Here is a 144,179-nt window from a genome sequence, read left to right as displayed (position 1 = left end):
TTACACCAAGACTACTGTTGTTTTAATGAGGTAAAAAAAAAAAAAAGAAAAAAATGAAAGTGATAAGAATCATGGGGCAAAGCCTGCTCCACCAGCAGTGATAATAATGAGGGTATGCTGAGCTGGAGGGGCGGTGCCCAGATGACCTTCTTCGGGGCTGGCACGTGTTCCCCGCCCTGGCTGGGTGCAGCTGCATGCCAACAAGTCTCACTGTTGGCACATTCTGTAAGGACCAGGGGAAGGTCAAGGGCATGCGTGCGTTTGGAAGCCAAGCAGAGATTCTTGGAGCCTTCAAAAAATAATTTTAAAATATAATTTTCTTATCACAGAAGCCATACTCATTCATCAAAACTTAGCACATTAGTTATATCTTTCCATATATATATATGTTGTTGTTTGTTTGTTTGTTTTTTGTTTTTTTGCGGTACACAGGCCTCTCACTGTTGTGGCCTCTCCCGTTGCGGAGCACAGGCTCCAGACGTGCAGGCTCAGCGGCCATGGCTCACGGGCCCAGCTGCTCCGCAGCATGTGGGATCCTCCCGGACCGGGGCATGAATCTGTGTCCCCTGCATCGGCAGGTGGACTCTCAACCACTGCACCACCAGGGAAGCCCTATATATGTTTTTTTATAACAAAAATGGGATTATTCTATTCTATAATTTACATCTTTCACTTAACAATACAGTATGGGCATTTTTTTGTGTGTGTTAACAAATACACATCTACATCATTTTTAGTGACTTATAGTCCAGCAATATACCCCAAATACTTGATTTGAATTAATAATGTTATTAAAGTTTTTTCCCCCACAAATTAGACTGATGATGAGAGTCAGGAGATGAGATGACCAAATGAGGGAAGAGAGGGTGAAAAGAGGCAGAGAGGACATGTGCATGTATTCCTGGGGTATTTCCTCTTTCTTTTCTAAATGTGGGCCTGTAGGCAAAGGTATACAATCTCCCCAACCCTCATCTGTAAAATAGGACTAGTAAAAAGAATGGGTTGTTTTGAAGACAAAATGAGTTAATTGATATATATATGTGTGTATGTGCAGAGTGTGTTCATTAAGTGATGGGTGTTGTATTTCTTTTTTTTCCCCAAACCAGGAAAGTAGTGCTTTCTCACTTCAGAATAGGGGGCCCAAGTGGGTGGGAACCCCTCCACCCATCAACTTATCTTAGGGAGTCTGGGCTGCAGGGGGCGGGCTTCTGCCATCCTTGCATAGTTGAAGAGGAAGGAAAAGGGTGGGGCAGGGGTCCCTGGGACAGCTGAAGGACAGGGAGGGTGGGATTCATCCACTTTGCTGTTTTGCTGGTGAGTCGCTGTGTTTGACTGACCACCTCTGGCCAGGTTTGGAACGAAGGCAGAAAATAGGATGAACAGAATTCACATCACAGAGAGGCAGAAGAGAAGAAAGTTAATGGCCCAGATTTGATGGCCAGTTCAGCGGAGTTTGAATCCCTGTCCCTCCATGCCCTGGCTGTGTGCACTTGGCCTCACTGTGCCTCAGCTTTTCATCTACTAAAAACAGATGATAATGGTGGTGATGATGATGACAATGAAAATGATGATAACCGAATGTACATTTCAGGGTTGTTTTCAAGATGAAATGAGTTAATATGTATGAAGCATTTAGAATTGCGTCTGGTACCTGGCAAGGGTTCACTCTCACTATTAGTCGCACTCTATGAAACAAACAGAACAGTTTGGGTCAGGAAAGGTGTCCGAGATTGTGTGTTTCCCCTGCATCATGGTTTGTGCCCGTGGACAGGTGGCAAAGAGCTTCAAACAGAGGCTTGTCCAAGTTCACTTAGTCAGACAGCATAGGGAGGCCAGGAAACTTCACTCGTTGACCCTGGGTCCTTTGTGTTCCTTGTATAAACACACACTTGTGGCTTCGAGCAAAAGTCTGTCCTGGATCTCAGACATGAGCTCCTCAATTGCTGTCACCTTTGTGGGACCCAGGAATCTGTAGGCTCCCTACCTTGGTTGAACAAGAGGTGGAATAAGGCAGGTAGTATCAGCCAAATTACCTGGGGTAGTTTTGGGACTGCAAATAAGCTCATGTGAAAGGCTGGTTACAAGTTTGATTCTAAAAGCTACCAGCCACTAAAGAAACAATCCTGCCCTGGGGGTGGAGTGGCAGGCCCCTCAGCCAGGCAGGCACCGCATTCCAGGGACACAGGTGACCCCAACGGCGTCCTGGAGGGAATCGTATGGCAAAAAATGGGGCCTCACAGTTCCTGCTGGCCATGTCGCTGTCTGGTAAAGGCTTAGAGCAAACACCAGAGAGAAAAATCTGGTTTTTCTATAGGGAAAACCAAAATAATATGTTAAAGTATAATACCATAATTAAAAAGTAAAACATGCTCATCATAAACAATTTAGAAAACAGAGAAAACATAATGAAGAAATAAAATTATCATTTTTGTGTGGTGCTTTTTTTTGTTCTTTTATTTTTTGAAAGAAAATTATATTTGTGATGAAATTACTCAGTATTTGCAGTACAGTTTTGAAGTTGTCATCATCATCATCATAACCATCCTGAAAGTTATTTTTTAAGTAACTGAAAGCTATGCTAAATGCTGTAAAAAGAGTTTAAATATAACACCCTAACTCACACTATATAAATGCATTATCAACATAGATACACCTAAGATATATCATCAGCAAAATAAAAATATTAAGCCTATACATGAAAAGACAGTGAAGAATGTACACATTACTGGAAAAAGCAGTTAATGGCATTTTGTGTGGTTCTTTTTGGCGTTTGATTATGTATCCATAGTAGTATGTAATTTGATATAATTGAGATTATAAAGTATATTGAATTTTATATCCTGATTTTCACATATTATATTATGAGCACTTTTGCATGTCATTAGGTATGTTCTTCAAAATATCATTTTTAATAGCTGCAAAGCATCCTAGTAGATGGCTGGACCATAATTCTTTTTTTTTTTTTTTTTTTTTGCTGTACGTGGGCCTCTCACTGCTGTGGCCTCTCCCACTGCGGGGCACGGGCTCCAAATGCGCAGGCTCAGCGGCCATGGCTCACAGGCCCAGCCGCTCCGCGGCATGTGGGATCCTCCCGGACCGGGGCACGAACCCGTGTCCCCTGCATCGGCAGGCGGACTCCCAACCACTGCGCCACCAGGGAAGCCCTGGACCATAATTCTTTTAACCATTATTAGACATTTACGCTATTTCCAATTTTTCCTTTTTTTTTTTTTTTTTACAGCTATGAGCAATGCAGCCTTAAGCCTTTTACAGTTAAATATGTGTGTATATCCCTGATAATGTCCTGAGGTTAAAATCCTAGACAGGGACTCACTAAGGTTCCGCATTCTCCTACTATTAGGGAGAATGCAAAGCTTCCCTTGCAGGGCCCCTTAGGAAGGTAGAGCAGGAGAGGGACAGCTGACATATATCCAGGCAAAATCCTTATCAGGACTTGGTGCTAAAAGGCAAAGCTCTCAGTGATGACAGATGGGACACTTTGGTGTCCATGTGGGGACTGCTCCATTTAGGCTCTACTTTTGGGGCCTCTGTTCTGTAGGCTCCTGGTCTGCTATATTAGAAATGCATCTGAAATTACTTTAAGCAAAAAGGTAGTCAATTGGAAGAATACTGGAGCATCTCAGGTAATCAAAAGAAGGGCGTTGTAACCAAATTGTGGGAAGGGCAGGGACACAGCTGAACCTCACAGGAAACAGGAACCAGGGAGTCAAGTATGTCAGCACTTTCCTTATCAGGTACCTACTCCTGACCGACCAACCAAGCCAGGAGGGTAGGCTCTATAAGGACATGAAAACTCCCAAATACGGGCTTCTCAGAAGAAGGGGTTGCTATGCCATGGAGAGAGGGAAGGGTAATGGCCTTCGGGGTCTCTTTTTTCAAGTTGCGATGACATGATGGACTTGGCACTGCCTCCCACTGGGACCTGGGCCGGGCCCTGGAAGAGTCTAGAAGTGGGTTATCTTTAGCCAGTTTTGCTCAAGGCTTTAGGGAGGAAGATTCTCTTTCTTTTGGGTTTTCTTTCCCCCTTTTTTTTTTTTTTTCCTGCTCTAAGGTGGTGAGTCCTCTAGGACCAAGATTAGGAGGTGGGCCTTGGGGACAAAGGTGAAGGCAGTCAGTTACAGGATAAGTGTTAGCTCAAAGGTAAAATTAGCACTCTGGCTCCCATAAGCTCCAGCCCAGCTTAGCAGGACTGGAGGGTCCATGCAGGGGTCTGGGACCAAACACTAGCAGCAAATGCCAAGCCCTGGTGTGGAGTGTCCCCAGAGTACATCTCCCTCCTGTACCTATGGCAGCAGAAGCCTGAGGATGTGTAGGCAAGGAGTCCTGGCCAAACAGCTGTCCACTTCTTCATGACAAACAAAAAGGGAAGCACATTTTTAGGGCTTTCGAGACATATTGCCAAATTACCATCCTGAAAATTGCACCAGTTCACACCCTGTCTGGAAGCCAGCAGAGTCCAACCCAGGGGGAGCGCTTGTCAATCCTGTACACAGCACCATCTCAATCAACTACAATTAGCACTCAATGTCTGCACAGGGTAGAGTTTTCCTTAGAACCAATCCATCACATATAATAATCACTGTCATACAATGCCACCTGATAAAATATTGTGTTGGTTCCTTCTGTGCAAATTTCCTATACCATTTTCCTATGTTTTTTTTGTTTTTTTTTTTTTTTTAAGATAAATTGCTAGGGGACTATTTTCAAATGGTATAGAATTCAGAAAGGTTTCTTTGGGAAACTTTTGTTTGGCTGTGCTTTTTTCTCACACTGAAGTTCCTGTCTTGAGCACAGGCATTAGTGTTTGGGTGTAGACCTTCTGCTTTTTTCAGGGTTTGGGATCCATTTTTTGAAGACTGGACAAATGTGGATGGATGCCTCATTGGGAGTGCTGCCTGCCACGACTTCCCTAAGCAAACATGGTGTGATGGCAGTGGGCCACAGGGCATGTGAAGGGCACACGCCAGTACACACAGACTGGTACTAGCTGGCACACCATGCCCTGTTCATAGTTGCACAATTGGATCAAAGCGTGATAGAGCTGCAAGGACCCTTGGAGACCATCTATTCCAACCCTCTCCACCAAATCTACCCACCTTACAGAGGAGGGAAGGGCTAGAAGTGGCTTGTCTGTGGTTACACAGGCAGAATAATCAGTCAAAAATGAGGTCTGGGTCTCCTCATCCCCAAACCAGAGCTCTGGTAAAAGGTAAATATGCATTTAAGGAAGAATTTAAGTTTTGTATTGCTTGTGTCCAAATATTTTAATACACATGGAGAATGATCAAGTAAGTCAAGCCCAATAGAGCCAGGAAAACCTGTGTGCAAATACTTTGCAATTTCAGTACTTCCAGCTCTTAGTGGGAAGTCAAGCTTGAAGGAGATTTCACTACAGACCAATGGTAAATACACAAGTGTAAACACAGCTCTGATTATGGTATTTGTTAATGATTGTCCTTTGTTAGTGGCTTTTGGCCCAAATGCATCCTGTATCAGGTAAGGCTGCTAAATTCGAGGTCACAAGACTGAGTTCAGTGTAATGCTCTACTTCTTTGCTAACTATGTGACCTTTGATAATGACCTCTCTGAATGTCAGTTTTCTTATCTTTAAAGTAGGGATAATGATACTTGCCTCATAGGTCAGAATATAATGTATTTAAATGTATACAGTCTTGTGACCCCCAAAGATACCCTGGTCCTAATCTCTGGAATCTCTGAATGTTACCTTATATGGAAAAAAAGTGTGTTTGTAGATGCGATTAAATTAAGGGACTTGAGACGGGTAGATTATCCTGGATTACCTAGGAAGGCCCTAAATGCTATCATAAATATCCTTATAAGAAGGGGGCAAAGGGAGATTTGACTCCAGATAGAAGACAGAAGGCTGTGTGACCACAGACGTAGACATGAGAGTGATGAAGCCACAAGCCAAGGAAAACCAGCAGCCACCCAAGGCTGGAAGTAGCAAGAAAAAGATTCTCCCCTAGAGCCTCCAAGAGGGAGGGTGGACCTGCCAACACCTTGACCTTGACCCAAAATGGATTCTGGACTTTCAGCCTCCAGACCTGTGAGAGAATAAGTTTCTGTTGTTTTAAGCCACTGAGTCTGTGGTAATTTGTTAGAGCAGCCACAGGAATGTAATATCAATCCCACTGAAATACAAGAGATGGTTAGAGTTACAGGTCCTATTGTTTCTTAGACTTCCCCCAAAGTCCAACAGTTCCATGAAAATGAGAAAAATGTAAATTCTCATGCTCCTGTGCTAGAGAGAAGCAGAGGCAAGATTTAGGAGAAGCCAGAGGCCCTGGTTAACTTCAGGGCTGAGGTGGCTTTATGGGGGCTTGACGGTTCTTCACAGGAGACAAATAAGATGTTTGCAGATACCTTTCAGGCAAAGCATTGCTTCTCTAGTGGCCCTACTACAGCTGGAGAGTGAGGCTCCAGAGGGCTTTAAGGGGTGGGTGGAACTGCCCTGCTTGGAAGAGGGGCAGAATTCTGTTGGTTTTGCCGGGAGTGAGGGGGCAGAATGAGCAAGTTGCCAGAGGCTGAATGTCTATGATGCCTTTCCTTCAACCCCTTCCCTCTTCATTCAAGTTACAAAAATCAAAAAACGCTGGGTATAGTGGATTTTTCCTCAAAGATGTTATTGTGAAAATTTTCATATATAGAGAGAAGTTGAAAAAAATTAAACAGCAACCAGTCGTATATGCACTACCTGGATTTTCCAACTAACATCTTACTACATTTATTCCATATCTACTCATCTATGCATCCTCTAACCACATCAATCCATCTTATTTTTTGACGGGTTTCAAAGTACGTTGCAGACATCAGTACACTTCTAAACATCTCAGCATGCATCTCATTAGCTAGGGTGGCTTGAGTGGATTTTTTTGGTGCAAAGCACAGAAGATGCTTAAGTTTGTTCCTGGACTGACACAGGGAAGAAGCAGGGCACCAGACGTGGACACAAGTGTACGGGGCAGAAGCATGAAGAAGTAAAGCCTGGGAGGGCACTGAAATTTGGGGAGAGGCTGGTTTCCCACAGGCCAGGAGTTGGATTTGGAGATAAGATTAACCACGTCCCATCTGATGTCCAAACCGCATTCATACAGGCAAAGGCCCAGTGGTGAGGCTATCCATGCGTGGGCAGAGGAAGCTGAAATGGTGCTTATAAGCCCAACAATCTTTTCTGTGCTGGACACATAGTAAGCTCATCAGTGCAAAAGTTTAAAGGAAAAAGATCTCTGATTTTTATTTTTAAAAATATCACCAGAAGGAGAAGAAAGAGAGAAAGAAATAGGAGAAATACTTGAAGAAATAACGACAGGGAATTTCCTCAAATTAATGTCAGACACCAAACCACAGATACAGGCAGCTCAGAGAACACCAAGCAGGATAAATGCCAACAAAAGCTACACCTGGCATATCATATTCAAACTACAGAAAATAAGAGTTAAAGGAAAAATCTCTAAAGAAGCCAGAGGGGCAAAACATCTTACCTATAGAGCAGTCAAGATAAAAATTATATCCAACTTCTCCTCGGAAACCATGCACACAAAAGAGAGTGGAGTGAAATATTTCAAGTGTTGAGAGGAAGAAAACCACCAACTTAGAAGTCTGTATCCTGTGAAATTAATTTTCAAAGGTGAAGGAGAAATACAGATTTTCTCAGGCAAACAAAAATTGAATTTGCTGCCAAGAGAACTACCTTGTAAGAAATGTTAAAAGAAGTTCTTCAGAGAGAAGGAAATGGTACAGGGAAGAAATTCAGCTCTAGGAAAGAAGAATGTTAGAAAAGGAATAAATGAAGGTAAAATTTCACATTCCTGAAGTAAAACACACACACACACACACGTGTGTGCACGTGATCCCCAGGTCTTCTGCTTTTAACTGAGTATCTTGCCTTGAAGGATGGATGACTCTGAGGAAGTCTCCCAGGAAGCAGGAGACCTGGGGCACAGTGACTTGGCCCAGACCTGGATGAGGGGTGCTTGCTTCTGCCTGAGCTGGGAGCCTGTACTCTCCTGGGTTGGGGGAGGGGAAAGAGAAGACCCAAACCTGCCCACAAGATGACATCCTGTCCAGCTAGCAGCTGGACGCTTAGCTTTCCAGGTGGCAGTCTTGCTGAAGACCAGAGGAAAGAAAAAAGCCAGGAGGCCACCTGAGGGAGGCCTCTGACCACAGCAAGCAGCAACGTCACTGAGGCAATGAGCCAGGGGCCACCAGAGATGCCGTGAGAATTGGGGATGATGAAGGTTTCAGACACCCCCAAGATGGCTCCGCATCAGAGCTATGGACCAGGAGCTGCAGACCCAGCCACCTGCCTGAGCTTGCCACCACGTTGGCCTTGCCTGCACCTCTAGCTTGAAGCAGCCTGGGGTAGGAGAGGGAGGAAGAGTATACGAGTCATGGCTTTCCTCCCTGTTTTTGTGCCTTGTTAGCCAAAACAGAGAGATCCCCAGGCTAGAGATTTGAATTTCAAAGTTCTATGCTCAGGAGAACTGAAATGGAGCAAGAGGACACAGGTCACCATATGAGGCAGAGGCACGGGAAACTGGGAAACTGGGAAACGGGACCGGGAAAGGCCTGCCGGGTTGACCTTCTGGAGACCCACACACCTGCCCTCCCTCAGTGCTGAACATGTTTGCAGAGACAAAGGCAGGCTGGGTACTTCCTGCCAGGGACTCTGGTGCCAAAACCCAGTCTCCCTCTGTTTGGTCAGGGCTGCTTAGTTCAGAACCAATATGATGGTTTAGGCATTTGCCTCAAGAAGAGACAGGACCAGCTAACCCAATGGCAGGGACGGAGTTTGCAACAGCAGGGGAAAGGACTTTTGAGTTGGGTCTGGCTCCGCCACAGACCTTTGTGTGACCTGGGTGGGTCATCTCTTCCCTCTGTGTCTCTGCCTCTGCTCTCAGAAGAGACCATTCATCACCTTCAGATCATTCACACCAGCCCACTCTTTCTGTGGAGGGTGCAGAGGGCAGTGAAAGAGAGGAGCAGGCTTATGTCTGGTGGAAGGGTGGGGTTGCCGCTGTCCTTAGAGCTACTATCCCCAGATTGTGGGTAGAGAATGTTCCCAGAAAGGCACGATCGCAGCAGACCAGATGTGGCCCAACATGTGAGGGTGTCAAGAGGCCAGGGTGGAATGGGCTGGCCCAAGGCCAGGGAGGGGTGGCCAAAAGGACATCCCTGGCCTCGAAGAATAGCAGGCCCAGGCCTGGGGCTGCTCAGATGGCCTTCCTGGGAAGCTGTGTGTGGGCTCACCAGCTGGGCTTTTCTCCACCAGCCAGTACTTCTGCCCAGGCCAGAGAACTGAATGGAGCCAGTGGTTCTCAAACTCTGGCTTGTGTTAGAAACACCTGGAGGAGCTGTTAGAACACAGATTCCTGGGCCCCACTCAAGAGTTTCTGATCCAGGATGTCTGGAGTGGGGCCTGAGAATATGTTTTTCTAACTCATCCCCAGGGCCTGTTGCTGCTATACAGTGTGAGAACAACTGAACCATGGGGAAATGATTATATTTTATGTGACATCATGGTAGATGCTATATGTATATCATCTCATGTAACCCTCACCACGACCCTGCTGGGTAGATGCTGGGCAGTCTGTGAAACTCTCTGTTATGGGTTGAATTGTGTCCCCCAAAAGATACACTGACGTCCTAACTCCTAGTATGTGACCTCACTTGGAAATAGGGTTGTTGTAGATATAGTTAGTTAAGATGGGGTCCTATCGGTGTAGGGTGAGCCTTTAATCTGACTGGTGTCCCTGTAAGAAGACACGGACACAGGGCTTCCCTGGTGGCACACTGGTTGAGAGTCCGCCTGCCAATGCAGGGGACACGGGTTCGTGCCCCGGTCCGGGAAGATCCCACATGCCGCGGAGCGGCTGGGCCTGTGAGCCATGGCCGCTGAGCCTGTGCGTCTGGAGCCTGTGCTCCGCAGCGGGAGAGGCCACAACAGTGAGAGGCCTGTGTACCGCAAAAAAAAAAAAAAAAAAAAAAAAGACACGGACACAAAGAGAGGGCACAGCACCATATGAAGAGAGAGACACAGAGAAGACAGGTGACAGTGAGGCAGAGATGGGAGTGATGCATCTACAAGTTGGGGAGTGCCAAGGATGGCCAGCAAAACCAGAAGTTGGAAGAAGCAAGGAAGTGTCCTCCCCTTCAGGGTTCAGAGGGAGAATGGCCCTCTGATCCTTTGACTTCAGACTTGTAGCCTCCAGAACTGTGGAACCATACATTTCTGTTGTTTAAGCCTCCCAGCTTGTGTTATTCTCTTAGAGCAGCGTTAGGAAACTGACAGACGCTGGAGCCAAACTGCGTCCTTGCTGTTCCTCAAGGGCCATGACTCTAACTGGCAAGACCAGGGAACCCTTCCTGAGCCAAAGAGAGCTCTGGACACGAGGTGGCCTGCTGTGAAGACATCGCCCAATGGGGATGCTCCATTCTGGACAATGACCAACCAGCCCCATCAGATCCGTCAGGTAAGGACTGCAAGAGTGATGAGGAGGTAATAAGAAGTATCAGAAGGAGTGGTGGGTACTTTTGCTGACAAGTCACTATAGCCACAGTCACCTCCTTAATGAAAATGGGGCTCTCCCCAGCCTCCATGAAGCAGTGCCAGCTCAGCCTTGGAAAAGTCCTGTCCTTCCTAACACTATACTTCTCCACCTCACCTGAGGCCGCCTAGGGGTCTCTCTTTGTAATCTGGAAGAAGCTAAACAAATAAGAATGATCCTAAAAAGAATGATTGTGCCCACCTTACCATTGAGCAAACTGAGACTAAGAAAGGTCAGGTAACTTATCCAAGGTCCCATGGCTAATAGATAGCAAAGATGAGACTTGAACCCCTGGCTTCTATTTTAGCACTGTATTCATTTGTCCCTCATGGGAAAGGCCCAAGCAGAAGCTCTTGGGGTGAGGTAGATTCTAGTGTTAGCATTCCACATTTTAGTCAGTGCCCCCTGAAGAGCACAAAATGGCCACACCATGGGCCCCGGGGAAGGTTATCCAGCAGGTAGTGACCTTGACAAGCTGCTTATAGGTGATCACTCCCTCTCTGGCTTTGGGGCCCAGAATGGGACTCAACCCTGCATGTCTGCATGCATTTCTCTAATAAGCATTTATTAAATACCTTCTGTGTTTCCCAGCCTTTGAATGTTAATTGTCTATGAAATTCTTACATTTGAGGCATTATCCTTCCAACTCTTAACCACTAGCACAGTACCCCTCTCCCCAAGCAAACAATATGATTTATACTATCAAGGAATTCGTACAGGAAAGGGGTGTATACCTCATGTTGTCCATGCATAGTATGAGAAGGGCATACTCCTCACGTGTCATATAGCTCTCACATGACATAAGAGGTTCAGAAAGGGGAAAAGCAACTCAAATATTTTTGGTGACTACTGAGTTCAGTCCTTGGCATATTGTAGGTGCTCAAGAAATATTTACTGACTAGGTGAAAGAATTTGGGCAGTGTTTCTGTTAGGAAACACTTATCATCAGAATCAGTTGTAAAGCCATCTCTTCATTCATTATTTTATTCATTTATTCAAGAAATAGCTGTATACATCAACTACATGTCAATTAAAAAAAAAAAGAAATAGTTGTGAGCCCTTGCTTTGTGCCAGCAGCTGATAATGCAAAGGTGAATGAGACACAGTCTCTGCCCTTGAGAAGGTCAAGGAATAATCCACATGGAGAGTTCCTGGACACATGTTCTAAGTAAATAACTGACTCTGGGGAAGGGGAGCCGGTCTTATAGTTGTCCTATGCCGGACTGTGTTTAATTCGTGGGCAGTTTTCCTCTGGGGGAATCTCCATGTTTAAGCATGGGGGTTTGGCTATCTCCACTCTGCCAATTACTAACTAGTGACCTTAAGTAAGTTACCCAAACTTCCTGGGCCTCAGTCTCCTCCGTTAAGTGGTGGTAATAATAACACCCACCTGACAGTGCTGTGTGGGGATTCAGGAGAAAATGAGATAATCCACGTTACTCACTTCATTCACTTTCTGGCACACAATAAGAATACATTTAATATATATTTATGGGCTGAATTCTTTGCGGAAAGGGACTCATTATAGGCTCTTTGTTAAATACTTGAAGGAAAAGGCCAATCACATGAGAAGCTGGACCTATAATGACCCTTCATGGTGATACAGCCCAAAGGGTGTTCTTGGAGCACCAGGGCCAGCGAGATCTGACTCCACACAAGATGGTTCAAGAAACTCTGCTAGCAATTGCCTTCCCTTGAAGATTCATAATGTGCATTAGCATATTAAGGATGTCAGAAGAGTTGTAGTTAAACAAAAGACATCTGTTTAAGTTTGTTTAGATCAGTGCTTTCCCACCGTATTAGGCCAGTAACATACTCTGGGAAAACCAAAACTCCTGAATTTAGACCTAGAAGGAAACTCTGGGCAGAGAGAGCTGGTTGGGCCCTGAGTGCCTGCCTCTGGGTGTTTTTTCTTTCCCTTTGGGGTCCTCTCACTTTACTACTTTTGCCGCTCATGACTTCCAGGGCTCCGTTAAAACTCTTTGGTTACTCCTGGTAGAGCTGATACTGGCTGAAGTATTACAAAAATTTTACTGCATACCTCTAGAAAAATACAAAGAAACATCAAGAAACACACCAACAGCCTGATCCCACCACAGCCCGATGTGGTCTCCTTCAGACCCTGGCTGAGCTGCCTTCTTTTGATCCCCAAAGGGCTGCACAAACCTGTATGCACAGTAATTGGCAAAAGGAAATCTGCCATTCTGTTGATCAAATTCAACCATAAGCTTGAAAGCCAGCAGCACCTGATGCTGGTCCCACATTGGTCTTGGGGACTACCACCGCCTCTTTAAAATGAGGTGTCAAGCTTGGGCCCATGAAGCTCCCCTAAACTAACTGACAAATGGAACTGGGTTGGACCAATTGAATAAGCTCAGGGATAACTCACAGGAAGGAAGCGCAGAGATAAGGCAAACAAATGATTTGACTCACAAGGTCAGTCTAAGTTTCAGCTTGTTTACCAGCAGAATGTCAGAGATGATGGATTTATCCAGTCCATGACTATTATCCTAAAAAAAGTCCACATCTGGGATCTCCCCTTCAGATAACTCAAGTCAACCATCTTATTTTTAACATAAGAAACAAAATCAAAATGCTATGTAGAAACTTCTTTTACAAAGTAAATTGGAGTTGAGTTCTTTAACTCTTAAAAAGTCTGACATAGACAACATATCCCTCCATCGTCTCCACAGACTTGGTAAGAAAGAAATTATACAGCGTGGCTCTGACCTTGGGCAATTTCAAGTTCCACCTCTTCCCTTTTTCCCCCAACATTATTCTTAAAATCCCAAGATCTCACTCCAGACGGATGAAACTGCCTAACTCCCCACTGAATTTGTTCTTTTTGCTTCACATACAGAAAACACTCCCTTTGCATGGAGACAGTTGGTGTTTTTATCTGTTTAAGATCTGTGGGTTATTTCTAGGCATTTTGGGGGAACAGCAGGAAGACAGAGCTGAGTAGGGCTTATGGGAGAGCCAAATGACCCTCTCTTACTGAAACAGCCCAAAGCCTGTTATAAATGGTCACTGCCCCCAAAATACAAAATCTATGGGAACATCAAAATGTCAGCCCTTAGAAGCCAGAATTTCTCATGGGATTGTAGATATGGTGGCCATAGAAGAAAGTCTGGAAAAAGGCTCTGTGCCAGGCAATGGAGATACAGAGGTAATGTGAACCTTACCCCCTGGAAGCTCAGGAACCCATGGATACATCAGAGATGAACAGATATGTCAACATCACGTAGTAAGGGGTAGGATGGAAGTGCAAACAGGGAGCACCTGGCAGCCTTCCACAGTCTCCTGCAGGACTTTCTCTCACAGTGCTTGTTAGGAAACAGCAAAGACTTAGGGAGACTTCTCAGGGATAAATCCTCACTTGAGGAGCCCTGTATAACTCGACAGCCACCATTTGCCAAATGCTGTAGAGGTCTATCTTTGTCTCTCTTGCATCCCTTCCTTCTTATTTTCGTAACAAAAAACCAGACTCCCTCTGAACATTTCTCCTTCCCTGTTTCATTCAGCCTTGATGCGGTGTGAAACACTCCCGCCTCCAAGATCACTCCACGCCTAGACAAGGATTTGGTATGAGACCCAAGCAAGATTCTCCAATGAATCTAAATCTCCTAGGCAAACAAGGATGAACATAGTTAGAGCTGATTTCTTCCTGATGGCAACAACCTGAAGGGCCATTCATTAATTAATTCCTTCTACCTGTGTCCACAGAACTGCTCAATTCTGTTCCTTCTTAAGGCCTGGTTTGCTCAGTTTTTCCTTTTTAATTCTGTGGGACACTTTTATAACCTCCCATTAATTTCCTTATATCCTTAAGTAGCCAGAGTTGAGTTTCTGTTGCCAGCAATACAGGAACCCTGACTGATGTAAGTGTTCACTGCACACCAGGCACATGAGCCCTCACCTAACAGCCCCCCTGAGAGACAGATACTGTGTTCCCATTCTGAAGATGACCAGACTGGTGCTGAGAGCCTTGCATAGCGGAAGACCACAGCCAGTCCATGCTGAAGCCAGCATTTGACTCAGAACCAGAATCCAAAGCCCAGGCTTTCTCCTATTCATCCCTCCATGTCACCAATACATTGTCCTGACATTTAAGGACAGACTGCTGCTTCTAGATTTCATGTCGATATGATTTAGTTTACAAACTGTTTTCACACACAATGGCATACATAATCCTCACAGCCACCTGGGTGGTAGATGTTTTCATGACACTGGAAAACAGATTGACCCCAAGTCTGGTCAGCCTCAGTTTCTCCCCTGCTTAAAAACTTTCTGTGACGCAACACAGCCTGCAAACTAAGCCCAAAAGCCCCAGCATGGTGTTCACGTGCTCTGAGATTCAGAACCTCAGGTCTGAACTCCTTTTCTGTACTTTGAACTCCAGCCATACAGGACAAGCAGTTCCCCAAACCTGCCAGGCCGTTCCATGTCTCTGAGCCCTCCCTCCATGTGGATGTCACCTTCCCACCCTCCCCCCAAGTTGTGACTAGTAAATATTTACTTGTCCTCTGCATGGAATGTCCGCTCCCCATCTCATGCCTGGTGACCTCCTGCGTACCTTTCCAGACTCAGAGGAAGCTCATCTTCCTCTAAGAAACCTCTCATGTACCTCCTGTCCCCAAGAAGAACCCATACCCCTGCTACTCCCTGGGCAGGAATCTGGGGTGGCACCCATATGATCTGACATCGTGGTGGGCATTGAGGTTGACCTCAATAGCTTTCCACTCCAAAGGTCATTCTAATCCAGCCCTGCAATTCTATCCTTCTTGGTAGTGACTGGTCAGAAGTGGCCGTGGGGTTATTAAATCCCATTTCTGATTTATTAGTGGTCTTTTCTGCCTACCTTTGCACCCTTAGAAACTGGGCCATTGTTCTCATACTTGAGCCAGCTTCTGTGCACGCATCAGCGCTGACGCTAGCTTACCTGTTGGAGGGGGGAACCAAAGGAGTCCTCCTGACGCCTTCCTGAGAGTCCAGCCTGAGGCTGGCAGAATCCGACTCTTGCTCTCGGGTGCCTGAGGGAGGAGGGGGCTCCTGCTATCCTCCAGCAGCCCCCCAGGCAGCTGGGGCTTCCCTGTTAGGCCCCCCGCGTAGACACACTTTCATTCTGCTCCCGTCTCGACCTCGGCACTGCCCCTCCACCTTCAGAACTTCTCCATCTGACCGTCTCTTTACTTCACAGGCAATAACTTGTTAGCTCATTAGCACTAAGCAGTCAACAGGCCACAGCTGATCACTATTAGTTCATAGCTTACCTTGCTATCCCGCAGTGTCACAGCTGTTTGCACCTTCACAGGAGATCAAGCTTTAGTAACTTCCAAGGCACTGCACTGGATAATTTTACATATTTAATCTCATTTAAATCTCACAGCAATTTTGTAATAATTATTTATTCCTATATTGTAGATGAGGTTGCTGAAGCTCAGAGAGGTAAAGAAACTTGCCCAAGGTCACACAGGTAGTAATGGGAGCTGGGATTCAAGGCCATTCAAACTGGGTCCAGGACCCCACTGGGTGTAGGGCTGTCTGCAGCCTGCCTCAATAACTGCAGAGATGTCTACCTGCCTTCTCCACTTTCTGAAAAGCAAGTTCTCTTTGTTCAGCTTCTCCTACAAAAGGGCAGCAGCATCAACCCCCCTTTACAGCACTGCCTTTTATAACATTCTAGCATGTTCTGTTGAGGTGTGTGTAAGAGGGCAAAAGCTCACAGTCTTGTAGGGCACTGAAGAAGGTTCTAATCCCCAAGGAAGATGAGTAAAGAGGATTCTGGCTCCTGAGCAGTGTGAGCAGGAGGGTTTTGAAAAGATCAAAGAGGCATCTCTGCAATCAGTCCCAGTGGCTTATCAGGTGGGCCTGTAGTGCAAGGGGGGCCAAGGCCCACCAGGTGGCAGCAGAGAACCGGGCAGTGGCCAGTAAGGTGTCACCTGGTCCAAGCTCTAACCCTGGGACTGGGGCACAGGAAGGGGCAGCGCCACATCCAAACTCAAAGCAGGTTTGAACTGGGCCAGAGGGGTAGTGGGTGGGGCAGCCTTGTAATAACATTGTTGCTAAACTTACTCTGTTGAGCAAGAGCAAGTTTAGACACTGTGCCAAGCAGGTGGTAATTATCTCCTTTTACTCTCACAACTAATCTAGGAAGTAGATACTATTATTAGCTCTACTTTTTTAGATGCATGCAGTGAGGTTCTAAGAGGTTTATGATTTACCCAAGGTCACACAGATTGAATAGAGGAGGTGCAGGCAGTTCGGACTCTAGAGCCCCGACTGTGAGCCTGGTGGCTGGGTGGCTGGGTGTTACACTGCCGGGGAAGATAGGAAGTCACTAGGAAGGAAATGTGCAGGGTGAGGGCAGGTGGGGCCTGGCTTGGGCTGGCTCTGAGGCAGAGCCTGAGGCCTAGGCCAGTCCAAGGACAGTGACTAGGAGCCTTAGTCAATGGGAACTTCTGGGGGCACTTCCAGGAAACAGGATGTGTAGGGTTTTCAGGCTGAGGTTCCCTGGGAACTGTTATTTGAAAAAAGCCACCCCAGCTCATCTTGGGTGATTCACCCTAACAGGACTGGGCACCTCAGAGGCTGCAAACCACTCAAAGACCTAAAGAGTTGCCTTTGTAAGATCTGATCAGGGCTCCCTCGCTGAGCTCCAAAAAGCAGATTAGCTGGAAAGGAAGTGACCAGACCGGTCACAGTGTCCCCAGTGTGCTGGGCCTGGTCCTGTAGGCCCCTCTGGGGAAGGCGATGCCAGCTGCCTTGTGGTTTCCACCCTGGAACAGTGTCCAGGCACACTCAGGGCCCTGGAACTAGCTCACATCACCAGGGGACTTGAGCGAGACCTGGGAGCTTCCCCTTGCCCTGAGATCCAGGTCAGTACCTCCCTCTTCTCTGGTCCTGCTGCCAATCATCCAGGGGGCCATGTTAGTTAGTAGAGTCCAGCTTAGCACAAACCTTTGGCCTCTTGGATCAGAACTGCATCCTTCTTTCTAGACTAGCACCCACTGCTAGGCCTTCCTGGGAGTTATCAGGTGTAATCCTGAGGTTCAGGTTGAAGTTACTCTCCCCAAATCCCTCAACACCAAAGATTTGTATCCTTCCTGATTTTCTTACAAGATCTCCTGAATCAGCCTCAGTTCTGGGAATCCAGACCAAGTCATGCCCCATTACTCTGCCCCAGGGCCTTTGCACTGGTTCTTCTCTCTATTTGAAATGCTGTCCCCCCATCTTTTTATGAAGGACTCCTTCTTGTCATTCAGATCTGTTTGCATTTTCTCTCTCCTTTTCAGAAAGAAGAGGATAAGGATCTCACCTAATAAACATCAACCTCCCCCATCCTGTTTTATTTCCCCCTTGCCATTTCCACTGATGATTATCCAATAGGTTGATAATGCCCTCACACAGAACAGTCCAGTGGAAACTGGAAAGCCAGAGGATCAGGAAGGAGGGGGCTCTTGAATATTATGGGGAAGGGGACTTTAGTGGTCATTTAATCTAAGTCCTCAGCTGGTGAGAACTCTCACATTCCTTTATTCTGGTGGGTGTTTTGTTTGGTTTTTGCTTTTCCACAATGGTTACAGAGAGCTGGTGAGCAAAGATAATTCTGTCCCACTGAAATGCTTCTGGGCTGTAACCATTTGACTCTTGGAGTAGGCTATAATGTCAGGTTGAATCTGCCCTGGTTTTAATAAAATTCTAGGTAGGTCATATACTACCTTCAAAGAGGAAATTTTGTCTGCTCCTTGCAAATGCAAGAAACCCACACTTCCCAGGGGACAGTCATCTCTGAGGGCACCACAAAAAATCTGGGAGCTCAGCTCAGGAAGATTTAGGGATCCTCTATTTCCTCTTCTTGATCAGGAGGTCATGGTCCTAGATGACCTCCAGGTCTGAGCCCAAAGTCTCACCAATCCTTTGAGGTAGAGATGAGGGAAGGTATAGGGTGCCCAGTTTTATATATATATATATATATATTTATATTTATATTTATATTTATATTTATATATATTTATATATTTTTTTATTTTTTATTTTTTATTTTTTTGCGGTATGTGGGCCTCTCACTGTTGTGGCCTCTCCCCTTGCGGAGCACAGGCTCCAGACGCGCAGGCCCAGGGGCCATGGCTCACAGGCCCAGCCGCTCCACGGCATGTGGGATCTTCCTGGACCGGGGCATGAACCCGTGTCCCCTGCATCGGCAGGCGGACTCTCAACCACTGCGCCACCAGGGAAGCCCCCCAGTTATACTTGAATTTCAGATAAATAACAAATTTTTTTTTTTAGTAAAAATACATCCCATGCAATAAGTGGGACATATTTACATTAAAAAATATTGCCCGGACACAGTTATACTAAAAAATTATTCATTGTTTATCTGAAATTCAAATGTAACTAGGAATCCTATATTTTATCTGGCAACCCTACAGAGAAGGGATTGGCATTTAAAATTAATGGCTTCCCTAAGATGAAACCCTGGGATTGGGGAAAACAGAGGCCACAGTGAGCTGTGACTTTTTGAGGAGAGGAATGAAATCGGTTTCTTTCACGCCAATTAAGCAATCACAAATGACTCCATCAGAAATCCAAACTCGTGACTAACATGGGACTCAAGACCAGGAAAAAAAATTAAAAAGATTAAGAGCCAGAGAAGCAATCTTCACACACAGGGCCAGCCAGCAGACGGAGTGGATCCCATCCAGGCAGGTAAGAGCATTGCCATCTCACCCATTCTTTCAGAACAGAACAGGGTTGGGAGATTCTGGTGTGATCCTCCAGCCTCCATGACTCCCGGCTGTCGGCAGAATTCCTCCTCAACATTTATAATTCTCCGACTTCTGAAGGTTCACAGAGTCTCCTCCTAGGTCCTCCCTCTAGGCTGCCAGGAAGCAAAGCAGAGAAGCAGGAGAAGCAGTTGTTCAGGCTGCAGCTGGCTCATGAACAGCTGTGTCTGCTCCCTTGAAGAACCAATTTTCTTGGCTCAGGTGGGATGAGGTGCATTTGATGAGCCCACACTGTTTGCCAAGGCTCAAAGCTGGAGGTATAGATTTACAAAAACAACTTAATGCAAAATTAATTAAGTTTTGTGTCTATCATTTTGAGCACAGAGTTCACCCCTACATTATTCACCTGAGATGATCAGTGAGTTCAAGTGTGATTTCTTCTTTACAACTGGGAAGGGAAAATTACACATGAAATGCCCCAAGGAATGGGTTCGTGGGGTAAACTCTCTGCTCCTCGCTCCCACTTCTCTTCAGCTGTTTTAAACAGGCTCATTAATACAACTCTATGGGGACCAGACCTTTGGGATTCATGAGAACAATAAGAGGGAAGAAAAAAGCACACTAGCAAGGAGAGAAGAGAAACCATTGTTGATTTTTAGCAAGCACGCTCTAATCATGACCACTGAAGTTCATGAGCTTTTTTTCTATTTGTTTGTATCATAGTTTAAAATTTTGTATTTTGGGGCAGTTTCATTTTTTGGAAAATGGGCTTGGAGGATGCTGTGCTAGGCCACACACACATTATGTCATCATAGCCTTCTATTTGTCCAATGATCAATATAAAATAATACCTTTGGAGAGAAATAACTCCTCTTATTAACCACAGTCTTGGACCAGGGAAAGTAAGGAATAAAAATGCTTCTTGTTTGTTTCCCTACAAGTTTATGGTATAGAGTCAAATTAAAGTTTACTTTTTTCCCCCCCAAATTATAACTCAGTTTGAAAGTATTTTCCTTTTGTTTGTGGTTCTTTCTTTGAACCTGAGCGATTTCCACTTGATATTAGTGAAAGAAGGAGGTGCAAATCCTCTCACAGGGAGAAACCAGAGGGTTCGGCTGGCATTCCTGGTCACCTAGCAAGAATGTCTTTGTGGGTGTTTATGAGATGTAAGAACATGCTGGATGCGTGAAATGACACTTGTGTGCCCCTGCTGTTAGGTGACCCGAGGCCTGACCCCACAAGATGCCAAGAAAAGAGGCTCACTACATCTATGGTTCCCCCAAGAAGGGGCACGGCCATTCCTACATCACAGCTGAAGAGTAAGTTCAAAACCAGACGCAGCGGGGTTTCCAGTTTGTCTTTTGCTTACACAGCCTGCTGGCTTCCCCCAGCACATGCCTGTCTGTAAAACTCTCTAGTGTCTATTCCTCCAGAAAGTAAAGACCCTGGCAATGAGGTGAGGAGACCCTGTGATCCTACAAGGGACCTCAAGCTTCTCTGAGGCCAAGGAGGCAAGGAGGTAGGAAAGGTAAAAAGCTGGATCTTGCCATTTTTGTCTGCATTCTTGGCTATGAGGCATTCATTGTAGGTTCTCAGGCTGAAAAACATCTGTCTGGGAGCAAGATGCCTCTTTCCTCAAGCCTTGCCTGTCTACTCCACTCAGGCTTCCGGATGTGGTTTGCAGACAGAACAAAGGCAAGTTGCCAAAGGGCAAGTGAGGATGAAGGGTAGATGTGTGTGACTCCACCTGCTGACTGACTCCAAGGTGATTCAGGGTCATAACCTTTGCATCAATACTTTATCCTAAAGAAAGGTGTTTCGTATTATGAATTAACTTAAAATAAGTATTTACATGATTAGACATTTCTAAGTGCTAAGCATTGTATACCAGCCCAAGATGCTATTCTTGCCTTTGAAAAAATCTTACAACCTAGTGGGAGAGTTAGGCATGGGAGTAATTTTGGCAAGTGTATGTGCTGTGATGGGAACACAGGCTGTAGGACACAGTCTGCATGGATGAGAGTGGGCAAGGTCGGGGGATAGTGGCAGGGCCCCCCCCAACCCCGAGTGGAGACTCCAACAGGACAAACGAGGAACCTGGTTTTTATGTGGACCATCTCTTAAGTGGTCTGCTCAGAACTTTCTGCAAACCTGCTCTCTCGGGAAAGAACTGTTGAATAGCTTTACCAGAATGACCTAGCAGGGGCAAGAGACATGAAGAACCCATCAAAGGCACCGAGGAGGAGTTCAGCCTGGAGCATTTCCTCAGAAGACCCTAGTCGTATTCTCTAACATCCCTGCATGGTCAACTGGGAGTGGAGGTGGGGAGATCTTCTGAAAAAATGTCCCAAGAGCAAAAATATACTCTTGCACATGGTATTAGGTAGGATATCTTTCAGCTCTTGTATGATGACTCAACAGACTCTGTGAAACCACCGTCAAGAGAGGTTCTCAGTTGAGGGGGCATAAGCCGCCTATAGAGCTTGTGAAAATGCAGCTTCCTAGGCACTGCTACCCAAGAGGCTGACTCAGTAGGTCTGGGGGTGGGGGGCCCAGGATCTGCACTTTATTTTATTTTATTTTTTGCGGTACGCGGGCCTCTCACCACTGTGGCCCCTCCCGCCGCGGAGCACAGGCTCCGGACGCGCAGGCCCAGCGGCCGCCGCCCGCGGGCCCAGCCGCTCCGCAGCACGCGGGATCTTCCCGGACCGGGGCACAAACCCACGCCCCTTGCATCGGCAGGCGGACTCCCAACCACTGCGCCACCAGGGAAGCCCCAGGATCTGCACTTTAACATGCATCTCAGGCAACTCCACTGCAGAAGGTATCTGGGTGACATCTCAGGAGCCCTGCCTGGCTGGGCAGTGGGTTCTTGTGTTGTGTCTGGCACATCCCAGTGTTCTCGGCTCTCACTAGGCATGTGTGAGTGCAATGTAACTGTGCACGAAGAGCTGGAACAGAAGGCTTCCCTGGTGGCTCAGTGGTTAAGAGTCCGCCTGCCAGTGCAGGAGACATGGGTTCGAGCCCTGGTCTGGGAAGATCCCACATGACGCGGAGCAACTAAGCCCATGCGCCACAACTACTGAGCCTGTGCTCTAGAGTCCACGAGCCACAACTACTGAAGCTTGCGTGCCTAGAGCCCGTGCTCCGCAACAAGAGAGGCCACCACAGTGAGAAGCCCGCGCACCAAAATGAAGACCTGACGCAGCCAAAAATAAATAAATTGAAAAAAAAAATAAAAGAGCTGGAACAGAGCTCTATGTGTGTCAAGATATCCAAGGGGGTGACCACAGACCTAGGGGGTGGAATTAGAGCACAGGCATGCTGGGAGTTGAATCAGCTGCCTCCAGTCACGAGAGCCCACTGAATGTCCCCGTGACAGCTTCATTTCAGGAAAGGGCGATGCAGCAGGAAGGGCACTGGCTGGGTACCTCGGGCCAGTTGCTGGGAATGCTGGTTCTGCCGCTCTCTGGTGGTACAACCTTGGGCATTTTACCAGCCTAAAATCTTGAGGATGTCAGATGTGAAATGAACATCCTACCCACCCCAGTGGATTGTTGTGGGCCTATAGTGGGGTGCTTGCCCCAGTGCTTGGCAGGGTAGTTGTGAGAATTCGATAATCTAATGCATGTAGAATGGTTATCATGGTGCCCAGCTTACAGCAGACATTAAGTCAATGTTCCTTTCCACTTCTTTTTTGTGGACTGAGAGTTGGGGAGAATGTTTTAAACTAGCCCTAATGAAAAAAAAAGATAAATATGTTGTCTCATTAAATATGTTGTCCACATAAGGGTCAGTTGCTACTGTACCTGTTGCACCTGGAACTTGGGTGCTGGGGCCCAGGCCAGTTAGCACTGCTGCTGTGGGCACACACCTGAGAGGTTTCCAGAGATGGTCCCGTCCCTGGGTACGAGTGCTGGAGGCCTGGTGGGTGCTTGGTGTGGTGTGGAGTGGGACACTCCTTGGGGACTGCTCTGACTGCAAAGCCCCTGTGAAGAGAACACATTGATGTACATTTCATGATAATCTGGAACAAGGTTTCTGTACCGAGATGTATTTGTCTATCTCTCGGGCCAGGGCTGCAGGGATCGGCATCCTGACAGTGATCCTGGGAATTTTACTGCTCATCACCTGCTGGTACTGTAGAAGACGAAGTGGATACAGAAGCTTGAAGGTGGTAAAGTTCCCACTGCTGTGTCCCTCCAGATCAAGGACCTCCTTTCTCCTTCTTTCTCTGAATTTCTGGGGAGTGGGGGGACATTCTCATGATCACCTCTAGCTCTGATTCCTGGTTCCAATGAGTCTTTCTCTACATTGTACTTCTTGTAACTCTTCCTTTGCCTCTGCCCACGTGTGAACACCAATCAGGAACTTGGTCCATATTTTTGGTTCCACTCACAGGAAACTCGAGTGCCTATCTGTGTGTATAGCTGAACACTAACGGTTTGTGGGGCACAGGAGAAGGGTTCGTGGTTCTCTTGCACAGTGAACAGCAGCATTTGAGACACTCCAGATCTTACCAATCCTTCTGGGGATTCCCACTGGCTCTGTTACTCCACTTAGAGGCCCGCTCCTCTCACCTTGCCTCTTCACCCCTTTCCTCCCAGGTTGCCTGGGAATTCCAAGTTCTTCTAACTCTGTTAGCAAGCAACCCATCATACCCAGGACCCGTCCAGCCATCAGTGCAGTGAGGAAACCATCCACCCCTCAGCAGCACAAAAGACCACGAGGTTTTTAACAGATTCCTTCCTCCACTGATGGCCAATGTGGTTTTATAGGATTTTTGCTCCCTTACCCATACGAGCAGGAAGTTAACAAATGACACGGTCCAGCCTTGGGGTAGCAGGATCTTCCACACATGAGAAACATCAACAGAGTCTCTAAACTGTAAAGACGACAGGTTTCAGAAACCTTGCTTCAAAGCCAGGTAGCACTTTGGAACTTAAGCATTCTCCACTGTGAGAAATGGGATGGAAGGAGAGTTGCAACTTGCTCTCTCTCTTTCTTTCTCTCTCTCTCCCTCTCTGCCTTGTTATTGCATATCTGAAAGCTTCTGAGGTTGATAAGTAATGGAAAAAAATTTATATTTACAAAAGATGTTGGAAAGTTCCAGTCCTCATTCAGCAAGCACTTCATGCAGAGAAAGAGATTCTGTGATGGAGGGGAGGACCGGCCTGGGTGGAGGGTTGGAGCCTGCGGCAGTCTGAGGAGGAGAAAGGAAAGGAGAGAGCTGTAGCTTCAAGTTCTTCTCCTCCTTGCCGGGAAGCCTGGGCAGTCCCATGTGTCCCTTTCCCTAATGCCCATCTTGCCATAGCGTCCCAGATACCAACCAAGGAAGACAGGGTGACCTTGGGGGGATACAGCCACCAAGCAGCAGCCCTCCAGTGTGGTGACAGTTATGGGAAGGAGAAGTTTCTGAGCCTGAATAAGACTCCAGACCAAGTTCTGTAGCAAAGCCTTGGGTTAGGAGGTTAGGGATAAAACTCTTTGCTCTCTGCCACACATTCCATGTGTACCTCTAGCACTGGGTTATGACATTGCCTTGTAATTTGTTATTTACTTTTTGCTTCTTCACCCCTTCTCTTTCTCTCATTTATGAGCTGGGACAGAGAATATTTCTTATTCATCTTTGTACCTCCAGTGCCTAGCACGGTGCCTGGCACACAGCACTCACCCAATCATATGGCATAAGGATTGGTCTCATTGTCTGCCATTGACTTGCTTGGTGGTGTTAGATTTTCATTTCTCTGAGCCTCATTTACTCTATTATACACCTAGACACAGATGATATAACATGATGTGTATCAGTTTTTATTTAATATGTTTTCTTCTATAATATAAAAAATTCATTCTATGTTTGCATATTTAAAAAGTTTTTTAAAATAAATTTATTATTTATTTTATTTATTTACTTTTGGCTGCGTTGGGTCTTCGTTGCTTGCGCGTGGGCTTTCTCCAGTTGCGGCGAGCGGGGGCTACTCTTCGTTGCGGTGAGCGGGGGCTACTCTTGTTGCAGTGAGCGGGCTTCTCATTGCGGTGGCCTCTCTTGTTGCGGAGCACAGGCTCTAGGAGCGCGGGCTTCAGTAGTTGTGTCTCGCGGGCTCAGTAGTTGTGGCTCACAGGCTCTAGAGAGCAGGCTCAGTAGCTGTGGTGCACAGGCTTAGCCGCTCCGTGGCATGTGGGATCTTCCCGGACCAGGGCTCGAACCTGTGTCCCCTGTATTGGCAGGCAGACTCTTAACCACTGTGGCACCAGGGAAGCCCTATGTCTGCATAGTAAAAGAAAAATGATTTAGTCTTTCAAGGAGTAAAACCTCTACAAACTCAGTATGTTGGTACCCATTTCCTAACTGTCCACGATTGCTAGCTTGATGCTACCCGGACAAAAAGGCAATGTGTTTTGTTTTTCTTTTTCCTTTCTGCTTCAACACCCTCATCTTAAATGTGTTCACTTGAAGAGTAACAGTCTTAGTGTCGTGGGCTCAGACACTGAGCATTTTGCCTGGTGTAGTTCAAGTTCAACCTGCCACCCTCCATTCCTCCAGGTCTAGACTAGTGATTTGCAGAGTTTTTGGAATTTTTATGAGATAGAACTGTGTTTAAATTCCCTTGTTCCCTAATGTTTAAAAATGCTGTCATTTATTTTTTAAATTAATATTAAAATATTGTTTTGAGACTTTCATATCTCCTGAAAAGCCATGTCGGGGACCAGCAGTCTAAGAAGTTTAGGCAAAATTATGTAAAATAGTGCATTAAGTACGCATTTAATTACATACTCATCTCCCTGTCTCTCTTTGGTGATTCTATTTTCATTATAAAGCAGAAGAACATAAGTGATGAAAAACGCAAGTTTTGGGTACCTGAATCACTCCACATGTAGCAACCTTCATTTAGGCTTTGAAATATGTTTATTCTCCCACTTACACTGACCACAGAATGGTAGAAAAGTTGGTTGGAATTAAGGTCTCCTAAAATTTCCCCTTTGGCTAACAATTCCCCTTAGATCTGAAAAACATCTTCTGAAAGGAAAGACTGCTTTTTGCAGCAATGTGTCTCAGAGGAAAATGATTTGTAAGGGAGTGGAAGTTGGCTTTCATATTTATCAGTTTTACTCTTTCACTTGGGAAGTTTAGGACATAATACTTTTAATTCTTGGGGAAGAATTTAAAGGCTCTGCTGATAGCTTAGTTTACACTCATGTCTTGCGGTGCCATGTCTCTCAATGTATGGTCAGGGGCCTTTGCACTTGAATCACCTAGGGTTCTTGCTAAAACGCAGATTCTGGGACCATCTCTGGTGGTGGGACCCGGGAACCTATGTTTTAACACACACACTGAAGTTTGATCAAATACAGAGAATTGGCAGTGAACTGGGGAAGTGCCCCACGCTCCTATCCTATGGCAGGTGAGGATTAAAAAAAAAAAAGAAGAAGAATAAAAGCAATAATTGAGGTAAAGGGAGAGAATGCATTAAACACCTTACCTGAGATATATTGCTGGGAGTGGTGGAGGGGAGCAGAACCTCCCTGGGCCCTCATGTCAAAATTGGGGTTCTTGTGCTTGTATCTTTCCAAGGGGAAGTGTCAATAATGATTTCAGACTAGAGTTTAGGAAAATTACTTCTTTACAGTCTGCACACTGTGTAGGTATCACCTCCAACCATGTGTGGCCTCATCCAATTGATGTTCCAAACACTTCTCCTCCCTGGGAGACCTGCCTTGATGCCCTTCTCTTCCAACCCAGTAACCCCAATAATCAGCCATGGTCTGAAGACAAGCCTGCAGAGGCACTGAACACCTGCACAGCCTCCCTGTTCCAGCCCCCCTCAGCCAGGACCACAGGACCACCCCCTCATGCCCTACTGGTGGATTGGGTTCAGATATGTTTGGGTCTGTATCTTCAAAAGATGAATTAGGTGCGAGCATTTAAAAGTAACAGTTTACATAAAAATCTTAATTTCTAGTTTCTTTTTTTTAAAAATCAAAAGATCTGGCAAAAACTGGCAGCTATGCAGTGGTTTGTCCCTTTAGATGGGATATACACTCCCTCCTTTCCTATAGCCCCCACTTGACCTCCTCCTCCCTCTAAGTGTCTGAGCGTAGCTGAGTCACCCCAGGCACAGGCGATAAGAAATTGCATTGTCTGGAGAGCAGTGGTTCTCTGTGTGGCCCTGGACCAGCAGGATCCACATCACCCAGGGAACTTGTTAGAAATACAAATTCGTGGGCCTTCACCCTAGACATACTATGTAAGAAATTCTGGGTGTGAGCCCAGGAATCTGTATTTAACAAACCCTCCAGGTGACGCTGATGCATTCTAAAGTTTGAGAACCACTGCTGTGGAGAATTTAACAGTAAAAGCAACTAAAAGTTAGTCTGCTTTTTATAATCACAATGTGCTAGCAATTTTAAACAATGTCAGTAATGAAATACTCCCCCTCACTAGGATGGACCGCTCCTGCAATCCCCATTTTGGTATGTGTCTCTGCCTTGCATAAATGGTTCTCATTCTATTCTAGGGAGGGAAGGCATTACCCCCTGAACCTATGCAAACCACCGAACTAAGCTTTTACCCACCCCTCCCCCAATAACTCAAGGTGCACGACAGCCTTTGACTGACTTGCCATCATTGTTGTGATGTGACTTGGAAGCTCAGTGCTACAGCCACAGCATTTCTATCACAACACAGGCATTCGTACTGTTTCAGATATTTTGCTGTCATTATGGGGAAGGCAGAAATAGACAGTGTCCCTGCTATCAAGTTGCTCATATGCTTGTCCTTACTGTGATACCAGCTCCTGCTTCACTAGCTCTGATCTCTTCCACTTGTAACCATTCTCTGAGAGCCATTTTTTAGATTCACTCTTTTTTTCCTTCCTTTCAAAAATATTCATTGACTAACTAGTGGGTGTCAGGCACTGTACTAGGTGCTTCACCTTTAGTTAATTCCCACAACAATTTTGAGATGTAGGCGATATTATCTTCATATTACAGATGAAAACACTGGAATTCAGAGAGATAAAGTGACTAGCCTGAGGATACACAGCGAGTAAGTGGCAGAACCAAGATTAAAACCCATTCTTAAAACTTTGGCTTCTTCCTCTTTTCTTTAATGGACTCAATTATTTTTTCCTCACCCACTTACCTTCATGAATTCACATTTCAGGACAAAAGCATTCATGCTGGTACTCAAAGTACCTTAACAGGAAGATGTTCATGTGAGGGGCTTGGTCACCAGGACGCCAAACTGCCTTTTCAAGAGAACAATTGTGAACCTGTGGTAGGTTGAGATCCTGCATCTTGATGTTTTTGTGTATGGCTGGTTTCAACTTAAATGAATAAAATTATTCCCATTTAGAAAGCAAGGGCAATGTGAATGTGCTTAATGCTACGGACTTTAAAAAGTGGTTAAAATGGTAAATTTTTGTTATGTATATTTTACCATAATAAAAAATAAATAGTAAGATTAAAAACAAGGGAATCATAGAGATTTTCTTAAATTGTGTCCTCTCATACCCAGATTTTCCAGGGTCAATAATGAGACCCCACATGTAAGATCTACAGGAAGAATTTGGTTCTGGTTACAATATCCTTTTGTCTTATGTTTTTAGTATAATTGCCTTTGTCCTGAACATAGATATTATCTAACGGAGAAAAAAAAGTACCTACTATTAACTGTATAGAGTTGCACTGTCCAATAGGGTAACCACTAGTCACATGTGGCTATTGAACACTTGAAACAGAGTTGTTTGAATTAAGATGTGCTGGAATACATACCAGATTTCAAAAACTTAGTATGAGGAAAAGAGTATAATTCATTAATGATTTTTTATTGACTACATGTCAAAGTGATAATATTTTGGTAGGTGGGGTTAAATAAAATATATTAGTGAGATCAATTTTACCTGTTTCTCTTAATTTTTTAAATTGTAGCTACTAGAAATTTTAAAATCACATATGTGGTGCACTCTATTTCTATTGGACAGTGCTGGTATAGATGTAGTACGTCATAGTTTTTGAGAACACTGACTCCAGAGCCAAGTTACTCCATGACTTACCAGTTGTGTGATCTTCGGCAAGTGACTTAACCTCCTTGTGCCTCAGTTTCCCGACCTGTAACATGAAAACCTTGAAAATACTCCCAGGGTTGTTGTGAGCATTAAATGAAGGCTGACACATTTGTGCTCTGTTGATAGTAGCAGTGGCCTTTAGACACGACTATAGGGATTTATGCTTGTGGTAAAGATGCAGTGCGATCAGTGTCTGTTTAACAGGATTCAAGAATTCATTAGTTAGGTTTGGGGCTTCTACTGACAAGGATAATCCAGGTATAAATAAGTTTCTGAAATTTTTGGGAAGCCACTTAGCCCTTTTTCTTCTCTGCCATTGTTTCCCCCAACAATGCTTCAACATATATACTTGTGTAACCTAATAACGATTACCTCATTGGGTGGAAATTAGCTGTGGACAGTTAAACAAGTTTCAATCCAGAGCAAAAGTATAAACATCATGCTAACTATTTTGACTTAATCCCTCTTCCAGAACCATATGTACTGCTGCCAAGCCCATGCTCTCCTTTCTCACCCTTACAGGTTCCCAACGCTCCATCTGCCTATGAGAAACTCTCCACAGAACAGTCACCACCACCTTACTCTCCGTGAGAGCCAGGAGGCCCCTGAGAGATGCTGAAATGATTTCCCTCACACTTTTTGTTGAATTTGATGTGGACATGTAATGTTCTGCTTCAGAATGCTGTAGAAACAGTGTACATCATCTCTACTATTAAGCTGGCTGTTAAATTCCTTATAGGGCAACTAGCAATACTGATTGAGGAAATGATGAGAAATATTAAAATGGGAAAAGCTTCGTCAATAAACATGGTAATGGATGATACTCTCTGTGCCAGTAATAATAAATCTACAGTATTATTTTCTGAGGGAGATCTTTCAAGTGTGTGTTCTGGGATCATCTGATTTCTTTTTAAGTTGAAATATGGCTAGTAACTAACAAACTGCTATTCTGATTTTTGAAGACGCAGCCTCTTGACCTACATGAACTCTAACAGGACTGTTGCAGGTGAGTCTGTGCTGCAGAGCACTCACAAAGGATACCTTTACAGGTTTAAGACCAAGAGCTAAATGACCTACCAAATTATAGTCAGATTCACCTGATCAGGAAAGTGTCAGTAATGTCTCTTTGTCTTCTAGAATTCCATGATGCTACAATAATATACTGCAGAGATCCTGTATCTTCAGCAATACATATCGTGCAGTTCTAATCACATTTCACTTCAAGGATCAATGCTATGATAATTAATGACAAGAACTTTCTGTTAAGCCAGAAGGTGGTGTAAGGACTTGGAAACAAGTAAAAACTACTGTAGTTTGGTTGATGTCTTGTCTTAAATATTCCAAAGGCAATTTAGCTCCTTTGAGCTCCCAAATCCCTCTCAAAAGCACATGCAGAAGAAATCATAAGGGACCAGAAATTCTGGAATGGTGTCATTATTTGTATAAAAATATTGCAATTTATCTGTGTGACATCTACATAACATCTGTCTGTTTTTCTTTTCACTGAAAAATTTTTTTGGCTTAACTTATATCGCCATCCTAAATGGAAAATCAGTATCATTTTTCGTAAGTAGAGGATGATTATAAAAAATGAAGATAATGAAAGCAAATTACTTTTATTGAAACCTAGGAAGATACTGATGGTCACAGAATGCTGTCAACTTGAAACGTGCCCTCGTTATTAAAGAGGGAGATTAGCAAGAATCAGAGAAAATCTTTTGACCTAATTAGAAGGCTTGCAAGAGAAAGAAATGACTTGCTCACTCTGTGACTCACTGTTGTTTAATGCCAAGTCAGTAAACCACCTAAAATCACCTTGTGTCATTGGAAACGCCAGTGTGGCATAACTGCATCATTTTCACCAAAAGACAAGATTGCACAGAGGAGAAAAAACACTGAATAAAGAGACATTACACACACTGAAAAAAAATGTCATTCCACAAAATACTAAAAGACCCTCCCCCACTGCCCTTCCTGATTCTGTCCAGTCTTAACACTTAAAATAAGCCCTCTCCCTCCCGTTTTCAAACAAATAAATTCTGAAAAAGAAAAGTTCATTAGGATTTGGCCAGCATCTGTCCTCATGACAGGGCCCTGTCTGAGCCTCAATCCTCCCCTTCTTATAGAAGAACCTGTGCCCCCCCAAGACCAACCACAGCTGCTTATTTATTTACTATTGTGTGTCACTGAATCACCCCTTCACCCTGCTATAACCAATCCTCCTGTAATAAAAGTGTTAGTGGGAATGTAAAAAAAATTTTTTTTGACAAAAGAATAAAGTTGGATCCCTATCTCACACCATTACAAAAATTAGCTCAAAAAAAAATCATAGAGCTAAGTATAGGAGTTAAGACTACTCCTTAGTTAAGATTTCTCCTTGTTTCTCTTAGGAGAAAACAAAAGAGTAAATCTTTGCAACGTTAGATTTGGTAATGGTTTCTTAGTTATGATGCAAAACCACAAGTAATGTTGGTAAATTGGAATTCATCAAAATTAAAAGCGCTGTGCTTCAAATGAAGGACAAATCAAGAAGGAGAAGACACACAGCACTGGGAGAAAATATCTGCAAGTGATATAACTGATAAGGGAATTGTATGTGGTATATATAAGTAACTCTTACAACTCAACAATAAAAAGAAAACCCAATTACAAAGTGAGCACATTTACCTCATTACTTATTTCTCTATATATTGAAAATCATGAGTTCACACTGATAACTCCAATCTTAAATCAACTACAAAGGGTTCATTCTAACTTTTTTCATTCTGATCTCTTTTCATATTTTTAAATCAATTTCTCCCCATAGTGAGAAAGTGGCTTCTGTTAATCTCAGATTACCAATTTACTGCATGAATCACCTTTGTATGTAAGCATTTCACCATCTATCTTTCATGCCGTCCCACCCCCCTCAACAGATGCCCTCCAGTCCTTATTCAGACCTCGAAGTCTTGCTGTGGACCACCACCAGCTCCCTAACCGGAACACACCTTTCCCTGCTCAGGCGCCAATACCCCGTGCCCAAGCTTCTAACTATGGCTGCCTCCCCCTGACATAGACCTGCTATGGTACCCCCCGTTCAAACATCCAGATATTGGCCTCATGTGGCCAACAAATAAATAAATAAATAAAATTAGGAGAGAGAAAAGGTATTCTTAAAAAAAACCCAAAAAACAAAAAAAGTGTGATGCAAATTTGCATAAAATCAAAATCAATCAAGGAGAGAATTTACTGCATATAAATCGAGAAGAAATGTCCCAAAGTGCACAAAAATATTAGTCATATACATCAGAAACATGACCCCTAGAAGGGATGGCCTTGAGAAAGAGTTGGAAAGAAGCACTTCCTTTTATCAAAGCTGGATTGTCTCCCATGAGAAAAAAGCTCAAGAAAGTTGTTCGGCAGCTTGGCTGAGTGCAAGTTCACTGAGCTAAGAAAATAATCAAAACAGACAAAAATTGGCTGAAGCAGTTTAAATTCCAGCTTTTCCCAAGTTGCCCCCACTGTTCCACATGCAGCCCTGGTTAGAGGTGGGAGAGTATCAGGAGACTCCCTGAATCATCAGGTCCCAAAGGAAGGGAGAGGTTTCAGCTGTGAGGGCTCAGGCATGAGCATCACCTGCAGGTCTGATTCAGGTTTACAGCAGCCAACTCCTAAACATCCATAGCAGGACATCTGTGTTTTCTCTCTTTAAAAATAATTTAAATAAATCTCTTTTCAGATTAACTGCTTTTACTTAATTAATGCTACATTTGCTCAAATTGAAGTTTGATAGAACTGTAATTCCTAAGATAGTGTTTTGCAAATCTAGATGGTTATAATAAAATTCTTACGGATATCAGACCATTAGACTCTAGAATTAGATCCATATATGTACTGTATTTAGGTTGAACTAAATGGTCCACTATTATTTAACCCATAATTGAATTTTTATATGATCAGGGAGAGACATTTAAATCAATAAAGACCATTTATATACGCTATGAACTGTCAGAAGAAATCTGTAAAAAAAAAAAAAACTACTTATCTCAATAAATTTTGATTTAAAAAGTGATATAAAACAAGAACCCCACCGAATGTAAATTGATACAGCCACTGTGGACAACACTATGGATGTTCCTTAAAAAACCTAAATAGAATTACTATATGCCCCAGCAATCCCACTACTGGGCATACACCCAGAGAAAACCATAATTCAAAAAGACACATGCACCCCAATGTTCATTGCAGCACTATTTACAATAGTCAGGTCATGGAAGCCACCTAAATGCCCATTGACAGACGAATGGATAAAGATGTGGTACATATATACAATGGAATATTACTCAGCCATAAAAAGGAACGCAATTGGGTCATTTGTAGAGATGTGGATGGACCCAAAGACTGTCATACAGAGTGAAGTCGGTCAGAAAGAGAAAAACAAATATCATATATTAACGCATATACGTGGAACCTAGAAAAATGGTACAGATGAACTGGTTTGCAGGGCAGAAATAGAGACACAGATGTAGAGAACAAATGTATGGACACCAAGGGGGTAAAGCGGGGTGGGGGGAGGGGGGTGGGATGAATTGGGAGATTGGGATAGACATGTATACACTAATATGTATAAAATGGATGACTAGTAAGAAACTGCTGTACAAAAAAATAAAGTAAAATTAAAAAAAAACTGATACTTCTTCAGAAGTTTGTATTTTCATATGGTTTTCCACCGATATGCTCATAGTGGATGAACCAACAGAATGTTCCAACATTCCAGGTGCTAAAAGATTGCTATGAGAACCATCTTTCCCCTTTGCAGTTGCAAATAAATTCTTTTTTTAAAAAACAAAACAAAAAAACCCCAAAACAAGAACCCCACCAAAAACAAAACCCCAAACAAAATTGAAAAAAACATCACCCCCAAATGAACCTATTAGTATTTTCATTAGTTTAGCACTAAACTCATAGATTAATTTAGGGGAGATAACACTTTGTTCATGATATTTTGTTGCTTAAATGTTTCTAAATTTTATAGTCAAAAAGCTTTTCCTTTAAAAATCCCCTTTCTCTATCCTTTCCAATCTAAATAGTCCATCTTTTTTCCCCCCTTAACCTCTCTGTTGCTACCATTACTGCCAGGTGACAGGTCTTCACACCACCTGCTCAACTCACCGAGTAATCAATTGGCCTCCCTGTCTCTAGTCAGGTGAATGATCGCAGCTACTATTTATTAACATTTACTATGTGGCAGGCATTATCTTATCTAATTCTCATAGCAATCCTGAATGGTAGTCCTAGGTGGTACTTTAATAATCTTCACCTTACATGTGAATGTCACTTTTGCTTCCAGTCCTCTTAACCCGTAATATTCTATTCAAACCCAGTTGCTCTGTTCCTTATATGTTCCTTGTGCTTCTCTTTTTTAAGAACTTGAGGTACAATTGACATATAACCACAATAAGTTAACATTCACCACACAGAGTTACAATTTTTTCTTCTTGTGATGAGAACTTTTAAGATCTACTCTCTTAGCAACTTTCAAATATACAATAGAGTATTGTTAACTTCCTTGTGATATTGTGAGACTGAGTCTCTGCAGGCTTGGTTCTAAACATACTTTGTCCCGTCACAAACGCCACCTTGTGTTTGAAACCTCTGGCACCTCCCTACTAAACTCTTAGTTCTTTATTCCTCTGACATTTACTTTTAGCTTGTTATATTCTTTTGATTTTTTGTTGAGGACCGGGAAGGGATCTTACTTGTATCTATGCTGTTCCTACAACATCTTTTGTACTATATGGTTCTCAATAAATGTGTAGAATGAATTTATACAACTCTCTGATTTTATGTTGATAATTATGCTTTTGAGTTCATGTTGATAACTACATTAAGAATGATATTAAAGATTACATACATAAGAACACACAGTTTTGGTTCTGCAGAACCAAAAAACTGTAGATTTTTTTCACAGTTTGTCTCCAAGTTAAACTATAAGAACCTGAACCATGCCATGACCTTCACCTTTCTTGTTAATAAACAAGCAAGCATCAAGCACCATGGTGTGCATAGTAAGTGCTTTTTGAACAAATGAAGAAAAATACCTGGGGCAGATGACAGCATTATAGTGACAATGAGGCTCCGGGTTCAGGTGTTGGCAATACAACCTCTGGAAAGAACTTAAAGTGAGTTATGTATCATCTTTATGTTACAGTACAGTATAACTTTGAATAACTAAACTCCCCATCAAATTTCTTAGATCACTTTCAGATCCTGCCATCTTCTCAAGCTTTTAATATTAAGTATTTCTAAGTTCATTCTAAGTTAATGATATAGTAGACCAAACAAACATTTCCATTTATCTTAGTGTATATTATAGCCATCGCTGCTTTGATCATAAAACTATTGATGTCAATTACTTATTAAATATATCAATAAAATTGGAATCTTGGAATGAAAGCAGGAATCTAAGCAGCCACTTAGTATTTTTTATATATATATATATATATATAAAATCACAAAGGAAAGTTTTTTTGGTAGGAAAAATCATAGGGAATGAGAGAAAAGAGTTAACACATGAGAAGGAGGTATGTTATTTCAGCATGTTTTATCTTAGCATTTAAAATGATATTGAATACTGACATCCAAATGGCCTACTAATTCTATACTAAGGGTAGAAACACCCTTCCAGGACCATGAAGTCTTTCAGGTAGCATTGTGGTGACTTTTCTTCCTTTACATGAATGCTTTAATAGATGACCTTTAAGAATACTTAAAAACACTGAACACAAAGAACTGAGGAATTTGACTTTGTACTCTCTGGCCAAGATCCCAGAAATCCACATGACCTTCCAAACTGGAGGCAAAGGAAAAGGAATTTGACTTTTTGATTATATAATCCATTAATTTAGTCAAATTTCTAGTAAAAATGGGGCATTATTTTTTTTAAAAGTAAACTAGACCTTAAATAATATAAGAAGCTAACTAGATTCCTCACTCATTCAACAAATACATATTGAATATCTACTATGTGCCAGTTGCTAGGGTGACAATGATGAAGATGACTGACAAGGTCTCTCTCTTCTAAAAAATGACAGGCATTAAATAATTGCATAGAGATCATTTTATTACAGTTGTGAAGGAGTACTATGCATTTCTCACACTATGACCTCAATCTCTGAGTGACTACAATAGCATGATGCTGGCTGGGGTAAGGAGCGGGAGTTATGTAATATGTAATGAGAACCTGAAATGAAACATTAAGTTAAAGGGAACATCTGGGAAGACCTTGAGGTCTTGAACTTTCTAGGAACTAAAAGAAAGCTAGAGTACAGAAAGCAAGGGGGAGAGTCAATTGAAATGAAGCTGGAGAGGTAAGCAGGAACAGACTGAAGAGCCTTTTAGGCTCTAAAAGCCTAAACGGGGAGCAGGGACTTTAAGGTTCACCAGATCACACAGAGATTTGAAAGTCATATTAGGATTCTGATTTAGGAGTCAGAAAAGAATTAGTGGTTAATAAGTGAGGGGCCTTCACTGGGAATAAAGTGTGTCATAAGTAATTCGGTAAATTCGTTTCTGGAAGTGGTGTAGAGAATTGTTTTCAGACAAAAGATGAATAGTTTTAGGTTGTTTTGTTTTAAAAAGTTGAGTAGGTAAATACATTCATTTATTGTGCACCGTGTATGTACAATGCAATGTACTTCAAACATCACCCACTTCCCCCTGAAATCCAAGGTTTCTAAACTGACAAGGAAAGGGGGAAGGTGACTACAGAGTGAAGCATAGACATGATCAGCAAAGGTACTGTCTTAGAGTATAAATCTAAGCTTTTGAGAGCCTTTAGCAACTTTCCAGGAATACCCTCACTGCCCTCTTCAACTAATAAATTTCAATGTAGTTTCAAAAGAAGTCTTTAGGCCTACTCTTCAACCCTAGACTACAACTCCATGTGATCAGGTTTAATAGTATCATTATAAATGGGATGTGGATGAGTTTACAATCAGTATCCCAAAAAAGATAATGGATATAAACATCAAGTAAGTATAAAATCTACCTTTTATTTAAAATGAGGCAAATTCTGAAATACCATAAAGTTGAACCCCAAGAATAAGCTGGTCCATATAAACATTGCTTTACAATGGAATTTAAGTAACTGCTCTGTAATTGAAAAATACACACAAAAAGAGAGTACTTATAAATAATTGAAAGTGTTCACATTCATTTGTCATTCTAAACAAACAAAAAAAATTCACGTTTTTAAATATCATTTTGGAAAATCAGTCAACTATGAACCAACCCCTCAATGTAAAAATAAATGTATCGGGGGAAACTAGGTGAAGGGTACCCCAAGCCTCTCTGTACTATCATTGCAACTTCCTGTAAATCTAAAATTATTTAAAAATAAAAAGTTAAAAAAACATATTTGGGATGTATAAACACAGACCAAACACACTGGCCTTTAAGATTACTTATTTTGATCAATGTAGAATCTGGTGGTGGATTAAGAGAAAAAAGTTAAAACAATGAAATCTAGAGTGAAATTTTAAAGCAGAAGTAATGTAAAGTTATGCAGAAATGATTTTAAGCATTAGGTTCAAATACTGGCTATACCACCAACTAGCTGAGTGACCTAGGGCACATCATTTAAGCTCTCAAGAGTACTGTGAAAGTCAAATGAGATATGTGGAAGTAAAGTTTATAAATTCTAAAGCCTTGTACAAATGCTATTATTAATTCAAATTTCCTAGCCTAAATTCCTTTTTGTAAAGATCTGTCCTCATCTTCTATCATGTAGTCTTTCAATGGAACAAGAACGCACTTTAAAAATGGTATTCAAACAAGGAAATACAGCAACTCAGTTTATTACATGCAGATTCTTCTGCATTGATGCTAACAGTTCACTGGTCCAAAATTACTAAAATACTTAAAAAACTATACATTATGTAAACAAAACATAAATAAGACAGCATAGTTCTTTGTACATATAGTTTAGTAGAGGTTGTTAAGGATTTAGGAATATGTACAATTTTACACAATGGACTGCATTTTCACAATGCATAAATATATATATATATATATTTTTTTCTTACAGAAACAAAAATAAGATTCCACTAAAGACACAGAATACCATATTGTAGAGCCACGCCGCAACAGTCCAAATTCAAGAAGAAACATGTCAATGCAAGTGTGCAAAAGCCTAGCTTACTCCAAACTAGTCCAATTTGACTTTGTTCAATTCATGTTATATAGACAGGTAAGTCCTGTCTATTTTAAACAAATAACCTTTGAAAACATACTCATATCAATGAATGAAATGGAACAGATTTTTCCCTCCCCAAGAAAAACAAAGCCTTGTTGCAAGCTAATGAAAAGATACATTAAAACACACATACACACACACACAATGTATGTTTTCAACAGTATAATAAAGTTAAAATTTTTATGGGAGTCAAAACAATGCCCCATTATTTAAAAACTGGCTCGTTTAGTCTAAATTCAAGATGCAGCTGTGTCAGGCTTCTCTAAGCCAGATGACTGAAAAGCAGGGAAGACAGAGGCAGGATTTCGACTGGCAGATACAACAATTTGAGAGAGTGATGAAGAGAGTGAAGAAACCTTAGATGATGGAGTATTTATGGTATTCAAAATGGCTCCTTCTGGGCTGACCAACAATTTTTTGACTGATGTATCCAAATGAAATACTGAAGTGCTACTCGGCAGTGAAGGATTACTAGAGCAAATGGCAGAAACCAAAGATGTCTTAGCCAAAAGAGTAGCTGGAGGAGACTTAATTACTGAAGTCAATGACACTGTTGGTGCAGGAGGTGGTACAGAAACTTCAGCAGCTGGGTTTATGATCTGTGGTGCTGCATGTACTGTGGGTAGAGAACTTGCATTCCCAAGAGAGTTTACAATTTTTGTAGAGCTTCTTAGAGAATGTTTCACAGGTTGCCCACTTAAAGAATTATTTGATGCTAGCGTGATCTTCTGGGCCAGGTTATCTACCGGTGCAGGCTGAATGCCTTGGCCACTGTTAAGAACTAAGGGAGGTCCGTATTTTGGATTAGTGGATATAAGGAGAACATGGCTGCCAGCTCCAAGACCTTGTGGTGGAACAATAAAGCGGGTTCCGTTAATCATGATTTGTGTGCCAGGTGCCAAAGGCGTACTGGTATTGATGACTATTTTTTGCTGAATACAAGGCTCACTGAACTGGCCCCCTGCCACACTAGTTACATTTGATGGTGCTGCACCAGTGTGAACAGCAGTGCCAGCTGGAGCAGAACTGTAACTGGGGGTTGATTTTACGAAAGCAGGGGACAGTTGCTGGTTTGGCAGAGAAGCAAAATTGGAAATGTTAATTATTTTACCTGGATTCGGTGAAAGGGATGGAAATTCAGTTTGAGGTTTATTTGTGTTTATACTTGTTGGCACTGTAGTTGAAACCCCTGGTGACTGAAACTGGACGGAAGTCCGAGATTGTCTTTTAGAAAGAGATACAGAACGTGTGGCTCCTGGTACTGTTGCGGCTTGTGGAACTGTGTTGATTATTTTAGGGGATACAGTCACAGATGTAGGCAAGGCAACTGTAACAGGGATTTGCAAAGCTGATGTCAGACATTTAGGAGACACTGTTGGTTGTGTATTTGAAATCAGAACAGATGATGCAAGATGTCCTGTTTTCACAGTTGATATAGCCACAGTGTTTCCGAGATTTGACGTGCAAAGTCTATTTGACAAAATAGGCATAATTCTTGAAGAGGTATCATTTCCACTGACTAAAACAGGAGGTCGTGTCCCAACTGAGGCAGAGGTTGAGGTCACTGAAAGAGAACCCAAAGATACATTTGCTCCTGTTACTGAAAACATGTTTACTGTTCTTGAAGCAGAAACCACTGATTCATTAACAGGAGTAATATTTTGACTCACAAAATTTGAGCTTACTGGAATTGAATTACCAATTGTTGACAGCGGCAAAACATAGCCCTTGGTACTTTTTTCTTCTCCTTTTGGGGTTACATTTTGCAATAGGTTAATTGATGGTATAGCTGGCACACTGCCTGAAGTATTTACAATTGCTTGGCCTATGTTTAGCCCAATTTTCACATCTTTTATCTGAGACACAGTTGGTGACGAATTTATTTTTATTGGTGCTCCCACTGTAGATGGAATTAGTACTATCTGGGGCTGCTCTGGAGCCTTAACATATGTTTTACTCAAGGGAGGAGGAAGAGTTTGTTTTAATGGTTCTGCCACAATAGTTGGGGTTGAAGTGCCACTGGGAATTGCAGCATTAATAAAAACTAATTTCTGGGCAGAAACACCTGCAGATGTTGGTGCAGGTGCCACATTAATTGCAGTTCCACTGCCAGAAGAAAGAATAGATGGAGCTGACACCAGCATAAGTTTCTGAACTGGAGTCCCACTGACCATATCTTCATTTGTTGCTGCTGTTGCTTCTGATCTTGTAACAGGGTAACTTTTTGTGACATAATCTACTTGTTGCTGTTTAGCTGGTGTATGAATAACATTTGCACTGGTTTGTCCAAAATTTCCTGTTGATATGCTAATTACGCTTACTGAACTATTTGCTGTTGATGGTAGGAGAGTGCTAGAAGAAACAGAAGACTTTAAGGGAGAGGAGGGCATGTGTGAAGTTTTATCTATCATGTGCCCCAAATTACTACTGCAGGAAGGTTGGCTTAATGTAAATTTAAGATTTTTCCCCGTGGATGGATTAAAGCCAGCTGGAATGGAAACAGAAGTAGGTGCTTGGCCAAAAGGTGGGAGACTAGATGTAGCAGTTGTTCCAGCTACTGGCGAAAAAGCAGAGGATGATGAAGTTGCTGATTTTGGCACTAGAAATGCCTGAAGCTGAGGAGCAAAAGTAAAAACTGAACTTGAAGATAAACTATTGGATGAATTTTGATCTGGATTGGTCTGTACTTTTACAACTCCAGTGTTCCCACCTCGTGTCCTAACAAGAATTGACTGTGAATCTCTTATGCATACAGTTTTCAGTTCTTGCTTTGCTTCAGAAGAATCAGCAGTTTGTTGTGCAAAACAGTTGAGGGAACTACCGAGATTTGTAGATCCATTTAGTGTTGTTGCTGATAACTGAGGCTGAACTGTTGAGGAAATGGTGGGTGAAGCAATGGGCTGGGGGAATGCGGCTGCTGAAACTGCATTCTTGACTTTTCCTGCCTCACTCTGGCTAGTCTTAACTGGTGGTGTTAATAAATTACTTATGGAGGTTACAGGTGTCAAAGGCTGTGGTCTAGCATTACTCACATTTGACAAAGGTGTAACTGTCTTGTTGAAAGCTGTATTAGGTAGTTGGGTAGAAACAGTTCCTGTTGGGTTGACAAGAACTGATGCTAAAGAAGAGTTTACATTTGCTGTCTGTGGGAAAGATGAACCACGTCGTTCTGTACCTTTTTGTTGAAGTGGTGGTATTTCTTTTGCAACTGCTTTCCCTTCCTTGTGCTGAATTACAAAATTCTTAGGCAGAATGAGAACCTGCTGCATGATTTTTTCTCCTGTTTTAGGATCCAGCATAGGTTGCATCTGAATCTTTACAGAGCTGTTATGAAGATCTATGGGCAACCACTGGCCACAGGGCATTTTGTACACCATCTGTAAAGGACCTTTTGTACTGGTGTGGCAGGTCAATGCTGGCTTTATGGGGCTTGCTTCTGGAGGAGATATAACTGGCTTTTCCACAGCAGGAGCACTTCTACCTGTGGAAGGGGGCAGTTGATTTGTTAAGGTCACTTTGTTCCCAATATTCTTTGCAAGCAAGGCCTGAATAGGTTTGGTCCCTTTCTGGAGAGTAGACACTGGTGTTGAATCCAATGAGGCAAATGACTCTGGAAACAGTGGCTCTGTATGCTTTGATTCATTCAAACAGTCAATTTGCATATCACCTTCTACAGTCTCAACTGTTGTCTCATTTGTGCTTAACTTTGTTTTCTTCCTTGGGGAAAGCTCTTTTGTGCTATCATCCAGATAATTAGTTTGTTTGGACTGCCGTTTAAGTGTTTTAGGCAGTGTCTTAGGTACATCTTTAGAAGGCAATTCTTTTTTCAGCAACTTGCTTCTGGCCATAGGTAAATCTATTTCTGACAATTTCATATCATCTGAAAATTATAAAACAAGCATTTTGTTTATATAAAACAGCAACTGAATAGCAATGGTAAGACCAATTATAAAAAAGAAAGTCAATCTTTGAACAAGCAATTTATTGAGAAACCTGTAGGGCGATTCAAAAGTCTCAGTACCACTGATGGAAATTAAGGTAAGGTGAGCTTTAACATGGTAATCCTGACATTGTAACCATTCCCAAGAACAACGTATTATTAATAAGGAAATTATTTTTGATCAAATTCTGCTGCCAATACAAGTGTAAAAGGAAAGTTTACATCTTTTAAAGAGATACTCAAGCCAGCAATTAGGACTCAGGATTTAGATTTGGAAAGGAATCTAGTCTAGTGCTCTCCTTCTAGATAGGGAAACCTTCGTATCAAAGAGAGATGGTTCTCCATATTTTCTATTTTTAGAGAGAGACTCTACGGAATAAAAAATGTCCAGCTTTTTCTGGTGTTTAATTATTCCTACAGTAAAAAATTTATGTTCATATCTGATCAAACTGGGTTGATGAGAAGTTACTCTTTTTCAATTCACCAGACATGGAAAACAATAGGTTAATACATTTCTAACCAAAAATTTTTATACCTCTTAGATAACTAAAGAAAGTTATTTAACTAGATTTATAGAATAAAATAATCTGATAAGTTGAAATGAATTACAGATCATCTAATCCAGCCTCCTTATAAGAATGAGGTGTCCACTCTGGTCTTATTAGGCCATCAACCTTGATCATTCCTCATAAAAAAAAAAAAAAATCTTCACAATTATCAGGGACTTGACAAGTTCCATTTAAAGCAAACATCAGAAATAGTGCTTCAAAATTAATAATAATAAAAAGAAGAGGCTAAACCTATTTCAAAGGGACGCATATCAATGATGTGTGGTCTGTAATGAGCAATAACATGCCTACAGTTTGGAGTCGGGCACTGACTCCAGAAACTCCTAGAACAGTAATAATGACTCCAAAGAACCTTTAATAAGACATTAGTACACCTTCAAACATAACAGATTTTCCCAATCAATGAACTTCATTAACCAGATTATCCTTTATCTCCACAAAAGATACTAAAATTTCTCTTTGTGCTTTTAGTGTTGTTTTAAAGAAAGTTTTAATGCCTACCTGAATCAAAATGATCCTTCTCCAGGATATCTAGAGGTTCTGTGGTGTCTATAGACTTGCTACTGAGTTCTACTTTTGGAGATTCTTTTCCAGGATCTCCTTCACCTTCTTCAGCAGTCCACAGTTCTCCAGTAAATTTATCGTGATCAGGCTGTCTTCTGAAATCATCATAGTCTTTTTTTAGGCGACTCCTGAAGAAAAATATTCGACACAACAAACAATACATACATATTGAACTCTTGGAAGCTAAAGTACCTTCTAACATTTTAAGCTATATTTTAGTATTTTCAATTAAGTCACTAAACCTATGTTTTAACCAAGTGTGTCTAAGATGCCAATGACTATTGTTCAAGAAGACAAAACACAGGGTGTAGGCATAAGAAACTTAAAAAAATGTATGTGCAATTTCAGAATAAAGTGTTCGAACATATACCTATTTGTCTTTCTAAAGGCTGCTGTTAGACCTATTAAATGCGAAAAAGGTAATTTTTTTTCTAGCTGCACTGATAGAAATAGATTTGAGATAGTCTTAAAACTGCTGATTATAATATAGTTTAAAAGGTCATTTAAAAGAGTTAATCAAAAAGTTCTAAGAAACAGTGTGTATTATTTTTGACTGTTATACAAAGAGTGACAAACAAAAACAATCCATCATTTAATCCTGAAACTTTGGGTCTCACTAGAAATTATTTTTTTAAATTAAGCATAGGGAAACAAAGCTGAAAAGTGATCTTTCAGAGATCCTTTTCACATAAAAACATAATACCTATGTTTCTATAACACTAAGAGAGATAGAAACATTTCCAAATGATTACATGATATTTTAGAGATCCTTTACTATTCATTTGCTTTCAACTGAGTTTCTCTATTTTACTTTTACCCTTTGTTTGTTTTTTTAAAAAAAATCTGAACATACATTCTCCAATTTACTTCTGCTACAAATTCCTATCTGTGTGGGACTTCCCTGGCGGTCCAGTGGTTAGGACTTCGCCTTCCAATGCAGGGGGTGTGGGTTCGATCCCTGGTCAGGGAGCTAGGATCCCACATGCCTCGTGGCCAAAAGGTCAAAACATAAAACAGAAGCAATGTTGTAACAAATTCAATAAAGACTTTGAAAATGGTCCACATCAAAAAAAAAAAATTCCTATGTGTGCATATTGGAGTTTAAATCTCACCTCTGTCACTCAACAGTTGTAAGACTTTGGGCAAGTTCCTTAAACTTTCTAAGCATCAGTTTACTTATTTGTATAATGAGGATAATAATAGCACTTACTTCGTAGTTTGTGTGGCACACAAATATTCAACAAATGTTAGTTAATAATTACTCTCAATTTATTTATCTTTCAATTATTGCTGAAGGTTTTTTTTTTTTTTTTGCTTAAGGGTTTTATAGAGCAGATGAGGGCTGTAAGATACTAGAGTGGGTTACCAAAGGATAACTGTAAAATTAATTTCATTTTAGTAATATCTATATGGGGGTAGTATAAAGTTCCTCCCTTCTCAGTCTTCTTCTCAACTCAGCTAATGACTTTGCTCCTTATTTCAGGGAAAATGGAAGCAATCAGACAAGAACTCTCATATGCTCACACCCCGTCTGCAACTTAAGACCTGCATCTGTACTCATATTCTCCATCTTCCTGTCTAAGCTAACCCTTCCAACTTATGCATCTTCTCTCACCTAGTCAAGAATCTCACTCAACCAAACATCCCTTCCATTGTCTGAGTTCATTTTTGCCTCTCTATTCAATCATTTCCACCAGTATACAAACATGTTATTTCTCCCATTAATAAAAACAAATGACCCAACTTGACTCCAACTTGTCCTTCCAGGTGCTGCCCTATTTCTCTGCTCTACTTTTATAGAAAAACTCCAGTTCCTCACCCCTAATTCTCTTGAACAGACTCCTTAGACTTTTACCCACATCTCTATCAACACAGCTCCTCAAGGTCATCAATGATATTGCCAAATTTAACAATGAATTCTCGTCCTCATCTTCCTCAATCCATCATGAGCAGCCTCCTTTTTAAAACATCTTCTTTACCTGGTTTCTAAGACACCACTCTTGGTTATGCTCCTGCCTTGCTGAATACTCCTTCTCAGTCATTTCTGCTGAGTCCTGCCATCTCCATCACCTCTAACTGTTGGAATGTCCCAGGGTTCAGTCTCTCTTATCTATGCTCATATACTAGGTGATTTCTACCATCTCACAGCTTAAATATAATCTATATCCTGACAACCCCCAAATTTATACCTCCAGCCTGGCTTACTCCCTTTAACTGGGACTAATATGCTAAACTGCCTACTCAGTAACTCCAATTAGACATCTGAAAGGCATATCAAACTTAACATGTTGAAATCCAAACTCCTGAATCCGCCCCCTCCCCAAAACTACTTCTTTGTTTCCCCTATCTCAGTTAATGGCAATTGCATTATTCCAGTTGTTTAGATAAAAAATACTAGGCACCATCTTTTTCTCCTCATTTTTTCTGACACTCCATATGCAAGCCTTAAGGAAATTCCACCAGTCCTACTTTCAAGATCTATCCAGAATCCAAGCACTCCCTGCCGTCTGCATTGCTACTATCATGGTCCAAGCCACTATCATTTTTTGCCTGGACCACTACTATAGTGTAACTGACTTCCCTGCCTTTATCATCATCCCACACTACACTATCTCAACAGAACAGGCAGAGCGAGTGCTTTAAAACATAAGTCAGATCATGTACTTCCTCTGTTTAAAGCTCTTCAATGGCTTCTCATCTCAGAGTAAAAGCCAAAATCCTTAAACACGTAGGCTACCTTTCCCTATACTTCTCTGACTCTTGACTCTTACCACTTTCCTCCTCACTCACTCGGCTCTGGTTATTCTTGCCCCTTCGCATTTCCTATAAATGTCAATCATGCTTTTAACCTTAAGGCTTCTACATCTTCTTTTCTCTTAGATATCCACTTGGCTCTCTCCCCTATTTCCTTCAGGTCTCTTTTCAAACATCAACTCATCAGGCAAGCATTCTCCAACACCCTGGTAAATGACCAATCATTATTATCCCATCCAAACTAAGCATTTATTCCCCTTAACCTGCTTCATTTTTCTTCCCAGCACTTATCACCATCTGACATTTGAGTTTGTCTGTCTGAATAGATTTATAACTAGTAAGGAAATTGAATCAATAATCAAAAAAATCTCTAAACATTTCTCCAAAGATATATAAATTGCCATAAGCACATGAAAAAACACTCAATCTCACTAATCATTAGGGAAATGCAAATCCAAACTACAATGATATACCACCTCATATTCATTAGGATGGCAATTAAAAAAAATAAAATAGCAAATGTTGGTGAGGATGTGGAGAAGCTGGAACTCTTGTAACTGTTGGTGGGAATGTAACATTATACGGTCACTGTAGAAAACAGTATAGTAGTTCCTCAAAAAATTAAAAATAGAATTACCATATTCCTCTTCTAGGTATACACCCCAAAATTTGAAAGCAGGGTCTTGGATATTTGTACACCCATGTTCATAGCAGCATTATTCATAATAGCTAAAACATGAAAAGCCTCTCAAATGCCCATTACAGATGAATGGATAAGCACAATGTGGTATATGCATAAAATGCAATATTATTCAGCCTTTAAAAGGAAGTAACTTCTGACATATGCTGCAATATGGATGAACCCTGTGAACATTATGCTAAGTGAAATAAAGCCAGTCACAAAAAGACAAATATTTTGTACTATATGAGGTACTTAGTCAAAATCATAGATACAGAAAGTAGAATGGTGGTTGCCTCGGGATGGGGGGAAGGGGGGAATAGGGAGTTATCGTTTAACAGGTATAGCGTTTCAGTTTCACAAGATGAAGTTCTGGAGATGGATGGGGTAACAGTGACACAACATCATGAATGTATTTAATATTACTGAACAGTACACTTAAAACTAGTGAAGATGGTAAATTTTATTTGTGCATTTTACCACAATGAAAAAAAAAACTGGGGGAGAAAAAAACCACACAGTATAGAGTTTTGTTTAATCAATAGTACTTTGTCGGGCTTCCCTGGTGGTGCAGTGGTTGAGAGTCTGCCTGCCGATGCAGGGGACACGGGTTCGTGCCCCGGTCGGGGAAGATCCCACATGCCACGGAGCAGCTGGGCCCGTGAGCCATGGCCGCTGAGCCTGCGCGTCTGGAGCCTGTGCTCCGCAATGGGAGAGGCCACAACAGTGAGAGGCCCGTGTACCGCAAAAAAAAAAAAAAAAAAAAAGGTAATAGTACTTTGTCAGGGCTTAGGAGGTACCTTGTACACAGTAGGTACTCAGAACTATCTGAATTACAAATCAGTGGAAAACTATACTAAATGATACCAGGATACCTTCCATAATCATAAAGTAAGAGCCTTAAAAAAGATAATAAAGCTTGATTTACCTGTTCCTTTGAAAAGCTTTCATTAACTTTGGTTCCCATGGCAGCAATTCATTTAAAAGACGTATCAATGTACTATGCAATTCTTTTACAGCTTGCCTCCGATGATACCATTTGCCCTAAAAAACACAATTTTAAAAGTAAATTCCTTAGACTGAATCCAAAAGTAAACGCGAAGACTTATTTTCTGAGTAAAATACAAAACAAAATGCCAATACCCATCAAATAAGTACATATCTCTTCTTCAGAAGGTTGCAGCAAGGAGGAAAATATCCTATAATAAATCTTCTTTGATATACTTTAAAGATTCTCAATTCTACAGGAGAAATCTAAAACCCATTTAATTAAACCAAGAGATAAAAATCTTTTTTTAAGTTTTTAATTGGGTCAATTATAAACACTTTTATAAATCACTAAAACACATGTAAAGATACAAACATTTATATAACTATGTAAATGACATTGCTCACTTCTGTAAAGTTTCTGTAATTTTTCCAAAACAGTGGGGGAAAAAAGAGAGAAAGCCTGAATTGTTATCCTATTCAAAAGCCATCCTAACAAACTTCCTTAGGAAATTTTACAATTATTTTATTTAAAAATGTTTCCAGCACAGAAAAGTAAACAACTGGTCACCATTTTCAGTACTATCATGTTATACTAACGGTTAATTTCTGACATGCCCTCCATTTGCTAAGTATTATCCTAAGTATTTCATTCATACTTGTAGAGAAAGAGACAGAGAGAGAGACAGACAGAGAAGGAGGGAGGAAGGGAGGGAGAGAGAGATCGAGTGAACATGAGAGTTCACGTATACTAGCAGTTATAAAAGCCCTCTAAAGTGTGTGCATTTTTAGTCTTACTTAACAAATGATGAAACTAAGGCTCAGAGAGATTAAATGACTTGTTTAAGGTTCTCTGACTTGAACCCAGATCTGCCTGTTGGTGAAGTCCAAGTTCTTTAGAACTAATTACATCACTGCCTCTTAAAAACTGTATTACATAAATTCAATCTGACACAGGTTATAAAACCTCTAGTAAAGATACATTTCATCAGCACCCATAAAATTATTTGAATACCATAGGGACAGTAAGATTACAGAAGGTATAACTTTAGGTAGCCAACCTCCCCTTCTCCACAATGTTAGTGAACACCAGCTATCCACATCACCACCACCACCATCACTATAGTCCCTTACTGTTATATAACCAAGTTGTATTTCTTTTTTACTTGGTAACAGCTTTGAGATATAATTTACATACCATATAGTCCACTCATTTTATTTCTTTTATAACAAAAGGCACACAACTATATATGTTACAGATCATATTTAACCTGCATAAAATTAGATTTCACCCCACAGGAACTCTGAGTCAATTTGCATATAGGTAAAACATTAAGGCAGAAAAATAACCACTCCCTAGAGCAAAGCATATTCTAAAATCTGTGCATAAATTCCCCAACTTTACATATATCTAAAACTTTTCCTTTTGTCATGCAAATTTTAGACACATACAAAACTAAGTGATCAATAACAGTGCATTTCCTACTCCTGAAAATTTTGTGCTTTAAACCAACACAACGTTTATGCACATAAAAATAAACATTTCTAACTGAGGTTTTTATACTTCAGAAGGGAAATTGTTCATTAGAAGAGTAGGAAAAGGTGAGATTATATGTGCATGTGCTCATAATGAATATGGAACCTAGGCTCACTGACTAATTTTTGTGTCTTCTCAGTGGCATAACAAATTATAGTATTGTGAAAAAATTTCAAGAAAAGTAACTTTTATTTCATATAATATACTAACCTGAAGAGACTTTCCATCTTGTCAAAAGCATTCTAAAAGGACCCAACTAACAATGAGTTATACCTCAAAAGTTTATTTTTCTCAAAGAAATGTTATGAGATAGTATAAAGTGCATATTCTAACCCATGAAAACAAAACTATTAGATTATAAATAATAAAACTGAGCAAGAAATAACTTCCATCTATGGAAAGCTATTTGAGGAAGATGAAAAGGCAGGTAACAGCTACCCTAAATCCTTTTCAGAATGAGGTAAGATTTTGTTTCAATAAAAAATAGAAAATAGTAGATGGAGATTTTTCCCTTTAACAAGGCATATCAACAACATTATTTTTTTCTACATATAAACTTCTATTTGGCTCAAAAATGAAATGGTGACAGTGGAAATAAACTTTTCCTAAGCTAAAGAGAGCAGAAAGAGGTAAGGAATGAAGGTGGGGAGAGTATTCTCTTCATGGTATAACTGACTGGAAAAGCATTAAAGGATTAGGGGGCGCCAGGCATGCTGAATTCCTTATTAACTGGGAGATATATGGGGAAGAATTACAGATGCAGAGTTAACCTGGGCAGTATGGTGGCTGTGTGGATTAGTGTGGTGGTGATGGGGTAGGGATTACAGAACTGTCAGTGTTATGGGACTTTTAGGACTAGGTAGATGAAGCACGGGAAGGGGAGACTGTGTAACTGGATACTACTTAAAGCCATTTATCAACTCTGTTTGTGTCTCTACTAAATTACAACATTAATTTTTATAGGAAAGAGTTTTAAAAATATTAGGAAAATTTTACCTTTTGATTTTATTTTGGTTACTAAATTTTACTTAATCCAATGCCCAGAATATATACTACTGAACAGGAGGGGTCATATAAATCAATCAGAGAATAGAGTCCTAACTTCCATATAACTCTGTTTTACCCACTGACCTGTTTGTAAATGTCTAAGGCCTTCAACTTTATGTATGTTTTTTGGCCTTCTTCCCCTTCTTTATACTGCATATTCTCAACTTGGGGTAGTGATGGTATGGTATCTCATTTATATTTGAAAATGCCTATCTAATCATTCTGTATTTGAAAAACAAACAAAAAGTTTATTATTTTCATAACACAAATTATATAAAGTAAAGGCTGATAAAATGTTTTGACTAGAAGATACATATAAAGGATACGATGACCTCAACAAAGGGCATCCCTGTACCTGCCATGGGGTATGTGTGTCATCTATCAAAAGGGGGCATAGGTTTAAAAAAGTTCAGAATCACTGCTCCAGGACTGGTGTTTGAGGTAGTAAGGTACTTTAATTACTTGACAGTAAAAGAGAAACTCATACTGGTTCTCTCATTTATTATTTCTTTGGTCAATACAATCCAAATGGAAAGAAAATAATACGTCCCTTTCTACCTAGTGCTGGTCTCAGAGTGTCACAGTATACAATGGAACTAATGTAGAGAAGTTATGAATTTTTAAATGAAGTTAGTCAAATGGTAATAATTTGCCTTAACTTGGATCTAATATAAAAATCTATTTAAAATCAAACAAAATATTTCCTGAACTTTAAATCAGATCATTAGCAATAGCTTTCCTGACTGATCAACTTTATTTATATACACAGATAAAGGAAAAACTATCATGTTTCTTCTAGGATGAAATTATTAAAGCTAAAAGGGAACTCAGAGGACATAATTTTACAGAAGGAAAGTGTCTAAAGTAAACAGAGAATTACTTGTAGGTGGAAGAAGACTTTAGAATTCTAGATCTCCCGAATGCTAAAATCCACTTTCCTTCCACTACACAATGCCATCTCTCATGGGCTACACACAGACAATTCCTAAAGAAGAAAGAGACTGTACTGTGTAAGTTCCTATATTTACATGTAGGTATCTCTGTAATGCAAACATTAAAATCTCTAAAATTTACTTTGTTTCATTTGTTTAATTACAGTAGTACTTAAAACTATGGTGACCTTAAGTTTAAAAGTGAATTAAAAAAACAAGGAAAACAGCAAGTTCCCCATCTTCAAACACATAAGAGAGAATATGGATATAATGAAAATCAGAAAGGCTCTTACAGTTTTTATCTGCACTGATCAATACAGAATCAAAGAAAGTAGATAGAAAGATTAAGTAAATGGTTATTTATAGAACAGTGTTCTAATTGTTTCTCTAATAAAAAATACATTTAATACGCTTTACATATATAAATTTAGTGCTGACTTTTCTTTATAAACAGGTATGTGAATATGGGGATAAATGAACATTTTTTAGTATTAGAATTCTCACAATTTTTAGTATTAGAATTCTCACTATTTTCACAGACAAAAATTTTTTTCTAAAATAATCCCAATGTGTTATGTGAACTTAATAATTCAAACATTTACTGAAGGTCACTTTGAAGAGAGTAATGTATTTTTCTTTTATAAATTTACTATGAAATGTAACATAAAATAAAGTATGAATTCAAACATACACCACGGAACCGAAGGTATACAATATGGTCTAAATTTGAGGCTTACCTTTCAATACTTTCTCAGCCAATGTCCACAGCAGCTGCAGATTGCCAGCTCCCTTTCCATGAGATGCCCCACTGTCAAACACTAAGGTTTTATAACCTCATAGGGATTACTACAATAAGGAGCTTGTCTATGGCCACAAGGTAAGTCCTTTATTATATTATGCAGTTTTATAAGTTTTTGAATGTGATAGGTTAATAACCTAAGGAACCATAAGAGAAAAGAAACTTCTAAAAAACTTACAAAACTACACAATATTGTAAAATGAAAAGCTGAGTCTATGTGTGTGAAATGAGTGGGGAGGGAAACTTACCTTACAACTAAAGAAAAACTCCATTCTGCTGCAGTAATCGGGTATGACAGCACCAGCATAGTGCTGGCTGGGGTGCTGCAAGGAGAGGGAGTTGGCAATCTACTGATGCTGGGGACACTGAACATCTAGAAGGAAGAAAAGAGGAAAACAAATAAATTCCAGGTTTATTAAATGTCTGATTACCACGGATCTTTTGCACATTTTAATAAGTTCAGATGCTTTGAATATTAAACTTAGGTGAAAGTAGTTTGTTTACACAAATCATTCTGTTACTTATATAGATTTTCTTATAACATTATATCTAAACAAAATAGGTATCAACAGTTATTTGAAGAAAAGATTAACATCACATATAAATATACAAAGAATTCTTTTTTAAATTGAAAGGGTATTATTGTGAAGATGATAAAAAAGATAATTTTTATGTACAAAATATAATATATATGAAAAAGGCATCAATGCTCTTTTTCTACATGCTTTTACTTACAAATATGTTGTTACAGCACAGAAACAGGGATCATATGACAAAATATTTTTTGTTATAGGCTTGGTTCTTGTCACAGACATAAATCACATGGTGGAAAGGGATTAGATAATACATCATGCTTTTCAAATAAAATTCAAATAACTTTTAGAAAAGCCAAATCGATTTGTCTGCAAAGATGTCTCATTTAAAATCACTAGCAATATCCAAAGGTAGGTTACAAATAATTTAAATGCAAATGTATAAAAACACAGCACAAATCAAATTAACTATACTTAAGCATGTTAATAATCTAATTATTTGGCATTCTCCTTAGTCTAAGTAATATTAAGTGAAAAGGTAGTAAGTATTTACTTTTTTTTTTCTTACTGCTCACCTAAAGAAATTACTACTATATAAGCATATTCCTGCATATTCACAGTTTTGGGGGTAAAACACTGCATTCACCTTGTTGGTATACAGTCCCTTGAAAAAGTACTAGTTAGACAGTATAGTGAAATGTTTGCATATTAATATGGAAAAAGTTAAAGAGTATTTTCACACTGCCAGAGGTTCTAATATGAACTATCCTATCATATACTAGTATTTTCTCTTTAGGTACTCTCACCCATTTTCTCTTAAGACTAATTCAATAGAAAAGGAAAGCATTTGTACTTTATTCTAAAGATATCCTACATTGCACAGCATGTACAACATTTCCATTATATTCCATTATATTTCTAAATTAGCATTTCTAATGCTAATTAGAACTATAGTTCTAACTATAATTTCCATTATATTTCTAAATTAGCATTTAACTAGAAAGCATGAAGACAAACAACTGCAAACAACTGCATATCACTACAAGTGATAATATTGGAAGTTTCAGGGTCATTTGACTTTCTAGAGAGGATGGACAGATCACATTCCCAGTGAGATAGTTACTATTACTGGGGAAGAAAATCTAACAATAAGTATGTAACTGATGGTATGTAACCATTTTCATTCACAAAGAAGAAAAAATCCTGAACTAGAAATTAACTATTGGGTAAGTATCTGAATTTGATTCTTTTTAGTAAATAGGTGGTAACAAAGAAGTTAATAAAATTTTATCAAATCTATACCTGATATCAGAAAGGTGGGTTCTCAAGCAATTCACTGCAAAATCTAAATCACTAAGTAATGTTACATATGGTATCATCAGAGCATAAAAAGGTCCATGTAAGTGAAATTAAGACTGGGAGTATCTTAAAAGCAGAGTCAGTATCCTACTTATTTTTACTTTCTCAGGCTCCATCACAATGCCTAGCAGAGAGCAGGCCCACAATAAGTATTCAAACTATAGAAGTAAATTTCTTAGCTTACAGAGATTTTCTACTTAGCTGCAAAAGATTTTAAAAAATTGATAGAAACGTTCCTAAAATATGTCTTCCAGATTTTCTGAGTATACAATGAATATAATTTAACTCTTGATGACTCGGATCATCATTTTGAACAAGTTATTGTTTCATATTTTAAGGCAGTGACTGCAGGGTTTACAGGGCTATAACCTATGTTCCTATATTAAGTGGTTATTGATTACTAATAGTTTTGGACTCCTAAAATCTGCTTTTGTAGGTTTTTTTCTCAATTGTCTATTAGCATTTCATGCTACTGACACTAAATCTGCCTTAAATGGCCTTGTCCTAATTAAAAGCACCTGCTACAACTAGTTAGCATCATATCTTCATTAAAAGAAACTAGTTCCATGCAAGGATTTTTTTCTACTTTAAAGTGCTAGAGATCCAGATGTGGACTCTGGGCCTTCTATTTAGATTCCTTTTTATTCTCTGGTAGATTTGGGATTAATTTTCCTTCCATTTTTACCTTTTTTTTTTTTTTTTGCGGTACGCGGGCCTCTCACTGTTGTGGCCTCTCCCGCTGCGGAGCACAGGCTCCAGACGCGCAGGCTCAGTGGCCATGGCTCACGGGCCCAGCCGCTCCGCGGCATGTGGGATCCTCCCAGACCGGGACACGAACCCATGTGCCCTGCATCGGCAGGCGGACTCTCAACCACTGAGCCACCAGGGAAGCCCCATTTTTACCTTTTTTACAGAGTCTGGTAAGATGGTAGGAAAGTTCTATTACTGTTCAATCTTCTCTATTTTTTGGATGGTATTTTTCCCTAGTTCACAAAAGGTTAAACTACCCTATCTTTAAATTTTAGGGGCTTTCCAAAGATTTTGATATCTTCTGTAATATAAAAAAGAGAATGATGTGAAGCTCATTTTCTGGTCTTAAGCACCTCACGGATTTAAATTCAATTTTCCAGAACTCTTACCACTGAAAGGCAGTAGAGTATTAAATAGAAAATAATACAAATTTACTTGGGGCTTTGAAAAATATTTGGCATTTAGATTGTTACTTACATTTGAATAAGTGTGTGTGATATTTAATTCAAAAGAGTTTAAGGCAAATAATAAAAGCCACACTATGAAGTTCTAATTATAGAAGGAGCTGTCACCTAGTGCAATTCTTCCTTGAAGCTCACTCCATGCTGGGAACACGCAATATGAATTCTCTGGCTGATGTAAAAATACGAAACAACAGTTTTCCCTTTTAATTGGAACTTTTATTAGAAGAAAAGAGGTGTTCAAATATTGTTTTTAAGAAAGTTTCCCTGATGGGATACAGACTATGCCACATTGCAGTAAGTTGAAACAGTGAGCACTATTAACAAGAGTTAAAATCCAGTTCTTAGTTGAGCAGAGTAGTTATTAAATGTCAAAAAGAATGCCCCAAAGCAAGACTTACCGTAAATAAATTAGGATAATGCATTTTCAGATAATTCAGTGACTACAGTCAATTGAAGTTTTGTCTTACCAGACAGCTATTGTTCTGGTTCACGTTTCCTGTCATCTAGTTCTCTTTTCTTACTATTATTTTGAACAGTCAGTTAATATTTGATTCTTCGTAAAATCCATAAAGTCCCACTCCCAGATAATATATTAACATGTCAATAAGGGAAGTAAAGCAAGTGTCTAGAGTGTCTGGTGATCTCTGAATTAAAAAAATGGCTTGAAAATAAAAGATTAAGTCTTTTATAAAAGGACAGGAGTTAGCGCAACCAATCCTGATTAAAATTAAAAATTTATCCCCAGGATTGGCGATAAAAAGCTTAAGCTCTAAAGTGAATTCCTTGAGGATGAGGACTTTGTTTTAGTCTCTGAATTTCAACCAAGTTCCTTGGTATTATGAATAGTACACAGAAAACAGTGAGGAAGTATTTGCCTAATGAATAAGACTAGAATATGACAGGTAAAGAAACTTATTTATTTTATTTGTTGTACAAGGTTTCCGAAAGGTTATTTTAATTTTTTGAAAGCTTTAACTATGACAATTTAAAGACAGAGTGTTTTTCCCCCCACAGATGAGCTAGTTTTCAGTTTTGTTAACCATATCAAAAGATCTAGAATAAGAAAACAAGATACACAATGATGTAATTGCCAAAAACTTAAACAAAACTAATTTAAGGACAATTTAGATATTGATGCAACCATATCTACAACTAAAGTTATTAAGTTAATAAGGGCATATTCAGGATTCTGAATGTATCTAAAGTTCCTTATACTGTAGTAAAATAGACTTTTTACTCTAAATAGATGGCTATAAAATAATTTTGATTTGATGCCTCACTGAGCAAATGGGATATGGAGAGAAGAGGGAAAAATCCCAAAATCCTACACTATAATAGAGTAAAATTTCTTTGTTACAGGTGTTAGAAAATAAGATTAATGTATAATAATTTCTTTGCCTTATATCAAGCTTTTACTATATGCAACTATGATTTAGGGGTTCATATAAATTCATAAGTGAAGTTTTATACATAATTTGACTATATTTTACCATTTACCTGTGTATTATTTCTTACTATATCTTCACCTTTTAAGAATGTTTTCCATCATATTTTTAAAAATGAACAAAGAAAATACATATACAACCAAGTTATAACTTCATTTCCTATAATGAAGGTAAAAGGTAAACGGTGACCATACTGAAAAGAGGCCATAAATCATAATGGATTGCAGACAGCTGAGATGGATCTGAAGCTAAGGTCAAGAATTCTTTTAACTATCTGAGAATCATAAAGGGTAAAGGTTAATACTGACATTCACAAGTTCCATCAAATATAAGTCTTAATTAGAAATATACGATATGATAAAATGGTCTCAATCATGGAATCTGGCATATGATTTCATTGATTTCTACCTAAGTGTCAAAACATCAACTTGTTTTCTCCCCATAATAAGCTGGCAGCAGCAACTTATGAGACACTAGGGCCCTGAGCAAAAACAGGCATATGCCAGGGTTCTGCAATCTCTGCACAACTGACATCTGAGGGCAATAACTATTTGCTGTGCGGGGCTGTCAGGTGCACTGTAGGATCATTACAATGTAGAATATTTTTAGCAGCACGGCTGGCCTCTATCCATTAAGTGCCAGTACCACCTCTTCAACTATGTGAATCAAAAATGTCTTCAGACATTCCCAAAGTCTCATAGCAGCGATAGGCAGGGGTGGGGTGGGCAGAATCATTACTCACTGATAACCACCGGCTTTTACAAAACTCTGTGACCAAAAACTAGGGTGTCACTACCTCTGATCTAAGCTTCTGATTTCTCTAATGTTTGATCTAGCTAATGCACAGCCTTTGGTTAGGCAAGATTAAATGCTATTATTGTATTATGAATTTAAATTATTTTAAGAACATAATAGAGATTAATTTTATTCATGACTTGAAATTCCTTTCTAATTCTCTTAAACATGCCTTAAAAACATGCCTTTTGACATACTATAATAATTATGCATATATTTTTTGGATGTTTAAAAAATTTAACATTTCATGAATACTTCCATGTAGTAACAATGATCTAAAAATATTTTATTTTACTAGCCATATGATATACCACTGTGTTAATATTATTGCTTGGTTAGTCATCTCCCTACTGTTGGACATATGGGCTTTTCCCAAATTTCTACTATTAGAGACAGTCTGCTGAACACACTATTGTGTAAATTACTTTTTTGAGGGGTAGGGGAGTAGGGTGAAAAATGAGGGAAAATGAAAGTTAAATATCAATTAGGATAATAGGATCAAAGAGTCCAGGCAATTTTATAGCTTTTCTTACATACTGAATATGAAATACAGAAATATTTGAAGTCTGTCTTAAAACTTGCTCAGTGTGGAGGTGCTTAACTGGTAAAAGGTGTATTAGAAAGACAGGGTATTATATTTAAAATTTTAGTTTATCTATATTGATAAGACTATCATTTATCATTTCATAATCCAGAAAAGCTTTCTTTTCTTATAACTTTTTTTTGGCCAAATGTTCCCTTTTCCTTATCTCTATACTGATTTTTCATTATCAAAAAGACTGAAACCTCTTTGAAGATCTAAATTATGATATAAAACATATGGAAATTAAGGAAATGTAAGAAAAAAAGGGTCACATGAGAAATTCAGAAATATAACCAGTTCTGTATTAGCCTGACAAAAATCTACCAAGTTTGATTATTTACACAGCAAAAATGTCTAATAAATTTCAAATACAATAGGATCAGGCAAATTTATCAATATCTTAGTTCTCTCTGGAAAACTAATAAATTTCCTAAATTAAAAAGACTACTTTCCAAATAATTAAGCAAAATGCAATTTTTCTCTCTTGACTAAAACCACACAAAAAAAAACCCAATAAAATGTCATGATTTCTCCTTTAGGGCACTAAAAAAATCCTATGATCTAAATAATAATGAGATAGACAAAATGAAAGGATTTTGTCAAACTACATACTTCTATTTATATCAGTCAGATGTCTGGTATAGCACTGGAGGACGTAAAGGACGCTGAGTTCTCTTTGAATAAGCCTTTAAATGAAGTAATGGGATCAAGTGAACTAAAGCAAACTCAGAAAATTAAATCATTTTTTCTCTCCTCACATTATAAATCATAAGTAGAATTAGTTGTCTTGCAAGAATAAGTAAACAATCTAGATTTTAAAAGATTGTAAATCTTCCAGTACAATGAGTAGCTCAATGGCAAAACCTCTAAGAGATTAAGAAAGCTTTTTTAATGGAATGTTGACCTGGATGAGGAAATGGAGTAATTCTTCCTTGTTGCTTTGGTAGGAAAAACTATCTAGAAAGGCCCTGCAGAGGAGCTCCCAAAAGCAGCCAGGTTTTTAAACGAATCCACATTAAATCCTCTATCACATATGTAATTTCTATCTTTAGTAAGAGCATTTGTGACAACCAAATGTTTATATGGAATATGTCTTCCTTGTTACTGAAGCCATCGTAGATCTGAAAGCTGCTGCTGAATAATATTGGGTGGGCCAAAAGGTTCCTTTGATTTTTTCCGTAATATGGCTCTAGTGGCACTTAGCTGTCTTTAACTTCATTTGAAACAATTTTGTTAGATTATATGTGACAGCTGTCATATCAGTGTGGATTTAAAAAAGACAGACTTTTTTTTTTTTTTTCGGCACGCGGGCCTCTGTTGTGGCCTCTCCCGTTGAGGAGCACAGGCTCCGGACACGCAGGCTCAGCGGCCATGGCTCACGGGCCCAGCCGCTCCGCGGCATGTGGGATCTTCCCGGACCGGGTCATGAACCCGTGTCCCCTGCATCGGCAGGCGGACTCTCAACCACTGCGCCACCAGGGAAGCCCAAGACAGCCATTTTACTATTGAAGACGGAAGAAAAAAGCAACATTTTCAGCATATTATGCTTTATTATTTCGAGAAAGGTAAAAATGCAACTGAAACACACAAAAAGATTTGTGCAGCGTATGGAGAAGGTGCTCTGACTGATCAAACGTGTCAAAAGTGGTTTGCAAAGTTTCGTGCTGGAGATTTCTCACTGGACGATGCTCCATAGTAAGGTAGACCAGTTGAAGTTGATAGTGATCAAATTGAAACAATAATTGAGAACAATCAACATTATACCACGCAGGAAATTGCTGACATACTTAAAATATCCAAATCAAGCGTTGAAAATCATTTGCATCAGCTTGGTTATGCGAATTGTTTTGATGTTTGGGTTCCACATAAGTTAAGCAAAAAACCTTCTTGACCATATTTCTACATGCGATTCTCTACTGAAATGTAAAGAAAACGTTCTGTTTTTAAAACAAATTGTGACCTGCGATGAAAAGTGGATACTGTACAATAAAGTGGAATGGAAGAGATCGTGGGGCAAGCAAAATGAACGACCGCCAACCACACCAAAGGCCGGTCGTCATCCAAAGAAGGTGATGTTGTGTATGTAAGTGGGACTGGAAGGGAGTCCTCCATTATGAACTCATTCTGGAAAGCCAAACAATTAACTCCAACAAGTACTGCTCCCAATTACACCAAGTGAAAGCAGCACTCGCTGAAAAGCATCCAGAATTAGTCAACAGAAAACGCATAATCTTCCATCAGGATAACGCAGCACTGCATGTTTCTTTGATGACCAGGCAAAACTGTTACAGCTTGGCTGGGAAGTTCTAATTCATCTGCCGTATTCACCAGATATTGCACCTTTAGATTTCCATTTATTTCGGTCTTTAAGAAATTCTATTAATGGAAAAAATTTCAATTCCCCGGAAGACTATAAAAGGCACCTGGAACAGTTCTTTGCTCAAAAAGATAAAAAGTATTTCAGGAACTATGAACTTGCCTAAAAAATGGCAGAAGGTAGTGGAACAAAAGGGTGAATACGCTGTTCAATAAAGTTCTTGGTGAAAATGAAAAATGTGTCTTTTATTTTTACTTAAAAAACAGAAGGCACTTTTTGGCCCACCCAAAAGAATTGTTTTGACTCTAAGCACTATTTTTTACAGTGATATCCTCTCATGAAGATCAATATTAATATTTCATTTGTCTGGCAATAGTGAAGGAAGCTCACCAAGCAAGGAATAAGCAAAATGGCTATCACTATTGCCAAGTTCATATATTTCATTAATAAAATTCCTCAGGTCCTTACTATGAGCCTAATTCTAATAATATGGATACTTGCTTTGTAACCGACAGTATATCAGCTAGGGCGAGTACATGGACACACATAAGAAATGACAGGCTGACAATGAAGAGACAGAACAAAAGCAAAAAAACAAGCAGACAAAAACCTTCAAAATACATAATCTAAAGGCCTATTGGTGAATGTTTAGAGTAACTGAGATCAATAGATTTTTAGGGTATCAGTACAATTATGGATATTCATAATGATCCCTGAGTCATCAAAAAAGTGTTAAATTATGTTCAGTATAAAGGAGGCAGGGAAATTTTTTCATTAAATGATTAAAGGAAGAATTTTAGTACTGAAGGTTTAGGTTTCAGCTTCCTAGAAAATGCAATTAAGTGGAACCCCTTATTCCCAAGTGATGACAGACAAACTGGTATTCTCCAATACTAACATAAAAATTCAATAAAGTGAACTATTACAATAACATTTATCACACTCAGTATCAGCTTTTGTAAAAAAAAATAAGGAATGGCACTGAGATGCAAACTTCTACTATTATTTCCTTTATGCTGTGTGGCCATTTCATTGATTGAGATAAGTTGTTCATGAAAACAGTTGTTTAGTCAGGTAATTTAAGGGGAAAGTAGCCTGTATACTGGTAATCTCAATAACATTATCCCCACTAAGTTCAGTTCCAAGAATTTCTATTTCTTGAAGAGCAGAAAACATATTTTAAAACTAATATGCAAATATCAAGGGTCATGGACAAGTTAAAAATTTAGAGACATAAAATCTAATCAGTTAAAACCCATACATAACCTAAAATTTTCTGTAAACATGTCCCCAAGGACTATAGAGTCAAATATTTGTAATTTATGTTTTCTTTTACTCTTGTACTTGTTCCTGTGAAGGAAGGCAATATGTTTATACCTCATACCACCAATGGAAGGGGGGTGGATGGCTTTACAGGAAAACTCAAGGATGCCTGCAAAAGTCTTTTTCTCTTACAATACATACTATAAATAAGTATATAAGCCAATTATGCTTAAAACTATCCATTAAGAAGAAAACCCTAATTCATAATATGGGAACAAATTAAAATGCATATGTTATTGTCTAACTGCAGCTAATAAAAACCAATTAGCAAATTTAATTAACAAAATTCTGTTTAGAGTCATGAAGTATGGACTAAATGGCTTCTGCAAAAAAACTATAAATAAAACCCTGATTAAGACTATTCTTTCCTATTAAAGAACAGAATCAGTCCTTTATAAGCATACATATAAAATATATTAAAAAAACACTTTTGGCTGAGGAAAAAATATTTTAATATAGTTTGAGAAATACATCACAGAGATAAGTTTTAAAACAACACTTGGGGTTCATTCCATATGAAGAGATTGCTGATATACTCAAAACAAAACAAAAAACCCCTCACAGTCTAATAAGGATTCAAACCATTTTTAATGGAAATAATTGTAAAATATACAGTTTTCTGCATTCTCAGATTATATATTGTACACAATGTGTATTGAACATGTTTTCTTCTTAATTGATGACTATCAGTATGAACATTATCCCATCTCTTAGATTATAGCTATACTCTCAGGGGTATCATATGAGTGACTTCCAAAATGCTTAAGGCTGTTTTACCTCTGTATTAAACGACCTCAGAAGGTTGTACTTTTATGGTACTTTAATTTCCTTCCTTCAGAATGCTACCAATATGTTCTTTCTGAACAGCATATAAAATGACTTTAACAAATCTGCTGGTATGAATGAAGCTTGCTGTATCACTAACCTTATTATCATACATCATTCTAGATTAACAGGTTCTGAGCAAAGACCTAAAAGTGGTTTCATGATGTTCCTAAGGCATAAAACAAAGGGATTTTTTTTTAATGGTGATTGATTTTTTTCAATGCTTAAAGCCTTCTCCATTTATTTATTGGTATGTAATTGTGTTTCAAATCTATAACACAATTATAAATGTCAGTTAAATGGGTATTACTGATTTCATAAATAATTGTTTTACCAAGTGTTGAGTGAATAAAAATAATGCCCCTTATACTCTAGTCTCTCAAGAACAATAAAAAGTGAAGGTAAAGATTAATTGTGAATTTAGTATAGTGAAAGTTAAAAAAAGACCTTCAGCTGATAAAGGTTCTTAAAAAAGACATATTGTTAAGCATGTATCAAAAACATCTGGGGCAAGATTAAACAATTTACATACGTTATTTATGTCAGAGCTAATTGAAATTTTATGTTACTAAGCAATAAACTTCCATTAAAAACATATAATTATAATTAAGAATAATTATATTATTATAATATATAATAAGGTAAGCACTACCCAAAAAACTACCAGTCAGAAAACAACCAACCAGTATACTGGGAAATATCTAAAACTATACCTGATATAAACCAGGCAAACAAAATTAATTTACTTGCCCCAGCACCATTTTTGTGTATTAAAAATGAAAACTAGACCACATAGGAGAAATAAAGGAAACAATGTTTCTATTTTTCATTGCAAATTTTTATGTAACTCAGGACAACAAGATTTAAAAAGGCTTTAGGAAGAAGCAGGAATAAATTTTAATGCTGACAATAATAGATAGAACTTTTGGATCAACACCTACCGATTTTTTTCTACTGTTTTCCAGATCTTTGAGTTCATTCTCGATTTTTGTGATTAATTCCCTGAGTTCATCAAGATTAGTGCAAATAAGCTAAAATAAAACACAAAAACACAGCTTGATAACACATAATATAAAACACCCAAAATGTGGTAACAGAATTTGTTTTAACACACACTGAATTCACAATTATTTGTCTTTGTAACAGCAAAATGCAAAGAAAGCTCCGCAGTTTATATTTTAAAAGGTATTTACTTGTTATGATGTATGAACTTCAGGCTTTCACCCCACATCCCCACCTTTCAGTTTGCTTTATAATCCAGATACTTTTTTTTTTTTTTTTTAACATTCTTAACTTTCAGCCCAGAATGACAAAGATCTGGAAACTCACCCTAGATTTCACAGGTTACTGAATCACCTTTAAGAAATGCTTCATCAAGCAGTCTCCTAGCAGGTGAATAAATGCACCCCTGGAGAACTATCATTTTACCTTTGCTTTGGTTGCTAACTATACAATTTAACAAATTGCATTACTGCTGTTGGGATTGCTAATAAAGAGGGACTTCAACTATATGAATATATTCAAAGAAGTTAATGAAATTATGTATACATTCTTAATATGATCTTCTTAGTAGTCCTTAATAAGACCATCTCCAGAGATAGCATCTATTTCCTTTCATAATTATGTGGCTCATTTAATTTCACCTTGGTAATGCTGGCAAATGGCCAAAACACTTGGTCTTTAGTTATTAATTAATAATCAAACTAGTTTGGCTTAATTACTAAAGATTTAAACAGTGAAGTGTCAGCAGCAATAACAAAAATATTAGTAACTACATTTTAGTTCTTGTATAATTATACTGAATTTTTCCAATTTGATACATTTTACTTTTTTTTCTAAAATAATTTAAGCTTATATTTTAAAAAATCTGTTGTGAAAAAGAAATAGAAGATTTCTAAAAGATAACTGCAACCACATATAGAGGAAAAGTTTTAGATTAATGAAAATCTTGTAATGTTTATACTGTGTGATAATGAAAAATAAACCCACTATACTTATAAAGCTACTAATTCATCATTAAATTTTTATCAGTCCCATGTTTCTTACATTCATTAATTTCTTGTAAGGGTGTTGTTTTCCTAAAAGGTATATTTTCTTTTAAAAGAAAACAAACAAAAACAACAAAAGCAAAAGTAGGTTACAACAAGATCATTCCTCATGACTGTGTGACAAAAATGAGAGACTAGGAGCACCGACACTTTCTTTATCATTAAGTTGAACCATATGAAATCGCTGATATGCCTTTGATCTACAAAAATGGCAACATGGTTCAACGTAATAGACAAAGAAAAAATTATCACAGATAATATAAATTATACTTAGTATTAACAATTATTAGAAACATCTACATAATTTCAAACTCACAGAACTGACAAAGCAGGTAAAATATGTATTTAAGTAACCCAAATTAAATAATTTCAGAATAGAAAACAGTATGAGATGATGTAGTAGGACAGTGCAGCTGGTATTTATTACACACTACACATTTCCATCTGCCAAATCTAGAATTATGGAAGAAATGCTGATGGTTAAGCAGTGCACTAGCTAATTATCTAAGTGCCTCTAGAACTAGATAATGTCTTCAACTTCTGTTATATCACTAAAACCTCAGAACCATGCTGGCCCTACACCAGGTTTCTAGAAAGTACTCAATGGGAACTAAACTTTCCATTGTATAATCTGCTATTATGACTACCATGTCAAATTTGCCACAGAGCTTGTAGATGGTTACACCCTTTTCACTGAACTTGATGTATTAGTCAATAGCACACCATGGATTTCTCATTTGCACATATGGCAAAGCTCAGAGGAGTTTTCACTTGCATCTCAGCTGTCTCATTACACATGGAGTAAGGGTACATTTTGCATGTACGTTGTAGAAACTTACGGTAACAATGAAAACATATACCCCTACACCTGACCACATCCTAAAAAATTTAAGATCTTTTAATTAGCAAGCAAATATTTACATTCCATTTAAGGGAACAGATACCACAGTTGTGAAGTCAAATCAGGAATGATTTCCACAGCCTAAGAGCTATAAGTAAGCTGTACTACATCAGTGCTTCTCAAACTTTAACGTGCATAAGGATCATCTGGGAATCTTGTTAAAAGGAGGTTTTTGATTTAGTAGGTCTGAAGCAGGACACAGGATTCTGCATTTCTAACAAGTTCCCAGGTATGGTCTGAAGATCACATTTTTAAGCAATAATGTACTAAATGATTATGAATTACAAATCTGCATGGCTATGGAAACATGCTAGTAGTATGGAGCTAAATGAGTATGAAAATTCAAAAAGATTAATTTCCAAATAGGGGATGGAATAGTGAATTAAATGCACAATGGTAAGACAAATGTTTCTTAAATGACATGACTCAAACATAAATTTTGCTGAATTTGAGGGTCAAAATATTTTTAGCAACATTTACTTTGAAGTTATCTTAAAATAACTTAATATCTACATGACAATTTATACTCTTTATATACTAATATATACCTCTCTCTACATATATACATAATACCTAATATATATACCCAAAATATACAGTCAAGATATTAGAAAATTCTTGTATGGGAACATAATTCTAATTTTATTACTGATATCAAGGGAAAAATAATTTGATTTATGCCAATTCTGTCATATATACACTCTATTCCTTCTCTCTACAAAGTAAGGCATATGTGTGGCCTTTAAACTCAATTCATTTTCAAATGGTGCTTTTAAAAATAGAATCAATCCAATAAGAAATGTTCACCTCAATAAGGAGAACAGATGCATTATTTGAACAAAGCAAAACAGCTTATTAAGACCTCCTTCTCATTACCTTACATTTGAAAAAAATATCTAAGGCTCAGTGCCTCCGGGGGTAAAAAGGAAAGCTACATAGCAGCTTGGATTACAGCTGGGTCACACTGCCAACACTCATAGGAGAAGGTTTTCAGTCATACTGCAGAGGTTAGACGAAGAGCTTTATCCCCCAGGAAGAACCTTTTCAAGGATGTCACACTCTCCCTCAAATTAACCTTTCACTTGATGCAACCCATGAGAGAGTCACAAAATCATAAATCTTATTAGAGCTGAAAGGAACCGCCCCCAAAATGTGATTTGGTCCAAACCCTGGCAAAGGCTAAAAAGGTGTATCTCCAATTCATATACAAGCTAGTTAAAATTAACAGAGATAAAGTAACCTAAGATGACACACTCAGAGAGAAAACCATGGAACCTAGGACTCCTCCTCCTACTAGATCATATTCTTTAAGGGTTCCCTCTAAACAAAATAAAACAAAAAAACTAACAATAATTGAACATGTATTATAGTTTTAAGAATTAATTTATACCTAAGCTTTCACTTCTATTAAATGGTAAATATTAAAAGGCCCTCTCTCCAACTCAAGAAGCAGAAGTGTGTGTATACAGTGAGGGAGGGGAGGTCCTATAGAGATTGAAAGAACTCCATGACCACATCTCAGAAAAATTACAAAGTAAATTATTTCTTATTTTATCACTACTTCAAGCTAGATATTATGCCCTTTGGGTATAAACTCAATAGGTTTGACAGGTATTTACTTTATTGATTCCAAAAAGGACACAAATAAGGTAGCATACAAAAGTAAAAGAATATAGTAAATTACATTAAAAAGCAAAAGGAAAACAATGCAGTCAAAATGAATAGGTCCAAATAAAATGGATCACATTTACTACCACTCTAATGAAACACTCCAATAATTTATTTAAAAAATTATAAGTAAAACAATAAATGCATGGTGTAAATTCAAAATCTATATTATATTTAAAATAAAATTATATTGACATCTGTTAAGACTATGATGACAGGAAAATTCCTTCTCACTTCTATGATCATCATATCAGCAATACTGACTACTTCAAAACTTGCAAATGAAGATATCATGTGTGACATGACAAGTAAGTCTGATTAACAAGTTAAAACATTTTATACCACTATATGATTAAAACCTGATGTTTCTCTCAATGTACTATATATAAAAATGGAAAAAATTTTAAGGGGAAAGTAAAACCCCATGATGTTAAAAGTGAAACAAAAAGCTGAAGTTGAAAATACTCATTTTATTAGGATACATTTCACGTGAATGAAGAACAAATGAGAAGGATAAGGATGTGTAAAGAAAAATAGTTTTAAAGAAAAAAGGTAGCAATTCAAAATAACAATACAATCAAAAGGTCCTTAACTCAGTGAAGCAGTTAAACTCTAATTTTACTTTTGGTCCCAATTTGTCACATTGAAGATAGTACTTTATTTCATATCCCTTAGTTTCTCCATTGGTTAAACGGAAAAATAGAGTTTTTTCAGAGGTATGTTGGATCAGTGAGTTTATGCTTATGTTTAAAAATAATACTACTATGTAAGTCTTAGTCAACAGCTGGATTCTGGATTTCCTTTGCAAAGGAGCCTTTCGAATAAGTCACATATATGGAATAGGAACAAGTACACATGACATGAAAGATTTTGATTACCAACAAAAAGCAGAGTCACGGTAACTAAGGCTTTTAAATTATTTTAAAGACTTATCTTATTGAGACTTGACAAACTAAGCTTTAAGAATACTTTCTGGGACCTTCAAGATGGCAGAGGAGTAAGACGTGGAGATCACCTTCCTCCCCCTAGATACATCAGAAATACATCTACATATGGAACAAATCCTATAGAACACCTACTAAACGCTGGCAGAAGACCTCAGACTTCCCAAAAGATATATATATTTTTATCCTTTGTCTCTTTTTGTGAGTGTGTATGTGTATGCTTTTGTGTGATTTTCTCTGTATAGCTTTGCTTTTACCATTTGTCCTAGGGTTCTCTCTGTCCTTTTTTTTTTTAGTATAGTTTTTAGCACTTGTTATCATTGGTGGATTTGTTTATTGGTTTGGTTGCTCTCTCTTTTTTGTATGACTTTTTAATTTTTAATAATTTTTTAAAATTTTAATAACTTTACTTTATTATTATTTTTCTTTCTTTCTTTTCCTTTTTCTCCTTTTTCTTCTGAGCCGTGTGGCTGACAGGGTCTTGGTGCTCCAGCCAGGTGTCAGGCCTGTGCCTCTGAGGTGGGAGGGCCGAGTTCAGGACAGTGGTCCACCAGAGACCTCCCAGCTCCACGTAATATCAAATGGCAGAAGTGCTTCCAGAGATCTCCATCTCAATGATAAGACCTACCTCCACTCAACAACCAGCAAGCTACAGTGCTGGACACCCTATGCCAAACAACTAGCAAGACAGGAACACAACCCCACCCATTAGCAGAGAGGCTGCCTAAAATCATAATAAGGTCACAGACACCCCAAAACACACCACCAGATGTGGTCCTGCCCACCAGAAAGACAAGATCCAGCCTCATCCACCAGAACACAGGCACTAGTCCCCCCCACCACAAAGCCGACATAACCCACTGAACCAACCTTAGCCACAGGGGGCAGACACCAAAAACAACGGGAACCACGAAGCTGCAGCCTGCGAAAAGGAGACCCCAAACACAGTAAGATAAGCAAAATGAGAAGACAGAGAAACACACAGCAGATGAAGCATCAAGGTAAAAACCCACCTGACCAAACAAATGAAGAAGAAATAGGCAGTCTACCTGAAAAAGAATTCAGAATAATGAGAGTAAAGATGATCCAAAATCTAGGAAATAGAATGGAGAAAATACAAGAAACATTTAACAAGGACCCAGAAGAACTAAAGAGCAAACAAATAATGATGAACAACACAATAAATGAAATTAAGAATTCTCTAGAAGGAATCAATAGCAGAATAACTGAGGCAGAAGAACAGATAAGTGACTGGAAGATAAAATAGTGGAAATAACTACCACAGAGCAGAATAAAGAAAAAAGAATGAAACAACTGAGGACAGTCTCAGAGACCTCTGGGACAACATTAAACGCACAAATATTCGAATGATAGGGGTCCCAGAAGAAGAGAAAAAGAAAGGGACTGAGAAAATATTTGAAGAGACTATAGTGGAAAAGTCCCCCAGTATGGGAAAGGAAGGAGTCAATAAAGTCCATGAAGCGCAGAGAGTCACATACAGGATGAATGAAAGGAGAAACACGCCAAGACACGTATGAATCAAACTATCAAAAATTAAATACAAAGAAAAAATATTAAAAGCAGCAAGGGAAAAGCAATGATTAGTATACAAGGGAATCCCCATGAGGTTACCAGCAGATCTTCCAGCAGAAACTCTGCAAGCCAGAGCAAGCGGCAGGACATATTTAAAGTGATGAAAGGGAAAAACCTACAACTAAGATTACTCTACCCAGCAAGGATCTCATTCAGATTTGATGGAGAAATTAAAACTTTTACAGACAAGCAAAAGCTAATAGAATTCAGTGTCACCAAACCAGCTTTACAACAAATGCTAAAGGAACTTCTCTAGGCAGGAAACACAAGAGAAGGAAGAGACCTATGATAACAAACCCAAAACAATTAAGAAAATGGTAATAGGAACAAACATATTGATAACTACTTTAAATGTAAATAGATTAATCTCCCACCAACAGACATAGACTGGCTGAATGGATACAAAAACAAGACCCATATATATGCTGTCTACAAGAGACCCACTTCAGACCTAGGGACACATACAGACTAAAAGTGAGGGGATGTAAAAGATATTCCATGCAAATGGAAATCAAAAGAAAGCTGGAGTAGCAAGCCTCATATCAAACAAAATAGACTGTAAAATAAAGACTATTACAAGAGACAAAGAAGGACATTACAGAATGATCAAGGGATCAATCCAAGAAGAAGATATAATAATTGTAAATATTTATGCACCCAACATAGGCGCACCTCAAAACATAAGGCAAATGCTAACAGCCATAAACGAGGAAACTGACAGTAACACAATCATAGCAGGGGACTTTAACACCCCACTTTCACCAATGGACAGATCATCCAAAATGAAAATAAATAAGGAAATCACAAGCTTTAACAATACATTAAACAAGATGGACTTAATTGATATCTATAGGACATTCCATCCAAAAAGAGCAGATTACACTTTCTTTTCAACTGCTCATGGAACATTCTCCAGGATAGATCATATCTTGGGACACAAATCAAGCCTTGCTAATTTTAAGAAAATTGAAATCGTATCGAGTATCTTTTCTGACCACAACGCTATGAGACTAGATATCAATTACAGGTAAAAATCTGTAAAAAATACAAACACATGGAGGCTAAATACACTACTAAATAACCAAGAGATCACTGAGGAAATCATAAAATACCTAGAAACAAATGACAATGAAAACACGACGACCCAAAACCTATGGGATGCAGCAAAAGCAGTCCTAAGAGGGAAGTTTATAGCAATATAATCCTACCTCAAGAAACAAGAAAAATATCAAATAAACAACCTAACCTTCCACCTAAAGCAATTAGAGAAAGAAGAACAAAAAAACCCCGAAGTTAGCAGAAGGAAAGAAACCGTAAAGATCAGATCAGAAATAAATGAAAAAGAAATGAAGGAAATGATAGCAAAGATCAATAAAACTAAAAGCTGGTTCTTTGAGAAGATAAACAAAATTGATAAACCATTAGCCAGACTCATCAAGAAAAAAAGGGAGAAGACTCAAGTGAAAAAGGAGAAGTAACAACTGACACTGAAGAAATACAGAGGATCATGAGAGATTACTACAAGCAACTCTATGCCAATAAAATGGACAACCTGGAAGAAATGGACAAATTCTTAGAAAAGCACAACCTTCTGAGACTGAACCAGGAAGAAACGGAAAATATAAACAGACCAGTCACAAGCACTGAAATTGAGACTGTGATTAAAAGTCTTCCAACAAACAAAAGCCCAGGACCAGATGGCTTCACAGGCGAATTCTATCAAACATTTAGTGAAGAGCTAACACCTATCCTTCTCAAATTCTTCCAAAATATAGCAGAGGGAGGAACACTCCCAAACTCATTCTACAAGGCCACCATCACCCTGATACCAAAACCAGACAAAGATGTCACAAAGACAGAAAACTACAGGCCAATATCACTGATGAACACAGATGCAAAAATCCTCAACAAAATACTAGCAAACAGAATCCAACAGCACATTAAAAGGATCATACACCATGATCAGGTGGGGTTTATCCCAGGAATGCAAGGATTCTTCAATATACGCAAATCAATGTGATAAACCATATTAACAAACTGAAGGAGAAAAACCACATGATCATCTCAATAGATGCAGAGAATGCTTTCGACAAAATTCTACACCCATTTATGATAAAAACCCTCCAGAAAGTAGGCAAAGAGGGAACCTATCTCAACATAATAAAGGCCATATATGACAAACCCACACCCATATGGTCACCTTATTTTTGATAAAGGAGGCAAGAATATACAATGGAGAAAAGACAGCCTCCTCAATAAATGGTGCTGGGAAAACCAGACAGCTACATGTAAAAGAATGAAATTAGAACACACCCTAACACCATACACAAAAATGAACTCAAAATGGATTTAAGACCTAAAGGTAAGGCCAGACATTATAAAACTCTAGAGGAAAACATAGGCAGAACACTCTATGACATAAATCACAGCAAGATCCTTTCTGACCCACCTCCTAGGAAAATAGAAATAAAAACAAGAAACAAATGGGACCTAATGAAAATTAAAAGCTTTTGCACAGCAAAGGGAAACATGTCAAGACAAAAAGACAACCCGGAGAATGGTTGAAAATATTTGCAAATGATGCAACTGACAAAGGATTAATCTCCAAAATATACAAGCAGCTCATGCAGCTTAATATCAAAAAACAAACAACCCAATCCAAAAATGGGCAGAAGACCTAAACAGACATTTCTCCAAAGAAGATATACAGATTGCCAACAAACATATGAAAGGATGCTCAACATCACTAATCATTAGAGAAGTGCAAATCAAAACTACAATGAGGTATCACCTCACACCAATCAGAATGGCCATCACCAAAAAATCTACAAACAACTGCTGGAGAGGGTCTGGAGTAAAGGGAACCGTCTTGCACTGTTGGTAGGGATGTAAATTGATACAGTCACTACGGAGAACAGTATGGAGGTTCCTTAAAAAATCTAAAAATAGAATTACCATATGACCCAGCAATCCCACTACTGGGCATATACCCTGGAAACCATAATTCAAAAAGAGTCATTCATGTACCCCAATGTTCACTGAAGCTCTATTTACAACAGCCAGGACACGAAAGCAACCTAAGTGTCCATCCACAGATGAATGGATAAAGAAGATGTGGCACATACATACAATGGAATACTACTCAGCCATAAAAGGAAACGAAATTGAGTTATTTGTAATGAGGTGGATGGACCTAGAGTCTGTCATACAGAGTGAACTAAGGCAGAAAGAGAAAAACAAATACTGTATGCTAACACATATATATGGAATCTGAAAGAAAAAAATGGTTCTGGGCTTCCCTGGTGGCACAGTGGTTGGGAGTCCGCCTGCCGATGTAGGGGACGCGGGTTCGTGTCCCGTCCGGTAGGATTCCACATGCTGCGGAGCGGTTGGGCCCGTGAGCCATGGCCGCTGAGCCTGCGCGTCCGGAGCCTGTGCTCCGCAACGGGAGAGGCCACAACAGTGAGAGGCCCGCATACCGCAACAAAAAAAAAAAAAAAAAAAAAAAAAATGGTTCTGAAGAACCTAGGGCCAGGACAGGAATAAAGTCACAGAAGTAGAGAATGGACTTGAGGACATGGGGAGGGGGAAGGGTAAGCTGGGAAGAAGTGAGAGAGTGGCATGGACATATACACACTATCAAATGTAAAATAGCTAGTGGGAAGCAGCCACATAGCACAGGGAGATCAGCTCAGTGTTTTGTGACCACCTCCAGGGGTGGGATAGGGAGGGTGGGAGGGAGACGCAAGAGGGAGGAGATATGGGGATATATGTGTATGTATAGCTGATTCACTTTGATATAAAGCAAAAACTAACACACCATTGTAAAGCAATTATACTCCAATAAAGATGCTAAAAAAAAATATATATATATATATATATAAAGAACACTTTGTATGACTGTTATAACTGTGTACAAAAAGAGAATTCACATATTAAATTTCTCTCTCAAATATTAAACAAATTAAAAGGCTCCTGGGTAAAAATGAACTTTATTAAGAAAATCAATATTCACTTTTCAATATAAAAGTCTTACATTATAAAACTAACACAAAGGGCTTCCCTGGTGGCGCAGTGGTTGAGAGTCCGCCTGCCGATGCAGGGGACGTGAGTTCGTGCCCCGGTCCGGGAAGATCCCACATGCCGCGGAGCGGCTGGGCCCGTGAGCCATGGCCACTGAGCCTGCGCGTCCGGAGCCTGTGCTCCGCAACGGGAGAGGCCACAACAGTGAGAGGCCCGCGTACCGCAAAAAAAAAAAAAAAAAAAACTAACACAGAAAAACAAAAAATAATTTAGTCAGTTTAACAGAGTAATCAGTAACTGTTAAATTTGACATAAAAGTTTTTATCACCAACATGCTAAAGACTAAAAATAAAAATATTTCCTAACTTTTTACAATTATTGCTAAGTAGAAAAACATGACAAGTTCCCCTATATGCCAAATGTATAACCCGACATAACACTAGAGTAGGGAGGGCTCAGCATAAGTTTTCCCTCTAATATAATGATGCAAATAATATTACCCAGTTTTTCACTTTTGAAATACTTTTATGCTTAATGATGAAATTTCATGATTTATAAAATATGACCAAATCTGAGATTTATTTCAAGGTCTTAAGTTCCTGGAAAAAGTGGTAAAGGTCAGTAATAGATGCTCTTAATTGATTGATTTTCCTGCTCATAAACACAGTACTTTTCGTCTAAAGCATCTGGCATGCTTATTTGAAAAAATAAATAAGATAATAAAACAGTAAGTTCTATCGTTTAATCCTCACAACAATCCTAGGAGTGGGAGCTATTATTATTCCATTGTACAGATGAGGAATTGGAAGCTTTGAGCAGTTAAGTAACTTACCTAAGGTTATCAAGTTAGGGCTAAGATGGCATTCGAACCTAAGTAGCCTGGTTCCAGAATCCATATGCTTAAGCACTATCCAGATTACTGACATCCACCTAGACCCACTGAATCAAGGATGGACCCTTAGAGGATGAAACCCAGGATTTTTCATTTTTAATAAAAGTATCAGATTATTTTTATACTATTTAAAGTTTGAGAACCACTGATATAACTGCTAGGAAAAACTGGTACAGATATGGGTAGTCCCATTATAATATATACACAAATATAAATACAATAGGTCTTTGACTGCTTACAGTGTATACTTTAAATAGGGGTGGGATGATTATTTTTTCACACTGAGGTATAGATATTTTAGTTGTGTATATAAATAAACACGGATTCTTCCTGAAGCAAACAGGCTTATAGGTTTGATCTAGTTTTAAAAAAGTCAACAACCACTATCAAATTAAAAAGTAGCTGAGGTCAAAACAGGATTCACTTTTTTAATTCACCAGAACTTAAATACAACAACTACAAAAATCAAAATTTCACACAATTTAATTCCTGGATATGTTTCTGAGGTGCTAAATGTCATACTGCTAGAGCTTTTGAGAAGGAAATAAATTCAGTTCTTTGTTATATAATAACCAGTCTTCTTATATGTAGGAGTCTTTCAAATAATTAAAGAAACAAACTACATAGAATTATTATGAGAGGCAAAACTATAAGTTTTGCATGTAACAATAAAGTTTACTAGTGACTAATACTATGTCCTATTCTTTGCTTAGTTGAAGCAAATGACCTATTTCCTGGGAAATAGCTGTCAATTTTCTTTCTCAGTAATACCATGGTATTTAAATTGTAAACCAGGCATAAGAACAACTGTTCTCATAAGTCTATTTCCCAACCCTAGCCACCCACACACACACACACACACACACACACACACACACACACCCCTCTCTCACCCCCAACCCCGCCTTCTTTCTAGGACACCTTAAGAACCAGGAAGAGCACTTTATTTTAAACAGTTCAATCTAGCAAAACATGTACTTTTGACCTTAAGTTTCTGAGTGGTAAGCAAATGGTCGGTAACTAACTGAAAACATCATTTACAACAGTGTTTTTCATACTTTTTTGCCCCCAACCCATGGTCAAAAATACATTTACACTGCATGTCAGTAAACACACACAATGGAAACCAAAGTTTTATGAAACAATATTACCCTTATTATATTTGAAACTCTTAAAATTTCTATTTTAATTTTGTTAGCTTAAAAAAGAAATGCTGGTCATGCAATCCACTAAGCTGATTTCATGCCTCACTAATGAATACCACCTGCAATTAAAAAAAACAAAACAAAAACTGTCTATGCTGTCTATGCTGTCTGTGCCACTTATTACATATAAAAATCCATCCATTAATACAGGAATGAAGGGGAATATCAACAGTGGACCAGATCTGTTCTGAGATCCATACTGCCAGGATGAATACTTTGAGGGATTAAGGAAAAAATGAGTGGGAGAAATAGCAAAGGCTAGCATGAAATCAGTGGAAGAATGAATGACAATATACTATTATAGCATTAAATAACACACACAAGCAATGGTAGAAAAGCCTCTAAGTAAACAGTAAATACACTTTTTTGTTTTTAACTGAATATGCTGGAACCAAGGTTACTTTATATAAAAGGATTTTGTAGAAATGGTTGTAATTCATCCTAAGGATGTCATTAAAAATACTCTAAAATACTAAAAGAAAAATATGTCTATTTTCTTTTACTGTTCATTTAAAAGTATTAAATTTTACCAATTAGTAGCTTCCATAAAAAACACTTCCAAAATAGAATTTTTACTGAAAAAAAGATGTGTCTACATTTTTGGATACAGGTAACTGTAAAACTCACATTACATATTATCAATATTTTCATAGTTATTACTCCTTTACTTTCTTCTTTAGTTTTGAGACTCACAGAAATTCATTTTAACATCACTTTTTTTTTTGGCAATTAAGTGTTAATTTTATAATCTAAACCAGAAATAGATTGGACACGCTAATACAAAGAAAAATTTTAAAGAAATAGTCATTTGTTGTAGAAACTCATCTTTCATAAAGTAGAAAATAAAAGTATTATTTAACTAGGGTGAACTTCTCTGCTTATTCTAGTATCAACTACAAACAGAAAACTCTTCACATAATCAGATAGCAGTACATACAAGTACTTTTTTCTTTTTGCAGAAATGTTTAAAAAACCATTCAATTAACGTTTACTTAATATTCTCTCTGAAGTTCATATATAGCTGTGTTAAAAGTTTTGTTTTTTAAGTTAGTAAGTCTGCTATTTCTATAGTGCCCAAATAAATGAAAATAAAATGGATTACCTACACAATGCTACCATGTACAAATTATAGTTAGTTCTTGGAAGACTTTCATCTACACATTTACTTGATACATATATATATATATATTTCTATTAAATTACTTCTACAAAACAGTATAGCGTACAGAAAACCACAGAGATTTTTGGCTATCAAGAGACAAAAAGAGAGGTAAAAATTTTTGAAATACTAGCAGATTAAATTTTAGCTATATCTACACTTGCAGGGAAAAAGTCATAGTTGGAAACATCTCATTAAAAGTATTGTGTGTTATGGCGGAATTTAGCCAATCTCTTGAGGAACAATATAAACACTGAAACAAAAAATTAAATTAATAAGTATTGAGACAAAATTGAAACATTTACCTGAAATTCTGGTACAGTAGGTGACTTTGTGACAGTTTTCCTCTTCTTTGTGATTGCTTTTTTAGATATGGATTTTTTTCCTTTCAAGATTAAAAGAGAAAAGCTTCATAATGCTGTTTATAGCACTTCATTAACAAAACCCAAATTACATAGAACCTTGAAAGTTAAATTATAACTAACAGATGGCTTCTAGTGAGTCAAATAAAAATGATGAATCAAAACAAGCCCCAGCAAAAGCAAACATTAAACTATAACTACCTGTAACAGACATATTAACAAATGGTGTTTTCTTTCTATAAGAACCAAACTACTATAATCTCCAATGTGTTGCACAGTACCAGAATTTATTACAATAAGATTTGGCAAAAAAGTCACATTACTATTGCTTAGTTAAAATCTAATTCACAACTTAAAATGAGGTTACATAAGAAAAAACCTTACCTTTAACAATGACTTCTGTAGTCAGGAACTTGCATACAACTATACTCTGAAGACTATGGTCTTTATTCAACCTAATGTGAAAATCCTCTCAGTAGCTTAAGAAACAGGGTTTTCCTTCTATCCCTTTAGTTCTGCACTCACCTAATGGACTGCCGTTGGCAGTATTCAATAACCAGTTTTAAAACAAGGTAAACATCTCCCTTTAAAGTGCACCTAGTCATTTGTGCAATCAGAAATCACTAGGAAAAATAAATCCACATTCTTAAAGAAATCTATTTCATAGCATAAAGTACATATAATCTAAAATATGTATTTAACCAGACAAAAGAAATATGTACATACATATAGCCTCTATTTTCTAGTAAGGAACATAGTCAAGTAAATGCTTTTCTCCCCATTTGCAATCAGCAAAATCAATTAATAAATTGTTACTTAATCAACAAACATGAGATACAGTACACTTTATGGGGACAACAAAAAATTATAAAATGGAAACCCTGTCCTCCAAGAGTTTACAATCTATGTAGGGAATAAAAAATTAATTAGAAATACTTAAAAGTTAATTTTAGTTCACAATCATTTGTAGGCTAAAATCATCTTAAAAATTACTTTTTTTTAAAAGAGAAAATGACTAAGTACCGAAAGCAACTTTGCTATACTACATAACCCCTATTGTTCTTTTCTAAATGTTTTCCTGCATAGATGTGATCTTGCATGAAAACAGTTTTTATTGCAACATTTCATTCAACTCATAAGCGCAATTCCAGTTTACAATGTAATTGTATTTTCTTCTGTATTCCTCTTTCAATCATATCACAGAATTGTAATTTGGGTCATTTCTAACTTTGACTCAATAAAATGCAAGTATACCATACTTGAACTACTGCAAATTTTCAGTGGCTGAGATTCACATGGGTTTTAGTGTTTTGTTCCACTAGGTAACAATTAAATTTAAAAACCTAATGTAGGGACTTCCCTGGTGGTGCAGTGGTTAAGAATACACCTGCCAATGCAGGGGACATGGGTTCGAGCCCTGGTCCACGAAGATCCCACATGCCGCGGAGCAACTAAGCCTGCGAGCCACAACTACTGAAGCCCACGCACCTATAGCCCGTGCTCTGCAAGAAGAGAAGCCATTGCAATGAGAAGCCCACGCACCACAATGAAGAGTAGCGCCTGCTTGCCGCAACTAGAAAAAGCCCACGTGCAGCAATAAAGACACAACACAGCCAAAAATAAATTAATTTAAAAAAAACTAATGTATATTTCTTATCACTGTTATTTGCTTATGTGCTCACACAGTACCTACACTAGAACTAAACTCATACAAAAACAAGTGGGTGGGTGGCTGCTTTAGCAATATTCAAGGAGAAGTGATTAAATTCTTGGTATCTCTATAATACAGCTAGTTACTGATTTCTAAACTGGATGCAATAGGTACCTCTCAAGGGGACTGATAAATCTGAACACCAAAATGCCTTTCCTCTATATGCTACCTTTACTATTCTTGAAAGTTCATGGGAAAAGATTTAACTGCTTGCTGACCTAAGACAGCAATTTGAAGGAAATGAAATCCTTCCTCATTCCTATTCCCCACCCCCTCAGCACTCCTCTAACTAGCTTTTTAAAAAATAATTTGATTTTGTATTTATTTCTTTATAAGCACAACAGAGGTCACTCTTGATATTCCCAATTAATTTCACATTGTTGCCACAGAGGCACTAAGGTACTAAATTCTCAGTTAACTCTAACAGTCACTCTGTTTGACTGTAAATTAAGTAAATTAAGCAGCTGAGGTGGTTACTAGGCATCTCCTTTCATCATGTCATTAAGATACTTAAATGTTATTAAGTAACTAGAAGTAGTACTGTGCAGTAGTTTTAAGCTTGAGTTTTGGAACTAAACTACCTGGGTTGGAATATCAGTTCTAACCACCTACTAGCTGCAAGACCTTGAGCAAATTATTTTATTTCCTTGTGAAGTTTCATCATCTCTAAAATAGGGATAACAATATCACCTATGTTGTGAGAATTAAACAAGTTAAAACATGTTAAGAGCTTAGACTACTGCTAGGCACATGGTAAATCACCAATAAATGTTAGCTGTTGTTCTCACGTGCCTTAGCTAAGTTGTGGTAAAGGTTTAAACAAAATGTTTATTATCTTTTAACCTTCTTCAAATTCTTTTGTTAACTTAGTCCTTCATTTTAGTTCTTCTTGCTCTTATGTCCTATGTGCTACCACTCGACTTCGTACACATATCAATTAATGTAACACTTATCATACAGTATTATAATTATCTGTTTATATATTTCTCTTCCTTACTAGATTGGAAATTACTGACAACAGAAATCCTATTATTCATTTTGCATGTACAGCATTTAGCACACAAGAGAAATGATCCTTAAATATAAGAATCCTATACTTCATCAGAAATTTTATCAGTTTGGGGATAGAAAAAGGGAGGCAGGTAATTGTTTACAATTCTTAGGGTCAATCTGAGTCCATTTTATAATGAGGAAAACGCTGACAGACAATTTAAATAATTTACACAATTTACCAAAGAGTTTCACAACATGACCTAGGAACGGTAGTAAGGAAAATAACATTTATTGATAGCCTACTATGTGTCAGACACTTAGTAAGGTGATATATAAATTACCTCAGTTAATTCTGAAAACCACCCTCCAAGGTAGGCAACATCCCCATTTTAATAAGGGATAAATGAAGATCAAAAAAGTTACTTAACTTACTTAAGTGTTACACTGTAATAAGTAAGCCCCAGAGCCAGGGACTCTAACACCAAAGTCCAAGCTCTTTCCATTATGTAATTCTAACCTCTCAAAAATCATAGTTACCATCTATCGATTCCTACCGTGTGCCAGGCACCATGCTAGGTGCTATGCATTTGCTTGCTATTCCATTAAACCTTGAAAAAATACAGCAAGGTAGGTATTACCTCATTTTTCACAGAGAAAGAAACAGGCTATAAACAGGTAAATAAATTGATGGAGAACTTACAGCTAATATGCACTGGAGCATATATTTGTACTAGATGGGTCTCACTTCAAAGCTGTGCTCTTTTTATGGTAAAATACTGCATTGTTTTCAGACATTCTACAGGGATGTAATCTGCATCTGATTGATTTCAGAGCATTCCTTTTGATTAGGGTTATAAGATTTGCATATTCACTATTACTTAATACCTTGAGACTATGTCCTCCACAAAACAATTTGAATACAAATTTTCCTGTATTCTTCAATAAAAATCAACTGTTACTTTTTATTAAATATTACTTTTAAAATGGAGCATGGGATACTGTAAAACCACACAGCCTTTGTTTTATAACCTGCTTTTGCTCCAGGGCCAGATAATACAGAGGGCAAGTTACATACTGCCCCCTAGTGGGCTTCCATTCCTCTACCACTTACTTGATCATACCCACGGCTTTTACGTCCACTGCCCTAAGTCACCTAGTCCCATAAAATATAACTGTCAGAAGTCAATTTAAAACATACAAAGAATTTCAACACAATTCCTGAGCCTAAAACACAAACATGGGCAAAAAGTGAGTGTCAACATGTACCTAGAAATGGATAAGGAAACTAAATATGGCCTAGTAATTGATACAAGCACAGCCTAATGAAGCTTTTTAAAATTACGCTTAGATCAGCTCTAGAAGGAAGCCCAACTTGAGAGAAAAATATAACTAAAAATATATTTCACACTATAACTTAGGCATAAAATTGTAGTATTCTAGAACATGGAGATACACTTACCAGAAAAATTAAGGTGACTATCATTCCCAATCCAACTCTTTCCTTAGTCTCTTATTCTTCATCTTTACCTTCACCTGGTTTTCCTGCCTGTATTCACTCCTTGGCTCCTTGGACTATTCAGGCTTCCACTTCAATACTCCTAGATTCGGCCTTCCCATGTTTAAAAATTATTCTAACACATACACTACTCTCTCAGTACTTTCATTTTAGGAATATTAATGTGAATGGATACTAAGACATTAATCACTGTTAAAAGTAAAAACCCAAGAGCATTTGTATTATAAGTGATTCTGGCAAGTGCCTAGCTAGACGGTGAAGTCACAGAAACAGTCTAAATATGGCTTTAATTTACTAAGTGTCCATATCTTGGCTAATATAAGTTTCTGGAATGTTCTAAGTAAGCCATTGACTTTAATAAAACAGCTGATTTTCCTTCTATTCTCCTTGCCTATGAGCAAATTTCTCATCATACTGGCATTTTTTTAACACTATAAAATAATTCGATAACTCCTGAATACCTATTTCTTTTTTTCCCCTTTAACTCAGAATACTGTATTAGTTGTCAAATTCTGCTATTTACTGCAACATCTCTCTCAAAATGTTATTTTCTTCTGTCAGTGTGATAGAACAGTTATATAATCATTCCTTATCTGGATTTAGAATTTCCTCTTCCTGGAGTTATCTTCTATCCCTTCATTTTTATAAACACTGCCAGTTTCTTTTTATAGCTCTTTAATGGCATCCTAATTACCCTGCAACATTCCTTCTCCTAATCCTGCCATTCACTTACTAGCTGTGTGACCTTGGATACGTTAATAAACCTCTCTGTGCCTCAGTTTTTAAAAATCTATAAAATCTATATAATGGGGGGAATAGTAGCATGTACTTATGAGTTTTTATGAGGATTAAATGAGACAATATATATAAAGGCTTAGAACAGTGCCTGGCATGCAGTAATCATCATACGAGTATTAGGTTTTTGGAGGGGTGGGGGAAGTAGAAGGCATTAAAATAAAAGGACATGGAGTATAGTCGATTCTTTCAGTCTTGTACCTTGGCATCTTGAGTTGGTCCTCTAAGAATTTTTCCCATAAAGACAAACATAGTTAGGTTCTATAGTAATATTAACACAGAATTACACAACTGTTTCACAGATAAGGGCCTGGATATAATCAAATATTGTAGATTACATTACTTTCTCAGTCATTCCCTATAAAGCAGCTCATTACTTTCACACATTTGATATATTTTATTTCAAGCTCATTTCCCTGCACTGTATTCCTGATTCAATTATCTAAAATAGCACCACATACCCAGAAAGATATCACCTCAAAATGGCATATTTCCATCATTCAAACACCTTTTAAACCCTCAACTTTTCAACTTTTTCCTTAAGTTTTTCTCTAATTATGCTTATTTTTTCACTGACACTTGGCTTAATTACGCCTCCATGGCTGTGCTCACATTATTAACCATTTTTCATCTACCCAATCCCCATTATTCTTCAAAGTCCTTCATCTTCTATTAAATCTTACTATAGCACACATGGATTTAGCCTCTTTGACCTTTGTATGGTCTTTACCATATACTTAACAATTATTAAATGAGGCTATTTACTATTTTTGAACCTTAGTTTCTTCACCTATAAGAAACTAACACCACTTGTCTTATTTATTTTAATTGGTTTAGAGGAGCTCACACAAAATGATTTGGTTGAAAATAACAACCATGTAAGGAGGGAAAACCCCTCCAAACCAAACTGGTTGAAATAAATAACTTAAAATACCACAAGCTTTTTTGTAATAATTAATGTATCTTGAATCATTTTTGTTTTTTTCAGGTTTTATAAAAAGTCCTCTCATTTTAAGATTTCTCACTCATTTCACTCAACTCTACCTGCTCTACACAATCTATAATAGTGCATTACCAAAAACAACCAAAATGTCCAGTAAGGAGGTTGGTTAAATGGACTACACAATACACATAACAGAATCCTACACAGCCATTTAAAATGATGCTATAGAGATCTATTTATTGCACAAAGATGTTCATGGTATACTGTCATGTGGGAAAAAAGCAGATTGTAAAATGGTATGTATAGTATAATCCTATTAAAAAATATAAATGCATTAAAAGAATGTGAAAGATACATATTAAGGGATAAATCTTAGTTATACCTGGGAGAACCGCATTATGTGTGTTCATTTATTCATTCAATAGATTCTTACACAATGAGTTAGTCACTGTGCTAAGTGCTAGGGATGCAAAACCAGAAATAATCCTTCTGTCCTCAAGAATGTTATAGAACAGAGGGAGACAATCATCAAAACAACCTAGAAATTCAACTATTAAGAATAAATTTTATAAATATTATGAAGGAGAAGTATCTAGTGCTATAAGTATGCATATTTGGGAAAATGCCAATGTTTTCCTATTCTACAATGCTTCCAAGAGTAAGGAGCAGGCTTAAATAAATGAAAATAAATTCAAAATTTACAAAGCAGGAAGAAGAGTCCAATTCTGAAAAACAGATTAAAATGCTTATAGATTGCAAAAGTGCCTCACAGCACACTAAAATTATCAAATCATTTTCAACCAATTTATCTTTGTGCCTTCTACTAAAAATCATCTGCCATCACAATAAGCTTTACTAAATCTGGAGATTCCACCAAAATTTAGGGCCTGTGTAATCAACATAAATTGGACCAGGTTAACTACGTAAATCTCGATTAACTACATTTAGTCCACCCTAAGTAAAGGTTCATAAATCAGCCATGGGTGACACAGCTTTATCCCAAAGCACATTCTACAGAATACTATTCCTTGAAAAAAGCTCTGTATTCAAGTAAACTTGAAAAATACTGGGTTAAACAAAACTAAACAGTTTTCTTCAAGATTTTCTGAAGTCCTTAATATACTGGCCCAGAATCACTTATGTACAATTCTACAGTCCAAAAGGTTCTGAAAACTGAAGTTTTAAAAATAATTTATATGATAGCAAAACGTGATATATACTGTTATGAGGTTCTTTGTAGTCTTCATCTCATTTAGTTTGTCTATTTCATATTTTTCTGTAGAAATTATACATTTGATTACACGGGCTGCCCTAAGCTCCACTGGGGATGTTATTTAATAAACATTATATATATGATAATACCCTTCTAAAATCTGAAGATTTCTGAATTCCAAAACACATCTGGTACAAGAGTTTTGTAAGATGCACTGTGGACCTGTACTAATGCACAATGTGAATCTGTAAGAGGAATATTTCCCAAACCTGTGACCATGAAGCTCACTTTTAAAAGGAGTAAGAAAGGAAACACTGGATTAGGGTATGCCCCTAACTATAAAAGGCCACAATGTCATATACCTAATAAAAAAACCTCAGGGCAAAGCCTCAGATAGACAAGTGTACAGAAAGACGTAAAACAGATGTTTTGTTGTTGTTATATCATTTTACGTAGTACTGTTATGCCAGTAAGAAGTTTAGTGAAGAAAGAATTGGCCTATGCTTACTCAGTACTAACAAGGGAGAAGGAAACTGTATCAGCCAGATCCTAGTATTTGTGCCACTGAAAACTGACTTTCCAAAATTTGCCCTGAAGATAAAATGAGAAAGTGTATAGGCGAGTGCCATTATTTTCTTCTACTTCATTCCTATAAGCCTTCTCTTCCCAACAAACAGCCTCAGAGAGCATGAACCGTACTCACTGAATTTGCTTCTGAGTTTTATTCACCCACTTGTCTAGAACTAGACATGCAACTCCCACAAATTTTTTCTCTGATCTACAAACACTCTGAACTTCCATTTTAAAAATGAAGCAACACTTTATTTGCTTACAATACAAACTCCTTTTAATTCAATCCTTAGGAGTTAATATTTTTATTCTGCTACTGGTATAATCTGTATAGGAGCTACATCAATATCTATTTTATTTTATAAATCATCATAAGCCATAATTACTTTTCAACACATGAATAGTAGGTCATAAATGAACACTTAAAAGCTTTTAGGTGATAATGGTATTAATAAAACAATACTACATGCTTTGGAATTGAAAACAGTTTTTAAATTTTAAAATATTATTTAATATATTAGAGGCTAACATTTCAAAGAGAACTTGCCAAATCAGTAAAACTAAATTTATATAGCCTAATGGATTGCTTATAAAATTTAAAGGATTTATTGTTGAGAGTCACTTTAAAAAAACTGTAGCTTTTTATCATCTGGGTCAATGTGGACCACTTTGCAATTTTTAGTTCAACAAATTAAGTTTTTTTTTTTTTTTTTTTTTGCAGTATGTGGGCCGCTCACTGTTGTGGCCTCTCCTGTTGCGGAGCACAGGCTCCGGACGCGCAGGCTCAGCGGTCATGGCTCATGGGCCTAGTCGATCTGCGGCATGTGGGGTCTTCCCAGATCGGCACACGGACCCGTGTCCCCTGCATCAGCAGGTGGACTCTCAACCACTGCGCCACCAGGGAAGCCCAAGCCTGTTCTTGATGGTAAAATCTGTACTACTTCTTTATCAATTATATATTACATATGCATTTTAAAATACATTTAACTGTATTTAATGATTTAAATAACTAAAGTATAAAAGCAACGATATCAGCTAAACAAAGTTCACTCCCTCATCTGCCAGCTCATCAAATTACTGTCTAATCTTCATTACCTTTGTTACTGAGGGAAGGAATAAAAAACTGAAATCCATAAATAATGACAATAAATCACAACTCATTTTAGTAAACTATTCAAGTTTTTCCCAATCCAACAACTTTTTATTAGTGTTAATAAATGAAGTTGATCATGTGCTTTTATCTCATCTATGCTCTTAGTAACTGAGACATAAATTGATTAAATGGCAAACAACAGGAAAAGCAAAAGCACCTGAGTAATTATAAAAAGAGAGCAAACAACCACTGAAGACTTTATTCATCGGATTTTTTGTTGTTATTGTTCAAACAGGCTTGTGGCAAATATAGTGAGTACTTAAATCTGGTGTAAGACAAACTTACAAATCCTGTAAAAAAAAAAAAGCTTCATATCTTATTAGTTGATGTAATTTTTCCCTTATAGTTCACATTTTTTTCTGGATATGAAAATATATACTAAAATAATTTTTCAGGAAGTTGAAAAATATATAATGTGGGAAAAAACTAAGACCCAGAAAAATAATCTAACTTGCCTTGGTTTAAGAAGCTAGTTGCTATACACTTTAGCTCTGGGAATGATACCTCTTGATATCAGTGCTTCTTCCATTGCACTGTACTGCCCTTAGCCTGGGGAAAAAAACACTTCTTAAAAATGATGGGAAGCATCACTTATGGAGAAATTGGTCCAGAGAATGTAAAAACATAATGCCCAAAGATTCTCAACTGAGAATTAAATTCAAATGTATTACATCAGTATTTTGTTGTTGTTAGTATTATATATAAAACCTCTTCTGCTCTGGGTTTTAATTATGGGGACTAATATAAAACTTGACCTTTAAACATACATACATACATACATACATACACACACACACACACACACACACACACACACACGTTATTTCATTTTGTCAGTCAGAGCCTTCCACGATGCCTAATTGAAAGCACTACTTGATATATGCTAAAATGTAATTCTCACCCATTTTGTGTTAGCTTACCAGATTTGTGCTTCTTGTGTTTTGCTTTCTTTTTGATGATCAATAACTTATTCTGGATCTCAGGTTTGTAAGACTTGAATGCAAGGGAATGAAGACCTTCGCGCTTTCTTTGTAAGTTTTCATTCAAAACATCTTTCAATTTCTTTTTTTTCTTTTTCTTCTTTTTTGCCCTCATTTTAGTTACTTTGAGTTTCTTGTGGCTCTGCAGTGACTGTTCTAATAGAATATCCCTTACAACTTTGTGACAGTTAATTTCTGGATGATCACTGTGACTTCCATTTACATGTATTTGGCAAGATTTCAGAGCATTTTCTTTTAATGGACTGGGTTCAGGCTTTACTCTGGAAGCTTCACCATATTTTTCCTGATTTTCTATAAACCTTATTTCACCTGGACTGAGAGGCTCTCCAAAGCCAGTAACTTCCCCTGGGCTCCCTGGTTTCTCTAAATTTTCTTTACAGCAATCAGTTATTTTCATTTCACAGGGCCTACGAATTCTAATTTCACAGTTGGATTTCACTTCCATTTCAACAGAAATGTCATGATTATCCAAGTTCATTTTAGCAGGGCAGCAAGTTGGATCAAAACTAATTTCCTGCTCTTTCCTGAAGGCAGAGGGCAGGCCTTCTCTACTACACCTATGTTCTCCATTACTTGCACTAACATAGTCACACTTCAATTTCTCCAGTTTAATCCGAGGTACTCTTTGTATTTTAATGGGTGGAACTGGAAATTCTGGGGCTTGAAAAGGTCTCTGTTTATAAATCCGTACATCTGCACCACAGAACTGTGGGAAATGTACATAAGCATTCTCCAAATAATCGTAACCAAGGATAACTTCCCTGCATTCATGAATAGGCTGTCCAAGTACAGCATCTTGAACTTCCTTCTGTGTTTCATACACAAAGTCACAAAGACCCTTAAGTAACCACACTTTTTGGTAGAAAGGTAGTTCATGAAAAAGTTTTTCTTCCAATGGATTAACTTCTCCAAGAACTTTAAAAAACTGAGGACACAACCCAAGTTTTTCAGCACAGTTATTGGGATTTTCAGTCTGCCCTACAGCCGTGTACCACTGCTGTACTTTCTGTCTCAGTGCTGCTTCCCAGGTTCTATAAGGCAAAGTAGGTCTTCGATGTAAGGTAGGTCTGCGATGGGGAGGACTTAATAGAGAAGTCATTATTTTAGATAGAAAAGCGTTACACTGAGGCATCAGAAGACAGCGTTCCAATTCGTAAAAGACTATTTCTGGCAAATTTAGAATTTGCTGGGCTAAACAAAGGAAATGCCCGATTGCTGGAATTTCCCACATGGTCTCCATACAAGTTGGAGCTGCTTGAGCTAGAAGTTTTCTTTCCCATTCTTCTACTTCCTTTTGACTAGCTTCTTCTGCTTCTTTTCTTTCCTGCTCCCGAAGCCTAAAGAAAATTTAACAAATTATATTATTATTACTTAAAGTAGAGAATACCATAAAATACTAAATTTTAAGTATGTCATATTTATCTTCAGTCAACAAGGCAATTGGCTGTTCTAGTTTTCACTATCAGTACAAAGTGTCCCATTAGATGTACTATTGTGATTTTTTTTTCAGATGAAGAAATACACATATAACTTGATCCTGAGTTTTACTGATGGAGGATTATCACTAACATTGCTACTCAAGGCAAAACTGTTCAACTCACAATGTGTATCAACTTCAAAATAAATGAAAAACATTTTTAAAATGTTTACTACACAAAAGCACAGTTTAGTGCTTTCTAGAAGTAATATGATGTCATGTAAGAGCTGTAAACATGTTTACATCCTTTGACCTGATAATTCCATTCCTAAAAAGTTATTCTAAGAAGATAATTCAATAGAAGCAAAAAGTTACGTGTTTGTCAGTGTTAACTGGAGTTCTGTATAAGGAAAATAAAAATATAAAGAAGTTGTATTACATAACTGGGAAATAAGCTGGATATATTATATAGCCTTAAAATTAAAATTATGAATACTATGCATAACACAAAAAACATCAGAACACAATATAGTACTTAACAAACAATAGCAATAATGAAAATATGCAAATACTGAACAAGGAGATGACAGTATTCCAAAAATACGTGAATCCTATGTTGATGAGATTATAAGTGCTTTCTTCCCCTTAAAAAGTTCTTTACGGGCACTGCTTTAAATTTTCTTAATTAAAAAAATTAAATTAGATAAAAAGAAGTCTCCGTCATCTTGCATTAGGCAAAGTGTTTTTATATATGGCACCAAAAGCACAGCAACAAAAGAAAAAATAAAGTGGTCACCATCAAAACTAAAAACGTTTGTGCTTTTAAAGGACATCATCAAGTGAAAAGACAACCATGGAATGGGAGAACATTTTTGCAAATCACGTATCTAATGAGAGATCTGTATCTAGAAAATAAAAGAACACTTATAACTCAATAATAAAAGGATAAAATAACCGAACTAAAAATGGACAAAGTAAATATTTCTCCAAAGAAGACGTACAAATGAATAATAAGCCGATGAAAAGATGCTCAACATCATTATCCGTTAGAGAAATGTAAATCAAAACCACAGTACGATACCAATACATGAATTGGTATCTCTCTTAAGATAATGATCTTGAGATGATTATTGTAAGAGAGATACTAACAGCTATTGGTAAAACTATGGAGAAACTGGAAACTTCATACACTATAAAGGATATAGCTACTTTCAAAGGCAGTCTAGCAGGTCCTCAGAAGGTTAAACATATGACCCAGCAAACCTACTCCTAGGTATATGTCCAAGAGAAATGAAAATATATGTCCACACAAAAACTTGTATATTAATGTTCATAGTAGCATTACTCATAATAGTCAAAGAGTAAAACTACCAAATGTATTTGGTATTTGTATATCCATCAACTGCTGAATGGATAAATAGAAATCATAAAGATCAGATCAGAAATAAATGAAAAAGAAATTAAGGAAATGATAGCAAAGATCAATAAAACTAAAAGCTGGTTCTTTGAGAAGATAAACAAAATTGATAAACCAATTTATCAATTAGTTTTGGGAGAAACCAAAAGGGAAAAGACTCAAATCAATAAAATTAGAAATGAAAAAGGAGAAGTAACAACTGACACTGCAGAAATACAAAGGATCATGAGAGATTATTACAAGCAACCATATGCCAATAAAATGGACAACCTGGAAAAAATGGACAAATTCTTAGAAATGCACAACCTTCAGAGACAGAACCAGGAAGAAATAGAAAATATGAACAGACCAATCACAAGCACTGAAATTGAAACTGTGATTAAAAATCTTCCAACAAACAAAAGCCCAGGACCAGATGGCTTCACAGGTGAATTCTATCAAACATTTCGAGAAGAGCTAACACCTATCCTTCTCAAACTCTTCCAAAATACAGCAGAGAGGGGAACACTCCCAAACTCATTCTACGAGGCCACCATCACCCTGATACCAAAACCAGACAAAGATGTCACAAAGGAAGAAAACTATAGGCCAATATCACTGATGAACAGATGCAAAAATCCTCAACAAAATATTAGCAAACAGAATCCAACAGCACATTAAAAGGATCATACACCATGATCAAGTGGGGTTTATCCCAGGAATGCAAAGATTCTTCAATATATGCAAATCAATCAATGTGATACACCATATTAACAAATTGAAGAAGAAAAACCATATGATCATCTCAATAGATGCAGAGAAAGCTTTCAACAAAATTCAACACCCATTTATGATAAAAACCCTCCAGAAAGTAGGCACAGAAGGAACTTTCCTCAACATAATAAAGGCCATATATGACAAACCCACAGCCAACATCGTCCTCAATGGTAAAAAACTGAAACCATTTCTACTAAGATCAGGAACAAGACAAGGTTGCCCACTCTCACCACTCTTATTCAACATAGTTTTGGAAGTTTTAGCCACAGCTAAAGAAGAAAAAGAAATAAAAGGAATCCAAATCGGAAAAGAAGAAGTAAAGCTGTCACTGCTTGCAGATGACATGATACTATACATAGAGAATCCTAAAGATGCTACCAGAAAACTACTAGAGCTAATCAATGAATTTGGTAAAGTAGCAGGATACAAAATTAATGCACAGAAATCTCTGGCATTCCTATACACTAATGATGAAAAATCTGAAAGTGTAATTAAGAAAACACTCCCATTTACCAGTGCAACAAAAAGAATAAAATACCTAGGAATAAACCTACCTAAGGAGACAAAAGACCTGTATGCAGAAAATTATAAGACACTGATGAAAGAAATTAAAGACCATACAAACAGATGGAGAGATATACCATGTTCTTGGATTGGAAGAATCAACATTGTGAAAATGACTATACTACCCAAAGCAATCTACAGATTCAATGCAATCCCTATCAAACTACCAATGGCATTTTTCACAGAACTAGAACAAAAAATTGCACAATTTGTATGGAAACACAAAAGACCCCAAATAGCCAAAGCAATCTTGAGAAAGAAAAATGGGCCTGGAGGAATCAGGCTCCCTGACTTCAGGCTATACTACAAAGCTACAGTAATCAAGACAGTATGGTACAGGCACAAAAACAGAAATATAGATCAAAGGAACAGGATAGAAAGCCCAGAGAGAAACCCATGCATATATGGTCACCTCATCTTTGATAAAGGAGGCAAGAATATACAATGGAGAAAAGACAGCCTCTTCAATAAGTGGTGCTGGGGAAACTGGACAGCTACATGTAAAAGAATAAAATTAGAACACTCCCTAACACCATACACAAAAATGAACTCAAAATGGATTAAAGACCTAAATGTAAGGCCAGACACTATCAAAGTCTTAGAGGAAAACATAGGCAGAACACTCTATGACATAAATCACAGCAAGATCCTTTCTGACCCACCTCCTAGAGAAATGGAAATAAAAACAAGAAACAAATGGGACCTAATGAAACTTAAAAGCTTTTGCACAGCAAAGGAAACCATAAACAAGACCAAAAGACAACCCTCAGAATGGGAGAAAATATTTGCCAATGAAGCAACTGACAAAGTATTAATCTCCCAAACTTACAAGCAGCTCATGCAGCTCAATATCAAAAAAACAAACAACCCAATCTAATAATGGGCAGAAAACCTAAATAGACATTTCTCCAAAGAAGATATACAGATTGCCAACAAACACATGAAAGCATGCTCAACATCATTAATCATTAGAGTAATGCAAATCAAAACTACAATGAGGTATCATCTCACACCAGTCAGAATGGCCATCATCAAAAATTCTACAAACAATAAATGCTGGAGAGGGTGTGGAGAAAAGGGAACCCTCTTGCACTGTTGGTGGGAATGGAAATTGATACAGCCACTATGGAGAACAATATGGAGGTTCCTTAAGAAACTAAAAATAGAACTACCATATGACTCAGCAATCCCACTACTGGGCATATACCCTAAGAAAACCAGAATTCAAAAAGAGTCATGTATCACAATGTTCATTGCAGCTCTATTTACAATAGCCAGGACATGGAAGCAACCTAAGTGTCCATCCACAGATGAATGGATAAGAAGATGTGGCACATATATACAATGGAATATTACTCAGCCATAAAAAAAAAAGCAATTGAGTTATCTGTAGTGAGGTGGTTGGACCTAGAGTCTGTCATACAGAGTGAAGTAAGTCAGAAAGAGAAAAACAACTACTGCATGCTAACACATACATATGGAATCTGAAAAAAAAAAAAAGGTCATGAAGAACCTAAGGGCAAGACGGGAATAAAGACACAGACTTACTAGAGAATGCACTTGAGGATACGGGGAGTGGGAAGGGTAAGCTGGGACGAAGTGAGAGAGTGGCATGGACATATATACACTACCAAATGTAAAATAGATAGCTAGTGGGAAGCAGCCGCATAAGCACAGGGAGATCAGCTCGGTGCTCTGTGACCACCTGGAGGGGTGGGATAGGGAGGGAGATGCAAGAGGGAAGAGATATGGGGACATATGGATATGTATAAATGATTCACTTTGTTATACAGCAGAAACTAACACACCATTGTAAAGCAATTATACTCCAATAAAGATGTTTAAAGAAAAAAAAGCATTTGACAAACTACCAAAAAAAAAAAAAAAAGAAAGTGGTATATCTGTACAATGGAATATTATTTGGCAATTAAAAAAAATGAAGTGCTTATACATGTTACAACATGGATGAACCTTGAAACATGATACTAAGTAAAAAAAGTCACCCATAAGACCACATATTATATAATACCATTTACATAAAATGTCCAGAAATGAATAGAGATGGAAAGTAGATTAGAGGTTTCCAAGGACTGGGGAGGTGGGGGAAATGGGAAGTGACTTCACAGTCTTTTTTTTTTTTTTTTTTAAGGCTGCGCTGGATCTTAGTTTTGGCATATGAACTCTTAGTTGCAGCACGTGGAATCTAGTTCCCTGACCAGGGATCAAACCCAGGCCCTCTGCTTTGAGAGCATGGAGTCTTAATCACTGGACCACCAGGCAAGTCCCATTAGTCTTTATTTTTGGTGTGATGAAACGTTCTAAAATTGACTGCAGTGATGGTTGCACAACTCTGTGAATGTACTAAAAACAGCTGGATTTTATATTTAAATAGGTAAACTCTATGGTATGTGAATTATATTTCAATAAAGCTGTATTTAAAGAAATAAAAGCATATAAGGTTTGGGGAGAGAAATTAAAATGCACCAACAAGGGGAAGAAAATATAATAACTTCTTTCTCTTGAATTTTCAAGAGTGAGAGCTCTTACTCTAGAAAAGATGTATAAAAACATAAAGATGTGACTAATTCATGGACTCTGAATGAAAGTCGAGGCACAGTGTCTGACACTGGCTATTTTTCTGTACTATCATATTGTAATCTGTTAAAACAAATACATAGTAAGAATACTATTTTAGCAATATCAGGACTTTCATTTTATAGAAGAAACTTACTTTTATATTTCTGGCTAAGAGGTCACACTATAACTACCTTATTATTACAGATACAACAAATTAATCAAGTAGTTCTGGTTCATTAAAAAAGCTAATGAAGAAACTATCATTTGTGATTTGGCATTTATGTATATTAATTACATTTAAATATCTAAACAGTACTAGAGATTTTTGGTAAAATTCATTTTTTTTTCAAAAGTGCTTATAGTTTTGGGGAGTTTTAGCTTTTTACTGAATGGGGGTGGTTGTGGGATGATAGAATCTGGCTTCCCCAGCACAAAGCTGGGACTCCAAAAGCCCACAAAATTAGTAGAAGGGTGTACTAGCAACAACAGTCCCTTCTCCTGGCCCCAACTAAGGGACTGAAAGGAAAACTGTCTTCACAATAGGAGTGTTGGATGGAGAAAAAATAAAATCTCTTTAAAGAATTTGTAACTGTAAGCTGACTCATGTGGATTTACTGACCACATTCACATTTCCTGGGTGCTCAAAAAGTTTAACATGGTCTCATGTCAAAATTGTTGTCAGGTACTTGAACAGAAAAAAATCAATTCTCTGAGGCAATGAACCTTATAACTAGATCTTAAGGAACTCCCACACTGATTCAGTAACAAGAAATGAGTTCACAGTCAAAAAAACCCCAAAATATAAAAGGAAATAAGTTACTGTTGAGGGATAGGAAAAAAAGTACGACCCCCCCAAAATCTATAGACATAGGTAATTTAGGAGGTGCAAAATACGTCTAGTGAAAAGAAACTGAAAACAAGGGCAAAGAAAAAGATTATTTTAAAATGCAAAGCAGTTTTGAAAAAGAACTAAAGAAAACTTCTAAATATGAAAAATACAGAAATTAAAAGAAAAAAAGATTTACAGTTATCTCAACAGAAATAATGGAAGCCAGCAGACAATGGAATATCTTTAATGTACTTAAAAAAAAAAAACTATCGGGACTTCCCTGGTGGTGCAGTGGTTAGGAATCTGCCTGCCAATGCAGGGGACGTGGGTTCGAGTCCTGTTCCGGGAAGATCACACATGTCGCGGATCAACTAAGCCTGTGCACCACAACTACTGAGCCCGCATGCCACAACTACTAAAGCCCGCGTGCCTAGAGCCCGTTCTCCACAACAAAGACAAGCTACTGTAGTGAGAAGCCCACACACCACAACGAAGAGTAGCCTCCTCTTGCCACAACTAGAGAAAGCCCATCTGCAGAAATGAATACTCAATGCAGCCAAATATTAATTAATTAATATTAAAAATACTATCAATGTAAATATCCATTCGCAGCAAAAATATCTTTCAAAAATGAAGACAAACATAAAGATATTTTCAAACAAAAACTCCATATTTGTGATGAACAGAACCTCATCCAAAGGAAATGCTAAAGGATTTACTTCAAATGGAATAAAGGTCAATGATCCTTAACTGATGATCAGAGATGGGAAAAGAGCAAAAAAGTGGTAATATATAGCTGTATCTATATAGACAGGGCATAAAATAATGATAAAAATGTTTTGTGGAGTTTAAAAAGAAGACAAGATAGAATTAAAATACATTACAACAATAACAAATAAGCTGGGTGAGAAATGATTACAGTTAAAAGTGTTCCAAGGTCCTTGTATTAATCAGGAAAATGGTAAAAATATTGATTAGGCTTTAATAAGTTAATTATGCATATGAAAGTTTCTAGGGTAGGTACTAAAATAACAGACTTTAAACATGCAAATGAGTAGAGATGGAAATATGGAAGGAAAATATATAATAATTAAAAGTGGTGGGGTGTATGTAACTAAAGCAGTACTTTGAGGGACATTTATAGTTAAGAATGTATATTTAGAAAAGAAGGAAAGTTGAAAATCAAACATACGTGTTCATTAAAAGAAAAAAAACTAGAAAAGAACAGCAAATCAAAGCCCCAAAGCTGAAAGAAGGAAATAAAGAGCAGAAATCAATGAAATATAAAACAAATATACAATAGAAAAATCATTAAATTCGAAAGTTGGTTCTTTGGAAACATTATTAAAATTTATAAACCCTTGGCAATACTGATGAAGAAAACAAACATACACATACACAAAACCAATACCAGAAATGAAAATGGGCACATCCTGTAGATTCTACAGATACAGATGATATAAAGATATTATAAGAAACTTTATGCCAAGAGACAATTTAAATGAAACAGGTAAGTTTTTTGAAAAACACAAACTAACAAAAGTGACACAAGAAGAACAAAGATCTGAATAATCCTGTTATCTATTAAAGAAACTACACACTTCAAAATCTTTCCCACATATGGGACTTCCCTGGTGGTCCAGTGGTTAAGACTCTGAGCTTCCACTGCAGGGGGCACGGGTTTGATCCCTGGGCAGAGAACTAAGATTCCGCATGCCATGCAGTGTGGCAACCCCCCGCCCAAAAAAACCCCCAAAATAACTAAAAGAAGAAAAACTTCCCTACATAGAAAAATCGGGGTCCTAAAGCCTTCACAAGAATTCATCTCGAAAATTTCAGTTAATGAAACAAAGTATAAAACAGGCATGTTAAAGAAGTAAAAGAGGGAGGACAGCTTAAAGTCTAACAAACACCCAGTTGGAGCTCCAGAAATAAGAATACAGAAGAGGGGTAGGGGAGTGGTGATGATGGCAATATTTGAAGAGATAATGGCTGAGAATTTCCTAGAAATGATAAAGGACACAAATCCCCAATTCAAAAAGCCCAAGAAAGTAAATTAAGAGAACCACACTTGGGCATATCATAATAAAATAATAAAACATCAAAGACAAAAAAAAATCTTACAAGCAGTCAGGGGGGAAAATGACAGCTTACATATACAACAATCACAAAAAGATTGAGAGATTTCTCAATAGCAACAAAATAAACCAGAAACAACTATCATTCATGGATGAGGATAAATTAAAGTCATTTTCATTTAGACAAAAAGCAGAACTCATTCTAAGTAAAGTAAAAACTTCTAAAGTGTCTTCTGCTTCCACCTGAAGTAACAAGGAATCACATTTACTCTCCTACCTGAACCAACCATAAAAATCCTGACAAAATAGATAAAACAATGGTCTGTAAGAATCTAAACATCAAGCAAAGGACAGTGATCTCAGAGAGACGGGAAACAGAGAAGATGAGCCCAACAACTGTTGCAGTTACTGCTTTGAGAGAATTTTCAGGCCATGATGCAGGAGGGGGAACCCAGGTAGAGCCTAGCAGACTCCCTGAGTTGAGAAGAAGTCAAGAATCCAGAGACACCAAGGCAGCTAAAGTCTATAGGACATAATACTAAAGAAGAGAGAGCTGCATAAAGTGAGAACAGCAAAGATGTACAGAGTCCCCCTCAAATATTCAGAGCACTGACTAGTGTATGCATGTAAGGAAACAACCCAAAACTAGGTGGGGGAAAACATCCAAAAGATTAGAAAATATAATGTCTATTCCCACAAGCCACACTGGAAAAACTCATAATTCATGGGATGTTGGATAGAATACTCAGAAAGGTCTTGCATTGGTAGTAGAGAATAATTAGCTCTAGACTGAGCACTGTTCTGGACCCAAGTAACAAATCATAAAAGACCCAAAATGACCAAACTGTTTCCAAGTAATTAACTGCATTCCAGAAAAAAAGCTCTAGGAGATTCACAGAAATATAAAAATATCCGGCACCCACCAAGATAAAACTCACAATGTTTGGCATCCAAACCAAAATACTAGGCATACAACAAAGCAGAAACACATGGTCCATAATGAGAAGATAAAAATCAATCACTCAAAACTGACCCAGAAATGAAACAAATGTTAGGATTAGCAAATAAGGCCATTAGAGTAGTTATTGAAACTGTAATATATATGGTCAAAAAGTTAAGTAGAGACATGGGAGATATAAAATAGACCCAAATTGAACTTTTAGAGATGAAAACTACAATGTCTGAGATGAAAATATACTGAATGGGACTAATGGCAAATTAGACATAGCAGAAGAAAAGATTGGTGAACTTGGAGACAGTAATAGAAACTATCCAAATTTCAAGATACAGAGAAAATACTTCTGTAGTATATACTTCAGGAAAACAATGATCACAGAAAGAAGTTCTAAGATGAAAGAATTGAAGAACAAATCAACTGTGAATCATGTGGGTAAATAAACATTATACTACAAAAAACAGTAACAATAATGTTTAGTTCGGCGAGTAAAAAATGAGATAGAGCTAAATTATTCATCAATCATATATAAGACAGATGAGGCAGAAAAGATCAAAATTAACAAGAGAAATAGAGCATATAACTTCCAAGTGAGTGGAAACAGTTGTAAGTGAAATAAATCTCATCTTCCAAAGATGGATGTCAACAGATAATGCCAAACTGAAAAATCAGGAACTAGCAATCAGCATGTATTTAGAAATGTGTAAATAATTACTAGAAAAAATGGCTAAAAAGTTAAAGGTAGATGTTTCTGAGTCATGAAATAGAAGATGAGTTGAAGTAAGGCTGTTGTCTTTAATTAGAAGCCTTAATAGTACTATGTAACTTTTAAACTATACAGCCAATGAAATAAAAAAAAATTCTTCAATCAACTTTTCAAAAAGAATATTAGCCAGGAGATATTAAAGAGCCAATATCAAAAAGATTTATGGATATTATATTTCTTACCTGTTAGATTTATGGATATTGTTTACCATGAAATTGAGTTTCTCTGCACTTTATATATACTGAGAAGGGTAATCATTTCTTCAATATTCTGTTGTTAACTAAAGAAAAGGTTTTCAAGTTATTTCTCATGAAATGTAACTCAGAGCTTGTTTAAAAGTTTGGTATAGAAAACTATCTGTTAGAATACCAACCAACAAAAAGTGCATTCATTTAGTATGCTTGGCACAGAAACTGATTTTGGTCAACCCTGTCACAATCAATCATGCTCTGTTTCTGTAGAGGTGAAAGAGTAACAACTAGTGCTCAGGGAAGAAAATGAAAGGAGAAGTTGGAGCAGACCAAGACACTTTTATGGACTTGGTTTTGACTAAAACAGTGCTAGCAACCTTTGGCCAATAAAGGCTAGAGATACGGCAATTTCAGACACTATTTATTCAATTTATAGACGGGGACACTAAGGACATAGAAGGGCGATAAGGTAACTTTCTTAGGCTTACACAGTGATTAGCGTAAGAGCCAGCAATACAAACAGTTTGTCATTGGTGGGCCAAAGTTAGCACCAACTGGCTTACTCTTGGAAGATTAGGCAGTAATTCACAAATTGTGTTGGCTCAGGTGCCTGGAAAGGCCATGACTTAGTTGGGGTATGATGCTGCCAAATGTGGACATTGCCTGAGTTACTCAAGGGCTGCTACTCACTCTTCTGTTCCCTATAAACTAAACCCTTCAAGGGAGAATGATGGATTCTAGCCTTAGACCATGAGTACTGAAGAGGCAGGAGAAAGAGAAACAAAGATTGGTCTGGTGTAGGCCAGCGTAACACAGAATAATCCTTTAGACGTAGAGCTGTGAGTCTCTGTCCCAATCCTCAGCAGTATGGTATATACAGAATGGGAGCTTGCCAAAGAGCTCTAGAGTTAACGTCTATAATCTGCCAATTTAAAAAAACTTAGTCAAACACTTAAAATATAATTAAAACATTAAAAAAAACACTGTATTACAAAATGCTGAAGAAAACCACACTCTGCTCACAAGGACAAATAAAAAAGAGCTTTCAAAATTATTCTCAATTTAAAAATTTGTTCTGAAGTGCTGTACTAAAATCAGATAGAGTGCTACATGTTTCTAAAATGATAGCTTGAAAAATTAAGCCTTCAGTATTGGGGCAATGCTATATGAATGCCTGAGGATAGTTATAAAAACCACATTCACTAATGAAAAAAAAAACGGTTATAGGAAAGTAAGAAAGTAGATCCTAATAGTTCTCATTGCAAGGAGAAATTTTTTTTTAATAAATTTATTTTATTTATTTATTTTTGGCTGCATTGGGTCTCCGTTGCTGCGCACGGGCTTTCTCTAGTTGCAGCGAGCAGGGGCTACTCTTCGTTGTGGTGTGTTTGCTTCTCATTGCAGTGGCTTCTCTGGTTGTGGATCAGGGGCCCTAGGCATGCGGGCTCAGTAGTTGTGGCGCACAGGCTTAGTTGCTTCTCGGCATGTGGGATCTTCCTGGACCGGGGATCGAACCCGTGTCCCCTGCATTGGCAAGTGGATTCTTAACCACTGAGCCACCAGGGAAGTCCCTCTTTTCTTTTTATTACATCTATATGAGATGGTCAGTATAATTAAATCTACTGTGGTAATCATTTCACAATATATGTAAGTCAAACCATCATACTGTACATCTTAAACTTATACAGTGATGTATATCAATCATTTCTCAATAAAACTGGAAGTAAAAGTAAACATCACCAAATGAACAACAAAAAAGTGTTCCCCAATTTTTTTTTTTCCTGGACAAGTTCTCATTTTTGAGGTTGCTCCTTACTGGCTTCAAGAATGTTTACCTGTTACTGTGTAAAATACGAACAGAAGCTGTGCCTAAGGTTATTTTGGTCAGGTATAACTTGGTAAGAACATCACTAACAAGTGAACAGCTTTACAAAAGAAAATTATGTTTTAAAGTATCCTAACTTTACTAGTTTTATAAAGTTTATCGAATGCTTACCATGTGTGAGAATACAAAGAGGTGAAAGCATGGACCACACTCTTAAATAAGAGTTTACAATCTAGTAAGAAACATATACAGAAGTTGTAATCCAAAATAATCCATTAACTGAAAAAACAATACAACACAGTATGTAAAGTGGTAGCATGAAAAAGGAAAGCATGACATTTATTTACATTTTCTAAAATGAGCAATATACAATATTATATTTTAGGAAAACCAACCATTCATATTAAGTGTTCAGTCAAGCTTCTTACTTAGCTACCAACAACAGAATCTCTTCTAGCTAAAGTAGAGAAGGAATTAAGCTCTGTTAAGGGTAACAGAGCCAAACTTAATAGATATGAAGATATGAATCCCAACCACACTTTGAGAGCTTCTCCAGAAAAAACTAGACTTCCACTACTACTTAGATTTCTGATACTAGGAAGCTAGAACAACTAGAAGCTCCTACCACCACCTTTGCCAAAAGATTAACTTCCCTGCCCAAGACTGCCACCTCATGTTGGTCCCAAGCAATTTCAAGTGAGAAGAGCGTGACTGGTCACAGGCCTCTACCTTAGCTATGAGTGGGTATGAGAATATAAATTGTCTGGCATCTGCTTTGGGAAGTCAGGACTTACAACATGGGAAATTACCAAAATGTTGGGCAGCTCTTCAAAAATGCTGGGTGGTCACAAATGACAAATGTCTACTTCATTAAGTCATTGTTATTTTGTGTTATAGAGAATTTGAAAATAAATCACTTAATCATAAGTCATAGCTTTTTTTTTTTTTTCCTTCTTTTTTCGGTATGCGGGCCTCTCACTGTTGTGGCCTCTCCCATTGCGGAGCACAGGCTCCGGACGCGCAGGCTCAGCGGCCATGGCACACGGGCCTAGCCACTCCACGGCATGTGGGATCTTCCCGGACCGGGGCACGAATCCGTGTCCCCTGCATCGGCAGGTGGACTCTCAACCACTGCGCCACCAGGGAAGGCCCACAGCTTTTAATTCACAAAAATGTAGAAAACATTTTTACTTTAACTCCAATGATTTCCAAATCAATAAAATACCAGTAAGTTTAGACAAACATGTGAAATGAGTACAAAAGCATGCACACTATTTCTAGTAATCCAAATAGTTTTGCAAAAAAAGAATGGTGAAGAGGTTCAATATTTTTAATATGGCTAGAGTAGACATTAATGATTGAAACTGCTACCTAATGATGTCATATTCCAGATTAACTGAAATTTACTTAAGGAGAGCTAACTTCCAATTTTAACAATTTTATTTTTAAAATATTATCTAAAATGTATTATATATGTTCCTGCTTAATAAATAAAGTATATAAAATATAATTTAATCTTTCCTTAATGGCTCAATGTCACCATTAGAAACAAAATGCAGTGGTCATGAGTAGCTTAAAGACTATTCCAGCAACTACACTTTTTTTTTTTTTTTTTTTTGGCTGCACCACGCAGATTGCATGATCTTAGTTCCCTGATCAGGGATCGAACCCGGAACCCCTGCAGTGGAAGTGTGGAGTCCTAACCACCGGACCGCCAGGGAGTTCCCTCCAGCAACTACACATTAAACAGCCCTTTCACTCAATTTTCCCAGAACTTTGACTTGTACTGTTGCTGTCTTCTAAATCAACAGTGCCTCTGTACACTAATCGGCCCCAAGATAGGCTGCTGCCCTAACAGCATTTACCTGAAGACAGCCAGACTACCAAGCCTTACTCAATGTTTATTCCTTTCTGTTCAACACATATCATCTGCCATCTCCTTTGCACTGGTTTCCAATGCATCCAGGTAAATAAAGATAGTAGTATAGGAATGCCAGGATTTTGGATTTTTGCAATCTGATTTAAGAAACCATGGTTTGTACGGCATATACTGTACAAAAAAGGGAGACTACCTACTGTATAAAAATTAAAATATAGAGTAGGGATTCCCTTCCTTTAATTGGAATAGATCACAAATCAGAGACCTAACTGTTGGACTTAAAAGATTTTTTAAAATAGTTTACTCTTAGGTTTATGTCTGTCCAGATGGTCACCTAAAAATTATCAGATGCCCATCAGTTAACTGAAGTATTACCATATTATACTATGGACTAGAATTATTCAGCTTGCTGCCAACTTGAATTTCTGATATAAAAAGTTGTTTAAAGCTAATTAGCAGGAGGAAAACTTTACTTTCTCACTTCTTATGCCAAAAGTTTTAATCAAAAAACAAAACAAAAAAAGAGAGAAGCTTACGCCCAGGTCTTAAGCACAACTACTGTAATCATATGATCCTTGCAATCTTCCCTGTCTTCCAATCTGACCTTTCTTTATGATGTTTTCAAAGCCCCTTCCAGACCAAATTTTACAGTAGCTATATTCTCAGCTAGTCTCTGACTAGCTCTCGAGAGGATATTAGATCGATAGAATTGATAGATTGATAAAATTATCATGATAGATTATGATAAATTAATTGTACATAGAGAGGGAGGCTTTGTTTAGCACTCCCATGTATCATACCACATGTTGATGACTAAATGTCACATTTTCCTTCTAAGGACTTAAAACAAATCTTGTGAGAGGCTCAAAAGACATTTAAAAGACTCAGCCTATCTCACTAGTTATGGGGCACTTTATAAATTTTAATACTTGTCATATTTTCAATTATAAAAGAAAAGCATGCTTATTTTAGAAAATTTAGAAAACGAAGGTTAAAAGAAAAAGTCTCACTATTCCTGATACATTTTACATGTGTTTTTATGTAAACTCTAAATTCGGATGCACATAAAGTTAACGCTCTCTTGGTACTGAAGACAGAAAAAGAAGGCAGGTGTGGCAAGGATAGCAAGAAATGTGGGGAAAAAAGGCATATGATGAGATTAGAGAGATAGGGTGAGGCCAAAAGGTAAAAGCAGGGTCTTATAAACTATATTAAGCCATTAAAGTTCGTGTGTGTACTTGACTTGCTTTGTTTTGGGGAGGTGTAAGTAATGGGAAAAGGTAAGTGGCATGATCAAATTTGCATTTGGAAAAGTTCATTCTAGCTTTAATGTGAAAAACAGAATGGAAGGAGGACAACTGTTTCACCAATTAAGAAAAGATTATAGTAGCCTAAGTGAGAGATTAAGGAACTGGATGAAGGCAGAGAAGATAGAGGGTAGCAAATTCAAGAGAGATTAGGAAATAAAACTGTCAACATTTGGGGATGAATTTGATTTGTGTATAAGGGAAAGGAAGATGTCCTGGATGAATCCTAGGTTTCTAATTTAAATAATCTAATAGATACTGATGCCATTCATAAAGATAGGGAGCACTACAGTGAGATCAAATTTTAGGTGTAAGCATTATGCTTTCATAATTAATTTTTGATGTAATCAATTTGAAGAAGATATCTATAGCAAATATCTTTTGTTTGCCTGCAGATCTATTCTCTACCCTTCACTGTGTAGTTTAACTGTATCAGCAGGCAACGTCATAAACTAGCTTTCCTTAGGTTTAGTTGAGGGAGCCCTGGCAAGGACCAGATAAAGACAGGAAAGTAGGGAAAAGTAGGGTAAAGTACTTTATTCCCTTGGCTTCCTCTCTGTGAGGTTTTTGGTATTTACCTAACATGCATGTGCTGTAAAAATAGTTAATAGGGAAATAACCTGAGCTGATGGCTGTCTTGTTTAATGTCTTGCTAAATTTTCATGAACAATACAAGCATAATTGTTAAGAACACATGTATTAAGTTCATATAAGTGGAATAAAAGTTTTATAAATGGACTTAAATAAAAGGGGGGGAGTTGTGTCCTTCAACACAAGGTATCATCTCAATAGCCTCTTGTTTGTAATCCTCTCATGGGTACCAGTAACTACACCCTCTTGCTCACCCTGGTTAACAGCCTCATGTCTTAATGTTCAGCTATAATCCAATCTCTTTTGAAATAAACCCTCCTTGAATTTTCTCATTTTGATTGTGCCACCTGTTTCCTGATAGATGAGAGACAATGATACTGTCAGTGATAGATACTACATCCAGAGACATGTTAAATATGCAATTAGGTCTCAAACTTAGAGAAGTTTGGGCAAGAGACATATATGAGTCTTCTGTATATAGGTGGTATGGGAATGGATGAGATGACTTATGAAGAAAGTATAACATGAGAAAAGGATAGACTCTTGGATAAAAACTTGAACTGTGGCAACAGCTGGACAGTTAAGAACCAGAAAGAACTAAAATATTGGACAATGATGGCACTTAAGACTGAGGGAGGGCTTCCCTGATGGCACAGTGGTTAAGAATCTGCCTGCCAACGCAGGGGACATGGGCTCAAGCCCTAGTCTGGGAAGATCCCACGTGCCACAGAGCAACTGAGCCTGTGCTCTAAAGCCCACGAGCCACAACTACTGAGCCCACATGCTACAACTACTGAAGCCCGCGCACCTAGAGCCTGTGCTCTGCAACAAGAGAAGCCACCGCAATGAGAAGCCCGCATGGCAATGAAGAGCAGCCCCCACTTGCTGCAACTAGAGAAAGCCCGTGCACAGCAACAAAGACCCAACACACCTAAAAAATAATTAATTTTTAAAAACAAAACCAATAATGATGGTAACTACTTTATCAGTAATGATGGTAACTACTTTATCAATATAACCTCCTCACAACAACTTTAAGAAGAATATATTAGTGTAGCAACACTCCAAAAAACGTTGAAGAATCTGCCATGACCATAAGATTAAAAGCAGAATGAATATACAATTGAATCAAAAAGAATGAAGTACCCAGGAGGTGAAAGACCAAAGAAAGCTGGAAGGACCCTGCTCCCTGACTTCAAATGATGCTACAAATCCACAGTAATCAAAACAGTAGCGTACTGGCATAAAAACAGACACACAGATCGATGGAAAGGAACAGAGAGCCCACAAATAAACCCATGCATATACAGTCAATTAATTTATGACAAAGGAGCCAAGAATATACAATGGGGAAAGGACAATCTCTTCAATAAATGGTGTTGGGAAAACTGGACAGCTACATGCAAAAGAATGAAATTTGATGGCTCTCCTACAATATATACAACAATTAATTAACTTAAATGGATCAAAGACTTGAACATAAGACCTTATACCATAAAGCTCCTAGAAGAAAAAGATAAGCAGTAAACTCCTTGACATAGGTCTTGGTAAAGATTTTTGGAATCTGACAACAAAAGCAAAAGCAACAAAAGCTAAAATAACTTCGTGTGACTGCATCATACTTAAAAGCTCTGTACAGCAAAGGAAGCCATCAACAAAATGAAAAGGCAACCTACTGAATGGGAGAAAATATTTGCAAATCATGTATCTGGTAAGAGGCTAAAATCCAAAATATATAAAAAAACTGATACAATCCAATAGCAAAACACCAACAATTTGATTAAAAAATGGACAGATCTGAATATACATTTTTCCAAAGACACACAGATGGCCTACAGGTATATGAAAAGATGCTCAACATCACTAATCATCAGGGAAATGCAAATTAGAACCACAATGAGATACCACCTCACACCTTCAGAATGACCATTATCAGAAAGACAAAAAATAAGAAGTACTGGTGAGGATGTGGAGAAAAGGGAACCCTTGAGCACTGTTGGGAATGTAAACTGGTGCAGCCACTATGGAAAACCGTATGACAGCTCCTCAAAAAATTAAAAATAGAACTACAATATAATCCAGCAATTCCACTTCCGGGCATTTATCTGAAGAAAATAAAAATACTAACTTGAAAATATGTACCCCCATGTTTACTGCAACCTTATATACAACAGCCAAGATATAAAAACAATCTAATGGATGAATGGATAAAGAAAATGAGGTATATATATACAATGGAGTATTAGTCAGCCACAAAATAGAAGGAAATATTGCCATTTGTGACAATGTGGATGGACCTTGAGGCCATTACACTACGTGAAAAAAGTCAGACACAGAATGATAAAACTGTATGATCTCTCTTATATGTGGAATCTTAAAAAAAAAGAACAGATGGGTGGTTGCCAGAGGAGGAGGGTGGGAAGTGGGAAAAATGGGTTGAGTGAGTCAAAACATAAAGAAGAAAAATAAAATTAAAAACAAAGTAGAATGAACACATACACACACATCTATCTGTATCTCCATCCTTAAAGAAGACACATACATCAATGTTTACTGCAGCATTCCATAATAACAAAACACTAGAAATAATCCAAAATGTGCATCTTATCAGGTAAATGGATAAACTGTAACACAGTCAGATAATGTAATATTATATACTAGCACGTGAAATAAACTAGAATGAAATAATTCAACACAGTTAAATCTCAGACACATAATGTTGAGTGAAAACAGAAAGTTGACATTTATATAAAGGATTCTTCAACATGCAAAAATCAATCAATGTGATACACCATATTAACAAACTGAGGAAGAAAAACATATGATCATCTCAATAGATGCAGAAAAAGCTTTTGACAAAATTCAACACCCATTTATGATAAAAACCCTCCAGAAAGTAGGCACAGAAGGAACTTACCTCAACATAATAAAGGTCATATATGACAAACCCACAGCCAACATCATCCTCAATGGTGAAAAACTGAAACCATTTCTACTAGGATCAGGAACAAGACAAGGCTGCCCACTCTCACCACTATTATTCAACATTGTTTTGGAAGCTTTAGCTACAGCAATCAGAGAAAAGAAATAAAAGGAATCCAAATTGGAAAAGAAGAAGTAAAGCTGTCACTGTCTGCAGATGACATGATACTATACATAGAGAATCCTAAAGATGCTACCAGAAAACTACTAGAGCTAATCAATGAATTTGGTAAAGTACTAGAATACAAAATTAATGCACAGAAATCTCTGGCATTCCTATACACTAATGATGAAAAATCCAAAAGTGAAATTAAGGGCACACTCTCATTTACCACTGCAACAAAAAGAATAAAATACCTAGGAAAAAACCTACCTAAGGAGGCAAAAGACCTGGATGCAGAAAACTATAAGACACTGATGAAAGAAAGTAAAGATGATACAAATAAATGGAGAGATATACCATGTTCTTGGATTGGAAGAATCAACATTGTGAAAATGACTATATTACCCAAAGCAATCTACAGATTCAATGCAATCCCTATCAAACTACCAATGGCATTTTTCACAGAACTAGAACAAAAAATTGCACAATTTGTATGGAAACACAAAAGACACCGAATAGCCAAAGCAATCTTGAGAAAGAAAAACGGCGCTTGAGGAATCAGGATCCCTGACTTCAGACTATTCGACAAAGCTACAGTAATCAAGACAGTATGGTACTGGCACAAAAACAGAAATATAGATCAAAGGAACAGGATAGAAAGCCCAGAGATAAACCCACGCACATACAGTCACCTTATTTTTGATAAAGGAGGCAAGAATATACAATGGAGAAAAGCCTCTTCAATAAGTGGTGCTGGGAAAACTGGGCAACTACATGTAAAAGAATAAAATTAGAACACTTGCTAACACCCTACACAAAAATAAACTCAAAATGGATTAAAGACCTAAATGTAAGGCCAGACACTATCAAAGTCTTAGAGGAAAACATAGGCAGAACACTCTATGACATCAATCACAGCAAGATCCTTTCTGACCCACCTCCTAGAGAAATGGAAATAAAAACAAAAATAAATAAATGGGACCTAATGAAACTTAAAAGCTTTTGCACAGCAAAGGAAACCATAAACAAGACCAAAAGAGAACCCTCAGAATGGGAGAAAATATTTGCAAATGAAGCAACTGACAAAGGATTAATCTCCAAAACTTACAAGCAGCTCATGCAGCTCAGTATCAAAAAAACAAAGAACCCAATCCAAAAATGGGCAGAAGACCTAAATAGACATTTCTCCAAAGAAGATATACAGATTGCCAACAAACACATGAAAGAATGCTCAACATCATTAATCATTAGAGAAATGCAAATCAAAACTACAATGAGGTATCACCTCACACCAGTCAGAATGGCCATGATCAAAAATTCTACAAACAATAAATGCTGGAGAGGGTGTGGAGAAAAGGGAACCCTCTTGCACTGTTGGTGGGAATGGAAACTGATACAGCCACTATGGAAAACAGTATGGAGGTTCCTTAAAAAACTAAAAATAGAACTACCATATGACTCAGCAATTCCACTACTGGGCATATACCCTGAGAAAACCATATTCAAAAAGAGTCATGTACCACAATGTTCATTGCAGCAGTATTTACAATAGCCAGGACATGGAAGCAACCTAAGTGTCCATCGACAAATGAACGGATAAATAAAATGTGGCACATATATACAATGGAATATTACTCAGCCATAAAAAAGAAACGAAATTGAGTTATTTGTAGTGAGGTGGATGGACTTAGAGTCTGTCATACAGAGTGAAGTAAGTCAGAACGAGAAAAACAAATACCATATGCTAACACATATATATGGAATCTAAAAAACAAAAATGGTCCTGAAGAACCTAGGGGCAGGACGGGAATAAAGACGCAGACCTACTAGAGAATGGACTTGAGGACATGGGGAGGGGGAAGGGTAAGCTGAGACAAAGTGAAAGAGTGGCATGGACATATATACACTACCAAATGTAAAACAGCTAGCTAGTGGGAAGCAGCCGCATAGCACAGGGAGATCAGCTCAGTGCTTGTGACCACTTAGAGAGGTGGGATAGGGAGGGTGGGAGGGAGGGAGATGCAAGAGATATGGGGATATATGTATATGTATAGCTGATTCACTTTGTTATAAAGCAGAAACTAACACACCATTGTTACCAATTATACTCCAATAAAGATGTTAAAAAAAAAGAATGTTAAAAAACAGACCTGTATACACCTGAAACTACCACAACATTGTAAATCAATTTAAAAAAATCAAATGTATTTCTGTATGTTAGCAACAAAATATAACTGAATTTTAAAATGATTTACAATTGCATCAAAAGCATGAAATTTTCTCTTCCTCAAAAAACACTGAAAATGAAAAGGCAGGCCACAGACTGGGAGAAAATATCCACAACGCATATACATAGCTAGCAAAGGACTTGTATCCAGAATATATAAGAGAATTCTTTAAATTTAATAATAAAATACATGGGAATGATAAAGTCTGGAAAGTGGTTTCTCCTGAGGACAGAAGAAAAATACAGAAAATCTTGATTAAAACTATGCTTATTTTGTTTAAAAATTGCTGGGTAGTGGGCATCTAGGCCTTTATTACAATTGTATTTATTCGTTGCTCCGTGCTTAAAATATTTCTAATTAAAAAAGAAAAGGTTAACACTGTACTCAAAGAGAAAGTTTAATTCATAGTAAATTATCATAGTCACTAGACATTTAATGAAGGATTTTTTCCCATGTCTTATTCACCTATGTTTATTTGATGTTAAGCACAGGACACAGATAAATATATGTAAAATTGGAGAAAAGAAAAAGATTCAGTCATATCTCTAGTTTCTTACTAGCCATTTCTACTTAATTGCTTAAATGCTTCCCTCATCACTTCAAACAACTTATTAAAAACTGCAGTTCACTGATCTTTCTCCACACCATGGACTCAAAGCTTTTTTATTTTCTTTGCTGATTCCATCATATTTAAGTCACAGGGACAGCATGCTGCTTAGGAGCACAAGCTTTATAACCAAACTGCCTGGGTTCCAATCTTAAATTTACCACTCAAAAATTGCCTGGCTTTGGGCAAGTTACTTAATGTCTCTGTGCCTCCGGACAAATGCTGAATACATACATACAAGGTGCTCAGAGCTAAACCTGGCAAATAGTCCTGCTCAATAAATGTTAACCATTCTTTTTAATTTTCTTCTTATTGCTATTATTACAACTACCTCCTGACTCCTCTTTGTCTCTTCCTTTGTTCCCCCTATGTCAAGGAAGGTACTAAGTACTGTTGATTGTTCCCAGAACAATCTGACCTTCTCCCTATTTCTGGTTACCAGTAGTGGAGGTCTAGACTACTACAGCCTTCTTCCTACAAGCTTTGCTTTTCTTCAATTCCTCTCTATTCCAATGTATTACATACTACTGTCAGATTAATCCTTATCCCCTTCCATAAAACCCTCTTTCCTATAGCATAAGTAGTTCTATGAGGCTCTATAGAAAAAACAAAAGTATTTCACAGTGAGTTCCCAATTAACCACTACTATTAAAAAGTATGGTGGTAGAAAGTCTCAAGGTTGAATTTTAATCCTACAAATATCAAAGCAAGCTAAATTTATTATTATAAGAGGAGCAACAATATATTATAAATTGCCTTTGAGTAGCATTAGTAGATCCCTATTAGGTCAGCAATCACTCCTAACATAGTTTGAGATATGATTTAGTATAAAAATCACCAGTCTGGGGCTTCCCTGGTGGCGCAGTGGTTGAGAGTCCGCCTGCCGATGCAGGGGACACGGGTTCGTGCCCCGGTCTGGGAAGATCCCACATGCCACGGAGCGGCTAGGCCCGTGAGCCATGGCCACTGAGCCTGCGCGTCCGGAGCCTGTGCTCCGCAACGGGAGAGGCCACAACAGTGAGAGGCCCGCATACAGCAAAAAAAAAAAAAAAAAAAAAAAAAAATCACCAGTCTTTTTTCAGTAATCACTTACCTCTCTGGGCCCTAGTCTCTTGCTATTAAAAAAAAATTACAGATGTGTCATCCATCTCTATGCTCCCAGACCCTAGAAGGTAACACTAATTGAGCACAACATTCTTTCCTGATGAATCCAGAGTAAGCATAGTTATCCAGGAAATTAATACCAATGGAGGACCGGCAGAAGTGAACCTATATGTCATTTTGAACTACACAGTCTCTGGAGTTTCTCCTAATTTTAAACTTTAAAGGTCTGTGATTCTATTCTAAAGCTCTATGAATCTACATAAAATTCCTCTCATTTAAAATTTATAATTCATTTAAGACTACTTCCAGAAATCTAGAAAGCACCCTGAAATCTTTCATACAAATTATTTTTGTATAGCTTCAAAGTAATTTGGTTTAAATTTTAAAACTCTATTTTGAAACAAATATCATTGTGATATTTCAGTACTAACTCATACGTAGGTGAGAATGCATTTTGGAACACTATTAAAATGGGCCCAGAAATTTGATATGGGCACACAAAAGTTATACAACTACTCTTTAAAATGTAGTTCCTGAAAATTTGAACAACATGAAACTCAACTTTTTTTTTTTTTTTAGCATTTACCTTTTTTCTTCTTTTGCTCTCAGCTGTTCTTCCTGTCTCAAAACTTGAACCATTACAGATTCAAAAACTCCACTTGTCAAGCCTGCCAAACTTCGTGGTGTTGACCGGCGCCTTGTTGAAGTACATGCAGTTCCCTTCTCATCCTCCAATCCATAATAGCCTCTAGATGTAACTGCTATCGTTGTCTTTTCTCTCAAGTGCCTTGGAGAAGAATAAGTCAATTCACAGGTCAAATCTTCTGGGTAAGCAATAAACCCCCTTAACCAGCATCTTAAGATGAATCCTTTTTGCTAACTACATAAAAATTTAGTTAAACCTTGCTTAGCTATGTTTCAGATTTTTATCCTCCCTACATAATTTCTAATTTTCCTTACTCATGTCATAAAGTCAGTCTGAGTGATAGTCTCTTCCCTACATTAAAAAAATATAAAATTGAAGCACTAAAATTAAGAATTAAAGATCTCTTCAATGAAAAAATTTTATTGTTTGCAAAATTAAATGTAGCTTATCTTTACATCTCTTCATATATTTCATACTACTATATCATTACTATGGAAAAATATACAATCACACAAAAACATTTTGGGAGAGAAAATTTACGATATACAAACACTTTGCAGTAATTATAAACAAATGAAGCACTACAATATATAATTTTAAGTTGTAAGCATTACAATATATAATTGTAAATTTAGAAACCTTCTGACTAAACTATAAAAAGAACCTAGGAATCTAGATTTCCTCTTCAACCTCACCATAAATGTCTCCCTACCCTATGATATTTATTATTACACTAAGATACTAGTCTAATGCTTAAAGATAAGGATGAAAAATTTTCTTAGCAGTTTGCTTAATTATCCATAAATTGTCTTAACGAATTTGGATTAAAACTATTTACACTGAAGAAAGAAACATTAATCTTATAAAATTTTAAGTCTAGAATAAAAACTGAATCCTGAATTTATGAGTTAATTGTAAATCTATATGAGTTAATCGTAAAAAGCACCAGGGAAAATATCTGCTGTTCTACCTCTGCAAAACATCCCAGAGCCTCTGAAGGCTTTGTACATGTTGTTTCTACAATGGTAAAATCAAGTCAATCTTAAAGTAAGCATTCAATATGCTGGATAAGAATCTATGTAAATTAAAATTTGAACCTGTAGTCATATTTTCCTGCTTTCCTATAGGCACAGGTTTTCTGTAATATAAAATAAGCTAAAGGTTCACCGAAACATAAACCTTTATGACATGAAATATAATCAAACTCCTGTCCATCTTGGACTATATTTACAGTGGTTTATTACTCTAAGTTAGAGTAACTTTATAACATTCTTACTCTCAGGCCATCTAGGTCCCGTGAATAGTATGACTGCAAGGTTCTACTGAACTGTGGCACTATTATGTGTTTTCTTTATTATGAGATAACATTTTAACTAATTCAGCTTTAGGCAGGGCATAAACTTTTAAACTGGTTTTCTAGTAATGCTAAAGAACTTGAGCTAATCTATCCATACTGTTTCAGGCTGTGATCTTTTAAGCACAACAGCATACATCTATATAGTGGCTAACTGGCTGGGAGTAAGGAACGTGGGCCCAAGGAAAATAAACTGGCAATAACCGATACTGAATGGGTATACCTGGGTTCATTTTAGCATAGTGTTCACACTGGCGAACTAACTAGTTCTGTAATTTTAATTATTTCCTCATCGATACTAATGGAAAAGAACATTAATGGACAATATTACACTGAAATGTGATGACATGTCAGAGGTTACACGGTATGTAGAGCACTGGGGATAAGGAGAGTTGAGGGAAATATTAAGTCATATGGCTTATAAACTGTCATGTAAACAAGTCAGAAACTAAATTTTACCCTTTAACTTCAGTCTTATAAGTAGAGATGGTGAAGTTATAAACTACTTTTTTAAACAGTATTTTCTCATAACAAAGAGGAATTAATATCCTTTATTACTCATCAGAAATAAGAATTTATAAGCTTTGATATTTATCATTCATAATCCAAATACAAAGAAAACGATGATGCTTCTCTTGTATCAATACATAAAGATGAAAGGGTCTAAGGAAAAAAAATTCTCATGCAACATTAGCGGGTATGTAAAATTGGCACAGCCTTCTTGGAAGTCAATTTGGTAATAATCATTAAGATTTAATGTGCACATATCCTTTGACCCATCATGCTTCTAGGAATTTACCCTATAGACATATATCCACAACTGTGAGTAATAACACACACACACACACACACACACACAAAGTATTGTTTGTCATTCAAAAAGAACAACCTGGAAACAAATGTCCTTCAATAGGAGACAGGTTAAATAAAGTCATGTACATCACAACATGCAATATCATCATCCATTAAAAGCAACAGGTAAATCTGTATGTACTCACTATAAAAGATGTCCACATTACACTGCTGAATGTAAAGAAGTTGTTTTGGGGTAAAATATATTTTTTACCCCAAAAGGAATTATATACAAGTATATGTAAACATACATATGGCATCCAGTAGTGTGTGCTTGTGTACATGTTCAAACTCTCACCTAGCTTACTTCAATCTCTTTGTGACACGTCTCCTGACTTCTACTCTGATCTCCCTCCAGTCTATCCTTCAAGCTGCAACCCAGGTAATCCTTTTAAAAAGCCAATCAGATTATGTCATTGCCCTGCTCTGTCTCTTCCAAAGCCTTCCAGTTATACTTAAAATACCATGCAAAGTTCTGATGGCTTACAAGAGTTAGTATGATATGGCCCTCATCTACCTCTTCAGACCCTATTTTCTATTACTCTGACCTTAGCTTTTTGTGTTCTGGCCACAAAAGTCTCCTTGTTATTCTCAGTCACACCAACATCTGCTTTGCACTTGATCTCTCTCCTGTAAGGCACTTTCCCCCCAGATATTTGTATGGCTAGGCACTATCACTTCATTCAAATCTGTATTCAAGTATCACCATATTTGAGAGGACTTCCCTGATCACCATAACCTGTAAAGGATTCCCTGTCATTCTCTATTGTTTTACTCTTGTTTCTTTTTCTTCATGTTACTTATCATACATTAATTATCTATTTATTTGGTAATTATCCATATCCTCACCAGAATGAAAGCTCCAGGAGGATAAGCACTTTGTTTTGTTCCTTCAGAGCCTCAAACTGTGGTATATAGATATAGTATTTGGAAGGATACAAGCCAAACCATTTATTTTTCATTTTAAATTTACACACATAAAGTTGAAAAATTCTACTCATCTATTTTGTCCACAGTAAAAGAACACTGATTAAACATTTGTTACTAACTAGTACTTGAGTTTTCATACATCAGAGAATAAAAGGCAATAAAATAAGATGAAAATAAGTCTCACCTCCAGATAAGAATTGTCAGATAATCAGCAATCAAATAATACACTAAAATAACTCCCCCTTCCCAAAATTCAAGTTTTCCTTCCTATTAGGAAAATTATTCCATGAAATCAGTCTGACAGTAGTTTGAAAATAACAGATTGCTAACTGTAAGCAAAAGCTAAGCAATAATTATGGTTGATTCATTGAGTTTTATAGTTACCCTTTTTCTTTTTTTTTTCCCTCACAAAGAAAGCATGAAAAGGTCTTTTCTGTGGTGTTGATGCATTCCAAGTTTCAGAATTCAGAGGTGCAATTTTGTTTAAAATTATTAAAATAAGTATTAAGGTGGAAGTAAACTGATATTAAGTTTTACTTAAGGTTAATATTTGGACTGATCCTCTACTATAAAAAGATGATTGGAAAGGTTTCCGCTATTACATGATTTTACATTACCAAAACAATGTAGAAGTGTCACCTATAAAAAGTTTATCTGTCCACTTAAAAGTTGGAAACAGAATCATCTAATGTGCTTTAAAATGTTCCAAATGAAGAGTTTCAGTCACTTTTTAAACCCATTTACTTAAAAAAAATATTAAAATGCAATATAGCCCTCAGGGTCCTGACAAGAAAGAGATAATATTCAAAAGGAGGTGATGTTTAATGAAGACACCATTTACAAATGTGCAGGTAAGGTTAAGGGAAACTAGGAAGGGATGGTGAAGCACTCGTGGACTAGTTAGAGAGCATTATTATCACTCTAGGCTCAAAAGGGAAAGGGGAGGGAATAGTTACTAGAACCAAGAAGTTGTCATTGTAGAAGAGGGCCACACGATGATGATGCAGTTACTGAAGCCCAGCAAAGAAGAAGCAGTTAGAATAAATATCCCTACCTCTCTGTCAGTGCCTCCAACTGACTGAACCCAATCAGAAGCCAGAAAACAAGGCAGACCAGTTGATAACAGTCCTTAGAGATCAGCTTCCTGGGGCACAGAGCATAGTGCACAAGGGTGAAGAATAGATTTGAAGGTGCAAATGAAGATTATCCAGCACAACAGGAACTTAGTACTAGTTTTCAAGAGCAACTAACTGAAATTAGGAAAGGCAGAACTTTTTTTGGTGGATTTCAACAAAAACTTTTGCATGTTTGATAGATAAGCATCATTACGTAGTCAGCCCAGCCTGTCATGCACTTTTTCCATCTGGATTTGTGTATGTTTATGAGCTCTGAACTACAACAGTCTTTAAAACCAAGTACCAAAATAAACTCAACTTAAAACAAGCCTTTTAGATAACACTACAGCCAATTATTAAACCAAGATTTTCAAAACTAATGAAGTATCAAAATGCCCTCACCAAAAATAACATTAGTATTATTTTTTAAAATTTAAAATATGCTTAATCTCTCATTTCCAGGATCTAGTTTAATGTACTGTGATGTAATGTTTTATAATATATAAAGCATAATAGTACAGAAGAACCTATATATGATTTATAAATAAATATGCATACAATAGGGGTACATATTCAAAACCTTTTCTGCTTGAGAAGCCAGATCATAAAAGTTTGGAGACCACTCCTCTCATCTCCAGCTTATATATGATACCTCTAACAGTTCTGGAACAAAGAAGTCTTCATCCACACGAAAGGAAAAAAAAAAAAAAGCATTTATCACAGATTTTTAAACTTATTTCCTACTTGATCTCCTTTACTTTCTATTCTCCCAATTGTTACTCTTATTCCCCTTGCATTTTAAACTCATCTTCATCCAGACCTCCAGTCCCTTGTTTGGTTCCTTTATTTGCTCTCACATAATTCAGCCTCTTTCAGCTATTCATATAGATAACTAAGTTGGGAACCATCATATACGACTAACCTCTTCTATCTCATCTCCCTTGACCAGTTTATCTTTCTGTCTCAGGCACCCTATCTCTCTCTTGCATCTCAGCTAAAAGGTCCTTCACACCTATACCTCCACTACTAAGCACTGTAGGAGAAAAAAATCACCACCTTGTAGTTTATGGTCTAACTGTAACCTAAACTGGGCTCGCCTAAGATTATTTCTTTGAAGGAAGTCAACTCCCTCTTCGGTTCTCCATAACAGCAACTTCAAGTGCCATCATTATTCAAAAACTTCACCTCACTATCCATCATCATATAGCAGTTGACTTTGCTTATTACTTATTTCACAGAGAAAATGGTAGTTTTAAAGAAAGAGCTCGATTAACTTCCTGATTCTCAAAAAACAAAATTATCTGAAGCTAAACAAAATGTATCTGCACTTTAAATTGCAGTGAAAAAAGTGTCTCTTATCAAAAACTAATCCTGCAGTAGGTTTTCAGAATTTTTACTTCATTAACTATCTCCTGGATCTTCAGCCTCTACCTGCTAGTTGCCTTTAGCATATAAACATGTCCAAGTTTTTATTAAAAACAAACCATTCCCCTTGAGAAGAGCCACATCTAAATCTTGGTCCATTTCACCTTTCATTCACATCTCAAACTGTCATTTGCCTGTACCTACTCTATTGAAATCCCTCTTCCCAAATGACCTCCTAGTTATGAAATTCAAGTGATATTTTTCATTTCTTATTCACTCAACCTCTGTATACCATCCGATTACTCTTTTATCAAGACCTTAAACTGGACTTTGCAGAAAGAGCAGTTTTAGATAGGTAGGAAAGAGTGGAAAAGAAATACTAATTAAGAAGAAAAATATTCATTCATATTATTCAAATTCATTCATTCAAAATATTTACTGAGCAACAGGGATTCAGCAGTGAACATGCTGACAGTTTGCATATATTCGGGTTGAAACAACGGTGACACCACTGAAAAAAATGTTAAAGTTGAAAAGAAAAATATGAAAATTGGGAAGGAGACCTGGGTTAGAAATACACTTAGTTTTTAACATTTTGATATAACACTTGCACAACCAGCTGGGAAAGTTCTATGGACAGAAATATGAAGCTAAAACAAAAGGAAAGGCTCAAGATATCGATTTGAGAGTCTTAGAAAGTCATAAAAAAGAGTCTCTCCACAGAGGAATAAATATAGGGAGATATGACCTAAAGGCATAACTTTAGGGATCATCCATAATTATAAAGAAAAACATAGCAAAAGAAGAGGAACACTCAAAAGACAATAGTTTAAGTTAAGAAACAGCACTATAAGGGAATTCCCTGATGGTCCAGTGGTTAGGACTCAGCGCTTTCACTGCAGGGGCCCAGGTTCGATCCCTGGTCAGGGAACTAAGATCCCACAAGCCACGTGGCGTGGCCAAAAAAAAAAAAAAAAAAAGAAGAAACATCACAATAACAACCAAAGGAGAAAAGTTTTAAGTACCAAGTGATCTAAACTATTTAGTTCTCCAGATAGATGGAAAAAGTACTAAGTAAAAACCAAGGATTAAGCAAGAAGGCATTCATTAATATGGAAAACTAATAAGGGAATAATTACAATAAGGGAATAATTACAAAGAATTATAAGTTAAAAAATCTTTCAGTTAAAAAATCTTTCAAAGTCTTTGTTCATACCTGAAGCGGCACCAAATAAGTGACATAATTCCCCTAAATAACAACCAAAGACCACCATAACTAATTTTTTGAAAACCAAACATTCTGCTTAGAATAAATTTCCATTTCTTGATTTTGCCTTTCTAATTTAAGGAAGGGACAAAGGTAAATGTAAAGTTTTTATTTACATAGGAAGGATACTTGAGAAGTGCCTTACCAACCTCAACAACTCTGATAAGCATTTTTAGTAAGTTAGTGCTGTTCTGTTGAACATTTTACTACCACTACAGCTAATCCTTACCATATAGAAGCAGTCATGAGTTTTCAGTACAGGCAGAACAGAGGGCTCCCTAGGTCCTTATCTTTCATATAGTCTGGTTATGTTCATGTTCCCTAGAAGATACTAAAGCTGTGACAAGTCTGCAAAGTGGGCAGGTAGATAGCTTGGCTTCCTTTTCTTGGCTAACTCCTCTAAATATCTGCCAAGTACTGACGAGGATTTAAAGTAGGACACTGTAAATTCAAGATACTTTCAGATGTGACACAGACACAAAGAGGAAAGATGGGAAAGCTGGGGCGAGTCTTGCCTCTACCTACTTGAAATAAGAGGTCATAAAAAAGAGATGTAGGCACCTAACAAGAGCTGAAGACTTAACTGAAATTAGGAGGATGTGACAAGTGGACATTATGGTGTTCACAGAAAATAAGCAATGCTACCAACCTCTTTCTTTATTGTGCATTTCAAGAATGGGAAGAATGTCATTCTTATTCCACACAAACTAGTAATTCCTGCTGTTCTCTCACGTTTTTAATTTAAAAATGAATATTTTATTTTCCCCTCCTTTATTGAGATATAATTGACATAAACCATTGTGTAAGTTTAATGTGTACAATGTGTTGATTTGATACACATATATTTTGCAACATTATTACCACCACAGGGTTAGCTAACACCTCCACTGGGTCACATAACTAAAAACAAATATTTTAAGAAGTCATTTCTGAATTATATCTTTCCTCTGATTAAATTATCACCTTGCCCTCTGGGTTTTGCAAGGTCCAGCATGGGTTACAGGACTCTCTATCTGGCCCCATTGCTGTCATTCCATCACTCACTCACTCCACAAACATTTACTGAGCACCTCTGGGTGCCAGGCTCTGCTTTGGGTACTGGGGATTCAGAAGACAGTGGTCTTTGTCTTCCAGGTACTTGATGCTCTCTTGCATTTTCCAGCCATGCTGGAATGATGGAGATGATTTCCTTATCCAGATGTGCTGCTTGGTATTGCACCTCTGCATCGGTCTCTCTATTCTTTCTTCCCCTTATCATCTGGTGAGCTCCCTTCCTTTCTTCAAAATCCAAGTCAGATCTCTCCCTCCGTGGAGACATCTCTATCTTTGACAATAATCATTCAACTCCATCTCATTGTGGTTCCTTCTTTATGTCTTTAGCAGTAGAAGATCTTTTCTGGTAGGCTCCAGTCTTTTTCACTGATGGTTGTTCTGCGAATAGTTACGATTTTGGTGTGCTCATGAGAGGAGGTGAGCTTAGGGTCTTTCTACTCTGCCATCTTGGCTGATCTCTCCATCTCCCAAATATTTCTTATGGCCAAGTGACCAAAACATGGGTGGTGCAAATGTTGAGTCCACAATACTATTTTATACTATTAAAAAGTATTAAAAGTACCTTATGTAAAAATAAAAACATGAAAATTTCATTTCTGGAAAATTCAGAAAAAATCATTTGACAGAGAACTCATCCTACCAGATATTAAAGTGGATTTTAAAGTCACAGTAATAAATTTAATACCAGAAGTTGAATAGTTAGACATACTAACAGTAGTGGAGACAGTTCAAAAGTAGACCCAAATACACCAGGACTTTAATATATTACAAAAATGGTATACCAAAGCAATGGAAAAAAGTGATGCTGTGACAAGCAGCTAGATGTGAGAGAAAAATAAAGTTGGATTTCAACCTCACTCCTTGACCAATACAAATTCCAGACAGATCCATTTATTTGTTAATTCATTCATTTATTCCTTTATTCAATATTAAATACACATAGATACTGAGACAGGTATTGGCATCAACACTTACAGGCAAGATTCCTCCTTGCTGAGCTTACACGCTAGTAAGAAGACACACAAAAAAAGAGTAAAGAAATACATACACATAAGTCTTAACTATAATATACTATAAGTTCTGTGAAGGACAGTCAAGAATAATTTCTCTGAGGAAAATGAGAGGAGGAGCCAGCCATGACCAAAACAAACAAACAAAAATAAGCAAACAGAAACCCAAAGAAAACCCTGGGAATAAGAGTGTTCTAGATAAAACAAAAAGGAAGTATAAAGGTCCTGAGGTGAGAAATGGCTTGGTAGGTATATAAAGAACAGTAAGCCAAACTCCTTACTATAGCCTAAGTGCCAATGAAGTGCTTGATGCAGGGTTCTGACTTCTCAATGTACATTTTTTTTAAAGTTCACCATGGCTGCCAGGTAGAAAATGGACTCAAGGAGGAAAAAGCAGAAGCAGGAAAAACAAGTCAGGAAACTATAGCAGTATTTCAGGCAAGAGATGATAATAGTTTGTACTTAAGTGGTGACAGTGAAAAGAAATGGGCAAAATTTAAAATATACTTTAGAGGAAGAAAGCTCAGAAATGGTTGATATGCTTAACAAGAGAAATGAGTGAAAAGGAAGAATCAATTAAAAAATCATGTTTTTTTGGCCACAGCAACTTCCCAGACAGTGGAGTCATTTGCTCAGAAGGTAAGAACAGGCTTAGAAAAGGAAAACAAAACAACAAACCTAAAGTTCAGTTTTGAACATGTTAAAATTTGAATTGGCTAACTTTTATTCAACATAGTATTGGAAATCCTTGTCACAGTAACCAAAAAATAAAAAGAAATAAAAGGAATCCAAATTGGAAAAAAATAAGTAAAACTGTCACTGGTGGCAGATGACATGATACTACTATACACAGAAAATCCCAAAGACACCAACAAAAACTACTAAAGTTCATCAATGAATTAAGTAAAGATGCAGAATACAAAATTAATATACAGAAATCTGTTGAGCTTCTATACACTAACAATGAGCTATTGGAAAGAGAAATAAACAATCCCATTTTGCATCACATCAAAAAGAATAAAACACCTAGGAATAAATCTAAGGAGGTAAAAGACCTGTACTTGGAAAACTTTAAGACACTAATGAAAAAAACTGAAAATGACACAAAAAGATGGAAAGATATTTCATGTTCAGGGACTGGAAGAATTAATATTGTTAAAATGACCATACTACCCAAAGCAATCTACAGATTCAATGCAATCCCTATCAAAATACCAATGGCATTTTTCACAGAACTAGAACAAATAATTTGACAAATTGTATGGAAACGCAAAGACACTGGAAAGCCAAAGCAATCTTGAGAGAGAAGAACAGAGCTGGAGGTATCAGGCTCCCTGACTTCAGACTATATTACAAAGCTACAGTAATCAAAACAGTATGGTACTAGCACAAAAACAGACACATAGATCAATGGAACAGAATAGAGAGCCCAGAAATAAACCCACACACTTATGGTTAATTAATCTACGACAAAGGAGGTAAGAATATGTAATGGGGAAAAGACAGTCTCTTCAATAAGTGGTCCTGGAAGAAAATGGACAGCTTACATGTAAAATAATTAAATTAGAATATTTTCTTATACCATATACAAAAATAAACTCAAAATGTATTAAAGAACTAAATGTAGGACCTCCCTAGTGGTCCAGTGGCTAAGACTCTGCTCTCCCAAAGCAGGGGGCCTGGGTTTGATCCCTGGTCAGGGAACTAAATCCCACATGCCGCAACTAAGGGTTCACTTGCTGCAACTAAAGATCCCACATGCCGCAACTAAAAAAAAAAAGATCCCGCATGCTGCAACTAAAGATCCCACGTGGCACAACAAAGATCCTGCACATGGCAACAAAGATTCCACATGCTGCAACTAAGACCCAATGCAGCCAAATAATAAATAAATAAATAAATAAATAAATAAATAAATAAATAAAAGAACTAAATGTAAGGTGGAAAACCATAAAACTACCAGAAGAAAACAGGGGCAGAACACGCTTTGACATAATTCATAGCAATAATTTTTTAATATTTCCTTTCCTATAGCAATAGTTCCTTTCCAATATTTCCTTTCCTAAAGCAAAGGAAACAAATGCAAAACATAAAAAAAGGGACCTAACTAAACTTAACAGCTTTTGCACAGCAAAGGAAACCACCAATAAAGTGAAAAGACAACCTACTAAATGGGAGGAAATATTTATAAATATTATGACTGATAAGGGGTTAATATCCAAAATATGTAAATTGCTCATACAACTCAATATCAAAAAAACAAACAACCCAATTAAAAAATGGGCAGAAGACCTGAATACACTTTTTTTCTAAATAATACATACAGATGCCCAACAGGCACACGAAAAGATGCTCAACATTGCTAATCATCAGAGAAATGGAAATCAAAATCACAGTGAGATATCATCTTACACCTGTCAGAATGGCTATTATCAAAAAGGCCACAAATAACAAATGTTGGTGAGGATGTGGAGCAAAGGGAACCCTTGTACATCATTGGTGGGAATGTAAATTGGTGCAAGTATGGAATACAGTATGGAGGCTCCTCAAAAAACTAAAAATAGAACTACCATATGATCCAGCAATTTCACTCCTAGGTATATATCCAAAGAAACTGAAAACACTAATTTGGAAAGATACATGCATCCCAATGTTCATAGCAGCATTATTTATAATCGCCAAGATATGGAAGCAACCTAAGTGTCCATCAACAGATGAGTGGATAAAAAAGATATGGTGTACATATATACACAACAGAATACTTACTCAGCCATAAAAAAGAATGAAATTTTATCATCTGCAACAACAAAGATGGGACCTGGAGAGTATTATGCTTAGTGAAATAAGTCATACAGAGAAAGACAATTACTGTATGATATCACTTATATGTGAAATCTAAAAAATAAAACAAATGAATGAATATAACAAAACAAAAACAGACCCACAGACATAGAAAACAAACTAATGTTTACCTGTGGGGACAGGGGATTAACAGGTACAAACTACTATGTATACAATAAATAAGATACAAGGATATATTGTACAACACAATATTTTATAATAGCTTTAAATGAAATATAATCTATAAAAATTTTTTATCAGTATGTTGTACACCTGAAACTAGTATTGTAAACCAACTTACACCTCAATTAAAAAATAAAGCTTCACACAAACAGAAAAAAAAACCCCAAAACAAAAAACTGAGACACCCAGTTGAATACAAGAAACTAGTGACAGTCGTAGCCTATTTTACTAGGGGACCAGAAAAATGTAGAGCAGACATTTTTATTGTAATACTTCTTGTATTGTTTAATTTTTTGCCACTAAGATGTGTACACATTATTTTGTAAATTAATAAACCACCAATAAGACAAATACTAATCACTGGATTGCTAAGCAAAGTCCATGTACATTAGTTACACTATTTCCTTCAGATTTTCACAGTTGTTATACTTTATATGCATACTTATTTTCAATAATTTATACTGCAAATACATACTGTCAATCCCACCACCACAAGTATCTAAATACTCCCTCCACCTTGAAATCTTTAATGATCCTATTCTCCCCAGCCTCTCTTTCAGGTAGAAGGCTCCTTTCTCTCAATCCCTTCAACTCTTGCTCATAAGCAACAAACACTGTGATTAAGTACCTGGGCTCTGGAGCCAAACAGTCTGGATTCAAATCCAGCTTCTGCCACTAATTAGTTTGGGCAAATTAATTTTTCTGTGTCTCATTTCTTCATTTGTAAAACAGGTTATGTAAATCATTAATTACTTCAAGAGTTGTGGGGATTAAATAAGTTAATACAGATAAAGCCTTTCAAACAGAGTAACATACAATAGCATTTAATAAGGCAGCCAAAACAGGCTATCTCTACTCCCTGCTCTAAATTGGCAACTTAATCATAAGTATTGTTGAGAAGGATAGTTATAAAGTAACGAAAACATTAGGAACTAACGTGTGTGACTGGAAACATTTTAAAATAGTTTTAAGGTATATTCTTACTATAAATCTCACAAACTCATCATGCCATGACTGATGGCTTCAACCTATTTCTTAATGAGTTAGGCAAATTTTTTGTAAAAAGTCTTGTCATTTTTTGTTGTTGTTGTTGGTAGCCAAACAAAGCACTAGATAGCTAATCCACATGGCAAAAAATAAATTTCTTACAAGAAAAAACTACAGGGTCAAACAAAAAAAAACAAAACCATCACTACAGGGTCCTACCGTTGCTTTCCCGTTCGTGTATAGTTTTACATGTAACAATATTCACACACAACAAACAAGTAACAAGTAAAATCAAATCTAGTAAGTGATAAGCAGAATATATGGCAAAATATATAAACTATAAGTGGAAAATCCGAATTTTGTATTGAATTTGTGTGTGTATATGAGAGTAAATGATACATATGTATACAGATGAGATAAAGAAGGCTAACAAGTGATATCTGATGGGAAAGGTGATTTTTATTTTTTGACATATTTCTATTTTTTTCAAATCTTCTTCAAAGAGCATGTATTGAATAGAATGCTTAGCAGAGTATTTAGCATATAGAAAGAAATGAATAAATGTTAACTCTTAGTAAAAAAGGACTTAAACTGCTAATAAAAAATTAAAATAGATCTCAGTTATCTTATCATTTACACACTTGCCATAAAACTTAAAAAAAAGACTTGATTTCAATTTCACTACCAACCAAATTCTCTACCATGGAATTAGTAAGTAGAGGAACTTACTAATGTACTGGCAATTGTATCATAATCAGGGATTCAGATAAACTGGAGAATATAAATGGTTCTGTGGATCACCATGAAATAATGTCATATTTAATATATTAAAATGTTTCTACCATCTTTTATTTAGCATGTTATGATGTTTATTTTAAGATGATATTCTTATAAGTATCTATCTGTTAAAAATACAGGTTTGGGTCTATAAAAACCAAGCTGTCAAATTAAACACAACCAGCTGATATTATCAATATGTATTTGCAATTTATTAATTATATTTGTCCTATTCATTTTTTTGGTTACTGGTAAACAAAGTTGTAGAAAATAATTTGGAAGATATAGTAACTTAAATTGGTAAAATTCTGTATTTAACGTAATTTTTTTCCTCTGAGAACTGTGAGAAGACTGAAATTATCCAATTAAAGAAACAAAACGAAGTCCAACTTAAATTATTTATTTACATATTTAAATCTAGTGTATTATCTAAATTATTTGGCAAAAGAAAATACTGTCTGTCTCTTCTTTCTAGCTTTTCAAGATCAATAAAACTAAAAGCTGGTTCTTTGAGAAGATAAACAAAATTGATAAACCATTAGCCAGACTCATCAAGAAAAAGAGGGAGAGGACTCAAATCAATAAAATTAGAAATGAAAAAGGAGAAGTTACAAAGACACTGCAAATACAAAGCATCCTAAGAGACCACTACAAGCAACTCTATGCCAATAAAATGGACAACCTTGAAGAAATGGACAAATTCTTAGAAAGGTATAACCTTCCAAGACTGAACCAGGAAGAAATAGAAAATATGAACAGACCAATCACAAGTAATGAAATTGAAACTGTGATTAAAAAATCTTCCAAAAAAAAGTCCAGGACCAGATGGCTTCACAGGTGAATTCTATCAAACATTTAGAGAAGAGCTAACAACCATCTTTCTCAAACTCTTCCAAAAATTGCAGAGGAAGGAACACTCGCAAACTCATTCTATGAGGCTACCATCACCCTGATACCAAAACCAGACAAAGATACTACAAAAAAAGAAAATTACAGACCAATATCACTGATGAATATAGATGCAAAAGTCCTCAACAAAATACTAGCAAACAGAATCCAGCAACACATTAAAAGGATCATACACCAAGATCAAGTGGGATTTATCCCAGGAATGCAAAGATTCTTCAATATATGCAAATCAATTAATGTGATAAACCATATTAACAAATTGAAGAAAAAAACATATGATCATCTCAATAGATGCAGACAAAGCTTTTGGCAAAATTCAACACCGATTTATGATAAAAACTCTACAGAAAGTGGGCATAGAGGGAACCAACCTCAACATAATAAAGGTCATATACGACAAACCCACAGCAAACATCATTCTCAGTGTTGAAAAACTGAAAGCATTTCCTCTAAGATCAGGAAGAAGACAAGGATGTCCACTCTCGCCACTATTATTCAACATAGCTTTGGAAGTCCTAGCCACGGCAATCAGAGAAGAAAAAGAAATAAAAGGAATACAAATTGGAAAAGAAGAAGTAGAACTGTCACTGTTTGCAGATGACATGATACTATACACAGAGAATCCTAAAGATGCCACCAGAAAACTACTAGGGCTAATCAATGAATGTGGTAAAGCTGCAGGATACAAAATTAATGCACAGAAATCGCTTGCATTCCTATATACTAATGATGAAAAATATAAAAGAGAAATTAAGGAAACACTGCCATCTACCATTGCAACAAAAAGAATAAAATACCTAGGAATAAACCTACCTAGGGAGACAAATGACCTGTATGCAGAACACTATAAGACACAGATGAAAGAAATTAAAGATGATACCAACAGATGGAGAGATATACCATGTTCTTGGATTGGAAGAATCAATATTGTGAAAATAACTACACTACCCAAAGCAATCTACAGATTCATGGTAATCCCTACCAAATTACCAATGGCATTTTTCACAGAACTAGAACAAAAAATCTTAAAATTTGTATGGAGACACAAAAGACCCCGAATAGCCAAAGCAGTCTTGAGGGAAAAAAGCGGAGCTGGAGGAATCAGACTCCCTGACTTCAGACTATACTACAAAGCTATAGTAATCAAGACAATATGGTACTGGCACAAAAACAGAAATATAGATCAGTGGAACAGGATAGAAAGCCCAGAGATAAACCCACGCGCCAATGGTCAACTAATCTATGACAAAGGAGGCAAGGATATACAATGGAGAAAAGACAGTCTCTTCAATAAGTGGTGATGGGAAAACTGGACCGCTACATGTAAAAGAATGAAATTAGAACACTCCCTAACACCATACACAAAAATAAACTCAAAATGGATTAGAGACCTAAATGTAAGACCGGACACTATAAAACTCTTAGAGGAAAACATAGGAAGAGCACTCTTTGACATAAACCACAGCAAGATCTTTTTTAATCCACCTCCTAGAGTAACGGAAATAAAAACAAAAATAAACGGGACCTAATGAAACTTAAAAGCTTTTGCACAGCAAAGGAAACCATAAACAAGACAAAAAGACACCCATCAGAATGGGAGAAAATATTTGCAAACGAATCAACGGACAAAGGATTAATCTCCAAAATATATAAACAGCTCATGCAGCTCAATATTAAAAAAATAAACAAACCGATCCAAAAATGGGCAGAAGATCTAAATAGACAGTTCTCCAAAGAAGACATACAGATGGCCAAGAAGCACATGAAAAGCTGCTCAACATCACTAATTATTAGAGAAATGCAAATCAAAACTACAGTGAGGTATCACCTCACACCAGTTAGAATGGGCATCATCAGAAAATCTACAAACAACAAATAATGGAGAGGGTGTGGAGAAAAGGGAACCCTCCTGTACTGTTGGTGGGAATGTAAGTTGATACAGCCACTATGGAAAACAGTATGGAGGTTCCTTAAAAAACCAGAAATAGAATTACCATATGCCCCAGCAATCCCACTACTGGGCATATACCCAGAGAAAACCAAAATTCAAAAAGACACATGCACCCCAGTGTTCATTGCAGCACTATTTACAATAGCCAGGTCACAGAAGCAACCTAAATGCCCTTCGACAGACGAATGGATAAAGAAGATGTGGTACATATATACAATGGAATATTACTCAGCCATAAAAAGGAATGCAATTGGGTCATTTGTAGGGATGTGGATGGACCCAGAGACTGTCATACAGAGTGAAGTAAGTCAGAAAACGAAAACTAAATATCATATATTAACGCATATATGTGGAACCTAGAAAAATGGTACAGATGAACCGGTTTGCAGGGCAGAAATTGAGACGCAGAAGTAGAGAACAAACGTATTGACACCAAGGGGGGAAAGTGGCAGGGGGTGGGGGTGTGTTGAATTGGGAGATTGGGATTGACAGGTATACACTGATGTGTATAAAATGGATGACAAATTAAAAAAAAACATATATTTTCAGATACATTTCTATATAATCTGCTAAGAGAAGCAAAATAAAAAATTAAAATTAAGAAAGGTGAAAATTAAGGGATGGGAAAAATCAAACTGACGTTAGTTTTCTCTTCTAATTCATCTCATCTGTGTCCCTTGTAACTCTCTAGCTTGAAAGCTTGAAATTTAATAAGTCACTAAAATGGAATATCATATTCTTTATTAGCACAGCATATTAGGCCCTCTATGACCTGGCTCCATAAGCTGGTCCTTCCAGTCACAGCTGTCATTACTTTTCTATATATAACTAGCACTCTAGCCAAACTAAACTACTGACCATTCCCTAGCTATATACAGTGACTTTTTTGCCTTTGCACTTTTGAATATGCTATTCTTGTTGCCTGGAATGACCTCTACATCAACTTAGTTTATCAACTCTTGTCTTTCCGTTTTCATCTCGAATACCTCTACACTGCCTATCAAGTAATAAGCACTGTAAATATGTTTAATATAAGGAACAGTACCTGTCTTACTACATTAACCATACACTACCTGCTATTATGCTTTTAAATACTGTACCCATCCCTTAAGAGAGGATATGGTATCTGAATTCAACCCAATTAATACATACTGAGGTTCTCTGCACTTGAAGAGCTTATTTCTAGAAACACAGAAATGCGTAAGAAAATCTTAAACTTTGGTGAGGCAAACAGATAACTTCAATATCATGGTATTCAAAAACTTCAATACAAATCATACGAATACAAAAAGTGGGTTAAGAACAGAAGAATATAACCAAGCTGAAAAGAAGAGGGGGGAAGAAATATGCAAAGTTTTCCTGAGGAGATGACTGCCGAGTCTTTTAAAAACAAGCAGCAATTCTGACTTGATATAACTGAATATTTATTTGATTTTTATTAGCTCATTTATTTCATTAGTTCAAGAATTACCAAACAACTACCATCATAATATAGATAGACAGACACATCACTACCATAAATTTTTTAAGTGCTATAACCAAATGCAAAACAAAGAATCATGGAATACAGTGAAAAAAGCAATTAATTCTGTATCAGGCTTCATAGAGGAAGTAAAATCTAAGCTGAGCCTCAGAAAATAATTAGGATTTCACTAGACATAGAAAAAAGAAACAGACAAGTAGACAAGAAGGCACTCCAGATGTTTTGAAATTGCTCTGAATTTGATGAAGTTAACAGCCAATGACTGTAAATGAAATTCTAGAGAAAGCCAATGTCTAGTTCAACACAAGTGTCACTGGCAAAACCAGAATTAAACTCACTTTACTCACAAAGTTAAGACATCTTCAGTACAGTAAGCCATATATTAATTCTTTCAGAGTTCTAGAATACCAAGGGGGCTATTTCCAGGACATTTTTCCTCTTAATTTAATGCAGAGCAAAACTATTACTTAATAAAGTCTCTTTGAACACCTAATAGAATAAACATAGGCATAACATAAGAATATTTATCTTCAGGTACTATTCAAATTCTGTTATTTCTGTTAAAGGCCTAATTTTTCCTTCAATTAACTGGAATTTTCTCTAACCAAACATCATCATAATTTATTGGATGTTTGTTAATTCTGTGGTTTAAAACTATGGTTCTTAAGCTTTTTTTGGCTCTGTACTCCTCTGCTGACCTAATAAACTTCTGCACCCTCTCCCTAGAAGAATTAAAATGTAGGCACCTGCGCATACTCCCACACACACTTTGGCATACTGTATGGAGTAGGGGATGTTTTAGAACTCTAATTAAAAACTTTAAACTTTATAAAGGCTTGAACTCATACTGAACTATAAAAGAGAAACACAAAATTTAAAAATCAACCAAAAGACTATGAGGTCAATTAGTACATTACTCTGCCTGATATAGTGCAGAGCAATGCTATGAGAGCTAACCTTGGATCTCCTTTCATTGCTCCCCAAAATCAAATGAGAAACACAAAGAATAGCATTATTATCCACAGCTGATATATGATGTAAGATCATACAAATAGGTTTAAATGAATAAAAGCGACAGGAATAGAGTCTTAGGTCTTTAACTTAAGGCTTTTTAAAATTTTGGTACTATTTAACACATTAGCCCTATGTAACAGGGATTACTCATAGAATACTTCAACATAATTCTAAATTAAAATAGAGATTGCTCCGTGTAATAGTCTATGACAAACACATGACTTCCAAGGTCTTTCCATTCTTTAGTAGCATGCCTCCTCACCCCTCCCCCAACACTTCCCTCACTTGTTACCACTTACTTCTTCAAGCTGTATTCCACACGAAGACATGAATATATGAATCTGCTTCTTAATTCTCTCCTACCTTCCCTTCATTCTATAACCCAAAATACAATGCTAATAAAGGTTGACAAGTATAAAAGCAGTGATAAAAAAAAATACTCCAATGAGAGAAAAAATTTTAATTCTGATGGGAAATCAATCATGAAACAGTGTTACTATATCCTGAAGTATCACTCCTAGAACTTTATTGTACATAAAAATCATTTATGGAGTTTACTAAAAGTGTAGCTTCCTAATCCCCACTCTGAGATTCTGAGTTAACAGATTTAAATATGCTATTCTGGGACCAAGGAATCTGCCTTTAACACAATTCTTACGCTGGTGATCTGGGAAACACCTTTTGAGAGACAAGCCCCAAACACTTTTGAAAATGACCTGTAGACCTTATAACCACTTAATTCTAAATCAACATTTATAGAAGTCAAACAACAAACCAAGCAGAAAAAGTCCCTGCCCTCATAGATTTTATATTCTAGTGAAAGAGAAGAAAAAGATATATAATTAAATCATATTGTATGTGAGGTTGAAATAAATGCTATGAAAGAAAACAAAGAAGGTTAAGACAGAGGGAAAGCCTTGCAGATAAGGCAGCAACAACAGAAGAAAGGAGGGAACCAGGAAACTAGTTTATCTGTGAGAAAAGAGCCAAATTTAAACCTGCTTTTCCTCAAGCACAAGTATTCAAGAGAGATATAAAATGTTTTCAGGGGCTTCCCGGTGGCACAGTGGTTAAGAATCTGCCTGCCAATGCAGGGGACACGGGTTCAAGCCCTGGCCCGGGAAGATCCCACATGCCGCAGAGAAACTAAGCCCGTGCACCACAACTACTGAGCCTGCGCTCTAGAGCCTGCAAGCCACAACTACTGAGCCCGTGTGCCACAACTACTGAAGCCCGCATGCCCCACAACAAAGGGTAGCCCCCACTCGCCCCTACCAGAGAAAGCCTGCGCACAGCAACGAAGACCCAACGCAGCCAAAAAAATAATAAATTAAAAAGAAAAAAATGTTTTCAATTTTGTTTACTGTTTATATTCTAATATTTTATCTTCCAATTTTAGTAATTCGTATGTTAAAAATTGGGCTTGTGGGCTAACATGGAAACAATCTATAACTATTTCTAAGGGAAAATGTTTCTATGTAATAAGTTTTTGAGATGATTTTTCTTCTCAGCACAAAATGAAATGGATTTGTTCTTATTTTTAAAACAAACATGAGAATAGACCCTGAATTCACCAGGAATTGTATATTTAGCAATTATATCCTTTACTATATCCTTTACTGTATTTGTTAGGCAATCTACTATCGAAATTGAAAAGCAGTTTAAAAACATAAAGCATGAAATGCCACGGGGAAAATCCAGTATTCTACCTGCATGCACATTTTGTAAGAGAGATTTTCTTTCTGATCTCAACTTCAAAAAGCTGAGAATGCACACCATTATCATAAAAGTCAATGTACTAGGCTAGTATAGATTGTAAAACTGGAACAAAACTGTTTACCTTTAAAGCTTTTGCAAACCCAAACTGTAGTTATTATAAACTGGGATGTTACCATTTGAAGAAATGGTATCTAGCAGATGAGATGTATCTGAAAGAGAAATGGGGCTATCTTTTGGAAATAGAAGATCCACAAAACACTTTGTCTGCTAAATAGCAACTCAAACACTTTCTGCATTATATCTTGGCAATGTTTTTTCACTGATTCTAATTTAGAAGGCTTAAACTCCCACAAAAGAGCAATATTAGTAAAGTAGTACTTACAAATTATAGCAAGAGGTAAATAGTTTTACCTTAAACTGGTTTATCTCAATCTGTATTCTCATCTTTTTTTTTTATCTTTTAGAGGGATGCCTAGACAGAAATGAAAAGGTCTAAATCCCCAGATGTACTAACATTTGAAGAGATATAAAAGAAACTATCAGAGAGTTATTTTTGTCTGAAGGTACATTCAGATGGCTCTACTCAAAAGCTTTAAATATGAAAGTTTGGGGTGAGTTCTTAGCACTAGCTATTCCAACCCTTTAAAACTGCACTTACAGAATCTGTAGATTTTAAGTTTTGAATGGTATTATAAAAAATAACAACAGTAACACATGGTCATTGTAGAAAAAGAGTAGAAAGTGGAAGGGAAAATTAATCATCCACAGCTGTACCACCCAGTTACAACATTTAACATGACTGTACTGCCTTAAAACTTTAATGATACATATTTTTAACCCAATTCTTATTCAAAGTTATAAATACTAATTGCCTTTAAATAAAATCTTTTATTAACTATAAAAGTAATATGCTTATTATAGAAAATCTAGGACATACAGAAAATTAAAAGAAGAAAATGAAAAATACCCAGGATCTTTCTACTTAGCAATAACCACTATTAATACTTCATTGGTCTTCCTAAGTCTTTTTGCAAAGTGTATATGCTTAATATCCTGACTTTTTTTTTGCGGTACTCGGGCGTCTCACTGTTGTGGCCTCTCCCGTTGCGGAGCGCAGGCTCCGAACGCGCAGGCTCAGCGGCCATGGCTCACGGGCCCAGCCGCTCCGCGGCATGTGGGATTTTCCCGGACCGGGGCACGAACCCATGTCCCCTGCATCGGCAGGCGGACTCTCAACCACTGCGCCACCAGGGAAGCCCGTATCCTGACTTTTAAGCACGATTAATTTTGGAACACTCACGGGTCCTGGGTGGAAGATGATATAACAAAGGGCTTGGTTATATATAATACCACCACTGGGGTTTATTAGTGTTTCCCATTAAAAAAAAAAAAAAAAAGAACAACGACTTCAAGTAATTTAATATATATTTTAAAGATTCATATTATTATGGAAGTTCCTTGGAAATGAAAACAGCTATTATTTGTTCTCTAATCCTGTGGAGAGAGCCTAGAGAGGATTTGAAAACTAAAACACAAATATGAAAAGGACCTAATCTCTCCAAAAACATGATTTCTTTTCCCTGCTCTAATTTTTTTCTTAGAAATAAAAATAAATACAAGGGCACAAATACAATGAGAAACGAACTTTAAGGCAAAACACACTACAATCTATTAGGGCATTTTTACTGTATTAGATCTAAATCATTTCCAAATTATTATTTTCAAATGGAACAAAATCTCCTAAAATACTAAAGTCTGTAAGTTTACTATATTCCAACTAACACCTTTTATTTATTCCAGAATAAACTCTTTTCAGCTTCTTTAACTGCCTCTTCTCAATTAAGTATTTCAGTTTTTAATACACATTATACACACTTCAATCATATTTTTCTAATCTTTCCAAATTTAAGATAAGTCAATCCTTACACAAAGTTGTCGTGGCCTCCCCCGTTGCGGAGCACAGGCTCCGGACGCGCAGAACCAGCGGCCATGGCTCATGGGCCCAGCCACTCCGCGGCATGTGGGATCTTCCCGGACCGGAGCACGAACCCGCGTCCCCTGCGTCGGCAGGCAGACTCTCAACCACTGCGCCACCAGGGAAGCCCGGTCCCCTTGTTTTTTTTAACTAGACTCTGTCCTGGGCAATCTCATTCCCTCCCATTTCTTCAACCATCATCCTTCTGCAGGTTAATTCCTCATTAAACACCTCTAATCTAGCTCTAGTCACTCTGCTGAGCTCCATATTCCGCCTTCTAATAATTCTGAGCTGCACATCTTCAAATGCATGCTCCTCTCACATTCCCTCGGCATCACCATCACCTGGGCTCAAATTTTGGCCCTCATCCTCTCCATCACACCCACATCCAATAGCTTGCCATTATACCACTTCTACTTGCTGAATTTACTTCAGCATATAATAAGTATCCTTATTTATTATTTGTTTCTACTGCTTATTATCTCTTATTATCTCTTGATGGTATTAACTCCAGAGCCTTTTAATTGGTTTCCTTTCTCCATTCTCTTTCCTTCCATTTCAGTCTTCAAACCTCAAAATACTAGTAATACTAGTAAAATCATGTCACTCCCTTAGCTAAAACCCGTGATGAATCTACACTGTCTACATTCTAAATTCCTTAGCAAGCAAACAAGGTCCTCCATAATTAGTCCCAGCTTACCTTTCCAGACTTATCTGCCATGACAGTACCTCATCATCCTACACTCTAACCAACCACTGGGTATAAACTATTCCTCTGGAATACACTGTACTCTCCTGCTTCCATACATGTAATTGTTTACCTACCACCTTGAAGTAAGGGATAAAGTCATGTCTATCATTGTAACTACAGGGCTTTACATACTACTTACCATAGCATAGGTCAAATAATTGTTTAATGAACTCCTCAACGTCACCTATCAATAGTCTACTCACCTTCCAAAATTATGACCTCTAGAATAAAATCTAATAAAATATTTTTCAATGCCAACTTCCCCACCTCCCCAGAGTAGTTGATCCCTCCTCTGCACTCTCCTAACACCCTATAATAAAGCTTATCACAGTAGTCCTCAGAGTATGCACACTTAGAATATACAGCTGATCCTTGAACAACAGGAGTTTTAACTGCGTGAGTCCACTTATACGCGGATCTTTTTCAATAGTAAATACTATAGCACTACAGGATCCTCAGCTGGTTGAATCCGCGGATGCAGAACCCCAGATAGGGAGGAACCAAGTATACAGACAGCCTACGGAGGGCCAAGTTAGACACAGATTTTTGACTGCATCGAAACCAAGATATACCATCAAAAATCCAAAAGTGATTATGTTCTCCCTGTTCGTAGGGAGAAAAACCTTAGGTACTAGATAGAATCTCATCAATTAAGGGTTTCCTTCCATAATTTGTTTTAAGCCTTTTGTATCCCCTAGCAAAAAATCATACAACTAAATATATCAATATTTCAGGATATTCTGCAAGCAGTCCCATGACTTCCAGGTGTTCTGACAATGGAACAAGTTTGAAAATCAGTTTTAACACATTTTACATTTTACCATAACTGTGTATGTACCCTTTTTTAAACTTCTTGGGCCAGGAATTGTCCCTTAAGTCATAGAACAAAGCAGGTGCTCAATAAATGTCTTGTTAGTTGAAATCCTTCATCCTTTCATCACTGCACTTAAACATTTTCTGAACCTTCTTAAATATCACTTTTTGCTTTTTGAAGAATGGCAACTATAATAAATAGAACTACGTGGAGTATCAAGCTCTAACATTCTACAGTTCTGCACAAGAAGCAAATCCAGATTCTATTACCAAAGGGCCCCAATTTTTAGATTTACATTAAAAAGACAGAATTACAGAATCCAGGGGGGATGGGGGAGTTGGACTACTAGGGAGTAAGAAGCACCTTGTTAAAATTCCCAATTACTTTCTGGATTTTGATCTTAATTGAGAATAAACACGTCAACAAATTTCAAATTTAACTGAAGAGGAGATTAAAATCAGTGTACAAAATCCATTTATATTTCAATTACTGCTTGTACTTGGAAACCTCTATTTTTAAATTTTTGAGGCTTCATGATGATGCTTTTGTATGCTCATGCCCAACTAAAAAGCAATTACAAAACTAAATAATCTTTAGCTGTATTTTAAGAAAGACTTTTTTTTTTAACAGCTCATTACATGTACCACTTTTTAACAACTTAATTCAGAAATCAACTATAATTTTAACAAGGATATATAATATTCAAGCTTATTTTCACCAAAATATTATTTTAAATGGCCAAAATTAAAATTTCAAGTTCAGCACTGCTGGGGTCACTGGCACATTGATGCCTCTTCTATAACTACAAGCTTTTAAAACTACATAGCAATATTCTTAAAGCTTTCAAAAATATTTTAAAATTTAAAAGCTTTCAAAAATATAATTTAAAATTCAGAAGAGGCAAAAATTCTTATTAGACATAACTTCCCAACTATTAAGTATTTTCTATTCATTTCCACTTAGTAGCTGATTTTCTCCCTATTTCTAATGCTAATTGTTATTTCTCTCAGTTGCCCCAAATACATGAATGAGATCCCTTCTAAAATACAACTCTGAGACGAAGTATGCTAAGTCTTAGTCCTAGTTCTATCACAAATATTATATATAAAACATATTGCTATATATTACTTATATTAAATATGATAAAATTATAAATCTTTTATAGATCATATACATGTAGTCCTATTATAACACCACAAAAAGCAGACCAAAAAATTTAGAAATTTTAACAGGATAAAACAAAAATAGAATATACTAAAGCTGTGATATTTTCTTCCCTCTCCCCAGCTGGTCATCCTGCATACCTCCTAGAGAGCAGACACTACCCTGGAGAGACCATACTGTAGCCAGACGAAGTACCTGTAGTACCCAGAAACACTATGCTGTTCCATGCCTTGCATTCACTGTAGTTCAGCATTCTGGAATGCCCCTCTCAAACCCTCCAAAAAAAATCCAGAAGCAATCTTCAACTTCTTTAAGAATCAGTTCAAGTATAAACGTCTCTATACCTTTTAACTCCATTATAGAATCATCATCTTTTGAAAAGCATCTGTTTCCCTACTCAACTATACACCACTGAAGAGTAGGGAACTTCTCTTTTGATATCAGGGCTCTGAATGTCTAGCTCTGGCAGATACATATTTGTACAATCAACACTCTCATAGCACAGATGAAGAAACTGAGATTTAAGTTATACAAGGTGCTCAAGGTACTAATGTCATTGGGTTGCTCTGTAATGATAATGTGGCACCCTCTATATCTAATGTATGTGATTTCTTGCTCACTAAAAGGCTCAGCAGTGTATGGAGCAGCTGTAAAATTCTTACAGTAAATTTCAAAATAAGGGTTAATTCAATATCTTACAAACATATACTAGAAGACAAAAGAGAACAAATGATAATATCTAAGTGACTGTTTTTCATTACTAAAATACCATATACCACTTATTTATAAATAAGGTATCTGAGTCACCTATTTGCTGAAAATCATACTCATGTGCCCAGTCTATAGAATATTGTTCTGGAGCATCTATATTTACTAATTGCATACAAAACAGTTATAACCTATGGGTTTCTGAAAGTTGTGCCCACTCAAAGCATTTATTTAGTAATGACTCAGACTGTAGGCTAGTACAGAAAAAGAAATGATTTTCTAGCATCTACAAGTGTGGTTTGTCAAATCTATTATTTACAAAATGTTTGTATACATCAAATACCAAAAAATTGAGGAAGTCAAATTTTTAATTATCTCTTTGAGACCATCACATTACTTTTTGCTACTAAACTGCAAGAATTTTCTCTCTCTTGGACTAAGAACATCAGAAATACATTATTATGTTTATAAACAAAAGAATGTTTTAAGTTCTAAGTATGGATTCTATTAGATCATATGGGAATACAGTATTCTGAACATTAGTCACTAGGAATGATTCAAAGCATTCAGAAATTTACCTTTATGTGAAGAGAAACAGTCTCCCTGCTCTTTTGCAGGGCTTAAGAAACACTATATACAAAATGTTTCTGAAAACACCTGTAATTTATTCAAACCTATAAGCAACTTCTTAGCACTTTGATGCAGCCATTCTCCAGCCTCATTCTAAACACCCGTTTCCAGTCTGTAAAACTAGATGCTTGGACTAGAACTCTATGGTTTCTTCCAGGTCTAAAATCTTGTGACATCAATTTGGAAGATATTTTACTACTTAAAAATAATGACGTGTGAAAGGACTGTTTCTTATGTGAGTCATAACTATAAAACACTGTGGAGACAAGGGTAACGAACACACTACATAAATATAATGTCGCTAAATAAAATATTAAAAGTAATATACAAGACAAACTTGGGAATTATTCTATTACCAAATAATCCTACATTATGAATGGATTCAAGAAGAGGCTCCTTAGTTTAAATACAGCTGCCCTAATGAGTCAAGCGCTATGTTAACCATTGTTTTCAGTGAAAGAAGTCACTGATAGTCTCGAAAACAGCATATGGGAAGCCAGTGACAGATTAGATTATTTTAAAATTACAGTTATAATCAAGGACCAAAAAATTAACACAACTTTTCAGGAGCTATTAGATAAAAGCACTAGTACACTTCCCAGTTTCAGATATGAAAATATTCATCTTATTCAGCTACCACTACTAGTATTATAATGATTAAAACTTATCTTGGGCTAACTATATGGGACTGGCACTTTTGACTTTACATTTATTAATGCATTTAATCCTACAGCAACCTATTAATTAGGTACTGTCATTATGCCCATTTTACAGATGAAGAAACTGAGGCCAAAAAGGTAAAGTGACTTGTTCAAGTTCACTTCCACTAGTAAAGAGTCAAACAACTGGTTCACTTCAACCACGATTTCCAACCACATTCAATTATTTTTCTATTCCTGAAGAATTTCTGATAGAGAAATTAATTTGGCTCATTATCAATTACAGAATTATAAATTAATACGTGTATTTTAGTAGCCTCCTGTGCTATATTATTTCCTCTTAAGAAAGAAAAATAATTGACTCTGGATATATGGGTGGAGTATACCAAGAGCATCGTGCCATCTGAACTGCCTGTGACTTCTGGTAGAATAGATACCAATACCGAAATGTATTAAAAATTTTGTGTTGATGCAAAAATTCAGTCTGCTCAGATGAAGCTGAGAAAAAAGACCAGGAGTACGCCACAGTAATTGTTAACCATTTAATTACACGCTATAAAATCTCCGATGGCCGACTTGAGCAGTAAAGTTATTATTTTAACAGTCTGAAATCACCCTTTTACACGAGCCAGAATTAATTTTCTAACGGTATTTCATTCCAAAAACGTTTAAAATTTTCTTGCCAAAACTGTCTAAAAGTTGCAGGTCCAACTTCCATCCCACTTAAACTTTTCCTCTCCTTACTCCTGTAATTCTTCCTACGGGCACCATTTCACTTTACTTCTAAAAACTTTACCTGCTCTTCGGCACTCGGGACTCGGCTTCCGTCTCAGATTCTTCACGTCTGGGCGTAGGGTTCTCTCAGCCCACACCCACCACACCCCTGCGGGCCCCCGCCCAGCGCTGCTCCTCCTCCCGGGGTTCTCCAGCACCGACTCAGCACCTATCAGCGACGCCCCCCGGCCCCTGGCCCAACCCATCCTCGGACACGTGCGAGGGTGTGTTTGTGTCAGCCCGTCAGTCCCGCCAGGGACGGGGCTCACTCACCGAGACAGAAGCGCCAACTTCTGCTCCAGCATCATCTCCAGCTTCTGGCCCTGTTTGGAGATCCAGTGGTCCACTCCATGCAGGCGGTAGCACGTCTCCAGCATCAACCTGAAGTCCGCCACGAACTCGGTGATGCCCCCGTATTGGCCGCTGGCGAACTTCTCCTCCATCTTCAGCAGACACATGCCCTTCCCGGGCTGCTGCCGGAGGGCGCGACTGCCCCGGCCCCCGCTGCGCGGCCCCTCGGCCGCCTCCTCCTCCCCAGTGGCAACGCCCCCCAAGGGCTGCAGGAAGGGGGAGGTGAGGCCTCGGTGCTTCTCCTGCAGAAACTCGCCCAGGATGCGGTAACCCTGCTGCAGCTCGTAGGTCAGCTCCTGCTCCTTGCAGACACCGCCCCCGACCACCATCGTCTCCTCCTCCTCCTGGTCGTCCGCGTCCTCCCTCGAAGAGGCACTCCTTCCTCGGGCCGGCCCTGAGGCCGGGGCCGCCGCTGCCACCAACTCGTCGTCGTCGTCCTCTTCCTCGGCCGCCGGTGGCGGCCGCTCCTCCTCCCCGGCCGGCTCCATCTCCCCCGGCGTCCCGGGCACGCTCATGCCCCCGGCAGGCCCAGCTTGGGCGGTGTGGAGCGGACGCTCGAGGCGCCGGGGCAAGCGTGAGCGCGGGCCGCTTCCTCAGGGCTCGGCTGCGCCGCGCAGCCCCAGCCGCATCGGGCCTCGCTCTCCTCTGCCGCCGGCTCGGCTCGGTGCGCGCGGGGGTCTCGAGCTCGCCGCCAGCGGGGCGGGGTTACATGGCGCGCGGAGGAGGGGGGAGAGAAGAGGAGAGCCTAGGTGCCCTCCTCTCCCCTCCCCCCGGCGGCGGCGCGCGCGCGGCCCTTGCCTGCTTCACCCCTCCGCGCCCCGCCCGGCTACTCTTCACCCGCCAGGCCCGGCTTGGCCTCCGCGGCCTCGGCGCCCCACCCCCTCCCGGGCCGGCTTGAGGGCTGGGAGGGGGCGAGGGGGAAGGGGGGGTTTCCTCTAGCCTCCCCGGAGGGGTCCGAAGCACAGGGCAGCCGCGGCTCGGGCTCCTCCTCCTCTCCCTCACACCCCCTCCCGCCCCTCTCTACCTGCGGGGGACCCGGGCAGGAGGAGGTGGCGCGCGGACGGGGCCCGGCGACAACTGTCAGTTAGAAGCCCTGCTGGGCGGGGGGAAGAGAAGGGGGAGGGCACTCAGGCCCCCCCCCTCCAGGTTGGGGCGAGCTGTGGAAAGACGCAAAGAAAGAGGCACCGTCGCCGTCCACGGTGAGCATGCGTAGTACAACACCACCAGCCCGACTTCACGTCCCGCCCCGCTAAGCGATAGCAAGGACTTAGTCTCAGCTTCAGGCCCTGAAGCCTGGTAGGTTGCACAGACCAATGATGTCATCAGCTTGTAGACGACTGTAAGGGGCGGAGTGAAGAGGGAAGCAAGGCGCCTGCGCAGCTTTGCTTGCCACCTCCTGAGAGGGAGGCCGAAAGGGTTTTTAAATCAGGTGCTGCAAGAGGATATTTCTTTTGTGAGACCCCTATTAGCGCTAAAAGCTAAAATTAATCCTGAAGGAGCTTGCTAGATAACCTTCGTCGATGGAAAGTGAATTGTAAGAAGGCATAAAATGTAAATCCTATCCTTTTGTAAAAAACTTCTCTTTGCACACTCCCTCCCCCTGTGACTGCCGGTTTTTCAATATAAAACTAGAATTTTGAGAAGTCTAGAAAGGAGGTTGAAGGACTCGACCAACTGAAACATGTTCACATGGAAAAGGAAAGGAGATGATTTGTGGAACTTGAATTTCTCAAACTCCTGTTCCCAGGTCTTAACATCAATTCCTGTTTTGGAAATTAATCCCATGTTTTCCGTTAGTGAAAAACATTTCCACCCTCTCGATTTTTGACATCTGCTAAGAGTAAAGGAAGGGAATGGGACCTCATTTTTAAAAATCCTTGGGACTGAAAAGTCTTCAGATATTTCAAATCTAAGCTGTGCAGCATGACCTTACAATCTCACTACACATTTTTAAATTACTGTTTAGGGAATGTCTAAAAAGTGAACTTATCATTCCATTAGTTGTCATATTGCTTAAAGTGAGGAGAAAGGAACTAATGGGTCCTTAAAGCAGTTATTACTATCTTCTCACGTTCTATTTTAAAGGTGCACATATTACTTTTTCTCCTTACACAGAACTCTCTTGCTTTAAACCTGGAATTATTTGAATACAAAAATCAAAATTTTAGAAAGCAAGTGGGGACTTCCCTGGCGGTCCAGTGGTTAAGACTCCGCACTTCCGCTGCAGTGGGGGTGGGTGGTGGCGTGGGTTCATCCCCGGTCGAGAAACTGAGATTCCCACATGCCACGCGGCGAAAGCCAAAAAAAAAGGGAAAGCTGTATAATGAAATGATTGGGATATACTGACTATTATGATTGTTTACTTCCCATTAATATGGACTTTTAAAGCACTGATAAAATTCAAACTTAAAAGCTTTTTTTGGTCCAGTTAAGTTAGACAGCAGCCTTAGGTAAAACAGTTAAGTGGGAACACTTTTGAGGTTTTAGGGTATTGACACTACCACCGCCAACAAGCACACCCATCATCTAGTTTTCACGGTCTCCTCTCACCTCATCAGACATTTGTGGTGTATTAGGCATTTACAGCATTCTCTCTCCATAGAGCCCACAGATGTACCTCAGCTCAGGAACAAAGGCAGAGACCAGTCTGACTTCAGGGACTGACAGCCAAAACTGTCTGACTGAACGTCCCTCATTTCCTTTGACAAAGCCCAAGAATCTGCACCCATCTCACCCCAGCAAATATCACCTCTTTCTCTTTAGCCACCAACCCTATTTCACGACTCTCGGATAATATTAGCTTGCATTTATCAAACACTGTGCCACTAAGCACTCTATATTCGTTACCTCCTTTAACTCTCACAATCCTATGAGCTACGTATTATGGCCATTTCACAGATGGAGAATTGTTTAGGTTAAAAAAGTAGTTTGCCAAAATTCAAATCTAGGTCTGTCATACTTCAAAATTCTCCAGGTGCCTAATTCCAAGTCATATGGTAGATTTTCCAGTTCCTCATGTACGAGAGTGTAGGGAATTGCTAGAAATGTTTACCAAGGGCTTCTTAATTAAGGGATACTAATTAAGATAAAGAGGTGCAGGTGAGTAGAAGAAACCTCAGCTATAGGTCATGGAGAGGCCAAATTGACTGAGATCTTAGCTAGTATGAAAATAGAATCAGGTGCTTGAACTTTTAGAATATAGATAAGTAAGA

The 144,179-nt window shown here is 37.7% G+C and overlaps 2 protein-coding genes across 6 annotated transcripts; one reads left to right on the top strand and one right to left on the bottom strand.

The window, feature by feature from the left end:
• Nucleotides 1–20,516: 20,516 nt before the first annotated feature.
• MLANA (melan-A) lies at nucleotides 20,517–30,205 on the top strand. Its single transcript, XM_004279114.3, has 4 exons — nucleotides 20,517–20,634; nucleotides 23,393–23,489; nucleotides 28,479–28,592; nucleotides 29,905–30,205. Exons 1-4 carry the CDS (start codon nucleotides 20,558–20,560, stop codon nucleotides 29,971–29,973), a joined length of 357 nt encoding a protein of 118 aa, XP_004279162.1. The 5' UTR covers nucleotides 20,517–20,557; the 3' UTR covers nucleotides 29,974–30,205.
• A 7,998-nt stretch (nucleotides 30,206–38,203) lies between these two features.
• Nucleotides 38,204–142,178, bottom strand: KIAA2026 (KIAA2026 ortholog). Of its 5 annotated transcripts, none has more exons than XM_004279115.3 (8): nucleotides 140,890–142,178; nucleotides 112,272–112,472; nucleotides 87,429–88,846; nucleotides 77,558–77,637; nucleotides 63,761–63,850; nucleotides 48,052–48,167; nucleotides 43,628–43,818; nucleotides 38,204–42,497 (listed from the first exon to the last, which is right to left on the bottom strand). In XM_004279115.3, exons 1-8 carry the CDS (start codon nucleotides 141,480–141,482, stop codon nucleotides 38,854–38,856), a joined length of 6,333 nt encoding a protein of 2,110 aa, XP_004279163.1. In that variant the 5' UTR covers nucleotides 141,483–142,178; the 3' UTR covers nucleotides 38,204–38,853. The 5 variants fall into 5 exon arrangements, with proteins under 5 accessions (XP_004279163.1, XP_049567240.1, XP_033260303.1 ...); XM_049711283.1 differs by lacking the exon at nucleotides 140,890–142,178 and adding an exon at nucleotides 140,639–140,867; XM_033404412.2 differs by lacking the exon at nucleotides 63,761–63,850 and having other exon boundaries at nucleotides 140,890–142,154.
• Nucleotides 142,179–144,179: the final 2,001 nt, after the last annotated feature.

Source organism: Orcinus orca, chromosome 6, assembly GCF_937001465.1.
Source record: "Orcinus orca chromosome 6, mOrcOrc1.1, whole genome shotgun sequence".
NCBI classification, from domain to species: Eukaryota; Metazoa; Chordata; class Mammalia; order Artiodactyla; family Delphinidae; genus Orcinus; species Orcinus orca.
This window is presented reverse-complemented; position numbering and strand designations above follow the sequence as displayed.

Bases quoted from the DNA above. Each gene is read 5' to 3' on its own strand.
- KIAA2026 (XM_004279115.3), bottom strand. From the start codon at position 141,482: ATGAGCGTGCCCGGGACGCCGGGGGAGATGGAGCCGGCCGGGGAGGAG. The intron at 77,638-87,428 runs GTAAGCTAACAC...TAATCTTGAAAG, and splicing joins ACACAAGAAGCACAAATCTG to GAAAAAAATCCATATCTAAA. The intron at 63,851-77,557 runs GTAAATGTTTCA...GTTTTATTTTAG, and splicing joins CTACTGTACCAGAATTTCAG to CTTATTTGCACTAATCTTGA.
- MLANA (XM_004279114.3), top strand. From the start codon at position 20,558: ATGCCAAGAAAAGAGGCTCACTACATCTATGGTTCCCCCAAGAAGGGG. The intron at 20,635-23,392 runs GTAAGTTCAAAA...CTCTCGGGCCAG, and splicing joins TCCTACATCACAGCTGAAGA to GGCTGCAGGGATCGGCATCC. The intron at 28,593-29,904 runs GTAGGTTGAGAT...TCACCCTTACAG, and splicing joins AGAACAATTGTGAACCTGTG to GTTCCCAACGCTCCATCTGC.